At 36.3% G+C, this 124,756-nt stretch overlaps 1 protein-coding gene across 1 annotated transcript; it reads left to right on the top strand.

Moving 5' to 3' along the window:
• The first annotated feature begins 30,396 nt into the window (after nt 1-30,396).
• Nucleotides 30,397-123,725, top strand: LOC140657235 (sodium channel protein type 1 subunit alpha). The gene is made up of 28 exons (XM_072873947.1): nt 30,397-30,625; nt 31,301-31,380; nt 53,483-53,801; nt 61,135-61,253; nt 66,163-66,252; nt 67,065-67,193; nt 67,711-67,802; nt 68,909-69,181; nt 74,731-74,794; nt 75,413-75,554; nt 75,710-75,916; nt 76,424-76,732; nt 77,467-77,847; nt 79,037-79,169; nt 80,018-80,256; nt 82,580-82,753; nt 83,384-83,740; nt 84,450-84,932; nt 87,542-87,659; nt 89,000-89,154; nt 91,820-91,993; nt 94,568-94,690; nt 109,716-109,997; nt 117,165-117,218; nt 117,562-117,699; nt 119,406-119,510; nt 119,886-120,156; nt 120,516-123,725. Exons 3-28 carry the CDS (start codon nt 53,535-53,537, stop codon nt 121,682-121,684), a joined length of 6,048 nt encoding a protein of 2,015 aa, XP_072730048.1. The 5' UTR covers nt 30,397-30,625; nt 31,301-31,380; nt 53,483-53,534; the 3' UTR covers nt 121,685-123,725.
• The last annotated feature ends 1,031 nt before the right edge of the window (nt 123,726-124,756 follow it).

Raw genomic sequence — 124,756 nt, 5'->3', positions numbered from 1 at the left:
ATGTAAAACTACAGCTTTGTGTACGTATTCTCTGAAAAGCAGATGTGCAGTACTTGGCCCTCCCTCATGTGGGTAAAAGGCACTCTAGAAGCAATTTTAAAGAACTTTGAAACATGACAAAAATACTACCTTAAAATGTCCTGTTTAACTGTAAGCAGAAGCAGATAATAGTTTATACTTAGAGACTGATAACCAACTTACTTCCTGCTTGTACTTATTTTTTTCATATAGATAAATTGGTTCTATCCTTTTAAAATATGTCCCATCTGATGAAAGTGATAAGGACTTTTGGAAAGTATCTGGTTTATTCATAACCTTGTGAGAGTTTCTTTAGGTTTGACTGCATTTTCTTAAAAGTTTCAAGAGTATAGTTAAATGTCATCAGGGCAGTTCCAGCTACGAACTTCTCTAACACTTTAAAAGTTTTCTCATGGTGCCTAATGACTTTTCTAAAATCTTGCTAATGTATACAGCACTAAGTATATTAAAAAAAAAAAAAAAAAGTAGAATCTAGCAGAGCCTAATCTAAATTTCTAGTCTTTCTGAGTGCAGCTGAGATACTGATCTGGAAGACCTTCCCTGGAGATCACCAGCTGCTGACCATTCTGCTGGTGAGAAACCTTGAGGCACCTTTAATGCCAAAAAGCTACCAAATGTATTACCAAGCTAATCTAAGGTTTAGCTGATTCCCTGGATGAGAGACTGACCAATCTATTGCTTCCTGATTCTTCCCAGCCTGTTCATTGCAGATGCACTGGATAAGTCATAGTAGTTACTGAGCAGGTAGAAAATTCTGTCTTTCAGCACACCACAAACAAGAGCACAGCATCTAATCCTTCAATACATCTGTTCTTGAAAGCACAACAGTTAACAAGTCATTCCTCCACCCTTCACACTGTGGTGAAAGCCTTGAGTGCAGAACTGGCAAACTCTGTTGTGGATGAGGCGGGGTTTCTCCATCAGAGTTTTCTGCTCTTTACTGTTCACCAGGGTGTGAGGTGAGGGAAATAAGGGAAGAAATAGAAAGGAACAGGACAAGCAACTCAGTTCAAAAAGCTCACAAGGATGTGGGCAGAGTAGAGATAAACACAAAGGAAAGGAACAAAATGAAGCTGGGCAGTAACTTCTGTTCCAGCCTGTCAATGACTGAATTAGCTGAACTGGTTTATGACTAGTATTATAGGCAATCCACTGTTTAATTTAGTATTACGAAAAATGATGTAGTAAAATCATGAGTCCACTGAAAATATGAAAATTTTTCAACTTGATTTCAGTGAGGGGATGCTTTAGGATAAGAGGTATTGAGCAATTGCACAGTTTTCTTTGTATGTATAAAACATGCATGCTCAAGAGTTTCTGGCTGCATTTGTTCAGTTTATGTATTAAGGGATTACTGCAAATTTGTCTAAAATAATCTAGATCTATTACTGTCAATTGAACTGACACATATCATGATTAATTATTACTATCACAGATAGTGCAGTGTATTTCAGTTAGCATTCCATATCACTAACCTTTCCTAATCTTAGTTGTTCTTAACTAGGAGAGGAGTTGGGTCACCTCATTGGTTTTATCAGTGCTGTCCCCTAATACTTTTAGAAACTCCAGAATTGTTCAGGCCTTTCAAAGCAGATTAAAAACATGGGGACATTTATATTCCAATATAACTGAAGAATATCATAAGTGGCTTGAGAAATCTGCTAGGATACACTGTCAGTTTAGCAGCTCTTTCACAACGCAGTCGTGAAAGGCATTCTGGGAAAGCCTTGTCAAAGTGTTTTTGAAAATAATTTGTTATAGTGCTGTAAGGTACTTTTAATGTTCAGGGTTTATATAAGAGACTTATTAACACAGCTGCTAGACAGTGAATGCAACACAGAGAAATTAGTGTCAAATCTTACCAAATAAGTGAATTTTCCTGAAGTTGAGTGATTTAGGAAGAAAATGTCATTCCTTGCATATTATCAATGCAAAATTATTCTCTTATTTTATAGACTTACATCAAATTATTTTCAGTATTCTGGTTTCCTTCCTTGAAATGTAATGTATTAATCTTGAATCTCCTGATTCAGTGTGAATATAGTATGAGTAATACTGACAGCCATAACTTTTATAAAGCTGGCTATCATACAATTGTAATTTCATTTAAGTGGGTATATTTTATATATCTGTGGCTTTCTCTTTCCCTCCTTAAAATTCTTGAGAACTCTAGTGAGTAAGGTCTGGTGTTGGTGACTCACTGCGATTTTTGTTTCAGTAGCACTTCTGACAGCTGACATCTCTGAAAGTGTCTCATCCTTACTAATTGTCAAGTAGAAAGCCTAAATTAGGCCATAGTTTCACAAACATATTTAACTGCCATAAGCTGGCAATGTAAGTGAAAGAAGAAGCCCTGCCCTTCCCTTTCCCTTAGGTTAGCACAGCCATTTGTGTTGCCCTACAACAGACTAGATTGTAGAACTAAAAAATCAGTGAGAACAAAAAAAGTTTATCTTTAACCTAGATAATTTTCCTATTCAACTCACTATATGGCCATACAAATGCTTGTGGTAGACAGAAGAGAGGTAGCCAGCAGCAAGCAATGCCCTTTTGTACTAATTTGGTATTTTTGAAAGTATGGCTTTGGATATCTCTTGGTAGTCCCTCAAGCTAAAGCCTTGATGTTTTCCTTTCCTCCTAGAAGAGAAATAAACTTACAAAGTAAACAAGAAAACATCTATATTATGAGAATTAAAAATCAGGATTGAGACCCCATGGTATCCTATATTGAAATGGCAATGTAGGTCAAACCCAAACCTGTGTATGTTCAGTTTACAATACTTTATACCCGTGACATAATCTGTTCTTAAAAACAAGAAATTTGTGAACTAAAATTGGTAGCTTTTCACTTTTGTAATATGGATGCAAATTCAATTTTCTATCTCCATTGAACTTCACTTTGTGTATTAAATTAATTTTGCCAAAATATAAATTTTTCATGTCAACAAAGATAATATTAATCAAAATTCTCAAAATGATATTTGGTTTGAAATTGGTATACAATTAATTTATTTTGAGCTCTTTTCTTTAAAATGGTACCCAGTTCCCAGTTAAATCCACTAGGAGAAACTCAATGGGCTCCAGAAGGTGCTGCCTTTTAAAGCAGTGAGGGGCTGCTCATCAGCAGCATTTTGCCAAGATGTGAAGCAGCAGCTCCCACTGAGTCCACAGCTCAGTAGAGGCCAGGAGTTAGGTATCACTAGTTAACCTGCCTTACCATCCTCTGATGACCCTGTGATTCCCAGGAGCATGACTGCTGCACACTACTCAAAATCCAGCCACATGCTATCTTTGCCTCTATGCAAATGCTTGCTGACTTGTAGATTAAACATCAAGTAATATGGTGTGTTGTTATATTTTTCTGAATTATTTATCTCTACACTAATTTCTAAGTTATAAAAGGATGCTCCTTGAAAAAAAGAAACCCCAAACACCAAACCAAAAACAAACCACAAAAAAACAAACAAACAAAAAACCAAGAAGAAATTTATGGAAATTCGGAAACTCAACACCATTGTGTTAGAACTTTCATGCTTTATGACTAATGAACACATTGTCTGTTCTCACATAATATTTCAAGTTTCAGTTTATTATTTAACTTTCTGTTCGTGTTAAGAAGATTATTTAAGAAACACCATTGTCTGGTACTGTATTGCTATAAGCTATGTCAGCAGTACAGATATGTCCCCTCATAGCAACTCTTATGTTCTTTAAGTTTAATCACAATAATTAAAATGTACTCAGGAGTAGCTTTTGCTTACATAGCTTTATTTTCCATGCCTTCTGCTGCAGCTAGTTTTATAGCCTCAAATGCGTGATGCAAAATTTCTTAATTGTGTCTTTCAATCATTTTACTTTCAGTACAGGAATTATTTTCTTCAAAGTTTTGTCTAGCCAGAAAACTACTTTCTTGCTCTTTCAGCATCTTTGTCACAGTAATCCCTATATTTGTCACCTCCAAAGTAGACTGCTGCATGTGTAGCTACTGATTTATCAGCCAGTCATTTTGTCTAGCCATAAGAGAAATAAAAGATTTGTAGCCAATCAACTTCACTTACTTCTGAGTGATGATTTTTAAACCTGGATCCTTTATTGCCCTTCTTGGGAGTTACCTCTCCTTACCCAGTCTTGCCACAAATAATTAGACAAAAGTATGACTACAATGCAGTCCATAAATAATATATAGTGCCACCTCTTAAGATGCGCTTATTCTGGTTATTCCAGTTTCCAAACCCACTGTTTTTTGTCAAGGAATGTTTAGAGGGGCGTAGGGGTAGAGAAAGCCAACACAGGCTACTTCCATTTTAGAAGAAAAGGACCTTGCTCCAGTTCCAAGCAGAGGAATTTCATCTAATACTATTAGAGTTGTAGAATATACAACTCCATTTTCATCTGACATGAAAAGGTACCTTGGCAGGCGGACAGTGAGATGGCAGCAGGGTGGGTGCATTAAGGCAGAGACAGTGACCTAGTGAGGTAGGAGGAGAACCCATGATTGCAGCTCAGCTACAAAATGTCTGGGAGCAACTACCATAGACAACTGATGTGATAACTTTGGTATGTGGTAGTTGTATAAAATCCAGGGTCAAGGATAAGATGTCATCCATTCGGTGAATTTACTTTCACTTTCAAGTTGACTTTCATCTTTTGGTTGCGTCTCCCTGTATTATTTATTCCATGAATATTTGTGAATTTTTAGACTCATTTAAAAAAAAGGTGTTAGGTTAGGTTTCTTTCTGGATTTTGAGCATGCATAAGAAATGATTAGTGAAAAATGCATAGAATCTGGGGATTAATATGATTTCCTCTTCAGGATTTGCATAACTTGGACATGCCTCATGCATAACTATCTTTGCCATAGCCGTGTTTTCCAGGGATCAGAAGAGAGGGGTTTTTTTAAGGAGTTTTTATTCAATTACAGATAAGTCTTTGAATTCCAGAGATCTTTTTATGAAGCAAAATGTCTCCATGACTTTTTTATAAAACAGGCTGTGTACACGGTTATTACCATACAGTTGATTTTTTTTTTAAATTTCTACACTAATTGTTCTTAAGGTATTTAGAGTCAAAATTAGGGATTTGTATTTTTTTAATCATTTCTTGATGTCTGACAGGACAGATAATAATATTAAGACACAATGTCCTATGAGGTGTTTTTCTTTTTAGCGTCTTGCCACCCAACCTCTAATGGTGCTTTATCACTTTTGGCCGCTTCAACCTACCAACCTGAGTCATGCCATCAGGAAGCAGATTGTACCTAAGCTGAGTGCAAGGATTCCCAGATGGTTATGGTTTAAGTCAACCTGATAGAGTTATCTGACATTTGTGAGCAACTGTGAGAAATTCTCCCTCCCTCAGAATCCTTACCAATCATTAAATTTAAGAAATTAATCTTTTAGCAGCAATAAACCTTTTGATAAAGAACATGCATAAATTGGCTTCTTTGAATAACCATTGTTTCCAATACGAATAGCTAAGCCATACATCTGAAAATAATTGATTAACCTAATTCATACATATATCTAGTAATTACATATGCCTCTTAAACTAATAAGAAAATAAAAATATGTTTTCTTAGCTTTAAAGGATTTAATCAAAGCAGCACTCCCCTACGAATGAATAGAATCATCTTCACTCATCTTTGGGCTCTCTGCCAAGATTCCTGAGTATGGCAAAAAAATTAGACTGGAGGCTTTAAAATTAGATCTCACCTGTCTCTCCACAAATGCTAATAAAATGGAAAAAAAAAGCTCACCTGGATGCCAGGCTCAGTAAATGTACCAAGATTTTTGGGGCTAAAATGGAGAGAGTCTGGATTAATTCTGCAGCATGCTTGCTGAGTAGAGGGGGTAAATTTCTGCAGCAGGCAGCCAGCATGCTCTGCAGCAGTTTGCAGGTGTTAGGACAGCAGCCTTCTGCAGTTTGTGCTCTCAGAAATCCAGTAATTTTGCTGATGCCTTTTAAGAGAATATTGAGAAATTCAATAAACTCCTGGTTCCTTAGAGGCTTATGAGCATAAATTAACACTATGAAGTCCAGAGGTATGAACTGGCTAAAACCATGTCTTCTTCACTATACAGATTCAGGAAGGTGACTATGTTGTTGTAACAAATAATAAAAAACCTGCTAGTGCTATTGACTACATTTGAAGGAACAGAGATTGGTAGTGACTCTTTAGCTTTTGTGGGTTTTCTTCCAAGTGCGGAACATAAACTGATCGAATAATGAACTTCAATATTAGGAAAAAAAAAAACTAATATTCACTGTCACAATATTTTTTGGGAGTAAATGGGAGCACAACAAAAACAGAATAGTGCCTGTGAATTTATTATTTCAAGGTGAATGATAGACATGTGCCTACTAGTTGCAGTTTGATGATTTTTTTCAGGGCGAAATTAGAGGACTGATTCCATGTACCATCAAATGAAATGCTAGTACAAGGTAACTTGAGAAATAACCAAGAATGGTAGCAAAAAACTTCAGGCTGGTGGCTGGTGTAGTGGGTGAAGTCATTCACTACTGTGGTTGCTACGTGATTATTGAGCAAAGTGTGAAGTCATCAGCCTGTAAACGAAGCAGACAGACATTACTTTGAGCCTTATTTTATTGATAATTAAAAACCAACTGTAGAGGAGTTCATTTCTACCTGCCATATGGGGAGGGAGGCATGCAGCGTTCAGAGAGCCTGAGTCAAAGACTTCTGTGTTATAAAAAAGGGCTTGTTCTCTAGAAGTGACAGCTATGGGGTGGGGGGTGGGGGTAGCAAACGGTGCAACATCTTTTCCTAAAAGCCAGTGCCTCGAGAAGTCAAGTGCTTTCAACATTTGGTGACATAGTTAGACCTAAATGCATTTGTGCCATTCTGTGCCTGAACCCATTACATTCAGAGTACACAGACATGTGGGAGTAGGTCTGCAGGAGTTCATTTCAGTCAGATTGATGTTATTTACCCTGCCTCAACACCAGCCCTGTCCTGGGCTCAATGCAAAAACAGATGGGTACCTTTACTGAATGCTACCCTACTACTCCCATTTTTTGCATTATTTGGTTAATGAGAAAGACAGCGTTTTGATTTTAGTGGCTGTGATAGAAATAAGTCTGATTTGCTGCTGCTTTACTAATTACAAAGCAACTGATGCAAAGGTGAACCTGTTGTTCTGTGAAAGGATGTAGACACAGGGAAATCATTTAAGATTAAATTTTTTTTTTTCCTTTTTTTTTTTAAAATGCTGCACAGCATGAAGGAGTTCCTCCTGTCTGCTGATTCTGCCATCCAAAGAGTTACTGGTAAGTACAACACTGAATGAAGTATTCTTCTACTTTGTTCAGGTTTTCTTTAAAAAGCTTTTCATACCAATATTTTAAAAGGGAAATTCAAAGAGGATGATTAGATATTACCTAAGAATTTTACCTACTGCCAGTTATACTATGCCTATGTTCCTCAGCATTTCAGAAAATGACAAGACATGCTAAATAAAATAAAAATTATAGGGCTAAAATGCAAACAAGTTACTTTTAACTCACTTATTATGGCACATAAACTGGCAAATAGGGGTTCCTCTAATCCTATTTGCAATATTTTTTGGTGTACCTGACAAAACTTTTATTTACTGGAGTAGTGTTATTCCAATTAAAAATAAAGGATGCTACTTCATTCTCGTGATCAATAATGAGATAAACCCCCACTTCTAGCTTGAAGCCAGCAGTCTAAATCTCTCTAGGATTTTAGTGATTGTGAGCAGTTACTGTTTGCCAGTCATTCAGCAGCCTGGGTGAAATGCATTAGTGATTTGTGGGGCAGTGTAAACACGCCTGCATTGCTGCTCTGCTGTGCTCTGTATAAATAGACAGGAGAATTCTCCAGAGATGTCAATCTGGCACCTCTCACAAGCTTTGCATTTACTTACTATTCATTATTAATTGTTAAGTGCTTGAAGCACACTTGATACTGTAAAAAGGACAAAGGTACAGTCCCTGCCTGGAGGAGCGTACTTTAGAAGATAAGCAGAACCAACTCATTCTTTTCCTATACAACAAATACAGTTTTCTTTGTGTTTTGTTCAAATTCTCTAAAACTCAGATAATATGGGCTTCAAGGCAGGTTATGTAACATTTCTTTACTGACTTTCATATTATCCAGTTCAGAGTGAAAGAACTGTCAGAGCATACTTGGCTATATGCGTTGTGACAGATTTCACTGTTCTGAACAATTGGTCCCAACTGCTCTTATTCCTTATGTGAGGTTTCAAACCATTTTTGAAGGCTATCAAATTTCATGTTAATCTCCTCAGGAGGAGAAAGAACGCATCTTGGGATGGGAAGACAAGCCAGAGTTGATGCATACTGAATAGCAGGAGAGGCATAACATTACTTGGAAAGGCCTCTGACTAGTCTGTGTTCCCTTCTCCATAGGGCAGAAAGTTTTAGGATTTTGCTGGGGGGGACAAAAGGGGGAATTAATAGGTTAAGCAAAGGTGGCATTCTCTTGAAGAAAGAAAATATATACACTACCCTGCATATTATAAATAGAATGTGTAAGAATTTATTTTTATGTGTTTTCCTCCCAAGTAAGAATTAGTACGTGACTAAAAAAAAAACCCAAACACATTTGGTTTTTTTATGTCCACAGTTATACTTGCTCCCTCCCATTCATTACAGAATCCCAAGCATAGTCACCAGTTTTTGGAAGGCTTCATAACTAGTAACAAAGTGCTAACTGTTAAGATATGGGTGGATGAGGGGGAATTTTGTAACTAAAAAGAAAAGATAAAATTGAAGGAAAAAACAGGCGAGACAAAGTGGGTGACCTGAAGCATGCAGAGAAAGAGAGAAATAAAAATATTCTAAAAAAAAGCAGACATAGAAGAAAACATGTGATCCAGTCATGACAAACATGAAGCATCTCTGCAATAGTTTCTGAATACTGTATATTTTACTTGTAGTAGGCTGGTCTATGAATGAGTCAGTTGTTTTAATCGGACAGCAGATTATAATGAGGGGAAAAAAAAAAGGGGATTGGAAGTAGTCAGTCTGGGGGCTCCTAGCCGGGGGGCAGTTGAGGTACCAGGTCAGAACAAATGAGTTGGAAGACTCCTGGCTTGACTGCCTACAGGTCCTACTGAAGTTAACCCGGTGAGCCAGTGCCTGGAGCTTGTCAGGACTATGGGAGCGCTGGCTGCAAAAAAGGGGGATTGTCTTCTAAGGGTGGTAGGTGTTTGGAGCTGCACAACTTCCTCCCGTTCAGTATACAGGAACGTAGAGCATCTTGAGATAATAAGTTTCAGCCAAACAGATACTCCATGTATACTGTTCTAAATCTTTTGCCTGTTGGTACCTTATTCCTTCTGTTAAATCAGAGCTGCCTAGTCACCATTCACTCATCAATGCCCAAATGGAAGACCTACAGATGCCAGTCTCAGCCGGAACTGGGTAAGCACAATTCAGAAAAATTAAGACACAGCCGCTCAGCTCACTATGATTTCACTTTTCAGTTCAGGATACCAGATACTCCTCATTGACATTACAACCCTTTCTGTAACATTCAGACCCTTTTACAGAGAGATATTCGAGTCTATGTATCAATAATCTATTCTAAATAATCTAAAAGCATCATAAATATCAACATATACTTTGCAATAAGTGTAGTCCAAAGGGATCTTAACAAATTCATATTTGTTTTAAGGAACAGGCCAGGAGGAATACCAAGCTGATCCAAGTACAGCTTCTTTCAAAATGTGGCTAACGGTAGGTGATCAACTGAAGAAAAAAAACAACTGAACTCCGAAAGTGCATTAGAATAGGCCACAGAAGCAAATAAGAGGTCTAGGATCAATATTTCAGACACTTATCATCAAATTTAAGCAAACCTAGCTTAGATACTGAATACTAAAGATAACTTCAATGTAATGATGGAAACATAGATAATTGAAAGTATTCTCCATGTTTGAAGCTCTTGACTGTGTAGTCAATTTTAAAATTAAGCATTCTGGATACCATCTGAGCACCATAAATGGAAAGTGAGGGGAATGAATCTTACTTTAGTTGTAACCATTTAGACAGAGCACTGAAAAGCAATCAACATCTACAGAGTGCTGGAAAAAAAAGTTTTGAATTCTTTAAAAGGTGGCAATTTGTAAAATTAAGCCTAGGCTTCATTCCAACACACAAATATGTTTTTTAAATTCCACTGATATTTATACATCAAAATGGTTAGAGAAAACAACTTTGGGCATGATGGTCCATCAAGCCAATTACCTTATAGTTGCTGACTGAGATGCTGAATAACAATAGGCTAAGATCTTCTGAAACTTCCTTTGCTTTGATTTTCAAATTACTGGAATATATAATGCTTCAATCTTCTTGAATATAGAAATATAGATACCAGGCAGATGAGAAAGATGAAGAGGTTATTATGGTAAATAACACAGCATGCATATATGCTTTCCTCTAGAGACTCTCCTATGCAGAAGCACACACATATGCCTTTATTGTAGCTGCACAAATTTTCTGTGTTTCTGATTGGTTCTTATTTGTCATGATCAAAAGAGTTCCCATTCCCAGCATACCTCCTATGCTGTGTTATCTGGATATGGCTTAGACAGGTTTTATCTTCAAATCATTTGGGTACAGGCAAGGAAACACCAAGAGGTAAGGTCATAGAAATGCTTCCTCAGTTCTTGTGTTCCTATACTACAGCATCTGCAGGGAAATCAGGCTTTGTAATCCTGAACTGTAACATGTAAGCATAGAGCAACAGAGAAATACCTATCCAGATGTGAGTACCTGTCACATAAAAAAAAAAAAAAAAAGGTTTTGCAAAAGCTTATTATTTGATAATGCCTTGTAAAAAAAGAATAATTTGCCTAATTTGGAATGTCTGCTCCCAAACATAGTAGGTGCCCAGCTGTACTGGTTAAAAGAATTGTTAATGTAAGCAAGTAAGCATATTTCATTCACTTTCATTACTGGAAATCATTGTACTATTTTCTGCCAAATTGTAGAAAAAAATAATAACATAAAAATCATGCTTGTAATGGCTTCAGACTTCAGCCTGCAAATGCAAGCCGGAAAGCTAAATGCAGCAGTAACAGTAGGCAGCTTCATAGAGATGCACACTAGGAATACCTCAAGAAGCCCTTAACCTTCAGCAAAACCTTCAAAACTGAGAGATGAAAACTGAGCCACACCCATACACAAAAAGTAATACATAGTTTTATGCAATGGTATTTTTTAATAATAAACTCAGGAATTTTAATTTACCAAAACCAATGCAACTCTAAGGTTTAAATGTTAAAATTTTCTACTATGTTATATATTGCATTTTATTCAGCTATTTATTCTGTTTTAAAAAAAAACTGATTTATTTGGGGAATATAATTTTTCCCCGCTGGTGTTTCAATAGGGCAAATAAAATTTTAGACTAAAGGTTTTATTGTCTTTCTAAAGATCATTATTTTGTTTTCTTTCACAAATTTAATCATTTGTTCTGCACTTTGCTTGCAGTATTTTGGTTGAAAATTATCTAAATCATCTTTGGTAATTATTTTTCTAGTTATTATTACAAGCTTAAGATCCTTTGGGAGATTGTCATATTATATGTCTATAATTATTTTAACTCCCTCCTGTTTCTGTTCAATAAAAAATTAAGATCAATAGCTCTTGGCACACAATAGCTATGCAGAGCTCCTTGTCTCTGCAGGCAAGAAGTCCCAACCTATATAAATTATGAATTTTCAGTGCCACAAAAACCTGCATTAAGTTGTCTATTATTCACCTTTCATCCAGAGACTGTGTGAATCCTCTTTCTCTAATAGTAATATATTTATAGCAGATAGACTGCAAAGATATTTGGGAACAGGAGGAAGCTATTCCCAGGAGCATGCTGAAGGAATCTTGGAAATGTTCCATAAGCTTAATGTAATCTAGTGGCTATTCCTAGCCAAAGAAACTGGTGATTCTAAGACTTCAGGCTCCTGTTGAATATAAAGTATGCAAAGCAAGGCAGATAGGCATTTGAATCAAGGTAAACATTACTGATGCATTCTGAATCATTAGAGGAACTGTGCTTTGTAGTGTGATGCCATCTAGGAAAGAAGACCACCTTTTATACTGCTCTGAGTAGTTTTACAACATGTTTTGGGGCATTTTTGTGGTACTCCCTGGCTGTGTGTTGGACTTGAGGAAATTAAAAAAACAAACTTGCTGCTCTTCTGCAACTCCTGGAATGCACCAAAACCCACTTCAATTATAATTCAATTGCATTGACAAACTTCACCATCTAGTTTATGGTGGCAATGTCCAAAATATTTAGTTTTCAAGTGTTTGTAATATATCCAGAACAAGACCTTTGCATATTTTTCCCAAAGTTAGACAGATCAGAAAAGAACTCTTCTGTTCAAAAATTATTTGTAATGAAAACTTTAAAAATTTGAAACATTTACATAATAGCAACACAAATACAACTGGGAGAGTAACTATTCTTATCTTAAGAAACTGCCACATTTCACTTAAGGCAGCTATACCATTCCTAATGGGGTCGCATGCAGTGAGCACAGGCAGTGATGTGACCCCCAAAAGTTTGTCTCTATAAATATATGTGCTCAAATTATATTAAAAAAAGGTTTGAGAGCCTCAAATTATTTTGTGAGAATTTTCAGGATGGTCCAAAAGTAAATATGTGAATACACACTCAGTATTCACAGCACTAACAGTAGTCCTTGTGACTGTTGAGGGTAGATTGCATTTTACTGGAACAGCAGAAGAAAGAAAGATAAGCAACACATTGTTAGCATGAATGAGAAGAAAAGGAGAGAAAAAATACATAATTTTATCTTTGGTATTCTGAATGCTGTCTGTTGACATATCAGGCATGGACTCTGTTTTATTACTGTATACCGAAAGTTGAAATAAATGAGATTAATCAGTGAAGACTTGATGAACAATAGTAATATCCCTTACTGTTAGCACAACTAACAGCAAGCCTCAGAAAATGTGACATTCAGAACACTGGAGGACTTCCAATCTTACTCCAAATTTATAAACACTAGAAATGGCATTTTGAAGAAGTATTGATTAGTTATGTGGATGTCAATTCCAAGTAAAATAGTGAAGATTTTTGGACTTGAGCAACAAAAAAATTAGAGGCTAAAGTGGTAATTATGGTAATCAGCACAAAGATAAATCTTGTCAAATTATTTCTTTTTTTGACAAGCTCATAGGTCTATTTAAAAAGGCAAATGTAGAAGCATTTTTTTTTTTTAAGGCACTAAATATCATGCGTGCATTAAACATTTACTTTATTTGGAAGTAATAGAGAATATATTAGGTGGGCTACAACCTGGACTGATAGATTTTAAAATATTACTAATGGGGAGATGTAACTGAGTGGTATTATTTCTCTGTGAATAAGTTATTTGGTGTAAGTATTTCTTTTGTCAGTTATGCAAACAATACTGTAAGGTTTTTGGTAGTAAAGTTTGCAGATGACATGAAAAAAGAACAAGATTAACAAGGTTGCTATTTCAGGGCAAGCTGGGTAGTCTGGTTTAAAAATTCTAGTTGAAAACATTATATTTGAATATAGTCAAATGCAAGGTACAACAATTGGGACTTCAGAATATAGGGTAAGAAAGTTCATTTTCAAATGAAACAAGAATGAAAGATTTAAAAGCCAAAATCACCTCAAAGTGAGTGGTCTGGGAAAGAAGGCCGATGTGATCCTGTGATGACTGGAATGGGGAGCAACAAGTAGAAGCAGGGAAGTCATCATGGTATGAGTTGGGACATGTTGCACTGATGAGGTTTCTCTAGGATATTCTGCCTTTTGTTCAAGAAAGATTTTGAAGTTCTACTAACAGGTTGTGGGAGAGCCACAAAAGTGTTTTGAGGGACTGGCAATGAGATTTAAACCAGGCTTAAAGAACTCGGCTTATGAACTTGCTGAAGAGAAAATTAAGAAGCACATGACTGCTGGAGAAGATACTACACTGGGACTTCCCAGCATGTCAATGGAATAATATTACCTTCCATGATGATGGAATAATATTACCTAACAACCAGCATTTGATCGTAGATGAGTTCACCTTGTAAAATGCAGTTTATTGTAAATAAGTGTTGAAACAGCTAATGCAAAAGGCAGTGGACATAGAATTGGTCTGGGTCTTTAGTTCAGATTCAGAGCAAATCAAATTTAAACTGTTCACTTCCATCTTGGAATTTGTTAACTTAGCAATTCCTCTTTTCCCTTCATTTTAAAAGAGTATTTTCCTATGACTAATAAGAACAGTTCTGCTTCAAGATTATTATAATCAAATTATATCCTTTAGAGGTCATGAAACAACTTCTCCCTGATGCATAAATTAGTCAGCTGTATTCTGCTTATTTTTTCTCTGAATTGCTTTGAGGTAGTATAAATTAGCCACTGGGGATTAGATAGTTTTTGGAATATACCTGTAGTCTGAAGGACTAGTGGGAATGAGCCAGCTGTATCTTCCTCATGAGCTCAGCTTTAAAGCAGTTGTCGAGCTTGAGGCTACAGTTCAGATCAGCAGAGAAAGGTTTTCAAGGGTTTTTCCCTTCCTCTTTTCCCCAGCACAGGACATCTTGATACATTTCACCTAGGAATCACTTGCCCGTAGAGCCATTTGCAGCATTTCTTTCTCTTCATTCTATGCCCTTTGTCAGCCTATTATTTCATCTCCTCCAGATTTCAGTCAAAATAAATAAATCATGGTTTCATTAGACGAGTAACTAAGCTAAATCTAGTTGAATGACTAGCAGACTAAGCATTCTAGCCTGTGAGGCCCAAAGTTCTATGAAACAATGTTGCTTATAGTTTCCAACTTTTTTTGCTTAAAATCACTTCCCTATCTGAAAGTAGCTGCAACTGAGTAAAGTCATCAGGGATTAGCATTCATTGCTGTATTGCTACTGAAAATGCTTAAGATTAGTTCTCAGCAATGGCAGATTGTAACATACTGTTCCAATTCTAGACTGGCGTGACTACTCTAGCAGACTCAAAGTAACAAAAAGTCGGGCAGAGGGTGTAGAAGGAAGATATCAATATAGCCCTACGACCAATTTCAGAGTAACCCTGCTTAGGCTTAAGGTTAGGGAAGCAGCAATTATATAATTAATGTCCTCACAGAAGTCCTATGTTCAAAAGGGAAAAATAAAAAATTACTCGATCCTGCTCCCTTATTCTTGAAGGAGGGGGTATGGAAAGTTCAGTGGAAAACCCACTGTTTCCAGGAAGCCAGTGAATCAAAATAGAAATCCTGGAGGAATATTCGAGACCACAGAGCTGTGGTTATAGGCAGAAAGTCCTGTTAATGTTTCTATTTGAGTACCACAGGGATCCTCACATGTTTTATGAGAGAGAGCTCAATCTCTTTCCCAAATGACTCTATTGAGACCTGGTGGCTTCAGCCAGTTGTTCTTAGCCAAGAGAACAGATAGATTTTCATTGCTTGGTTTCCTTTGCAAGTCCACCTTTAGACACAAGGAGACCAAAATCTGCATTTTGCAAGGCAATGATTCAAAGTTGACATAAATTGAGATACTGGTTCTGGGAGGAACATGGTCTCTGACAGGACTGTGATAGGCATCCCAATACTGCACTGTAAGTGACTGAAGAACAAAGAGTAGAGACATGTCTTTCTTGAGGTCACATTGCCACAGCTTCCAATAAAAATGAAAAACTGTTGAAGAAGTAAATATGCTGAAGTAAAGAATTTTGCTTCATTAAAGTGCTATAAAGAATAGAATTTGCTGAATTCATCTGAGATGACCTGGAAAAAATAGGGAGAAAAGTATTTTCCCTCATTGACCTCTAAAAACTTAGTGATTTGGGTATAGCTATAGCTGAATACTGAAGAATGACTTACTAGGAGTGATTGAGGAAAGGGGGATTTCTGCAATAGATTTTTGTGAGATCTCATTGTTTTACACTGTGGAATCAGTCCAAAAGAGATTAACATAAAGAGCTAATATCTTTAAAAGACAAGGCATTTTATGCACTGCTTTGGTCAGTTTATGGTTAATTTTCTTTTTACTTTGCCTGACAGCAAGCCACAGTGGCTTACAAGACATTCAGTTTACGTTCTCACATAAGGGAATGAAAAGGAGACAGCTGGATCAAAAAGATGAGCAAGATAAGCAAAAAAATGTACCTTTAAAAAAATAACACAGAGTTTTATGTCTTTGTCCTGTAAGTTTCAAAATACTATTGCTGATTATACAATTATTGTGTTAATTGTTTTTAGTTGAGAGTTTACTTAAATGAAAGATCAGTTAATAGTGGCCAAATAAATACTTATTCTGACAGGTAGAACAAATGTTTTTTTAAAAAAAGGCATTCCAGGAGTTACTGAATTTTCTTTAGATGAGATAGTGTTCACATTTTTTTTAAGGCTTATATGTAGTGCTTCTAAGCTCAACATTAGACATGGGAGCACTTAAACTGTAAGTGAAATGTATATGCAAACCTAAGTATATAAAGAGTGTTGGCAAGGATAATCTTGCTATATAAATAATTAACACACTGCATATCAGTCAGTCAAGGACTGAACTGGAGAACCTCAGGACCTGGGAGCTGCAGAATATAACTGACATCACCCTGAATCCTCCTGCTCTGCAAGGGGCTACCCTCAACTTACAAAGAAGATTTGGAAGAGCTAGCATGTTGGACCACAGTGTGTCTCAGCACTGAATGCAGGTTCCATGTTTAGGTCAAAGGTATTGACCTGAAAGACTTGTCTCATTCTTACTAGTCTTTATATTTGGGTTGGTGGAGGACAACTGAAGACAGAAGCATATGCTCTGACCTAGACACCTGTGCATCATCCGCATTTAACTCTCTGGATGGTGTGAAGGCTGTACAGTCTTTTGCCTTTGAGTGCTTGTAGTGTGCAAGTCCAAAGTTTGGATGTGGAATACATAGCCTAAAAAGCTTTGATTACTGCTCAGTAAGTCCTCTATGGAAAACAGCTACAGATGCTAGAGACCTGAAAACTTGCCAGAGCCACAGGCTGCTTTTTTTAGGCAATTGTGAGCTCTTATATTGTAAGCTATGCCCAAGTGACTAGGAACCTCTTGGGAAGAAAAGCAAGAGACCAAAGAGAATCTGTGTTATTTCCTGGAAGCATCCAAATGATGGAAATAAGAGGAACAGAATCCAGAAGCTGGAACATTTTCTTTGGTAAGAAGCAAATAGATCTTTTGAAAGCATTTAACAGGTCACCCATAGCTTTGGTACCCTGCAGTTATTAAGCATATTTCTAAAGTTTCTGGCAAAATAAAATACAAGAAGTATCACTTTTCTATAAAGAACCAAATCTGATTTTTTTTTCCTAGAAGTATAGACATTTCAAAGAATTGAAAAGAGATTAAAACCTAATGAAGGCTAAATAGAGTTTGTTTGACAGATCCAGGTCCCATGTCAACTGAAGAAAGACAAAAATAAGCTACTTGGATTCAGAATGAAATCAAAGTGATGAATTTATGCCTTTTAGCTAAAAGTCAGTACTGATAGTATCTTCATGTGTTGCTAGAGGGGATGACCAGTCTTGTGAACTTGTTCATTGCAGTAGGTCTTTCAAGATTTTGTGTTAGGCAGTTCTGTGTCTGTGTTGAATCAATATCACAAATGATGCATGCTGTGCACTATTTAGGAGGGTTTTGGAAAAAAAAACAAAACAAAACAAAAACAGGAAAAAAAGGAAAAAAAAAGGCTCCTTATTGCTTGTAGTGCTAATGGTACATTTACCATGCTGAACCATAAATCTGTTTTGCCTGATGTTGTTCTTAGGCATTGGAGTTCAAGGTACTACTGCTACAATTTCTAGAAATGTTTTCGTGGATAACTTACCACTTAAACAACTTAGTCTCCAAAACTAAGTCTGTATTGTTTCTTGCTCTTCAGCTCAGAAGAACTAGTTTAGGGAGATACTACAAAAATTTTAAATCTAAATTTAACATCCTGGCATAATTGACAGAAGAAAATTCAACAAAAAAGCCTGCCAGTACTGATTATTTTCAGTTGATAAAGATCATTCATTTACTCAAAATAAATAGGCATATTTATCAAATGCTTAATTAACTGCTTTTTAATTTTAACTTCTTTCTTTCCTCCTATTTTTGCCATTCTCTTTTAGCATTAATATGCAAAACAGCAGATGGGGTTTTTTATGAGATAAGTACAAAAATAGTGGCTTGGGAAATCAGTTTATAGGCACTCTCAGAGGTATAATAGGCAGCCCTATAAATCTTACAAAAAATCTGGGAAAGGAATTAAAAAGGCTATTGTAGCTAGTTTTATTGAAGAGGAAAAGATGTCAAAGAGAAGTCAAAGAACAGTCCAAGAATATTGAAATTACTGTGACCTTGACCTACTCAATGTTCATAGTTTAATTGTAGAAAGTTTTTATGCTTATTTGGGTTATAATTTTTCAGTTATTTTCTAGGATAATGTATAATGTTAAATATCAGAAACTGCATGTGTGTACAAAATTACAAGATTAGTAATACCTATCTGAGGAGTTTGCACTGAATTTGAGCATTCAGTGTTCACCTATCATTGCTGGAATACGTGATTATTTGGAGGAAAATCAGGGACCTTCTTGTAAATATGTAGAATACTAAATATTGTAGAACACTAAGAAAAGGAAACTTGAAAACATTGACGCATCTTACATCTAAAACATACAATTTAAGATGTTTAGAAATATTATTACTTTTTAAAATGCTCTTCAATGCAGTTGCAAGATTGGTAAAGTATCATCTAAGAATAAAAGAATATTTAGAGTTGTCTTCTGCCTACTTGAACGTTGGCATCAGTCAGACACTCCAGGAAGTCTACTCAATGAAAGGAGAAAAATCTTCCCCTTTGACTAGTCCTCCAGTGATCTTCATTGTGATATGACTGGTTCAAATAATAAAAAATATATACAGAGTAAATTTAGGTCTTGAGCTCTTAGATTACACTCAAAGAAACAAATCAAAAGCTTTTGCTACCTGTTTCAAAAAGGAGATATGATGTATGCCTTTATTGTTTTTGCTAACAGAAGTAGCACATACATAGAAATGGCCAAAGTCTTCAGAGAGACTTGGGTAAAAGACTCATATGTGCAAAAAGACTCATATGTGCAAAAAACCCCCCACATTTATAAGAGTATGTGACATCAGGACTAAATACAGGGTTCTATTTGGTATTGGGTTTTATTTTTTGAAGACTTTGAGACACTGTTTACACATTTCAGCATGAATCACTTCTGAAAGTTGTTCAGGAACACAAGGGAGAAATTATTTTGAGAAAAGAAAGCAAGGTCAGAGAAGGACGGAAAAAAACAGAACCCTGCACCTCAAGCTATTGTAGACATCTTTCCAGTCAGTGATACTGGAGCATTTTAATGTTTCATCAGATCCAAAATGGAATCTATCTTAGTACGAGCAAACCTCAAGTAATGATTTATTTATGTGCAAGGCATCTTAAGAGCAAGGTGTCTAAAAAAAAAAATCATCCTGTTTACTCAGGGCTGTTGGCAGGAATAATGTCTATGAGATACTGCTTCCTTCATTTCCGCATGGAATAGAAAGAACCTTGTGGACATAAACTCAGCCAGTAAGGATAATTTAGTGATAAGCATTGTTAACTTCTACTGCCAAATTTTCCATAAAAGAAAACTTCCAGAACTTGTTTCATAGGCTTACAGTCTTTTGTAAAACATCACTAGCATTGTCTTCATAAGACAGGTATAGCAAAAGAGTCTAGGTGGTTTTGTACTCCTCACATTACACTCTCAAACATTCATATGTTCATCTCTGTCCTTATGTGAGGGGTAGTCTAGCCCATTCTTTTTTTCCAATCAGCAGCTTTGTTCTACAGTCATTTGCGAAAGAATACAATTTTTAAAAGAATTTTTTTTTTTTTAACTGCATTTACTTTATTTACTTGACAGAAATCTTTCTAACTGCTGGGGCATCAGAATAATTAATCTGGTAGTTGAGAGTGATATAGACTTGACTTATTTTCTTACCACTGTCAAGCATTAGACTCTACTACTCACATTATCAGTGCAGCTGGCTCAGAAACAGTCTTTCACTAAGAGTTCTGCATGTCAGCAGTTTCTATATCAATTTGTGCTAAGATAGTCTTGACTTGCCAGCAGATCAGACCAAGTTCATCTAGAGCAAAAATGCTTATAAAGAACTACTGTAAACCAAAAAGTTTTGTGGCTCAATGGAAGAACAAGTTGGCTAATTCCTGAGAGAAGTAAACAGTTTTTACACTCCAGACAAAAACTATGGCTTGCAGGCATATTCTGAATGACAATAACTTAATGTTTACAAATGATTACTTTGTATTTACTTATCCTCATGACAAAAGAGTATAATGAGAGAGTCATTGTTCTGCAGTCGGACATACGTCATAGAAAAGAAGGCTGCAAAAGCTTTGAAGGAATAGCTGGTTCATCATTTTGCCCAAAGATGGAATCAGCTGTATCAGACAAGTTTGCCTGAACTGTAACATCCAGCAAACTGCATGTTGCCTTTGCAATGCTGATAGTCAAGTTTGCTATTCTGTTCATTTAGGTAGCATTTTCTACTCAATTTTTGTGTATTGGGTTGGTTTACCTATAGTTTACCTATAAACTTTATTTCTTCTACTTCATGCAGTCAACTTTTGGTTATCTGTAGGCAGATTATCCTGGTGATGTGTTAGCTGTGCCATGGCTGTGGAGGCATCTGAGCTGGCTTTAGATGAGTAGTTCGGCTGCTTTGTTGTTTTGAGTGCCATGATCAAGAGGATTGCCAACCTTTTGCACCTTCATTAAACTATCGTTGTATGCTCTCATAGCCTAATACAGGTCATGATATTTTCAACTCTTGATTAACCAGGGTCCAGTATGTAAATAGTTTTCTTGTAAGCAAGTACTCTTATTTAACACTTGAAACACCAAAAGTACAGGTTGGTACATATAAAGTACATAAAGTTTTAATAGGGACTCCTTGTTAACAGTCAACACCAATATGTGAAAGAATAAATGCACCAAGGTATTTTTAATATTATTTGCTGATGTGGTATAAATAAATTGCACTGATTGGATAAAAAAATACTGATTTCAAATACAGCAATAATTGTTTAAAAGATCATTCTCAAATGATATTTCCCTTGCTTTTTTTTTTTTTGTTTCCACATTATACTTTAGACCTATAGCTAGTATATCCTGAGTTATTAGTGATCTACCTTTTCTACCAAATGCTTCTGATCCTTTTTTTTTTTCATTCTCAAGAAAGCAAAAAGAAAATCATTCAACAAGGGACTAGGAAAACATATTTCAAAAAACAGTGACACTCAAGCATATTTTTTTTAACCTGATCAAATTTGTTAGAAAAGTCATTGTATGCTTATTTATAAAAGAGAAATAATAACTTAAATAGATTTAGTAAACAAAAATTGGATTATTTTTGTCCCTTTCACCTTCAACTTGATTTTCCCATTTGAGATCAGAGCTCAAATCATGTTTACTCTGATAAGGGCATAACTAAGTATAATAGTCCCTGTACCTAGCCTGACTTCTGTAAAACCCAGCCAGTGTTCTACATTGATACCATAGAGTTTAGTGACCTGTCTTTTGATGTTGCCACAATGTTGTTGCTGAGTTCCTCTTTCCTCTTGTATTTAATGCAGCCCAGGATTTTAACTTGGCAAGTTTCAGAGTTGTATTGAAAATTATGTCCATTATTTCACTCACTCATCCAAACCCATTTAATTTAAACAAGAAGGGCCATCAAATATAGCAGTACTTTCATAAAATGGAGCATTAAATATTATTAGATTATACTTCATTTATCTCTGAATTACTATATTCATTATCAAGTGATATTGATCTGTGACATTAGGAATTTGTGTCCAGTTGCAATTACTCTTGATCATGCCTAATCAAGCTGTCTCAAATATAACTAGAAAACTTAAGATGCCCCATCTTAGTGAAACCTTTGCCTTCTTTTGTAAGGAGAAACTACATCACGGAAAATATTCATTCAAGAATAATTTGTATATGCATTTATGTATTTCAGGCTCTTTACTTACTATTCAAGTATTCAAATGAAATAAAATATGGAATACAAGTTATATGCAGTGATATTAATTAATATAAAGCTGCTTTTTGTAAACAACAATGTTGTATAGGTTTCTAACTGCTGGCTAAGCCTGGATACTTGTTTCTCCTCTTGTGCCCTCCACAGAGGAATGCTGGTATGACCCAAACAATAATCAACTAAGAAATATCCCAAAGCTTCTCTCCAAAAAATAGCAAAGAAATACCACAAATGACTGTAAACATCTTCAAAACCAGGAATATATCTTACCCATCATTTTCTTGACAATATCAAAATCTCTGTAATGCAAGCACTTTAACCTCTGTAACACCAGGTAAAACAGGTAACAAATGGTTATTTTTCCAGAAACTAAGATGCAGTAAACTTACATGCAGTAAGATTTATTTAAGGGAATAGCGCTTCCCTTCGGAAATTAATCCCAGTATTTTATCTTATACCATCGCTTTTCTTCTACTCACCACAATGAGTAATATATAGACAAACGTATGCAGCAGCAGTCTGTGTCTCTCCTTCCTTACTTTGCCTTGCTGTTGCTCTCCACTTAGCTGTAGCTATGCAGTCCTGTAGACACAGTGTGACAGGAGCTCTGCTACCTTGATAGTAGGTACAGATGCAGCTTTAGCACTTGCTGTCTGCCTCATGTTTGAAACACCCTCACTCCTTCCGGTCATTCGTTCCACAGGAGGAATGACACCAGCATTTCTGAGCTGCTCTTGGGTTTTCTCCCAGAACACTCAGGGAAAGCAGACTTCGTGATCTCCATGCTAACTATCAGCCTGCCTGCCGCCAGTTCTCCCTACTTCTGCCAGTGATGACATTCAGCTTGCTCCTCCACACAGGATACAGCACTGATTCCTCATTATGTAAGGCAGTCTAGGTCAAGTGTAGGAGAGACACTGCTGGCCTGAGCAAGCTAGTGGATTGCTCCCTCAGCTTCATGCTTCATGGGGTCTGGAAGCTGGATCCTGATCTTTGCTACATCTTCTCGGGTAAATGTTTTTGCATGGTTTAAATGGTTACTGTGCTATTTTGCTATGCAGATAGCTGTCAGCCATGCTGTGAATTGCAGAGAGAATTTGCTAGGTGAAACCAGCTCTGTCAGCATGATTGAATTAACAGAGTAGTAGTTCTTCTAGGCATCTCAGCTTTAAGACACTTTACAAATAAATAAATCATAAATTGGGTGTTTTTAACAAACATCTTTTCTAACCATATGGGGATTATTGTTAATTTGACTGATTAAACAGTGAATTAAATCCATTTGCTTGAAGGTGGTGTGGGAAAGCATTATTGGATATAGCTATTAGCTCTGAGAGGTTTACTGCAGTTCCTGGCTGTTGCATTGTTTTAGCCTTGCCAATTACAAATATGCTTCTTTTATTAAACAAAACAAAAAGAAAAATATTGTATTTAATTTTCTTGCCAACTTTGGTTATTTTTTTGAAGTAGCAATTAATTCCAGGATGCTATTTGCTATTTACTGCAGGAATGCAAGAATCTATATGCTTCTGAAATATGTAGGGTGAGTACTGCAGATAAAATTACATTTAGTGACTGCTCTGCAGAATGCCAGAACAGTACGGTAGCTAGATTTATATTAGAGGGTAGCTTTTTTTCATGCACCATGTAGAACTCAAAGGATTTTTTTGTATTTACACCCTGCTGAAAATCAGTCTGTAACAAAACATAGAACCAGTTTGTCCTTAAACAAATTGCACATACTGAGTATTGTCAGGTGCTGGAAGGTCTGATTATACTGGAATGCAGCAGAAGAGGCCCTGGAAAGTAACAGCATAACACTGATACTGCAGTATCATGTAGGGAATTTCAACAAAGCTAGCTTGCTTGCTGTGGACAATTACTATATAATAAATTTGAAAATATTTTTAATGCATTTGAGAGATTAATTAGAAAACTCGTGTTTATGAACAGTACCTTGGACAGCAACTTTTTTCTTTCGTGGTACTGTGGAATCTACTTCATGGGCACTAGCAATTTGTAAAAATTAAATAATACAAATTTAAGATACATTAATTAATTCCAAAATATAGGGGAATTTATAGTAAAAATACCTGACAGAAACTTTGGTCAGCATTGTATCGATGAGTTATATTTAACAGCTTACTACCAAGATTTCATTTAATGTATTAACTTAAAAATAGTCATGTTTGTATTGAATTATGTTAATGAGTGTCAAAGCAGAAAATTAAAAGTGCAAAATTCTTGTCTATTGACAATATGGCATTTACAGAATTTTCATGTCTAATAGGTAACTGCTCACTCTAAGAATAAATTCAAGGTCCCTTTCTGAAATTGAAATAAGATTGAATATTAATATAAGATTATGTATTAATGGCAGATTAAAACTAATTTTGGTAGGAAGAGTGGAAGTCCATTAAATGTGTTCTTTTCCCCCCACTAAAACCTACTGGTTGTTCACACTGTTCTAGAAATAACTGATAGAATTTAATTTCAACATTTGTTTGTAAGTGAGGTTAATTGTTTTATCATTTTCTTATCATCTTTAAAAACTCTCTTTCTCTGGAAAAGAACTGCCAAGCAGTCAGTTCTCTCTTCATCATGGTCTTACCTTACCAGTAACTAAATTAATATTTTTTTTTTTTTTTTAATGACAGTCATGTAGATCCATGCTGTGATTTAGTAGAAATACCAGGCTGGCACCTTCATTAATTATATTGTGAAAGAAATTAGGTTCAAGAAAATGTAACTAATTTTTGGTATCTTGAAAACACCTCTGTTGCAATGCAGTATAGTACATTGTATAATATTTTATAGACACCATTTTATACTTCAAAATTCAGAAGTATGTCTTGCAAACAAACTCTTAAAATAAAAGCATAGTATAGGAACTTAGAACAAAACTGCTAGGTACCACGCATTATTGTAATGATGTACTTCAGATTCTTTGTTTCGTACTGCCTGAAGTGTTCTAAAATAGTTATGCTATTATATATGAGTACACTGTGTTCCATCCCATTTCAAGTGTGGGTGCTTGAGATATTTTCTTACAGGCTTAAGGACTATTAATAACCTATCTATTCAATTAGAAGGAAAAAAAAAAGACTTATTGTCTTTAAAAGTATGATGGTTTTCTGGAAGTGTTATTTTTATTTTTTTTCATCATGGTTCATAGCAGGGCATGCACAGTACTTCTCAGCATAGCAAGCTGCAGATGCTTTGGTAGGATACAAAGTGTTAGAAAATGGTGTTTCCTAGGTGTATTTATATATCCTAGATTCTGATATAACACTTCAGGTCTGAGAAATTGAATCTGAGTTGTAAAGTATGTTTTGAACCCACTACAATGCAGGATATGGACCATTAGTGGTCAAGTGCCTCCTCCTGGTATTTTCCTGTGGTTTACTGGAATTGTTCAATCCATGGCTACATCAGTAGCTTGCTTTCAATATTCTGTATATTCCCTCACATCACAATATGCAGCTTGAGTTTCTGACAAACTTTTCTCTTCACTTTTCCTCACAGTACTAGAGTTTTCTGTCCTGCAAGGGAATTTCTGTGCTCTCTTCATAGCCATGGAAATGTCACTAAAACTGAGGAGCATGGAAACAATGTGAAAGTCTGTGAATTACATTATTTTAGAATAACGTGTTGAGCATAAACAATGGTGAGACCAGTTTTTGTAATCCATAACATAAGCAAAGCATAGGAGTATACCTTAGACTATTAGTTTCTATAAAGATATTTATATCTCAGATGTTATCTGCCCATTTTAATTGAGTAGTTGAGATATATACTGTGATGACAATCATATGCTAAGTTAGGGCTAAATTGAAAAAGAAAGACTACAAACATCTGTGTTTTAGTTTATCTCATGTAACACCTAAATGTAAGACTGTAATAGTATAATTCACAAGCTTTCCAGGTAAGTTTGGGCTCACAAATGCAGATCTTTCACTGCCCAGAACTTCCAACTTTTATTTGCATCTAGTACACAAAAGCCTTCCAAATGTGACAAAAATCTATTGCTGTAGAAATGGGCTATATTTATTCTGAAGATACCTGTTTAGAAGCTGGCAGATGTGCTCTGTTCCTTGTGCAAAAAATTATTCTTTTTATTCAGAGGTTTTCTTCACTTTTCATTGAAACTGGTTGGATGCAATCTTCTGTTCTGTGTTGCTACAGTCCATGTCATTTTTCCAGGTCCTGGTTCTCCATGATGGTGTTTTTCCATCCTTAACTGCTTGCATAGCTCTTCTGTGACTTCAGTGCAATTGGTTCACAAGTTTAGAAAGAGAAAAAGCCCCCTGGATTATTATGTTCACCTGCTTGTCCATGGAGGATTTTGGATGGCTCATTCCTTATGTATTAGATGAATTACTCCATTACCTGTTTTCCACACCCACTGCAATTCACAGAATTCATTCCTAGAACACTAGAAAGAGATACTGTAAAGAATCAAGGGAGATTTCTTAATGTTTTGATAAATAAAATGTACCTCAGACATTGTCATTAATATATGAATATATATTGCTCCTAACACTCTATTCATTGTGTATGTAGAACACACTCTGCTGCATTGTTGCTTCATGGCTTACTGCCATGGCTGAACATCTAAGCTTCTAAGGTTAATTTTAAAGGTTTCTCTAGATTGTTCAGAACTATAATGTTTGCAGCACAAATGCTGAAACAGGATAGTAACAAAAAGAATTGCAGTCTCTTTTTCTTCAGCTGGAGTTCATTATAGGTCCCTTTTAGAAAGGGAACTGTGCTGCAGAGGACCACCAGAGAAGGACATCCAGATGAATCCTTTCATGTGCTGAAGAAAACCAGAATCTCCCAGTGCCTGATGATCACTAAGGGTGGGCAGTTTGTGGCACTTGAGCCAAAAACTTACTGGGCTGTTCTTCACCAGTGCTCTTAAACATTCACACAGTATTCCTGAGGCAGAGCCAAGAGTAGGACTGATCAAAATTTGTATGAGGGCAAGTGAACCACAAATCTCCATTAATGCAAAGTTACCAGGTCTGCAGAATCTGAAACCTGCAAGATTGCAAGCTCAAGGCTGCAATGGAAGTTTGCCTGGCAACTGTGTCCCTGCTGGGCAGGGCATGGAGGTGCTCTTCTTTAGGCCTGGATAGTTGCTTCAGCCCATGCCCATTAAGATGATTGCTCCTCAGGCACTCAGGATGGGAGAAGTTGTCACCATACCCTCAGGAAGAAGTGGTCAAAAATTTCCAAAGTAAATGCAATGAGTGTCCTAGACTTGCTTGTTTTTGAAAATTATTTTACTAGCTATTAGCAGTGTCCTATTTGTCTAGAGACAGTAAAAATGGCAAGTTGGATTTTTGGGGGGAGAGGGAAGGGAGGCCACATTTTATTTACTAACTTTCAATTTATCTTAGAGTTGGAGCAGCTGCGATTAAGAAATCTATACCATTTTTGTTTTCTGCAATTGTGGTGCAATGTATAAGTTTAAAACATTAAAAATATAAGAATTCAAGGGATTTAGCTCTTTAGCAGTTGGAAAGCAGTTGCTATTGTGTTGTGATAAACTCTTTTCTCTCAAACCCCATATGAGATGACAGTCTGGTTCAAGGAACCACCAAAGGATCTTGTTAAGATAACCACAAACCCTATCAATTTTCCTGACACTAAGCTGGTGGACCTGAACTTGAGCACCTGGTTATACCAGTGTGACCAATGAAATCTGAGCCATGAGAAATGCTGCTTAAAAAAAGCTTTCAGTATTCTGTTAATGATACTTGGAGATTTCTTAAAGTCAGTGGTCATATTAAGCATCCTATGCTGAACCTCTACTGATGCTTAAAGAAGGATGTTTTAGGACTATTGAAAACTGTATGCTCTCATAATACATTAAAAATATGTTTAAGCTGGGGGAAAATTTTGTGTGTTCGGTGTTATGTTCAGGGCTAAAACTGTAGGCACCTGAGGTATCTCAAAGATTTTTACTACCCGGTGTTTATTGTTTAAGCTATGCAGATTCCTAGTTTATTGTTTTCTTTTATGGTGTTTATTTCATTTCAAAATGCAACATTTTAAAGGAGCTATGTCTGTAGAATGTCAACCATGCCCAGACTGTAGCAAACACTGGAGGAACTGATATTAAAACTTCAAGCTGAGGAGTAATATTCTGCCTTTTAACCTAGTGATAAATCTGTATTTATAAAGACCAGGCAATTAATAACTTCCAGAAACATCCTCCATGAAGTGAAAGATTTCTGGGAATGATCAATTGGCATCAGCAGTATAGTATCTGAACATCTGTTTAGTATTTAAAATTTTAAGGATGATTCTGAGTCAGGGGCGTTACTAGCACTACGAAGTAATCTGCAAATGGTCTTCATGACCCCAAAGAACTTTGCAAATGTACGAAAAAAACATAACTCAGCTTTTACAATTATACCTAAATAAGAATCAAACAGTTGAAGAACATGTTACCAGCTGATAATAATAAGATAATGGTTTATAGGTCTTTCTACCTCAAGGTCATAGAATTGAACTGCATTTGGGTAGTGGGCGCCTGCATGAGCTATTTACCAGCCTATCAGTAGTACCAGCAGAAAAGCTAAATTCAAAACTGGTGATCGTGGCAGCAGTGAAACATGAAAGCATGTGAAATCTTTCTAAATCAGTGCTCGGGCACATTCAAAGGACACAGGTTGCATGGTTGTATCCAGCTTGGTCTTGCCCTTTGTATGTCAGTATTTGAGTATTACTAGTTGGATATATGGTGTGTTTTAACTAAAAATTTAGTGTCATAAGGTTGCTTGCTGTGTTCTTTTAATCACTGCAATATTTGCAGAAAAAATATTTTAAAATTTATGAGATTAGATTTCATTGTTAGAACAATTGTTCATAACATTCTGTATTGATAAATGCTTGAAAATTAGGTATTATATTGAGAGATTCCAAGTGCTTGTTGTGAAGGGCCAAGCATGTCAGATGGAGAGGAAAGTGGAGAAATTCAGCTTCACATAGCTTGGATTCAAGCAAAATTTAAGCAGTCAAAACCTCATCATGTAAAAATGTTAAAAAAGAACATATCAGAACAATACTGGAATTGACTCTAGGGGATCAAATTCATTATAGCTGCCTGGGGTCACTGAATGACAGGTTAATGTGTTAAGTATCTGTTATATCATAGACGACAGCCTTATTGCATACAGGTATTAATTAGGTTTATTTCCTTCTAGCTTTACATGCCAAAATTGTAGTACACAATGAAAGAAGTGCAGTATTATTTTTGGCCCTTCTTCTGTGCACCTCTCACTTTCCTAGTCACTGCCCCCTTCCTTTCCTACCATACTGCACCCACCCCCCTCCAGCATGGCTGAAACTAGGGTTTTCAGAAGTGTTTGCTGATGGCCATGCCTGTTCCACTTTTTTTTTCTTTTTTTGTCAAGAAAGCAAAATGAGAAATACATAATGCTGTCTGATTTAGCTCTAACTGAGGCTGATCCAATGCAGCTGGAGTTCGTCGTATTAGCAGTTGCTGTTACTTAGCAGTCTGAATTTTAAAAAGGAGCATTTTTTGCCTAGGTTCCAGATTTGGCTGCACAGCTGTCATCTGAATACAGGGGAATGTATAGATCTGTCTCTATCTATCTGTGGCAGTCCTGTACCAGGCTGCGTGACTGGCAATGCAGTCTGTAATAGATGGACACGTCACATGACTCTGGCACAGGAACCTTTTTTTTTTTTTTTTTTGGATGGAACCCATGCCTGAAGATGTTGAATCTACCACCACTACTCAGTGGGGAGGTGTAGAACGAGACAGAGGACAGGTAGCATTTAGTTGTGGTGTGCCAGGGGCTGACCTGGAAAGGCTTCTGGAGCTTTCATAATGGACCACCCTTACCCAAACTATTTCCTTCTCGTGTTTCAGAGACAAATAATTAACAGAAATGAAAATTAATCAAAACTTTGACTCGTTTAACACTGGATAAAGAAATCTACTTCTCAGCGCAACCCCTGCCCTTTGTTCCCTGCTGAAGGAACACGGGGCTGTAGGTTTTCAGACTCGTTTAAGTCAGAAAATCTTTTAGACAGCAACATTTACAGCCGGTTCATTTCTTTTGCCGGTAGATGGGGCTGTCCTTTAAGGTGACGGCTCAGTATCTTTTTTTCCCCTTTTTTTCTTTCTTCACCCTCCTCTGTCTCTCTTCCTCCTCCTCCCATCCCCCCTCTTTTTGCTATTTGCTGCTTTGTATGAGGTACCACAGGGCGAGCCTCAGACCGGGAAGCCGAGAATGAAGCAGAGAGGACACTGCAGAGGTCTTTTGTCTTTTTTTTCCCCTTCCCAATGAGAATGCAGCGATTTATAAATACTTGCTAACCTTTTGGAACTGGGAATCTGAACAAGTTTATTAAAGAGCATTTCAAGCATTTTATCATCACTATCTCTTGGGCTTTGGTTTTTTTCTTTTTCCCCTTCAAAATACGTTTGAAATGCATGTTTTATCAGGTAAGCCAGCACGATGTTAAATCCTAGACCTTAGTTCATTTATGTTAGCTGTCCGCATAGGTTGTCGTGTCTCCCCCCCCACCCCCTTTTTTTTTTTTATTTCTGAATGCTTGCTTTGTAGTTATTGTTAAGCATATAATTAAGGAGAAAATCCAATTTTGGTGTTTTTAAAAATGTTTCAAAAGCTACAATCAGATCTTTTTGACAGCACAGCATTTTGTTACAAGATGGATTTCACTGGCCTTATATTTTTGGGTGTTTGCCAGTTTGCTGGGGGGGGGGGGGGTGTGTGTTTAAATTATTATTCAAGGTTTTTACCCTGAACTGTTTAGAAGTTAACAGAGGTCATGCTGTTCCTTCACATGGAAAACATATTAAGGGCTAAAGCAAGCAATGGTGTAGTCAAAATCCTAGCATTGCAGGAGTGTACAGTTTTCCTTCCCATAGAGAAGCCCTGCTTTAAGGCTAAATGCTTCACACAAATGTTTGAGGTTTACTGAAGGAAGACAGGGCTCCCTCCTCTTCTCTCTCTCTCTCTCCCCCCCTGCCCTTGGTCTTTCTCATCAGGTATGCTGCTAGAAGCCCTTACTTTCAGTTACATTCTCATCAGGACTGGTTGTAATGCTGTAGATATAACTCGGTTCATAATCTGAACCGTCTTGCTTTTTCAAACAGCACAAGAAATTTGCCAGGTGGACATCAAGCTCTTTCAGCGTCTTTTCTAAAATGGATTTCCTCTCTGCTGCTTGTCTGAGGTATGTGCTTAAAAGACTCCCACTGAACCAATTTACCTGGGATTGGGCTGTCTGTTCAACTCACCCACCCTTCATCCCCACTTTGAAAAAGTTGTTGTTGCTTATTCTGCAGTATTGGAAAACGGATTGGTGTTTTCTATCCCTGTTGAAAACCTGTCCGATTGTACTTATTCCAGAAATGCTTATTTTGTGGCTATGGTGTCAAACTCCTGAGCTATATTGGCTGATGTTAGTGGTGCATTCTTGAAGTGCACCTACTTTCCTATTGTGTTTTTCAGGCTTGACCGATGTGTTAAGACAAAGTACAAAGGAAAAAAGATTGTGCTAAAAATGACTCTGAGAATCTAATGTGAAACAATAACAGGATGATTGCTGTCAAGACTGACACCCTGTTAGTTTATTGTGTCGCGCCTGGTTTGTGTGATCTTGAATATTTGCTGAAGTATTTAGACACAAGAAAGGAAATTAGAGACAGGCAGCCTTAAACTGATTGTCCTCAGTTTGCCAGGTAGTCACAGAAAGTTTTCTTTATTTTAATGAAAATATCAATGATGAGGGGGGGAAGTAAGAGCTTTAGCCTGCCTCAAGGGATGTCAAGTTTTTATTGCATAAGGCATAGTATAATCAGTACAATTCTAGGGAAATTCTAGGAAAACAACAGCAATTTGCACAGTATCTTGTACCAGAAACAAATAATTTTAAATTCTGACTATAATGACTTACAGTAAAATTACACAGATGAATGTATATCACAGAATCATATATCCTATTAGGTGTTTGAAGCAATACTTTATATCGGGGCAAGGGTACTTTATTATTGATCACTGAAATCTACATTGAAATTGTCATGTTATAACCTAAACTTGCTTTGAAGTTTCAGAATTTGTAAATGTCAACAACTGAGATAGTTGGGAAGCTAAAATAAATGACAGATTATTTAATTGTTAAAATTAAGGTGGCCTTGAACTAGAAAACCTTTAGAATGTCTGTGAATATGACTCTTCTCTTCAACATACTATCCCAATGCCAAGCACTTTAAAGGATAACTGACTGTTGACTTTTAAGGATGGCATCACTGCTACTATCTGTATCACACCTTATCCTTCCAACATGTGAACTCTACTGTAAGAGTTGCGTACATTAATGATAGAAGCAGATATATTTAGGGGACAAACCCACAAAGCTTGTCATTGGATTTTGTCCCTTAAATGGTATTTTACTGATCCTTCTCTATTGTTTTTGACTACCTTAAATTGAAGAACTGAGATTAAAGAAGTGTGAAGGTTTTCCTGCTCTTGGTTACGAGAAATATTCTGGCAGTAATCAGGAGAAGTGGGTACTTCTTTGCAAATTCCTTTCAAAAAGGGCCAGAAAGCTTGCTCTAATTTGTGTGTGTGTGTGTGTGTTCTGGATGAATGTCTTTTCTTTCATTTTATTAATTTTCTGAACTCCAGTACCAACTCACCTGTGGGAAAACATGTTGGGTCTTTTGGGCTAAACATCATGAAGAGATTTGTTGATTCTCTTCTAATAGCAGGAACATATTCTACCTTCTTTTTCTCCATTTAAGACAACTGATATATATATGAGGCAGTGGGATTCCTCAAGAGTAAGAGACCTGTATTTGACCTGCAGACTTTCTGTTGATGCTAAAATGAATGCAGCAAAAGACAAACTAAATTAAAAATTGAACAATATATAATTCACACTTGTAAACTGAGCAAAAAAAAGTTATGCCATCAGTAAGACATACTAGATAAGGAATACCATTAGGCTTTTCTTAGCATAGTGTTTTAGAGCACTTAAGAGATCAAATTGCTCAAAGAGAAAAAAATCATAAAGCCAAAATATTCTAAAATGGAAAAAAAAAGGAACCTTATGTAAATTTTAACCATTAAAAGCTACAACTGATGTTTCTGACTGAACCTAATATTGTAGGGAGATAGGGAGTATCATGCAAGTTCTCCAAATGTTTTTCCCAAAGCTCAGTAGTTCTGGCACATGTTACTTCCATTTTTCTAGTTGTAGGTTTGTTCTTTGTAGATTCCTATCCATGAAAACGTATAAAAGTTGAATGGAAACAGCTAGAAGTTTGGTATGGGTGAAGTAATTAGTTAAATGACAAATGTAGACTCGGAAATCATCGCCCTTTCCATAATGGGGTTGGTCCAATTTCTATGAAATGTACTGATCTCTTTTTATTTAATGTTAGTAATATTTATTTAAAGAATCACTGTGATGTCTTACTGAATACATGGGTGTTCAGTATTTTCAGGCTTCCTGTTTTTTACTGATTATTGTGTCATAAATTCTGTTACTTCCATTTCCACCAGTGTGTGGTTCCAGGCCCCCTTTCATGTTCTTCTAGCATGCTATTTATCTCTGACAAAAATAATTGATTTATTTTGCATTTATTACCAAAATTCTGGGTAGCACCCTTCCCTGCCATATTAAACATCACCTGAAAAACCACATTTCTGACTCAGCCACCATTTTATTTATTGTTTGCATTTATCAGCCCTAGAAGCTCGCTCTCTCCTTCCTCTTTGTGCTGGGAAACTTTCATTATGTTGCTTTTTCTGAACACAATTTCCATCGCATTCTGTCTCAGCAGTATCCAATGCATCTCTGACCATCTTTCCAGTGCTCTATTTTAAAATGTTTCCATCCTTTTTATTCATTGCCTCTTTTTTCACAAGTCTCTGAGAAAAAAGGACATAACCCCTCTATTTTTGGTCTCAGAAACATCCAGCTCAGTTTGTGCTTTCAAGCTTTATCCCATCTCATGCCTTCTATCTTGGTGATTTATTTCAGTACCTTGTAAACATGCAGATCAATCTTTTTAATCTTTCTCCTACTCCTTAAACAGATTCTCTAATTTGCTTCCAGCATTGGCTTTTTAAAATTACTTCATAATACAGTTCAAAACACTGAAGATCATCCTCCTGGTAAAACAAAACAAAACCAAACAAAAACCCAAATCCTGTCAAGGTCAGAAAGAAAAATTTAGGAATAAATGTAGAGGCTTGTGAGATTCAAATAGGTTTTATTTAGTAGTGGTATTGGTCAAAGATGACAAAACTAAGCAGCAACTACAGTACTTTTTAACTGAAGTAATGTATCTGAAGGAAGCTTTCAAATGCTTGGTTATTTGAGTGCATTTTAAGCCAGTGTCTTGACTGTGTTCCAGATGTATTTGCCTGCAATGCTTCCATCCTCTCATCCCTCCCTGGACTCCCTTTTCTACTTACTCTTTAATGGCGTTTCCTTCAGAGTGAGATCTTTTATTTTCTTTAATGATTTAAAGTGTCTAACTGTTTTGTTTCAAATTATTGTTGAATTTATTTGCCAAGAGGAAATAATGATGCAGATATTTCTGAAGAAGATGATAGGTGCTCCTCCTAGGAGTGTCTCAGCAGAGCTCTTTCAGTAGCTTTGCAGGACTCCTGGAGCAGGTCTGGAGATGAAAACAGAAGGGAAGAGGCTGGCGGATCAGAAGCTGAATACTAAAGATGAACTCTGTTCTTTATGTCCATAGTGGGTGGGACAGGAAGTGAAGACTGAAGAAATGGGCTCATCCAGATGACATCTGGGGAGAAACTTTCTAATAGAGAGGACAGTGAAGAACTGCAATAAAGTGCCAGGGGAAGCTGTGAAATTTGTCATGGAGGCCTGTAGGAAGAGATTAGATGAAACATCTGTTGGGAAATAAGTATAGGATCTTGTGTTTGGCACGGAGATGAACTAGGTGGCCTCTAATCATTGTTTCAAACCCGATTTTTCTGTGAGTCTAAAAAAAAGAAGTAGATATCTGAGGTACAACAGGCTTAAAGAAATGTATATCATAAAGTATATAGGGTCCAAAATAGACCTCCTCAAAGCTATCTTCATTAGGATTTTCTTAAAGTATATAAGCTTCCCCTCAAAACATTTATTCTATGGTTTATTCTAAGTATGTCTTCATAACTATACACTCTGCAACATTTCAAATATATCCAGAAAGAACAGAAAATATGTCCTTATTTAATGTCTTAGTGTTTCTTTTAGATTAAATAGGCTTTACTGGTTAACCATAGCGAGTATGTGAGTAAAAGGGGTAGGAAAAAGATATTTGTCAAATCTGATCGATTTTTGCTTATTGTCAGGAGAATACTATATGTTTAATTAAAAAGACTTTTTAAATTGATAGTTTATCTTTAGCAGAGACAACTAGGACACTTCAAAATCTGATTAAATAAAGTGACCGTACCAGAGCCATTTCCTTGTTTTATATTTTATGTTAATGTTCAGTATTTTTCACAGTTGAGAAACCCAATCTGATACATTTATTTTCCAAAATGAATGCTTAAATAATGCCAGATATATAATCTGAAATGTGCAGTGATGGATAGAGACAGAGAACTTTTCAGAGCTCCATACTGGCTACATTAACAATGCTTAATTGAAAAAGAAGTTATTGAACAATTTTTTTCAATTTTATTCTTAAACATTAACTATGTGATCCAAATGTTGTCTAGAAACCTCACATCTGAGTATTTTTGCCTTCAGCTCAACTTATTTTCACTTTACACACACACTGGGGGAGATAGACCAGAAAGGATGACCCTTTATTCTGTTTTCAGGAATTCACATTGTCTCAAAATAAAATTTATTACAAATCTACTACTCTGAATTAATGAAATATTATATCTGAAACAAAGATTTGCAGTCCAAGGAAAATGATCTATGTATTACAATAAAATTTTTCTTAGTCATTTTGGCTCCATCTGTGGCAAGAGTGACTGGCATTGAGATACCCTGTGTCTGCAAAGGGTCTTGTCCTTAAAAACCTGGTGGCTGTATGCACCCTGTCAACAGGGTATGCCTTCTGATGTGAGCTAACTCTTAAGTCATGTCCCCAAACTCTTTGGGAAACTGCTAACTAAAACAAGTGCAAATTGTACCACGATCAGCTCTTTTTAACAAGAGAGGTGATTTTGTCCCCACATCCAGGAGTATTTCTTACCATTGATTAACGCATTGGCGTCTAAGCTACAGAGCAAACAAAATATTGTTCATATAAATATATATAATTAAATAGTATAGATTTACTTAGAAAGAGGTAATAACATTTTATTGTGCAGATTTTTTTTAAGGTATGGCTTTAGAATAAGCTAAATAAATTCGCAAACTGGAATATCATGTTAATCCAGTAAATATAAAATATTTTAACTTCTGAATTAACAATTGCAAAGAAAACAGCACAATATTGTCTTGAGTGTCCTTTAGGAACAGTTTATAGTTGGAAAAAAATAAATTTGAAATGTATAGCTTCTTTTTCTTCCATGAAAGTCAATGTTATGGAGGGACACATCTTCAGATAGATTGTTTAACTTTAATACTAATTAAAAAATTTAAATTGTAGTGTAGGAGACTGTTAATCAATACTTACAAGAAATGTAAGACCAATTTAGAAAGTATCTTGCTAAATCAGATGCCAAACTGGACTTAATTCAACCCAAAACTTGTTTTATTTATTTTTAATAATTCTGAATACTTAAATGAAAACCAGTGTACATGAATCATTAAAAATACATCCCTATTTAATGGCAAACTAAATTGATTTTGTTTAAAAAATTATGGGTAAGACATATATAGGGTCTGAGAAAAGGAAGATATATCAAATATACCTAAAATCTGCTGCAAAATAGTATACTTTACTCCATAGCACTGTTTTCTGGGACTGGGGAGCTTTGTAAAACTGTATTTACTGACACACCTGGATGAGGAAGGCTTGCCAGATGTTATTTCAGGATGTTTTTGTCTGTTTTGCTGTCTGCTTTTTGATGGGCAAATATAAAACTGCCTGTAACATTTCATAGAAGCAGAATTTACACCCACCTGGCCTAGAAACATGTGAGAAAATTTTGCAAAATATCTTTATTCTAATACAAAACCTGATCTCCAGAGGTGCCTGTTCACCTCAGCCAGTCTGTGATTCTGTAATGCAAAACCACATCCTAGGAGTGCAGGGTGGAGGATGTCAGTAGCCTATTCATCTGTAATAAGGAGCAACTATGCTCCAAAATACCAAAAATGAGAATATAGGTAGAAATATGAATTATAAAAAAAAATCATACAATATATATTAAAGATATAAAATTATAAAATATTTCTATTAGTAGAAATATAAATAGAAAATTTGGAAATGCTAAGGTAGACACAGTCTTGCATCACCAGGTATGAGGACTGTATTTGCTCTGAAGTGAAAACATTGCCATATTTCATGAGTGGGACATATAGTAGACAGAAGTTCACAGCTTTATTGATACACATGTGCAATGAGATTAGAAAAAAAAATCTTCATTACTTTGAGTACCTTTTGAGTAGAATTCCAATTGAAGATTACTTTTATTCAAATAATATTTTTAGGTTTTTTATTTTGGAATTATTTTTTGAAAATGTTTTTTTGCAACACTAGTAGCAGTGGTGCTAGCATTTTGTTTCACACACAACCTTCAGTCCAACCTAGAAAGAACCATTGTCTCCTCTGGTTTGCTCATAATCACATTTGCCTAGGTTATCACTACAAGGAGTTGAAAATGAGCGACAGCTTAGAAGGGCATACACATTTTCCTGTTTTTTTTAAATCAATAGTTGTTATATGTAATGCCAATCCCAAAGATTCTTACAGTTTCTGGGAGTTCTAGGGCTGCAGCCTGGTAAAAGATATTCTCATATCTTTTAGACAGTATGTCTGGTAGTTTTGACTCTAGGTTACATGCTGCCTAGCTGCTGCACAGGCTGGCTGTGAGTCTGTCACTTGTGGGCATTGACTTCTGACTTGCCCTCTACTTTCCCCTCAAGACAGGTTTCTGTACATCTGTGAAGTCTAAGTTGAGCTTAATCCTGAACCAGCACTAAATAATATTTAATGGCTCTGCTGGGAGAAACAAAAATGCATACCGCTCAAGAGTAGAGAATGATAAATGATGAGACATGCTAACATGAGAAAGCAAAGTAGCTGTTACAGTACCCCCTCTCTTGTCTGCATGCCTAATTCTTAGACGATAGCTAATACTGAGTTTCTTGGGGAAAAATAAAAATGAAGAAAAAAACTGGGGAAATATGAATCAATTAATTTTTAAAAATGCAGGAGAGTAGTAAACATTCAATTTTATTTTTAAAAGCTGTTTCTCTGTTCTGAAACAGCTCTGTCTTCAGTACATTAAGTACTATTTAACTGTCTAATAGTAATAACAGTGTTTTATTCAAAATTTTCTCTCCCTTTTTCTTTCACCTTTTTGCGCATAATATTTCTATGGGTGTCTCAGCAGTGACATTTATTTATCAGAGTTATATGCTTTGTAGGATTCTGAAATGCAGGAAACTGGTTGGTTTTGGCAATACTTTTTTTTCTCTCCTGTGATTAAAGTAAGATTGACTATAATGTAAGGCTGAAATTTCATAAGATAGGTCTAGGCTTATGTATTTAAGTCTATATTTAAGTGCTTAGGCAAAAAATACAATGTCTCAAAACAGAGTGACAAGAATTTCATATTGACTTTTGTGTGAGTTCTTGATTGCTTAGCACTTTGGAAAAGGATGGCTTATGCCTTTAGCTGTCTGTTCAGATAAATTCCAGATATAAAATATGAGCCATTTGCTCTCTTTTATGTGAGAAAAGATTGCGAAGATGGCTAAATAATGGCTATGGGTATTGAAACGTGATTAGCATTATTCTGAAGTCCACACAGGAAGCAATTTTCCCTTCTCTTTAGAGGTCTGCAGGTCTGTTTTTCTCCGTGTAATGCTTCTAATTCAGGTGGCTTTCCTGAAGCAGTAATTATTAACTGCTTTGGGGGGTTAAAACAAGAAAGATTTTTTTTTTGAGACATTGATGTGTTATCTCTGTTAAAATACCATATTGCAGTGTTGTAGGGTGTATTTTTACTTCTGGAAGTTTCAGGAACTTTGTTCTTAAAAACCTCCTGCTTTCTCACTCTGTCAGGCTCTAGTTCTGAATGCATTCCTTCATATTACTCCTCTAAAGTACACAATTTTGAACTTTAACACCTCTTAAATTCCAGATTCTTACCCGCAAATTGTTCTATTTTGGTTTGTGTCCAATGTTACCTGTTGCCTTGCATATATATGGATATTTTTGTATGCCTATAATAGGCAGGCATTCATATATGGCATCTAGGACCCCAGTCTGTATGTGCTACTCAAACACAATGAGGAAGCACAACAGCATACTGGTTGGGGCAATCTAAGATAAGGAAAAATGCTCAGATGGCACAGAGAGAAAGAAGACCTTTAAGGTGAAGAAGTAGTTTTGCTAGCTGGACAGCCTAACCACTGAAGAGTTTTGGAAGGTATCTTGAAAAAGGAGAGGTTAAAAGGAGGATAATGAGGGAGCTTTGCAGATATTTGTGTCTCCTAAATGTGACTGGGAATCTTCTTTGAAAGCACAAAGTTGATGTAAATTGAAAATTTCGACAATGGAGTTAACATCTAAAAAATGGAATTTCAGATAATGCAGAAAGGCTGCAAAGACCCTCTGAGAGGAAAGCAGTCATCTGTTTTCTGAGAATTGATACAGCAGGATAACATAGCCTAAGCAACTAGTTGGAAAATCACTCTGGATATGGGCAAGTTTTGTTTGATAAGGCCAAATAAACTTTCTTGTTTCTTTGTAAGCATGATGGAAAACAGAGACTGTTTGACAGTAATAACCTTGTGGATGGCTAAGAAAGACTGTATCTTAGATATGTATGGGGAGGAGGGAAGTACAGAAAGATTTAGACATAGTCTGGCTCCAAAACTTAGATGAGGACATTTGACACATGTAAGAGTCGGATTTATCATGACTGCTAGTAGCACAGACACCACTAACCTCAGCAGCCCTTAGGCTTGGTTGCTAGCCTTTCATGTGCCGAGCTGCTGTGTTAAGCACTCATAGACTGGGATGAATCACTCCACCTAGAAACTGAAAACACAGCAGCAATGGCAGTGGAAGGAAGTCTGAAATAATTAAAACTTGGGTCAAATGGACTGCATATAGGATAAACAGGATGTTTCTGAAGGGAGCTTGGAGACCAAAATAGCTACAGCCATCCATTCTGTCTGCTTTCAGCAGGGCCCATGTGGTTTGGACAGCTCTGATGCTATTCTGGAAAGGTAATCTTCAAAGGTGTGTAAACCCATTTACCTGCAGTGTGAACACACCTTGGCTGTCTGCTGTTCAGGGCACAAGAACAAAAGTAACTCAAGAGAGACATCTTCCTAGAAAAGCTCAGATATCTGCTGCTGCAAACTTGGAGATTTGCAAGCAACCTGCCTCCCAAATCCAGAAGGACTTTCTATAAAAGGCAATATGGACAGGTTCATACTGCTGCAGGAGCACCTTGTGGCAGAATGCAGTTTTGGCTGCACACTGTCAAATATAGTACAGATGTAGCCTGAGAAAAATAGGTAGTAAAATTAAACAGAATCTTAGAATTTCATATTGCTGCTGATAAATCTATGTGCTCATATTTCAAAAGAGGCATCTTAAGATTTGATACCATAATATATCACACATTTTCACTGAGGTCCTTTCTTCTTAAGGGACATAGTCACTAAGGGCACAGGCTGTGTAAGGTACCTGTTCACAGTCTTATGCTTTGGCCATCTGTTATGTATCAGATCATTGTGTTCTCACTGAAAAAAATCCAACGCTATCATCTGTCTTAACTGTCTTTTACAGTGGTAACAGTTTTGACCTTGACCTTTTTTCATTTTGGAATATTTGGGATCCATTCACCTCTCCCCACTTGCTGGCTTGCTCCAAGCTTCTGCAGTCAACCTGTAGTTCACCCAAGAACTCCCTCATCACCCAGCCCAGCAGAAAGCATAACTTCACAACCACATACCTGAAAACCCAGCCCTGATCCTATCGAGCCCAAAACACTCTCCACGTAGCACTCGGCTTCCAGCAAGCCCAGCTGCCTGGGAAGGCTGGTGTATGGAGAGAGGGAGCACACTTACATCTCACTCCCTAGAACCATTTACTTAAGGACAATGTTCAGTTCAAGTCCCCCATGTGCTTGCCAGAATCGTGATAAGATTTCATGGAGGAAAAAAAGTTTGAGCAAGAAAAGTAAGAAGAGAGGAAGGAAGAGCAAAAATTTTGATGACATTTTCATACCTTTTTTTAATTACTTTCCCCAGGCTAAATCCCTGCCCCCATCCTCAACCTTTCCCACTTTGAGAATCGCTGTTTTATAGCAATTATTTCCAGTGATGTTATATGTTGTATGACATTACATGTCATAATGTAAAAAGCATTTTACCATCCCACAACTTAAAGTATGAGAAATAATTTGCACTGTAAGTGAAAAAAGAGGACCTCCATCATAATGACTTTATAAACATTCTACAAAATTTTTAATAAGTAATTATTGAATGATGGATGATATATGTATATTTACATGATTTGCAATTGTACTTCAATTAATTTATTAATACAAATATCTCTCATTCATATTTCTTTTTTATGCACTAGTCCTACAGCACTGAAATATCAAAATATATTCAGAAAAAAGAAACTGCATCTTTTTAGTACATGTGAAAGTCAGCTGGTAAAATTTCAGTATGTAAAAGAAAACTAAAGGGAAGTATTCCTCCAGGTTAGTGTGCCTCTACTTTAACGTAAGACAAAAGAGTTTGAGTTCAATTACATTTTCACCTAGCACAAATGAGAATTTTTCTTCAAGATATAAATCAAATACATCAATTAGGTAATAAAACTTACCTGCATGAATGAAGTCAACAGCATGTTTTGAGAACAGTTTCAATAGGATCAAGATTTCATCTGTTACATTACAAACATACATCCTGATGCAATTTTAAATCATAGAGAAAAGCAAGAATTTTAAGAGTAATAAATATGGAAAACGGGATAAACAGGTGTAACAAACCAACTCCTACTCAAAATTGCTAAGCCCTGAAAATTCTTCTGTGTCTATACTTTTCATAGGCTTTTTCCTCAAAAACAAATTAAGATTTGTTTGATATCGTTTCCACTTACAAATATTAAGTCCCCAATTTGTCCTTGCTTTGTAATCAATGTAACATGATCATTTCTCAGCTTCTTAATTGTGCGTGTTTCCCTCAGACTTAAATGTCCTTCGATTCCTTAGAGTCATGACGTACACATTGCATTGATCTCTTCTCTGACAATGTTCATTCTTCACATACTAAACACTTGCTTTTCATAACTGGATATTCTTATCTTTCTGTAGTGCACTTATTTCCATTGTTGTACCCCTCTGTGGGTCACCCCACAGCCAGCTTCCAGGCTGTTGCACAGGGAAACAGTGCAAGCAGAAAGCAGATCTGACCTTTAGTTTTGGTCTTAGCATCACTTCGGTAAAACAATTGAGATGTAATCACAGGATTACAGTTGCATGTTTGTGAATAGGAGCTGACCAAGAAAACGCATTCTGGTAAGTGGTATAAATAAACAGCAAATTAGTGGATGGATTTTGATGAGCTGATGGAGATGACCAGGTGGTCTCCTGATGCAGGAGTTGGGAGTAGTAAAAGCAAGAGTTTCTCTTCGACCATTTTGAGACCTGTATCAAGGACTTCTGCAAAGTCTCTGTGTGGCTTGCTTCAAATGCTGCTTTTCTGAATCACATGCTTCAGCTCCTGCTTTTCTAAGTGGTGAGCTGCACACCATTGTCAGAAGTATGAAGCTTTGGGATTAATCTGTTAAGACACGATGAGTGTGGGAATATGCCCTGGTGCTGGGATTTTAGGATGGCTGCTGAACCATAGGTGCCATTTGTAGGAAAGGTAATCTTTGCCTAGGAGATGTGCCAGAGAGACTTATCAAGGCAACGTGTAACCCACGGGGGGGTACATCACCTCAATTGCAAAAGAAGGCAGAGATACGGAAAGTAGCTCTAATGTGCTTGCTTGCTTGATTACTATCAGCAATAATTCTTGGATGTTAGTGCCAATTACTTTATCTAATACTCAATAGAGTAAATTAACTGTGCAACTACACTACCTCTGGGGCACAAGGTGCCAGGGTTTGAGCACTGTCAGGTCTCAAGACTACTGTCATATATAGCCATGCCGGGGCATAAGATTGAAACATGGTGGCCTCATGAATGTCCACTTAATGAGAACTTTCCAAAATGACATTGGACTAACATTGTTAATTCATGTTTTGTTGAAAATCAGTTCAAAACTAATCAGGAAATAAGTGGGAGTTGTTTGCTTGTTTATTTTTTACCAGGTCTGTGTTTTGGAAGGAGTTTCTTTACAGCAGTGATGTGACTTTTTTTTATTAATTGGAAGAAATTTTGAGAGCTATCTCTATATACAAGATAGTTTATGAAGTTAAATAAAGTTGTATCTGCAAGAACAGATACTAATTATGCTCCTGAAAAGAGAAATTGTTAATCTCCTAGTAATATGCCATTTCTCACATATTATTAGTAAATTATTAAGAAGTTGAAAGCAGCCTACTAAGAAATAGCAGAATCCTCTTACTGTTGGTAAAAATGATTGCTCATTTATAAGTTCAGAATCACAAAACTGCAGAGGGACATGTGAGGAGAACTGTAGATGTGTGGCCTTAGCAGGATCAGAAGTGGCCTGTAAAAAAGGATACCTTGCCTTGCCCACATAAACAACAATAAAAATGCCATGTGTTTACAAGCATGTGTTATACGTTGCATGTGTTACATGTTACATGACATTAGCATATAGCATACAAATTATTTTGACAAACACTTGATTCACTTGTAGCCCATGTGTTTGTTGCATCTCAAACCTAAGATAGGCTGACGGCTGCAGAAGGGGACGATGAACATAGGAGCTATACGGAAGTCATGCAGTGGCAATAGCACTTCCTAGGCTGCAGAGTTGGTTTGTGGTTTGAGCATCTCCCATTCCTTGAGCACTCCCTCCTTTCAAAGACAATTTGTGAGATGGATCCCTCACTTTGGGTGCTGCACTGCACTGACTTAGCATATAATATCCTGCTTCTAAAACAGAGCAGTGGGGCTGTTATTGCCTCCTCTCTGCACCATGCACAAGCATGTGCTGAAACATGCCTTGAGTGCACAGTGAGTGAAAGCAAGGGGATAACGTGTGAAAACGTGTTTCTAATATTTAATTGGAGCAAGCTGAAACTCAACTCTTCTACCCTTCATATGGTGTCTGGGTTTCCTGTGCAGTACAAAAAATATTTACAAGTTTCTACAGTTTTGGTTTTTTTATTGCTTCATAGCAGTCCCATCATTTTGCTTGCAAACCAGCAATTCTTTTGGTTTCCTTAATTACAGTTGATTTTTTCCCATTATCTTGTGTGTTAAATATGTTCCTGTTGTCCCCACATCTGCTTCCTTGATTCAGGGGAATCTCAAGAGTAAAATCAGTGCTTGCTCTTCTGTCTGTTTGCAAGAAAAATACACACATAACTAAAACGGTCTGAAAGTTTTGAAAATGGGAATACTTTTGTCATTATGTCTTTAAGGCTTCTGGTTACGATGTCAGACTGGCCCTTCCATTGACCACATGAGATAGCAAATATCAGAATGCTGTTAATGGGATTAAGCAACCCACAAAGGTCATAATTTAGGAACTTTTTTGACTACGGAGATGTCTTCGAGTTTGTTAGCTCTGCAAATTTGACATCATTCCAGGGTATGGAGCAATCTGTTTTCCATCAGCTTTTATTTGTTTCCCAAGTGTGGTAATATGCCAAAGCCAGAACTTAAATCTTGTCTTAGATTCAATTTTACCTTAATGTAAAATGAATCAGTAGCATTATATAATTTACACTGCATAGCCTACATTGCTTTGTTTATTTTTTAACCAAAGAAAGGTGCTAAGGTAAATGGAAACAGATGTTTCAGAGATTGCTTGAGAAAATTAATGTTGAATTAGTAATGTAGATTGCCAATAGAAGGGGTCCCTGCTCTGATCAAATGAAAGAAAGCAGAAAGATCGCTACTCTGTACTGCAGTCATTTGCTGCACAAGATACACTGCAGGAACACAGTAAGCATGGAATTCATTCAGCTTGGTAGCAGTCCAGTAGTTCTAACCTATTAAATGTATTTACTTAGATGGAGTAGTAATGCAGATGCATTGTGACTTGTCCCATTAAAATATTTTTTTCTTTCTATGGAACTATATAACGAACCTTGTTTTTTCAGCTTTCTAAAATAGAAATGACTTGGTTGCAGTTAATGGAATTAAGCTAGCAAACCAGTAAGCAGAAGCAAGCTATTATTTTTAATCTAAAGCAAAGCATAGTAGCTATATTTTGGTTTAGAGATACATTGCTTAAATTTAAAGATGTAATGAGAATAGCAATCTCCACAATGCATACATATATATAACTAATAATGATGAATAAAATGCTGTGTCCATAGCATGTGGTCTTCTGATTTACTCTAACCAAGAAACAAGGATAGAACTAAGAATCTAGGTGTTAGGGGGAAAAAAGGCTGCAGCTACAGAAAAACCTGCTTTGACTGCAGCGGACAACAGTTCCTAGTACAGATAGCTCACAGGGAGCATTCTTGTTTTCCCAGCATGGGGGTTTTGTTTGGTTAGTTATTTTGTTTGGGGAGGGATGGCTTGTTTTATTTTGTTTTATTTTTCAAAACTGGGGATTGTATTTTCTTCCTGAATTGAAGAAATTAATTGGGAGTGAAAACTAGAACGAAACCTTCTTTTACCATAGGTATTCCTAAATTTTTTCTTCTCAGCTATGAATACACCTCCAGTGATTTTCAACTGACTCTTCTCAAGTGAATTTATTAGATATAATAGAGAAATAGCTCTAGGAGCAGGGATCAGAAGCCACGATTGCCTTCCCAAATGAAGGCTTACCATTAAGATGCCAAGAGCACTGCAGAGAGAGATCAGGTGGTCTGTTGCCCGTGGTGGTGAAAGAGTTTTGCTGATTGATGGAAAATGTGTCTTTGAATTCCCTGGAGCTGATGAGGGAGTTTAGCATAGATACTCATGTAATGAGATGGAAGCTAAGCAATTATACAACAGCATGGCTATCATAGACATTAGCTATATTTGCTATGTCTGTCTGTTCTGTTTTCTGGCTGTTGGGCAGCCTAGAGTGGGGCACTAAACTGCCCTCTCAGATCACACAGCTACCCACGGCTGTTTGCAACTCTGTGGCAAACTAAATAGTCATCCTCTCCCCTCATCACTCTCCTTCTGTGACTCTTTCCCTGTGCCAATAACCTTGCTTGTGTATCAGCTTAGGTAATGGAAATATCTAGCTGCAAAGCACAGACTTTCACTTGAGCTAGTATATACTATTTGATTGCATCCAATATTTCAGATAATTCATTTAGAGCTCTGTGCATATGTATGTACCCTATTCTGATGTCTGCAGTATTAATGTACCTACCCTTTATTTAAAATTAATATGCATTAAGTAAATATAGTTAGCCAAGTCCAAGTAATCTAATGCAAGCAAGTCCTTGGCCCAAATCTGCATTATCCGTGCCGAGAGGGGACATCAAGAAGATGGTGAAAAAAGATACGGGAGAATCCTATTGTCAGCCTGGTAATATGCATGTTTCCCTTATAAAGCTGTCCATGAGAATTAAATTTAATTTTATGTAAGAGCTACAGGGAGTCATAAAAAGTTGCATAGTCCCAATATTCTAATCTGATTTCTGTCCTTCTGCCAAGTGTGTTGCTTTGGATATCCTGCCTACCTTTCCTACCTGTGGTAGCTCTAAAATAGAGATAAACAGGCCAGATACAGGCTCGGTTCTGTGAAGAAAGGAACAGGGGTTTCTCCTTAGCTAACACCTCACATACAAAACTGCAGTAGCTGGCCATACCTTCCTTCCTCTCCTCCCACCAGTTCACACTTTGAGGAAAGTAATTTATATTTATTCTCTATTCTGAAGACAAGAATCATAATGAGTAGCTGATAAATAAAAAATAATGATAAACTGTGCCAATAAACAATGAGAAGTAATATAACATAGAGATTTGGGCTCTGTGAGTTTACATGTAGATTCACTGATTTATCTTTATTTTGTAGTAGCTATGATCTGTTAGTTGTGCCTTGAATCAGCCAGGTGATGTTCCCTGTGCATATCACTGATAACCTCGCTAATACCTAGTTAACCTCTTTATAAAAATGGAGTTACCAATGTTACATCATTGCATCTAGAGCACTTCAAAATATTAATGCTACTGTTTACTATTCTGATGCTTTTTCAAAATAGTAAGATGCATGATTGTTAATAGAACTGATTTGTTAGTTTATGCCAAAAGCAAAAACATAATGTGTGTCACAGGGCAAGGGCAAAGTGAAGGGCAAAGATTAAATTCTGCTTATCTAGCAGAATTCTCTTGCCTGAGTTTTCCCTTAGCAATCAGTTTCACAGTGCTGGAAAGTACAAGGAAACAGCAGTCTGTATGGACGTTTAAGGGTGCCTTCCTGAAATTCAAAGGGAGATTAACCAGGCAGTGAAAACAGTCCAGTTTCATTTGCTAATTTCTTAATATTTGATTCAATATAGGGTCCTTTTTATTTTCTATTAGTGGTGAGAGACGACTTATTTCTTACATCACCAAGTGTAACAAACATATTTTGTGATGTATATAATGAAGAGTCCTTTGAGTCATTAATTCTGCAAGTAGCAGTGCAAAAGAATGTGCAGTGAACAATTCATGTGCATTCCATTTTGCACTCCTTTCCACTTCATCTTGGACACACATTCACATCCAGCAAACCAGAGCTGCACTGTCTCAGATTGCATCATATAGCAGTGTACAGATCTAGTCTCAATGGCCTTTCACCAAATGGAGAAATTGGAGAATACAAAAATAAAAAAGAGGGGCAGGGGAGGCATAAGTATTATGTATGCATACGTCTAATGTATGCAAAGTTTTACCTACAAAAGTAAAGAACATAAATTATTCTCTAGTTATTCTCTAGAGCATATTCTCTAGTTCGGGCCTGTCACATGTTTATCTGTGTGTGACATGACTAGGCCAACAGAAGAACAAAAATACCATTCTGGTCTATTCATCATGTCTGTACATTAGAAACGTTCACATCACTCAGCACCTGCAGTGTTAACCATAGGAGAAACCGAACATCTGTGTAGTACATTCTAGAAAACATGGCACGTGGCACATTGCTGTATAGTAAATCTGAGAAACTACAGCTTTTTTAAGTTAATCATATTGCTATGCTAATTGAGTAAAATTAAATGCTGGCTAATATTAAAAGTTATATTGCCAAGAATTTTGGCACCTGAAGGATGGAGGAAGAGACGGGAAAAAGATTGTTAGAGATCAGGTTTAATTTCAGCATTCAGATATAAAGGTGATCATGGAAGGCTTTTATATAAGTGTTTATGTAGGTGAAAGTATAAAGCTGAACCAGACCTGTTATACCACAAGCATTGTTGGAACTGGTCTGTTACAATCAAATTTCTAGCACATAGGGTCCAATGGAACTTCAACATCTCAACATTCATTATATATTGTGGCATATGGAAGCCAAATTTTAATTCATGGGTGTTGTCACAGAAGATCAAACATCAAAGCACGTTACAGTTTTAGATTTAAGCATATGGATAATGTAAAGAAATTAGCTTGCTAAAGTTTAGGTATTTGCAGTACTGTAGTTCTACATGTATGCTAAGGTCCTCCTGACCAAAGTCTCCAGAAACTCTTGTCACTATTTGTTATGAAGGCATGAAGAGCATGCAAGCTAACAGTAAACCAGATACTTACCAGGTTAGGAAATAATCTTCTTCTTCAAACCTGTCTCTTTTCCAGAGAGTTATGTATCGTCTAACTGATTTCTTCAAAGGCTAGCGTGCAACTGGTTTGGAATCACTGTTAGGCAAGGCATCATCTCTCCATCTATTTGCCAACATGTCCCTTTATTTTGCCTAGAAAATGTATTTAGGTGAAATTTGAAAACTCTAGAAATTTGCAGAAACTCTATGGATATTTGACAGCTTGAGTTATTGTCTAAGTATGTGTAGATCTACAACTACGCAAGGTGTATGGTAGATCACATCCATCAGGGAAGTGCTGAACCAATTGCACGTATATTGCCCAGCTGGTCAGTGTGTGCATAGCTAATCCAGTGTAGTTCTGGATGCTTCAGACTTAATATGCATGGGCAGATCAACTTTGCATTGTGCAATTACACAGATGCAGCTGAATAACTTCAGAATTATTCTGCATGTGATTTACAGATGGTCCGTGAACACAGAGTGTATTGAGTGTGCTCTGGAATTATCTGGCTTACAGCAATGTATATTACAAAGTATATGTGAATATATTTTGCCTGGGAAATTTCAGAAGAAACAGAATGATTCTATTCTCAAATGTTCTGAGTACCTTATTTTCCAAAATTTGAAATGTTTTGCCTACTGATACACTGCTCATAAGAAAGTCACTCAAACACAATTGGAGATGAAGAAGGAAAAAAATCTTGTTCACTCCAGAAAGAGAGTAGGAAAGAACTTAGTAAGAAATGTATATTTTGTGTATTCTTATATTCTTTCCTCTGTTGAATTACCAGTGCTATGCTAAAGAAAAAAAAAGAAGTCCATTTGGATCACGTAAGCAATCTGTAGTTATTCAATTAATATTTAATAAATCACTTGATAGAAATCAGAAGGATATCAGTTGATTAACTGTCCTGGTATCAATTGTTATCCATCACCTTCACAGATAAGTGAGAATAAATTCATCGACTATAATAAAGGAAATATATATCATACTTAACCACTGTGATATGACAGATGAAAGTGATTTGGGATTAAGAGTGTATTGAATTCTGTATGTATTTAATATTGACTTTTAAATTTGTAGAAGACTTCTATTTGCAATTCTGAAGACTTATAATCATGGAAATGCATGAAGAAAAGGAAAATGTATCTGGAATATCATCCTCTAATCTGTTAAGTAGAGGATAAAAGGTATTTAATCTTCATGAAGCCTTCTGAAACATTTTGTTAAGTACAGCCTACATATAGATACATCTAAAGGTATATATCTGGCTAGCTCCATGTACATTTGACAGACCTGAGAACATTCTAGGATTAATTATAGAAAAATAATGTAACATTCCTTTCCACAGAAAAAATACAGGTATTATTAGAAAACCCCACAGCATTTGCTGTTTTAAACTCAGTATGTAAACACAGTAGCTGAATCAAATTTTTTGCAACGTAACTAATGGCTATGAAGTAGCTTATTTCTGTGCACCTGCAGGCAAATCCTGCAGGCTTACCTCCTTGTCCTGCATGCCAGTTCAGGACACTCAGCTGAACTAAAAGATGATCCTGACAGAGCACCATAGGGTTTCAGAGCTCATCTTTGCTGACTGCTCACTGGCTGTCCATTTCCTTCCTCTTCAAAACATGAGATTGCCCTTGCTACCGCCCAGCCCCTCCCTCCCTGCACCATGACTCGTTTGGCTTGCTGTGACCTTGCTGGCCATCATGGCAGGGAACACCTGGTGCCATGTACAGCGGGGTTTTTGGACAATGAAGAGAATTTTCAAAGGAAAAATGCAAAGGGGAAGACCAGCCTCCTGGGTCTCATGGGGAGGAGGAGAGGGAAAGGCAGACATGGCTGTGTAGTCTTATTTGCTGGTGCCCATGGGGATTATACCTATGCTGAGGGAGAGGAGAGGAGAGGAGAGGAGAGGAGAGGCGAGGCGAGGCGAGGCGAGGCGAGGCGAGGCGAAGAGAAGAGAAGAGAAGAGAAGAGAAGAGAAGAGAAGAGAAGAGAAGAGAAGAGAAGAGAAGAGAAGAGAAGAGAAGAGAAGAGAAGAGAAGAGAAGAGAAGAGCCTTCGTCCCTCCTTTGTCAAATAAGCTGAGCAGAGAAGACAGCCTGCCTCTCTCTCTTGAGTCTCTGCATCTCCCTGAAGCCCACAGAGCAAGTAGTATCCACCTACAGCTGTGGCTCCCATAATATTTGAGTAGTGGCTTAGTATGAGATCTGTTTCCCCAATTATGGTGCCACTTACAGGGATCAGTTTGGGGATCAGCAAGGACAGTGGTGTGGCTAGTAGTTTTTTCTCCTTTCCCAGTATCCACAAGGTGTGACTGAACATTAAGAAATAATGTCAGAGTGTACAAACTGTGCATTTATAACTGTTTAGTAGTTAACAGACTGAAGAGTCAATTCCCAGAAGTAAACAGAACCACAAAATGGGGAGCTGGGAGTTGTCTGGAGGATACTCTCTATGTGGAGGAAGAGATTTTAAATCCTTGTTGGCTGAGGTACAATTGCTTATATCCTTTTTCCCCCCTAATGGAGAGAGAACAGGATGATTCCGATTCCTTTCAGGATTAGAAAGAAGGGAAAGCTTGAGAGAACTATTTTTGGCATGCGTCTACACTCTGCATGGGTCAATACTTTGCGTTTTGGTGGGAGGTTAGCTCCCTTTAATTTTTCACAGTGACAAATCTGCCACCTTGATTCTTTAGAAGCCATTCTCCTGATTGTGGGTGATGATTCTATACATCCAGGCGGAATATGTTTTTTTTAAATTTTCTGAGAAATCAAGAAAATTGGGGTTATAGAGCCCATAAGCACTTTGACCCCTCTTTCTTATTTTATCCACTGTGTACTGCTACTCAATACATATGTGTGATTAAGATGTTTGTGCTCACACTGGCATTAATGATCTAGAGGATTTGGGGTTTATTACTTAATATAATTTAGTGACCTCTCTTTAATTTCCCAGGTATGTTTTTTTTTCTTCTCCCTTTATTTCTCATCTAATTTCCTATTGTCCTTATTGACTTTTCCTTAATAGAAAGTTTAACCCTATCTATATTTGCTTCCCTTCCTACTCCTTTCCCAGTATTCTCTTCTTCCACCTACTTTTCTGTTTTTCTTTGTTTCCCTCTCTGCATTTTTATACTGCTAATCTTCCAATCTTCCTATTTTTTTATTTTCAAATTCTTCACTTTCTTCCCTAATTCTTTCTGTATTCATTTATGGTCTCCTCTTGTTTCCATTTTTTTCTCTATTTTCCTCATCTTTTTCAGCTTCTTTCCATAATTCCTGGTTTTGTTTGCCACCTTTTCATTTGTTTTAATATGTTTCCCCCCAACCATCTCTTGTATTCTTACTTGTCTGCCATTCCATATCTCTAGCTTATTTCAATGAGTACTGACCTGCATTGACCCTTAAGTCTCCTGAAAGGCTGACTGGTCATTTTGCAAGGACCCCAGCAATGGGTGGAGACTGCAGATATCTCTTTACACTCAGGCATGAGGGATATATGCGCCATTGTGTACCCAAATACACATTTCATCTGTATGTCTAATATCATCAGAAAATTATTCAGCAGCATGAAAGATGCCAGATCCCTAGTTTTAATAGGACAACTTTTTTTTTTCCTCTTGTCGGGTTTATTTTCTCAGTTGCAATATGTAAATAAATATGTATGTTAGAATACTTCCAGAATTACAGCTACTGAATAAAGAACCAGATATATAGTAACAGTTAAATTGAAATTAAAATAGGCAATTGTTCTTCTTATTATCTAGAATAACTACCTGTACAAAAGCTTACTTGGAACCGCTACTTTACTACCTCACAATACACAGAATCAATTTTTATTTGTTTAATAGAAATTCTGATTCTACAGTGCTTGTTTTCTGATACTCTTGCTGAACTCAGTGGAAATTTCTGCATTAGGTCTGATGAACTGTGCTATTTATAGTTACCAATATAATCCTGATTGATGCCAGAGGAATGTGAGGTGATTTTAAGATAATTACAGTTATGAGGAAAGAAGGTATCTGATTTATCTTAAGTATCATGCTTTTGCTTATTTGGAGTAAAAGACCATTATTGCAGTTTATATAACTAGCATAAGAACCACGAAAGTGCCTCTGACAAAGGTCAAATCACCAACTAAACTGCTTATTTTATTTTTCTTTACATAATTTTCAATATTGTGTGTTTGAACATTCCAACATAGCATAAGCAAAAGCATTTAAAAATAAATGTTATATCTTTCTTACTTGGTGATTTTAACATGTTTGTTTGAATTTTATTTTCTGCTTTCTTTTAGTATTTTCCTATGCAGAAGAATAAATGGTAATTAAAATGTGCAGGATGAAAAGATGGAGCAGTCAGTGCTTGTACCACCAGGACCAGACAGCTTCCAATACTTCACTAGAGAGTCTCTTGCAGCTATTGAACAACGCATTGCTGCAGAAAAAGCTAAGAATTCTAAACAAGATCGTAAAGACAATGATGATGAAAATGGGCCAAAGCCAAACAGTGATTTGGAGGCAGGAAAAACACTTCCATTTATATACGGCGACATACCTCCAGGAATGGTGTCTGAGCCCTTGGAAGACATGGACCCATATTACATCAATAAAAAAGTGAGTCGAATATCAATCCTGTTCATATGCCAGCATTTGGAGTGCTTTATCATGTTCATTTCATTTTTGTGCAGTGGGTAATATAGCTTGTCACTTCAGTCTGTTAATTGGCAACCACGTAGGAAAATGTCATTCTAACAATGTGGAAACAGTTGAGCATTGCTAAAAGGACTAGGTATACAACAAGAGCAGAAAATGTTTGATGCCAGTGATATATATACAATCTACCTTCCAGAAAGTTAATAAATAAACATTTAATATCTTCTAGTTATAAAAAGTTGATTTAGCTAATGTTTGTTTTTAGAACACATTTACCCTCGTGTGCTCTTGGCGCACTGGTCCTCCTGCTTTACATAAGGAGGAATTTTGCAGTAATATTATTTTTAACATTAAATTAATCAAATGGGCAATAAATGTAACATTATGACTGATTGTATAATATGGTTGTACAATAGATGTAGCAGGGTAAAAATAAATAGTGTGAAAATCTAGGCTTCTATTCACTGCTTTCTAAATCATTAACAAAGTGCCCACTGTCCTCTATGGTCCAGGACAGAATCCATCATCCTTAATGGTTGCTAACCCTTCATCTTTTTCTTTTAATTCACATCAAAATTTATTCCTTTGATATAATTGAATTTATATCAAAGGAACATTTATATCAAAGCTGAAACATAGTATGTTGTCTTTGATTATAAGCAATATATAATACCTATCCAAATGTGTGTATACCTAATAGATGACATACTTTGCAAACTTTAAAAAAGTGAAGATACATTGAAACTGAGTACGCCAACACACCACACTTTCTCTAAGGTTCTTCAGATTTAAAACTGACAGCATGAACCAATGCATAGCACATTTTGTTCCCAGAAATCTGCTTTGATAGCAAATTCTTAGGAAATCTATGGAATCAGTAGAGGAACACATGGATAAGCAGAAAATATCATAAAGAGAGTGTAAAACGGATTTTAAATTTTCTGGTGGAACTGGCCTTGAACAGCGCTGGAATACTTCCAGGATGATTCTGTTGCACAGCCCATATAAAGCAGAAAAGGTCCATGGTTTATAGTGATAGCTAGCTTGGGTGATATTTTAATTATTAGATACTGTGATTATGAAAACTGTAAATACCAATACAGGAGTTATTTTGATTTTCACAAAGTGCTGTGTTCTAGCTTGTCTTTTAGCTTGCTAAATTTCATGTGATTTATGAGTCCTATTTTGACAAGAGAGAAAATACTATGTGAAAGAACAATATTTTTATCTTTATTATTTGATGCCTCTGAAAGAGCCTTTATCTGCCATTCACAGTGTATGAAGATTTATCTTTAAATCACAGTTCTACTTTTACAAAGATAAAAGATGTGTTTCTATAAAAGCAGGCCTTGTGGAGTTCTGTACTAATTGTGTCTGTTTAGCATACAAAATCACATGTAATTATATCCCTACCTGCCCATGGCTCATCCTGGACCTTTAGAGTCAAATCAGTCGATCTTGTGCGTCTTACAGTGAAAACAGATACATGCCAGGTATGACCTACAGGTACACTTCCAGAGCCCTTAGAAATGGAAGACCCTTTCAGTCGTTTCACAGGTGGAGCTGAAAACTTACTACATCAGCTAGGTCTGACAGAGTTGCAAGAAATGGAGTGAAAGGAGCTGAACCAAGTTTGTGTACTATTTGAAAGGAAGAATCTTTTTATTTGCACACTAAATAACTTTTACGGGCGAGTCATGTACCTGCTGGGATTCTCTTCTTTGTGCTGAAGTCCACACATCCTTTCTATGCACATGCTTTAATCTTCTACAGGACAGGAATAGAAACAGCCCTGTGAGTCAAAGACAAAACAAAAATTTCTTATCTGCTACAATTCTCTCCATTTTTTCTTCCTTCAGTAGGAGGAAAATAGACTTTCCTAACAGAAATCCAACATCTATTTCAATTTTACATCAATAATTTGACTTTAAAATATCTAATTCCTAGGTTTTCTTATTTAGCTGTATGTGAATTCTGGAAAGACTTTTATCTTGTTTCATTTGTCTTTTGAGAGTATTGGTAGTAGTTGATGCTCCTGCAAGTCTCAGAAGGAGAAATAGTTTGAGAAAAGCCTGAAGCAGAAGTGAACATCTCCAGGAAGATGTGAAGGACTCTTAATGCTCAATGCATTTACCTCTGTACCATTTAACATTTCCGCTTTCTCTTTATCCCTCTCTGAATTCCACCTTGTAAAGCCAAGGAGTCAATCAGCAAACCCTACCCCAATGTAACAGGCTGATGACTGCTGCACGATGGTTAGAGATTTTATATTTCTTCCTGGGGAAGCATCTATCTGAAATGATATGGATCTAATGAAAAACACTAGAATGAAGGAAAATACTTATTTGCAAGAAAGGGTTAGGACAAGTGTACGGATTAGCAGATGCCACTGTTGGTTCAGACCTCTATTAAGATCTCTGCATAAACTATACCTGATTTATCAACAGAAACTATATCAGATTGGCTTCCAAACTTTCAAATAAGGAATAGAAATGGTTACCTACAGCACTGATCAAATGATACTAATGAACATGGTCACAGTGTTTATTCAGGAAACCTGTAGAAGAATTTTAGGAATACCCTTTTTATTCCAAATTTGGGTCATCAGTGAAATCGTCCATCATTTGCCTCATATGTAAGTATTGCATCCCACTTGCTGAGAGTTTTTTTCCTATTTTTATAGCAAGATTGAACAAGTTCACTGTATTTTTGCATGCATTGAATGTTGAAACATCATCTAGAGTGTTTTACATTTCACCTTTGGGACTTTTTTTCTAAGCAATAGGTTTGTGCATGCCATGATTTGATACAGTTTAATACAGAATAAGACAGGAATAAATAAATGTGTTGAGCTGGTGTGAGAGCCTTAATCTGTGGATAACATAGCCCTGAGATGAAAAGTTAAAAATGGGAAAACCTGTTAAGAGAAACAAAAACAGATAGGGTGCTAGTTTTATGGTTTTGTAACTGTGCTTCTATGCAAAACCTACAACCAAAGAGAACATATTCATGCCCAATATTAATCTGCAGTTGAAAGGAAAAAGAAAAAATTGACAACTGCTGTTTGACAACAGAACAGCCCATTATAGCAAATTTACACACCTGGTAGTATTATTAATTTACACTGTATCACAGATAGCCTGAATGCCAGCAACTGTACCCTTGGAACATAATTGTTTTATTCTAATACAATACAATATCTGTTTTTATATTCTTACGATTTTATTATGATGAAATGTTGCTGACTGTGGTGGTTAATACTGCTGGTCTTTAGAACTGTGAAGTTTAGCATCCTAAATGGTTGCAATGCTCTTTTTTTTAATCCAAAATTGAGTAAAAATGAACTTGGACTTTACCCATTTTTTGCGTTCCACTTCTGTGTAAGTGCAAATCTGTGTGTTCCCAGTATAATAGTGACTGCCTGTTCATGCTCAAGCTGCCATCACAAAGGATCAAGGAGGTTCACAGCACTGTCTATAGAGAAAGGATCAGCTGGAACCCCCTAAGATCCTGACCTGCAGGCATGCATCAAAATCTTGTCCACTTGGTTTCATACTTCAAGGGCTGGCTATTTTCTCTTGAACCTATGCTGCTACATTAAAGAGGAGGGGAAGAATAAGTGGAACTAAATGGGTCTTACTTCACTTTCCTCCTGCTATAACATAGATATAGCATTGTTGATCGCCACTCCATGCCCTGTCTCTTGCCAGAACGATGTTGAACAATGTCTGTCAGAAAAGGTATCTCATTTTGTCCTGGCACTAATATCAGTCCCTAATTGGATCAAACCACTAGCTCCTGGGATTCCCAGACTTGTCTTGGGTTGCAGAAACAAAAAGATTCTGTAAAATTGCTTTACTTAACTTCATTACATCAGAAAAGGTGAATGCACTAGTGATTTTAGATATTTTTGATAGTTGTAAGTGAAAGAATTTTTAAGTTAAAAGTTCTAGCAAAGCAAAAAATTAAGGTCTTGCTAGAAAACATGGTTTCAAAAGATAACCACAAAACCAAGAAATGCCAACTTCCAATATGCCATGAGTCTCTTGTTCTAGCTGCCCCTGGGGCTTTTCCTGAGAAGCTAAGGACCCAGCTCAACAATATGTCACCTCTTGCCTTTCAGAAGGTCCTATGAGGTTTTAGATGGTGTTTATTTAACTGTAGGAAGTGGAAATGCAATGGAGTAGCAGTCAGCCTGCTAAATGTAGCCTTCCAGAAACTACGTTTAGAGCTAACTGGGAGGAAGGAGAGGAGAAATAAGGTTTTGGGAACTCTTTGTCCCAAGAGGGTCTAGGAGACCGTATCTTTGTTTGGTGTGGACTCTTCTTCCCTCTTAGCTGCATCTTCTCAAAATACTCCTCCTCCTTCTTTGCCCTGCTAAGAATGCAGTTTCTGGGTTTATATCAAATACGGCAGATGTTACAGAACTGGGATCCAGGTTACAGATGCAAAAGTGGCAAATCAGGGACTTCTCTTTAGGGATTTCTTTGAATTTATATTCACACTCAAATGCTCTGAGCGTGAGCGGGTTTCCTGCCTTTATAAAATGATTAAAGCACTTTATAAAACCTAAGCCCTGGAAAGTACACGTAATCCTTCATATATGAAAATTAATCTTACAATTTGTTTAGAATTTATTTAGCTTTTCTCAGTGTATGTCTACTTTGTCCTGACAGCTTTGGGTACAATACTTCATGTTCATCCACACTGCCTACACACTGGCTTGCATCTGGGTTGAGACTGGAGTGAAATATAGCAGGCTTACCAGGGAGGGAAGCTTACACAGGGACTGGATATCAGGTGTTAACGGTATTTTTAATGAAAATTCTTCTTCAGAGATAAGATACAATTTTAGTACATGTTTAAGGCTAGAAGTCAGAGGACCAACAAAGTCATTCTGAAGGCTCCAGTCACAAAGAAGCTTTGAGTGAAAAATTAAAACTGAGGTAGGGAATTTATGTCTTACTGGTTCTGCTTATACAGGCCAGCAGAAAGTAGAACAGCTAAAATAGCAGCAGCTTCCAACTGAAACTGGAGCTGTGCCAGCATGCTGTTATTTTCCATAAGGCACGTTAGAAAAGAGATGTATGTTTAATATGCTTGTGTTCAAAGATTTTTAAAAAAATGTAGGTTGACTAAATGTAGGTGGTGTAGCCTTAGATACAAAGTTAGTAGCGAGTGTGATTTTTAATGTATTTTGTCAACTATGTCATAGCTACAAAAGCTGAGAGGGCGAGTTGGAGGCTTCTGAGCTGTGAGTCCTGGGGGCTGGGGACAGACCTGGGAGGGGAAACTCATCTTCCCCCTTGGGGTGTGGGGCTTTAAAACATTGTGCCAAAAAATCATTTGTCTGCTTGGTTGCTTCAGTATTTAAAATGAAAGCTTCATTTAAGGTCAGGTCAACTGCAGTTATGCTTTGAAGGTTCTTGTTATCTGTAATCCATAACTGGAAGTGTAATTTGGAAACATTAGCTCAGGCTTTATCCCAGTGCCCTCAGTTTCATATGCAGTTTCTCCATTTCTGTGCAGAAGCAGGGAAATCAAATACATATTTTATACCATTCCTACACATCTTGAGTTTGTACTCAAGACAATATAAGGTCTCGCTAGTAATGTCCCTTACTCTTAAGGGGTTTGGTCTGTATAAGAAGGTGTGCCATGTAGAGCTATGACAGAGAGACAGCTCAGGGAAGAAGCCAGCAACTGAGTTGGGACTGGGACAGCTTTTCCTCAGGGCTTAATCCCTGCTTCTCCTCTGCCTTCAGTACTTGGTATCTGTCACAGTCTGGTGGAAACACTCATCTTCACATCTCTCTCCCCCTCCTAGGTGCTCCTAGGGATTTGTATCTGTACTTCATGGTCCATACATACTAAGCTTCCCAAATCTAAGCAGACTGAAGAATCATCCTTCTTGAACCTCCTTGGCATATTTTCTCTGTCTGCCAGCCTTCCCAGAAATAGCCTTGTAGTCCACTTGCTTACAGTCTTGAAGCGATGCTTGATGTCACGGACACCACAAGAGACCAACACACCCTTTCCCACACTTCCACTGGCATTCTAGTTTACAGCTCACTTCATCAGCAACGTAACGAAAAACAAGGAGGCTTTATCATAGCTTATTTACAAAATATACAACACTGACAAAACAAAAAAAGCAATTTTGGATATTTCTCTTGGGCAGATTCTTCAATACCTTTAATTCAGTTTGAATTTAGGCTATAATCCTTGCATGATCCCTTCCACTGCATGCAGCTTTCTTCTGAGTTACTGAGCCTTCCCTCTGCGGTGTTTTTCATACTTTTCTGATTGATCTTGCAGTTGAAGAGCACCTTAGTGCCACAAAGAAACCTGACAGTCCACATTTCCCATGCTGTAGTGTTAATGCTGTTGCAGCCATGATGGCCTACAGTGGAAGCAAAGCAATGTTTGTAGGGTTTACTCTCATACCATTTATATTTGGCTTATGGATTTATTTGAGAAAAATAGACAAGCTTTCAGCCTACAGAGTCTTCTACAATTCTCTGAAGTAAAGCTTGCATACCTTTAAGCTTCTCTAAATTTGATAGGCTCTTTAGCTGTTAAAATTTAAATTGAACAAGTATGTATGTTCTGGGAAAGTTTCACACCTGCAAACCACCATTGTGCAGGGAGGTCATCTGGGATGTATCTCTTCCTTTCCTCTGGTAAGGTGTATTCAGATGCCCACAGTCCTCAAAGATCTACCTAATCATGGCTATGTGTGTTACTGCTATTTCCCTCTCTCCTTAGCCCAGACTGGAATAAAAAATATGAACAAATGTGTAGTCTATTCAATACTAATATGGTAGTCTGATTTAATAATCAGACTTATAGAAAATAAGGATTTCTTTTACTAACACATCATTAACATCCACAGGTAAAGTTTCCCTGCTTATGGTATTTCAAATAGCAAGAGAGAGTTTTCTATGGGAAAACGTAAATAAAATTATAAAATTCAGTTAATCATTTCTGCATCTTTTTTTACAAGAAACACATCATGTAAATGTATCATATTACTCTACTGAGGTTGTTTAATGAAGAAGTATTATAAAAACATTAATGAATTGAATTTTCTATATTTAAAATTATATTTTCATATGTCAGGTACATCAGGTAAGTACTGGAAATAAGTTTTATTTCAAAAATGATTCATGGTTTTTGTGTATTACTTATTAAATAAGTTACAATTTTGGTGACTGGTGACAAGGAACAGTTTTAAAATGAGCATCTGCAGTGAATACACACTTATAAAATGTCTTTTCTTTCTCTTTTTCAGACCTTTATAGTATTGAATAAAGGGAAGGCAATCTTCCGATTCAGTGCCACCTCTGCCCTGTACATTTTAACTCCCTTCAATCCTCTTAGAAAAATAGCTATTAAAATTTTGGTACATTCATATCCTTTTGCAATGGTGGTTCAAAATGTTACACACTGAGATTAAGAAAACTCATAACTCTTTCTATTTCATTGTAAATAAAGGTATTCGTAGGATGTTAATTTTATTTTTATTTTACAGTGGAAGACTTATGGTAAGGTTTTATAAATACTGGAAAATATGTATATATCATATAGATGCATTTTAGCTATTCTGTTGAATTTCAGTACTTCTGCTGTACAACTCTGCAGATGAATTTAAGAATCCATCTTGATCAATTTTTCAGAAAATTTTATTCAGATTTGTTTTAACATAGAACCTGGGACGCAAAAAAATTTCATTTTTGCGCTATGAAGCCTATTCGTAAAATAATTACATCTTTAAAAGAAAAAAAATGCAGTTTGTGCTCACAAATTCCAGAAGAGCTCTCAGTTTTGCAAGCGGTTAGGCAGATATGCAAGTGCTCCGGAACAGCTAGCTCGGGGGTATATTTGTATTGCCTTTTAGGGGTCCTTCTGAGGCCATCCTCAAGACCAGCTTTGTAGTCTGTTGCAGCAGCATGCCTGGAAGCCTGGTTCATGCATGCTGAATCTCACATTCCCAAACCTGCACAGCTGCACCATAAGCCTCTGCCAAATGTAATACGTTGCCAGAAAGCATAGGCGGCAGTCCTGCAGGTGGTTTGCAAAGCATCTGTATGTGCAGATGGTGGACAGGTCGGGGGACCATAACTGATGGGATGGTGCACAAGGTAAAGCTTTAGACTGGCATGTGGGATTGGTGCCTGATGTTCATCACAGGTTCATGGGAATTTCTAGCGGGTGAGATTTTGGTGCACTTTTCTTGCAAAACCCAGGACTGGAAAAAGTAGTCACCAAATGAAAACTTTGGTGTGACAGTAAGACTTTTAACATTGAACAGTTAGTCAAAGGCAGAAGCCTTATTATTAGAGACTGCTGGCAGAATCTTCTAGGTCTTTGGAAAAAGGAAGAAAGAAGGCTGATTGCTGCTGACTCAGAAGACCTTTTCCTCTGAGCTCCCTGGAAGTTAAAGCAGTGAGAGAAGGGGAGGAAGGTGTCTGGAGAGGAGTCAGGGAGCATTTGGAGACAGTAGCTAAGGGATCTGACAGAGAACTAGACACAGTGGCGGTGATGGTGAGAAAATGCAGCCAAATACTGTCAGATTGAAGCCTCTAATGAATGCTCATCCATTCAAGTTATAGACTCTGATTTACAGTACCTTCCAACCCTGCATCTGTGCTAGCTGTGGGTAAATTTTTTTACTGGCATACTGATTACTGAGTTTGGTTTTGCTTTTAAGTTCCTCCTAATTGTGTTCAAAGAGTATCCAGCTGGTCTTGATGGCAGTCAGAACAAAAGCAATTCTAATAAACAATATGCAATTCCAATATTTTTCCTTCTATCTATTAAGTGATTGTGTGATCATGTAATTTAGCTCTATTATAGGAGAAGGTTTCCTTTCACTATATGGACTGATTTCTTTTCCAACCAGCCAACTATGAGATGGGATATTTTTATCTCAGATATAGACGTAGGGTTTGTGGTTTTTTAATAACGTAACAATAGATGCATAGGTTCTTTTTTTTCCTTTTTTTAAAAAAATTCAGTATAGTACAAATGCTGCAAATATGAATGTGTTTAACTAAGAACCACATAGTATGTTCCATAATGCAGTTTAGATTTCAGCTGCTTATACAAGGTTAGCCACCTGTAAGAAAAAGATTAGAGGGTAATGGTGCTTATTGTTTTTAATAATCTCCTGACTTTTATCGATAAGCTCTACTGCCCTCGCATTTGAGGTGGGTGTTTGGCATTTTGGCCTTTGCAACAGAACTGTGCCTTTCACTTTCAGCATGAAAGATGTGTGTTGAGCACAATGAAATTGGCACATGGGTTGGAAAACCTTCATCTGTACATCCTCCAAATTCTCTGAACCTCTGTGTAGGCCGTTCTGATCACATGTGCCCAGACACGTGGTCAGATGTTGCTCCCCCTGCAAAGAAACAGAGTGTGTCTCTTCCCAGTGCTCAGAGACTTTCCCTGCAATTATTCTTCCTCACTGCCGGTATGTATTGTAATACCAGATACAGGAACTGGTAACAGCATGACTTTCTCTTTCTCATGCTCTGCTGACTCACCTCCTGGTATTCTGCCTTCCCCCGCCCCCTTCACCTGCCTGACTCAAGTTAAGGTAGAGTGTGGAACTGAGGGGGCAACACAAGAGTGATGGGAGTTGGCCAGACTTTGGCAATTAATAGGAAAGCATGAAAAGGTAAGAATAGGTGGGAGGTTGAGCAGGCAAAAAAAGGGAGGTGGCAGTGGCTGGAGCTGCAGAGTGCAAGGAGTGTTAGACAGGAACAGGGAGATGCTCTAGAGAAAATGGGGTACCTGCTAAGTACCCCTGTGCTAGCCTTTGGAAGTTGAAATTACAGTGTTACTCGACATGGCCTGACTGCCAGCAGGTATCTGTGAAACCAATTGGCAACGTTTGTTTTTTCCAATCTTCATCTTCCACCAAGTCCACACAGGTGGTAAGAGACTTCAGCTGCTCCAGTAATTGATTAGCTTGAGGCTATATAGTGCCTTTAACTCTACTGCTTGCCTATATGGGAAGAGCATGAAAAAGACAGTACATTTCCATGAAGAAGTCATCACATATCAGAACTGTTTACCTATGTGTACAGTTGAATTATTATCGATCATAACATAGTAAATTAAGGGAGCGTTGAGATTGTAAATTGAATACTCAAAATGTGGGAGAAGAAGGAAGAGAGGCACAGACATTGAATGTGTCAGCTATGTTTGAGATTCCCATAAGGCAAAGCATGGCCAGAGTTTAGATTTCAAAGTATGTTAGCCTTCATTGAGCATCTGCTCCCTTTGAGAGTGAACAGCACTTTGGCCATGCAGCTCACAGATGTGGCAAGTTATGTAGAGTGAGCAATGTGCAAGGATCTAGCTGTGGCCTTTGTTATGAATGTTACCTAGCTGTAAACACATAATACACTGCGCCAGGATAAAACCTCAGCTCTCCTAAGAGGACATTCCACCTTAACTGTTTTATGAGACTACTGAAGCTGCAGCCAGGCATCTCCAAGTTTTTCAACTACCAAAATGGATTCTCTTTATTTAAAGGAATTTCCCAATTAAGTCAGACTCTTTAGAGCTGTCTGTGGACTGTGTGGAGAAGCATTGTAAGGCATTCTAATCATTTATTCTAAGCCACAGAACAATGATTTTTACTGTACAGAGCTTGGATGATAACATGGTCTTTGAAATGAGTTAAGTCACTTAATGAAAGATATCACAATATTCACTGCTTGGTCAGGCATTTAGGCAAAGGTCACCCACCTATCTATGGGAATCAGGCAGCTAAATCGTTCCCTGTGATTTGAATGTTTACTTGAAAAGGTATGCTCAGGTTTGAATTGTTCAGCAGCTGTAAGCCATTATCTTAACATTTGCACCGATTTTCTGCAAGGTTTAGGCTGAGATGTTACTTCTCCTATTCCTCCTTCACCTAGAGTGAAGGGTTGGTTTGTTTTTTGGGTTTTTTTTATTGTCCATGGTATGAAAATATACCCCAAACAACAAAATGCTATCTACTTGATTTAAAAAATAATAATAATAATATAAAAAAAACAATTAAAAATCCTGGGCTCTTATATACAAGTTTATCTGTAAATGGCTTTCTTCAGTTTAAGCTATCTTCTTTCCAGATATGTTGATACAACTATTTTTAAGGAACAGATCATTTAGAGAGATGACTAGAGGAAAAATGAGAGCTGACTTAACTATTTGGCATAACGGTGTAGAGGTTCTTATTTTTTGCTGCCATCATGTGGCGATTTTGAGTCAGGTTTTGGTCTAGTTTGATCACTTCAGTATTTCCAAATGTTTGAATAATCGAGTTTACTTTATTGCCATGAAAAGGGAAGGACCACACTGTTTGTAGAGCCAGTGATCTTGTAGAACATCAGACTGGGTGTAATGAAGCCCCAGTGGACTGTCCCACCTCTCTACCACCAGCCCCTCTGAGCTGTTAGTCTGGGTTTCATAGTTCTAGAATACCTAGTAGTTCCTTGCTGGAACTCTAAATAAAAATTAATTTTCATTCTAATCTTCACCAGTTTTCCATGCTTTTCAAGCAATTGACCACAAAGTACTATTGAACCATTTTCAAATCATAGCATTGGTAGAACAAGAGATGCTTCTTTTGCTGCTAATGCGTTCCAAGAGAGCCCAAAAATAATACTGGAAAATTATTCACCTTAATCTGTGAGCTCTCTGTGGATTTCTGTTTCACTGACTGAAGCATGTACTGCTAAGCTAGTGATAGGGAAACATGGAATACAGTCACTTCAGCAATTAAAAACTGTATTCTGTGTTTTGTTCTGTTGTTTTGACAGACTAGCTGTGCTGGGTGCTGGGGTGGTGTGTGCTTTCTCTACAGCTCTGACTCATGGTAAATAGGATAAACTTCTTTTACCTTGCATATGCCAGCTGTTGAGTTTAGTACCAAAACTGTAGAAGTGAAAGACTAATGCTTATTCAGTCATGTCAGGTATTTAAGTAAAACAGTATTCTTCTGCAAGTTATTTTGGTTTTGACTGTTACTCAGCTCACGTTACCTCCCAGGCGTGTGAGAGCCAGCTCCTTTGCCTTTCAGTACCAGCTGAAAACAAAACATGAGGATATCAACAAGTCAACATCAGAACATCAAAAAATCAAGACTAATATTAAAGTTTAATGTGCTAAAGTGAAAACTACCAGGTTAAGCAAAATATATGTGCAATGTTTACCAAAGTCTAAAAGATTTGTGTAAGTGGCAATATTTTACTGTACTTAAGATATATGGCTGATATGATATTGTATGAATTACTATTGTGTTTTCCTTAACTATATCTACATTATTCAGCATGCTTATCATGTGCACTATTTTGACCAACTGTGTATTTATGACCATGAGTAACCCTCCGGACTGGACAAAGAATGTAGAGTAAGTTGCATCTGTTATTTAAAGTTATCTTTGACTGTTCCTCTAGGAATCCGCATGCCAATAACTGCAGTCATGTGTGCTGGCAGGAACTATCATGAGACACGACTACTATTCCCTCTCTAAACTATGTAGAAATGTTGAATAATTATTTAAATCTCTAGTAGATTCTAGTAGAACAATTGGGTAGAAAAAATGAAAGTTCTTTACAGATAGTATTCTACTGAGATTCCACTAGTTTTCTCTCATTTTCATGGTTTAGCACCTGCCCGATGTTTTTACCCCTCCTTTACACCACTGCATGAATAGCAGAACCATGGCCATCTATTTGTACACGTCAGTTAAGGACAGCATATAAGCAAAAGTATTCCTGAAGTAAGAATTCAGTGCATGCTTGCATTCTTCCCTTTTTAGAGTTAATACTAGATTTTTTAGATGTTAGTGATTCAAACAGTATCCCGTAACTTATGCTCACAACTTTCTTGGTTAACAGTAACAGATCTAGTGTTGCATACTTTTAAACTGAGTGTCACCAATAAATTTTTAATATATGTCATTTATTTGATAGCTTTATTTATTTAGATTTATGTACAAGATCAGGACTGCTGTACTTCAACAGCATGTCGCAACTAATACATGTAAATACACAAGTATATTTGATTAATATGATGCATTTTAGAAGAAATTGCTTATTTCCTGTATTTCTTTTCCAGATTTGAAAGAAAAAACTCTTTCATTTGATCATCAGGTTTCTATCAGAATACCAATGTAAAATGTTGCTACTTATTTTGATTACATTTTCCTATATTTTCCAGGTATACCTTCACTGGAATTTACACATTTGAGTCACTCATAAAAATCATTGCAAGGGGCTTTTGCTTAGAAGATTTTACTTTTCTTCGAGATCCATGGAACTGGCTTGATTTCACTGTCATTACCTTTGCGTAAGTTTTTGTTTTTTGCCTTTTTTTTGAAAGTGAAGGGCAAAAAGGGCATGAAATTAGTATCGATACATATCAATTTCATTAAATGGAAATTCTTGTATGGATTTGCTTTTGCCTAAAACAATTTTCACATTCTATATGCATATTTTGATGTAAACATAAATACTGCAGAAGCCATTAGTACAGCTAGTATTAGAGAGGCTAATTTCATGTCCTGCATTTTTTTCTCTGAGCAGAAAAGGAGCATCCCTTTGACTTCATTCTCCAAACTTACCAATCTAGTCTAGATAAATTTTAGGCTTTCAAAGTTAAATCACTGCGATTCACTTCAGAGACATTTAATTTAACTGAAGGCTCTGAAAGCATATTAATGCAAGGCAAACTGCAGTGAAAGGTAAACCTCTGACTGTTGCTATTTAATTTTTTGCTAAAAACACCAAAGCGGTCTTGAAGAAAGACCCAAGTAAGTAGCATAAACTCTGCCTCAATTCTGAATAACTGTGATTTAATCCTACAGGTATGTAACAGAATTTGTAAACCTAGGCAATGTTTCAGCTCTTCGAACTTTCAGAGTATTGAGAGCTTTGAAAACTATTTCTGTAATCCCAGGTAAGAAGTAACTGGTGTAAGGTGTTAGGCCCCTTGTACCTCCCAACTGTTCCTTTTTATCCTGTCATTGTGTTTGTGTGTGAACTCCCCTATTACAGATATGTGACAGAGTTTGTGGACCTGGGCAATGTCTCAGCGTTGAGAACATTCAGAGTTCTCCGAGCTTTGAAAACAATATCAGTCATTCCAGGTGAGAGCTAGGTTAAACACTGAGGCTGACTTTAATTCACTGAAAAGGAATTCATATTTTTAAACATAAGTCTTATTTTCTTCCACAAAAAAAGCAGGAATCAGAAGATATTAGAATTCACTGAAATCTCTGATTCATTGCTTTTTAACATGAGCTCTTTCCTTTTGAAATCAGCCTTTGAGTTTAACAGATTCTTGCATGAGACATTGCAGTACACAGTGTGTGTGGTTTGCAACGTATGTTGTCAAGCTTTCTTCTCCACATTCAACAAGTATCAGTAACCCTGAAGTTTTCTTACCCATGTGTATCTTACCTACATGATGTTATGTGGTATTTGTTGTGAATATTTGTGTCTAAAAAATATAACTGTTTGAAATGTTGACTTAGTAAGAAGATGAAGGAATAAGATAATAAAGAATAGCATGGGCTTTGCATGGGGGATTTATTATCTTAAAATTCTATGATTTTCCAAACCATCTCCAGTTTTATAGCATTGAATTTTAATCCTATTTATTGTTGAACAGGCTTTTTACTACTGTCTTCTAAATCTAGTATGTTATAAAACTGATAGTAGCAAAGGTTTGGGGCAAGAGGTATTCACAAATAAAAAGAAAGAAGACTTTTATGTGAGATTCATGTCCAGCATGAATTTAAAAAGTCACTTGTTTTAGCATTAAAACAAGTGTTTTGAAATATATGCAACTCATTCCATTCACGGTTTCAAATGAACATAAATTTCAGCTATTTATTCATTTTCACAAGTGAAAAAGCTCTTCACAAAAATGTTATTTCACAGACATTACAATCATTTATTTGGGCTTCTGCATGAAATCTATAACTTTACTGGGAGACACTGTCATTTTTATGCTTTAAAAAAGTTTTGAACATCAGAATAAAAATTCCTTTGCATTTGCAGGCTTGAAGACTATCGTGGGAGCCCTAATTCAGTCTGTGAAGAAGCTTTCGGACGTTATGATCCTGACTGTGTTTTGTCTGAGTGTATTTGCACTAATAGGGCTGCAGCTGTTCATGGGCAACTTGAGGAATAAATGCCTGCAGTGGCCTCCAGACAATTTTACTCTGGAAACAAATATTACCTCCCAGCTAAACAGCACCATAGGTGAAAATGGTACATTGGTTAATTCAACAGTGACTCCATTTGACTGGAAGGGGTACATTGAAGATGAAAGTAAGTATTGTCAGCATAATTCTTATTGAAGTGGTTTGTGGCTGACCCAGTTCTTAGAAATAAGGAGGGGAAGGGATGATACATTTAGTTAAGATGGAGCAGAAGTGTTTTCTCTCTCTCATAGATCTGCTCCAAAGGCTGGCATGGAAGAGGGAACAAGGAACATGGTCTCTCTACTTGATACAGCTCTTTTTCTCAGCTCCCTCTGCCAAATCCACATCTCCCCTGAGACAGAAAGAGGTCCAAAGGAGTTATTAAAATTACTTAATAGGCTTAATCATTTTCCATTCCCATACTCCAAAGCAAGATCAGCAGCAGACTGCTATGTCATTTCTGACAGATGTCAGAGGCTTCTAACATTCAGTGAGGACTCCAGTGATGGAGTCCTCAGTATTTTCACCATCTATCCATATTTGTGCTTCACTAGCCTTATTATTAGAAAGGGGTTTTTTTAAGGTCTAACAAATTTTCCTGCTGCAGTTTAAGCTCATTGTTCTTATCTACTTCACTGCAGGCATCAAAACCAAATTATTCCCTATCACTAGTCACCATCTCTGAGGTATTTAGAGACTACTCTTATGTTGCCATGCCCTGTTCTCTCCTCTTTCAGTTTTCTTTTTGTACACTAAGCGATCCAGATCATTAACCTTTTTCTCCTACAATTTATTTTCTAGATCTTGATCTCTCATCTGGATCCTTTCTTGTTTGTAAACATCCTTCTTAAAGTGTAGTACCCACATCTAGGCATTTCTCCTCCACGTGAGGCACACTAAGTAGAGAAGAAGGATTATGTGGTAGCATAGTAACTTATACTTCTGTTTTATATATCCTAGGCTAGGACTTGCCATTGTTTACAATTGTAACATTGTTAAATCCTGTTCAGCTTGTGGTCTATCTGCCTCCTGAATCTTTTACAGACTTTACCTCATTGAGTTCCCGCTTTGTATTTGCACAGTTCAGTGTTCCAGCCTGAACAGCACCCTAGTTTTTCAGACCATCTCTCTAACTGTCCTGGATCTTTTAAATTGTAATTGTTTCCTCAAACTCACCACCACCCTTATCAGATCAGTATCATTTGCAAATTCAATAAGCGTTCTTCCATGCTCTAGATTAGCTAAAACCTTGAATAGCAGCAATCTCAGACAAACCTCTTCAGAAGCTGTTTTGATGCATCTTTCCATTTTGTTAATTTCCCAAAGTATGATTTTCCAACCCGTTTTGTTGATGCAGAGCAGTCTGGCAAACTGAGAACAGATAAAGAAATGCATTTCAGTACAGTTAAATGTGAGGTTACAAACCTAAGCTCCCTATCCTAAAAGTCAATGCTGCACAATTCATGTTGAGACAGGTTCACAGGCATAAAGACTGTAGTTGATGGCATACATCACCTCTAACACTGAAAGTTACTTCTGGAGAAAAATAAGAACTAAAGGGGAGAGAGAGAAAGAAAAGGGAAGGGGAAAGGGAAAACTGACCACAGTAGCCAGCTGCGAAGAGAAGTGGTGGGGTCCCCAGGTAAGTCTCCTCCCCTGGGTATCCTTTCCAGCACAGCAGCGATCACTCCATAATACTTTTCCTATAGCAACCGTGTATTTTTCATTAGCATCTCCTCAAACTCCCTACAGGTTGTTTCTGCTTACAGTGCTGTTAGCACTACTTGGAACGCACTTTGATCAGGGTGGGTGCTGCATGGCTGGTTGGTTTTTAAACTCGTACATGCATGTTATTAGGTTACCTAATATAAACCAAAAGCTACAAGCAAGGAGTAGGAAAAAGGGGGGAGAAAGAGGGGTGAACCTCACACCAGAGACAGTTGCTTCCCATGACTACCTGCTGCAACAATAATGTGCTTGCAGGTATAACGTCATGAGAATAACAGCAACATGAAAAACATCATGAGAACAAAGGAAAAATGGTGCCACAAAGGCTCTGGAAAACACTGCCACAGCAGCTTATGTGCAAGGTTGCAGAGCTGCAACTGAGAGGCAGGATATAGAAAGGCAATTGGAAAGCCCTTAGTAATAGAGAGGCTAAGGCACCTAAGGCACTGTGGAGCAGCCAGGACTCTGACAAATTAAGGCTAAAACTCTGCAGCCAAAAAGCTAAATAGTATCCTGTTTGCGTAAATAAATTATTGACCAGGAAGGCAGTATTACCCCTGTAGTTAGCACTACTGCAGTTGCTACTGGAATACTATATAAAGTTCAATTTAGATAGAATGTTGAAAAATTGGAGGATGTTCAGAAAAGAGCAGAATGATTAAAGGGTTGGAAAACATGCTTTATACCAAGATAGACCAGGAGCTCAACCTACTTAGCATATCAAAGAGAAGGTTTAAGGGGTGATCTGATCACAGTTGAGAAAAACCTCATGGGGAACAGAGATTTCATTATAGACATATCTTTGATCTAGCAGGCAAAGATATAACAGGTTCAATAGCTGTAAGTCAAAGCCAGACAAATTTCAAATAGAAGTAAGACAGCTTCCAACTGTGATCACACAGCTGATCAATGACTGTAATGGATTTCCATCTGAATTTCTTAAGTCAAGATGTAATCTTTTTGTGAAATCCACTTTACTTGAACATGTGAATTCATGGAGATCCCATGCCACAGATGCCTTCATCTTCCTAATGAAGACCTAGACTTCAAGGTCAAACTTAATTTTCTGGCTTTTAAACCAAGAATCTATAAACTCAAGCTCTGATTTCATTTGATTTAAAGAAGACCTGAAGCCCCTTGAAAAACAAATCTGAATTGAATTAGTTACAGAAAATAGTTTATTGAATGGCTACTTGACCCTTTTGTATATTTATACAGGATTTCACACGTATTATGAAATTTATAATTAAATTATGAGTCTTATTATTAAGTTAATAAGCTTGTCCTTGCTTACTGGCAGTTTCAAAGAGAAAAAATATCTTCTCACAGCTTCCTGCTCTCTTCTTCCAGGTGGGCACACAGGATACAGAAATGGTTCTTAAACCAGCTGTGTCACAGGGCAATAAGAAGGGACTTACCTGGAGCTCAGAGCAGTGCAATGGCACTGTCTTTTGTAGGAATTTAAAAAGTTTTTATGCCAATAGTTGTGTATACTCTGCAAAAAAGGCATGTAAGCCCTAATTTTGCCACTGAGCTCATTTTTGGAAATACCATTATGGGGTTGGCATTAATGAGTCAACCACTATTTTTTTTCTTTTTCTTTTTCCAACATAGCAAATCTCATAAAATTATTGCTAGATAAGTTTAGGTTTATCTCGGCAAGCTTGCCATGAGCAAATTTTTCTGGGAAATAACATATCACAATCTATTTTGTGAAATAACAATTATTCTCAGTCATTACCCTACGTTTACCCAAACAACTGTAAATCGCTTTGAAGTAAAGTGCTCACCTACCAGGGATTTTTTCCCATTTCCCAATCAAATAAAGGGGAGCCAAACATATACCTTTGATGTAGTGAGGGACTTTTCACATTATTTTGGTGAAATACAATTCAGAGTTTTGCATCTAGTTAGGGACACATGCTTATACCGCTCAGCTTGTGTTGTTGTAAAAGTTTTCCTATCATGATAATATTTTGAGCATTTGTCACAGTTGTATCAGTGCACTCAGAGAAAACCTGGGTGGCTATTATTCCCTGTGGAGCTGGCAAGTACAGCATGCTTACAGAGTGCATCTTGTCTGAACCACAGAACTTGAATACAGACCCTGTTTTAGCAGTTCAGCTCAGCTGATGCAGTACTGATCATGACTGACTGCTCCATGTAAACTATATCAAGTCAGGTTTGCATTCTTCCAAACCAGCTGCTATGTTCCAGCATGTTTTAACTGTGATTAGCTGACATAATGCAGAATAAGATTTGCTTCATAGCGGTCAGCTGTGGTCAGCATCAAGTCAGCTAACTTTACTATTTACTGCTGTGTTTCAGCACAGTGCAGTTCTGCAATGCATACCGGCCCGGAGTGACAGTGGCCGCGCATAGGGTTGTGTGCTTTGCAGAGTACAGAAGATTGTGCCCTGTAAGACGCAGGTGTGTCATTACATACTGAAATTGAGTCCTTCACAGAGTCTCAGAACAAGGTCTACATACAGCTTAAAAATCTAACTTTTCCAAATGGTGAATTTTGCTCACAGGATGCAGAGATGCAGCTGGCCGGGGTACCGCGTCCCTCCTGCAGCAAATCAGTGTGCTGAGCCAACAGCTTGTGACACCTCCTCAGACTCAGAATTCTTTAGCTTCTGTAGTAACCCTGCTTGGGCAGCACAGCCGGCACAGCCTCAGTCAAGTTTAAACTCAGCTGCGCTGGTAGCATTTCAAATGAGATCATTTTAAGGGAATCTAACAGGCCAGTTCAATGGAAAAGAAATCTAATGGGGGGTTTAAATGTTCTCAGGAAGCAAAAAAGGTACCACCTTAACTCCGAAGCTCCTGTGCTTCAGAGGTATTGGAAGCTGGGGAGGTGCTTAGGGGAGTATCATCATCTCCCTGCCCTGTCCTTACAGACATCCTGCGGCAACGCTTTTGGTCTCCATCGGAAATGGGATACCGGGCTACGTGGTCTGACCCTGTGTAAATTGCATCCTTAAGCCTGTGACCAAATGGGAGATCTTTACTACAGGAGGAAGTTACTCCTGTGATAATTCTTCCAAAATCAAGAGTTTAGCAACTGTAGGTGTCTGCTTTGAGGGGAAAAAGAAAAGCACTTAAGGATACGGTCAAAGTGAATCTTAATAAGCACATTCTGCACATCATCTCTTTATTCTTCTAAGAATAGACAGGTCAATGTCTTTGTTGTTTAAACCACCTAAAATGTCCTTTAAATACAGGATTACTATACAGATTATGGGATGATTGGCTACAGGGCGATTTGGTGGAACTTACCCAATTTCTCTTTCTTAAGGTGATCAATAATTTCATCATGTACTCCTAAAATCCTACCTACACAAGTCAGTAACTGTTGCAGTAATTCTGTCCGAGTTAAATTTAGATGTATACCAGGGTCTTTATACCAATCAGCGGGCTAATTGCAGTGTGCCTGCACCCGTAACAGTTAGAGCCATTGGCAGCTGGGTGGGTTTTTTGCAGAGCTCACGTACTAGATAACTGTCACAAGTGTTTGTAAGTGACAAACTGGAACCCTTGGCAATACTGATCAGAAAGTTTGAAATAAATTATCATTTTTTTTCAGATACAATGTAATTATTATAATAAATAACTATATAATATAATTCCACAAAGTGTGATTTAGTTAAGTGATCAGACTGAAGGGAGAATTGTACATTTCATCTACATCCAGCAGCATCTGACAGGATTTTTAGTACATTTTGGCATTTTAACAGTAAGTGCTGTGAGCGATAGCACTTACTGCAATTCATATTGTCATTTACTCTAAAGTTATGGTCCTGCTGAAAAAATAATACCACTTGTTTAAAATTGCATCTGAAATCACCTTAACACTTCTAGAGTGGGACTATTTATTTCATAGAGCTGTAAGAAAACTTTCATATTCAGAATTTTATAATTTTAAAAAAATTCTTTTCTAAACAGGTCATTTTTATTTTCTGGAAGGCCAAAATGATGCTCTGCTTTGTGGAAATAGTTCTGATGCTGGGTAAGACCAAATTTCATCATATTATTGCACCGTGTACAAATTAGATCCATGTTCTTTAGATGTGCAGTTGGAGGGGGGCTGTATTTTGAGGGACCACTTTCTTTCACATAAGAAATACTAGGATTTTACACTGGACTGAGGATTTGGGTTCCTGGTCAGAGCTCAGTGGAGGGGTTAGATGAGCTTAGTCTTTGCATGAATGAATCAGTAATTTGGTATTAGTGTAGCGCCTGCCTGGATGTGAAGTAACAGACATAGCATCTGGAAAACACGTGTTATTTTGCAGTTCCAGCTGCACGTATGAGTGCTAACAGGCTCAGACAGTAGAAAATACTGACATTGACATTAATGTTACAACATTAATAATTAAAGAAATTATTTGGGATATGATGTTTTAGAAGCTTAGATTAAACTTTTGACACTAATTTTTATGTGTCTTTCCTGCTTAATTTTTCTAGTACCCTTTAAAATAATTTTCTATTAAAAATCACAACTGCTATTATTTCTAGTCTGATTAACTAAAGAAAAATCCACTTTTTAATCCTAATCTTTTCTTGGACATTCCAGGTGATAATATTAAAATAACTAAATAAGGTAACACCCAGTTTGTCTTTGTAGGCAGTGCCCAGAAGGCTATACATGCGTGAAAGCTGGTAGAAACCCCAATTACGGCTACACAAGTTTTGACACCTTCAGCTGGGCTTTCTTGTCACTATTTCGCTTGATGACTCAAGATTTCTGGGAAAACCTTTATCAATTGGTGAGAATTTTTTAATGCAAAATAGACTAAATATGTTTGTACCAATAATGCAAGAGGCCTAAAATCAATTTTCTTATGTTATCTTAATTTTACCAATATGAAACCCAGAACTTTTGTTGACCTATTCTTGCTTATAAATGTATTCTTCTTTCCAGACACTGCGTGCTGCTGGGAAAACATACATGATATTTTTTGTTCTGGTGATTTTTCTGGGTTCTTTTTACCTGATCAACTTGATCTTGGCTGTGGTCGCCATGGCCTATGAAGAACAGAATCAAGCAACCATGGAAGAAGCAGAACAGAAAGAGGCAGAATTTCAACAGATGCTGGAACAACTGAAAAAGCAACAAGAAGCAGCTCAGGTATAATTTTTGGTGTAGTAATGCAGAATTGTATGGAAGTAATTTTACTAGAGATATTCACCCTCTGCTTTCCGAATTTGGAGTTATAAAACACCCTGTTGGGCTTTCAACAACAGAGCTAGCTCAGAGATTTTCTATTCTGTACTAAAGACATCGTACTGTGAACAATCCAGCCATAATCAAGAAGAAATATTCAAAACTAGGTATACATTATGTATACAAATATGTATACATATTTCATTATGTTTTTCTTAGTCTAGTGGCATTAATACAGTCTGTTAGACTTCTGCATTTAAAAACTACTCATGAAAGATGGAAGAAGGCTATGACCAACACATATCTTGAGTCAATTGAGTAATGAAAATTAGAAAAAAAACTAGGGAGAGGATATCCTATGGAAAGTGTTAAGATCCAGGGCGTTTGGACTAGAAATTCTGTATAAGTAAATTTTAAAAAACCCACTATCTCGTGGTTTGCTCGGTGACACAAATTCATTCTGCAACGCAGCAGGCAGCAGCGGTGGCAGCAGCAGCAGTAACAGCATCTGCAGAGTCCAGGGAGCCCAGCGCTGGGGGAGAAGCAGGAGGGCTCTCAGAAAGTTCCTCAGAGGCATCAAAATTGAGCTCAAAGAGTGCAAAAGAGAGGAGAAATAGAAGGAAAAAAAGAAAACAGAAAGAACAGTCTGGAGGAGAGGAAAAAGATGAAGATGAATTTCACAAGTCTGAATCAGAAGAAAGCATCAGAAGGAAAGGTTTCCGATTATCTATTGAAGGCAACAGATTGACGTATGAAAAGAAGTATTCTTCTCCACATCAGGTATTGCATATAGTTATTTTTAGTAGAAGCATACATTTAAAGCATCATAGGCTGTTACAAAACTACTTTAGTCTTCCTGGTACTGTAATATGACCCTACTGCCTAAAGAAAGGAAACACTGAGATTTTTATTAAATGTTATTATTGTTGCTAGTGCTTGAGAGAAAGTGCTGCAGCTGCTAGAATGTCTTGTAAAAAACCACAGAGAATGCAATGTAAACTCGTATCTCTATTCTTGTAATAGGACTGTTTAAAAATCATATTAAAATATTCTCTGATTCTGTGGGGGTTTTTTAGAGTGATTATATATTATCTAGACTTATTAAAATGCTACAGTATTTTTCCATTACGATAGCCTCATATTTTCCTCCTGCTTCAATGAAGTTTGGAGGCTGGTTCAATATGTGCAGGATGCTGTATACATGAAAGAATGTGCATGTATAGACTCCCTTTTTTGCTTGATGGGTATTGTGCAACTACTCTGCTCAGCAACTCTAACTGACATTAGGAGAAAGGAATGCTAAAAATTGGTTTTGTCTTAAGAGTCCATGAACAGTTGTATTTCTACCTGCAAAACATAAATATAATGAAATACGTACAAAAACTTCACAGCAGCATTTAGCTTCTAGGAAAAATGGTTACTCTCACATAAGAAAAAAAACCCCTATGCTATCCTAATAACAATGCTAAGTTTGAAGGTTTCAGCTAACAATCACAAATGTTGTTTGCCTGCAGTCTCTGCTGAGCATTCGCGGCTCCCTGTTTTCTCCAAGGCGCAACAGCAGAACAAGCCTTTTCAGCTTCAGAGGTAGAGCAAAGGATATAGGATCAGAAAATGACTTTGCTGATGATGAGCACAGCACTTTTGAAGACAATGATAGCAGAAGAGATTCTCTCTTTGTGCCACGCAGACACGGTGAACGGCGCAACAGTAACATTAGTCAGGCCAGTAGGTCATCCAGGATGCTGGCAGTGTTTCCAGTGAACGGGAAGATGCACAGCACTGTGGATTGCAATGGGGTGGTTTCCCTGGTTGGTGGACCATCTGTTCCTACATCGCCTGTTGGACAGCTTCTGCCAGAGGTGATAATAGATAAACCAGCTACTGATGACAATGTAAGAAAGTTTTAAATAGCTTAGGCATCGTGGCCTTTTCTTACTGCACCAGCCAGTGTTTTCTACAGAATGGAACCCTTGGCAATGCTTCCTGGTTGGTCAAGCTGTGAATGCTCCTGCATCTTGTAAAATCTTTAATAAATAAAACAGCTAAGATAGGTTTGCAACCTAAGCATTTACTTACAAATATTCTCATAACTAACAAATGCAATTCACAGTTTCCAAGTAATAAAATATTAACTTACACATTCATAAAAGCACTATGCTTTACTGTATTACTGTACTATACTTTACCTTTGCTGATCTAAAGGTCCATCTGGCTATGGTCTGCAAAATCATAGTTACTATACAATTGAATATAGTATACCAAAATGTTATCATATAACTGCAATCAATATGATGCTGCTATTGCCACTTTATCAAAATTAGCGTTATTAGTTAATTTTGATAACATTCTTCCTTATCAGCCCCGTTAAAAATGTAAGGAAGTTTTCAATTCTTTATTATAATTTATTTCTCATTCCTATATGTTTTCCATCCGTTGCTGGTGGAGTTCTGTAGTGTAGATAACAAATAGTTCATTGGAAGATCACATTTCAGTACATACTTCCAAAAATACAGATGTCTGTGTGAACATATGTGCAGCACATATTGCTGCCATTCTCTTACCATATACAAGGCAAGAGAAGATGTCTCAAAAAAATTTCTTGCTTAGTTCAAAGTTGTCTACTCACATTACTAAAAAAATACTAGCATGAGGAAGCATGAGGACGTCAGACTTTTCTTACTTGCTACAGTTTGCCTAGGGGAAAAGACTATTATGTTACAAAACCCAGAATATTTTGTCAGCAGGAGCAAGGAAAAAAAATTACAGTTTACAAAAATTTTATACAATATTTTGAACTCTATCCTTTTCCATTTGTTTAAATCATTTTTCATAGCTTGAAGGAAAGAAATGCAAAAGTTAAGTAAATAAACTCTCTCTCAGTCTTGAACAGTAGGTAACTATTGCCTCATATCATTTAAAAACTATTTAAAAGATACTAAAAAGTAATAAAAGTCTGACATGATAAAAATTGAAGTGCACGAAGCACGTATCCAAGCTAAAACATTAATAACAGGGTTCTATATAGTATTTGCTTATCTTATTACTCCAACGTGGTCTCACCTATTATTGTTCTCTATGTAGGGCACCACTACAGAAACAGAAATGAGGAAGAGAATATCAAGCTCTTTCCACGTTTCTATGGACTTCCTAGAAGATCCAGCTTTAAGGGAAAGAGCCATGAGTATTGCTAGCATTCTCACAAACACTGTGGAAGGTGTGTGCTACGCATAGCTTAATATTTAATACCCAATTTTTCAAGGGACTTCTGAAAATTTGAGTCAAAACTTAAAAACTGATTTAAAATAGCTTAATTAACAGCTACCATCCCACAAACCAACATATATTTATCAGTAAACTCAAAGCTTTTTATTCATTAAGGTTATTACACAAGTAAGCATTAAAGTTATTACATAAGTAAGCATTTCTCTCATTGTTTTGCCACCATCTACCTCATGTGGTCATCAGGACTATAGAGTTATGTTTGATGGTCATAACTGAGTGGATACTTATGCATATTAATTAAAAATGTATTATTGGACACAAAAAGGCTACTGAACATTTTTCAAATATATGCAACAATTGTTAAAATATATATGTATTTTTAGCTGTTATATTTACTCAGTTACTGTTTAAAGAAGTGCTATTCTAGGTGATAAAAATGTTTTTTTCTTGAACTAGGAATGAAATTTACCTAAACATCACAAATTTCAAAATAAAAATATTTACATAATAGAACAGTAAGTGGGAGGAACAGGATGAAGTGTAATCGAGGAACAATAAAATACATAACACAAATCAATGCATAAATTGATACTGATCAGAATAGTGATTGGAATACAAAGAAGTTGTGCTTGATAGATAAGCTTTGAACAAAATAAATACATTTGATAGCAATTTTTAAAGACTTTCTTGAAAAGCCCTGTAAAAAAGTATAAAGGGCATGCTTATAGGAGGTTAATCAGTACCGGTTTAGATTGACAACTTGACTGTTACAATTCATATAGGATTGAGGAATGTTAGAGCAATCACATAGTTACCTGTATGAACTCTCTTTTCCCACAGAACTCGAAGAATCAAGGCAGAAATGCCCACCATGTTGGTATAAATTTGCAAATATTTTCTTGATCTGGGACTGCAGTCCACATTGGTTAAAAGTAAAACATATCGTCAACTTAGTGGTAATGGACCCATTTGTTGACCTGGCTATTACAATTTGCATTGTTTTAAATACACTCTTTATGGCTATGGAACATTATCCGATGACCGATGAATTCAATAACGTACTTTCAGTTGGAAATCTGGTAAGTCTGTTGGGTTTTTCTATTCATGATTTGGAAAGAAGTGTGTCTGAAATAACTGAAAAAAGGAGTTTTAACAGCTTTTTTTTTTTTTTTTTACTCTTTAGGAAGTAGATTTATTGGACATTTATTGGCCTCCAGATATGACTCTATCAGAACATTTTTGGAAATTTCACTGCCAACCCTGGCTCATGTAACTTAAGATACTGTAAAATCAATATATTGCAGTGTTCTGCTAAACCAAATTAAAAATTTAAAAAATGGCACTAATGCTACATTAAGTAAAGTTCATCTTAAACAGAAGTTGATTTGTCTAGCTACTAAACCAGGAAATGCATTACTTCCATGAAAAAGACACTATGCAAATAAACGTAGTGTTACTTTTTCAATCAATAGAATAAAAATCTTTAAATTATGAATGTGTTTTTAATTGCTCTGTTTCCTGAGTACAAGTTTACAATAGCTAAAAGAGCCATTTAAAAGCATTTCTAGAATTTTCTTCTGTAAAAGACTTTTTATGTGGATATGTGGATTGTTTTCTTTATATGTTTTATGTAAAATTATGAAAAATATCCTGCAGTACTTGTTCCTCTTATCATTTTTATATTTTTAATCATCAGATAATTAGTAAGATATCTTTTCCTCATGTTGTCAACTATATTTTCTCCCTTCTACTTCAAAAAGATAAATTATTAAAGAATTCAGGAGTTAATTTTTTTGTAGCTCTAATGCTTTTGAACTGACAGGTTTGATCACATAGAAGTATCTGCAGCTGCAGTCCTACTTTGTCTCTTATTTTAAGAATTGATTTCTTATAATAGGATTTTTAGTAATCTTTGGTTTATAATGAGGAAAAAAAAATCTCAGATCATGTAAATAACTACAGGATTTAGAAGGGAGAACTAATAGATAAATGCATAGCTGTTTTTCATATACTTAAAATAAGGGAAACTCTGAATCTGAATTTCCTAGTAAAATGTAAAATCTTGTATTGTAGCATTTTAGAGATTTGCTTTCCAACCAAGAAAATGCCATATAAATCTTGGTGCACATCTGACTACAAAGGGAGTGCAAGAGAACCTGGCTATAAGCACCATGCTCTTCCAGTCTTAGGCTCCCTGACATAAACCCCTTCTGCAATATAGAGGCTCTCACAGTTTGCCTGCTCCAGTAGTTCCACTTTAAAGCTCCTTGAGAACCTCACTGTCCTGATCATTAGGAACCTAAGTCAGCATTTCAAACTGTATTTATTCATTCCAACCTCTTCCTCAGTGGTTCCAATCCTGTAGCTTAAAAAATAGTAACCTTTCCCTCTTTGGTGTTTATACCTGGAATGTATTTAAAGACTGTAATAAAATCTATCTTGAGCATTGGTGTTCCTAGGCAGAGCAAATCAGACTCTTCTTGTCCATCTCCTGATTAGCTCAGTTAGATTATTCTCTTTAGCTGTCCCATTTTCTATTCAGCTTGCTTGAAAATGGGTTATCAAAACCAAAAAAGAAAGCATTTCAGACCAGGGCTCAGGCAGCCTTTAACGGTGGCTTTAGTACATTCCTATCCTACAGGAAATTCTTCTAAGACTTCTCTCAAAGCTGCTCAGGGTCACAACCTTGGTGGCTCCTAAATATGATACCTACTTCATTCAGCATAGCTTCCCATTATGTGAAACCATTACCAGCAATATCATGTTTAAAATGCATTCTTAAATGCTCTTTCATTCCTGACATTAAAGTGATCGAGCCAATCAACTTCACTGAACTTACTGGCAAAAACCAGGTAGAAGTTCCTCAGCTTCAGCACAATGTTGTATCTCAGTTGATCGCCATCTGGTATAAATAATCGTATCTCTGTTGAACTGAATGGGATTATGGCAGGTTATACCAGCAAAGGAGCTGCCCCTCTGGAGTCAGATGTGGCCTCATTCATGCTGCTGTATAATGTAATTAGTATACCAAGAAAGATGTTATACTATGTAATGTCTTGGAAAGCATTCTGGTTTATGTTGTGAAAATCAAATTTGGGATATTGTTTGTACAGTACATGAGAAAGTCCATATCCTGATAGAGTTGAAATTGGATTATAAATATTATAAAACAGAAGTTTATGTAATTTGTTTAGTATAAAATTTAATTAATTGAAAAAATTACTTGGTTTGTACGGCACTTGTTAAAGGAAGGTAGGCATAATAAAGCACTACAGTGCACTGAACTATTTTTCAGTTTTGGATAAGACTGCAGATATGTAGCTTGAATTAAAAACATAGACAACAGCTAAATCTGTAATATTGTATTTAACAACAAAATAACAAACTGCATTTTGAATTCAGGTCTTCACTGGAATCTTCACAGCAGAAATGTTTCTCAAGATAATTGCAATGGATCCTTACTATTATTTCCAGGAAGGCTGGAATATTTTTGATGGTTTTATTGTAACCCTTAGCTTGGTTGAGCTTGGTCTTGCAGATGTGGAAGGACTCTCAGTTCTTCGATCGTTCAGATTGGTAAATATACATCAATTGCACTGATTTTTCAATGGGGCTTCATTAAAATAATATATTTTTTTGCCTTAAAAATTTGCTTGATGTTTTCCGTGATACTGATCCTGATGTCTCTTTCATTAGTACAAATCTTTATTACTTGTGATATCTTACTGTCTTCAATGGGAATTGATAAAGATCCAGACAAATAGATAGCAATGGGTGCCCTGGGCCTATTTCCAATGTATTTATTGTACATACACACTTTAAACATCCTGCTATGCAGAAACAAATCGACTCACTAGATGTATTGTGCTCTGATTGGCATCAGAGGAACAGATCTGCTCTACAAATACCAGTAGAAAAGTGGCCCAGATGATTTTAACAGATGAACCCTAGATTTTAAATTCCATCTAATATGACTGGTAGCTTCTTTGGCCTTCAGTAAAAACTATGCTTTGAGGATATCAAGCTCTACCTTCACAAAATTTTATTGACTGAACCTTCCATCTTCATGCTTTTAGGCAAGAGGATGCCCTCTGAACAGTCATACTCAGGGCATATTTTGCAGTAATATCCTTCCACAAATTAACTTGAAAATATCTTTGTGTCTTTCTTGCTGGTTGTCCTAACAGTATCTTTCTTTTCTTCCAGTTACGAGTTTTCAAATTGGCAAAATCTTGGCCAACATTAAATATGCTGATAAAAATTATTGGTAACTCTGTGGGAGCTCTGGGTAATCTGACCCTGGTGCTGGCCATCATTGTGTTCATTTTTGCTGTGGTTGGGATGCAGCTGTTTGGGAAAAACTACAAGGAATGTGTCTGCAAAATCGCAAGTGACTGTGTACTTCCACGCTGGCACATGCAAGATTTTTTTCACTCTTTTTTGATCGTATTTCGAGTGTTGTGTGGAGAATGGATAGAAACAATGTGGGATTGCATGGAGGTTGCTGGCCAAGCCATGTGCCTTACTGTCTTCATGATGGTCATGGTGATTGGAAACCTAGTGGTATGTAACCAAAGCCCTAGCAAAAAATTATTTGGCAATAGAATGGGCTCAATCCTGAAGTGAACTAAGTGCTCTGGCTGTGCTTCAATAAAGCACTTAAGCAGGTGGTTTCAAGCAATGCTTAAAGTTAAGCTTAAGAGCTTTTTTGGATTGAGAACAAAGTATTCTGCGATATCAAAATCCTAAGAATGTTAGAGTGAGCACTTAGTCATGTTCTTAATTTGTCTTTTGGCTCTTTGTAAATACTTTGTGCTTCAAATAATTTTAGTTTATGGGCTCTTTATAAACCATTTGCTATGGATTTTTTTATTGTTTATCCTGTATGATTAGTCATCTAAATAATCTAATTTCTGCTGTGTGATGGGATAAATTAAACTTTTTAATGATGCTGAATAGCAAATCTGTTATCTTCATTTTTAGATTATAAAATTTTGCACCAACATATTTATATACTGTGGGGATTTAAAAACACATTTACAGATATTAGTCAGTTGTAGGAATATTTTTGAATAGTGAACAGGACCTAAGCAAAATTTAAAAAGCTCCATTTTTTATGGAGAACAGAAAAAGTTTTGAGGGTGCTTTTCTTTGATTATGGTGAATTATTGGGATTTCAGTCTTCAATGTCACTAATATGACAATTTTTAATAAAATAAATGTTCTTTGTTGGGATAAAGTCTAGAACATCCTTTTTTTAATCTTTCTGCAGGTACTGAACCTATTTTTGGCCTTGCTCTTGAGCTCATTTAGTGCAGACAACCTTGCCGTGACAGATGATGACAATGAAATGAATAATCTCCAAATTGCTGTAGCAAGAATGCAGAAGGGCATAGATTATGTGAAAAGAAAAGCACGCGAATTCATCCAAAAAGCTTTTGTTAAAAAACAAAAAGCTTTAGACGAAATCAAACCACTTGAAGATTTGAACAACAAAAATAGCTGTATTTCTAACCATACAACCGTGGAACTAAGCAAGGATCATGACTATATTAAAGATGCGAATGGAACAACTAGTGGCATAGGCACAGGTAGCAGTGTGGAAAAATACATAATTGACGAAAGTGATTACATGTCATTCATAAACAACCCAAGCCTCACTGTGACAGTGCCCATTGCTGTGGGTGAATCCGACTTTGAAAATCTAAACACAGAGGAATTTAGTAGTGAATCAGACCTGGAAGAAAGCAAAGAGGTATTTAGATATTTTGTGCATTTCTGTCTGATCTTTTGAGTATTTTTCTTTTTTTCAGCATAAGTCAGTGTATTCAGCTCTTGATCATTTGTTATTTTGACACTTCTTTGTACATGGGCATAAAGGAGTGTATAAAGGAGGGTTTCATTCTGGATGGACAAAAGCGTGAGAAAGGGTTAAAAATTATAGTCTCCAAGAGGAGATAAGAGGCCAGGCAATGGGAGACCAAACTAATCCATAAGAACTATTTATGGTCCATATGGTAGTTGCAACAACCATAGCTGAAGCATTAATATTTCTTTTCCTGTTAAATATTAGCCAAAATGTCTTATAATTTGGCTTTGACTTAAGCTTCTGAACCACTGCCACAATAGAGGTTATAAGAATGTATTTGAGCACATTATGATCTTGCCCCAGCAGGACGAATTTCTAAATAAAACAACATTTAAACAAAGATCCATTGGCAAAACATGACTGGTCATCTACTCTTCCCCACAACTGCGTTAATGCTGGCGAGTCCAGTCCAGTCTTCTACCCCATCATAGAGCAGGCAGTCAAAGGGAGTGACACAAGCTGGTTTATGAGTGACCAATGGGGAACAGATTCAGTTTAGGAAAGCTTTCTGTAAATGTGCTGCTACCTGTAGGACCACGGTTACCTTTTATCCCATTGAGAAAGTCCTATGACATCTGTGACTTCCTCCAGAAGCTTATGAAAGAGCAGCTCTGTACATAGTTTTCCATGGATGGACAATCCATCCAGCAGTGCTGTTTTGGATTTGAGTCCAACTCCTTATTTTATACTGACTGCTAGTATAATGGGACTGTAGAAAAGAAATGATAAACACCAGAACAGCAGAGCCTTTGAATTAGCTGAGGTTTTGATGAGAGCCCACTTAGAAAACACTGTATGGATTCTCTACTTCTCAGGCCAGAGGGCACTAACAGGCGACTTGCAGCTGGCTTCAGACCATACTGAGTTTTTCAGCACCATTCCTGGAGTGTTGGCCAGGATCCTTTTTTGCTGATTGGGTCAGCTCTAGAAGTGGGGGATTTCTGTGAGGGTTTTGGTTGGTTGGTTGGTTTGCTTTGGTTTCTTTTTCAGCTGAGTACTCTTTTCTCCCTTAGCAAAGTAACAAATTAATCATCTTAAAATTACACTGTTAATGTCAAAGAGCTTAATTTTAGTGTGCAAAAAGTAGCTGACTAATGTTACAGAAAATCTGCTTCTTAGAAGAAAAGAGAGAAATAAAATGAAAAGGTTTTTTTCCAAAAATAAAAAAGCTTTGGAAGAATTTTGAAAAGTATTTTCAAAATTACTTTGAAAAGTGGTAAATCATACTGCAAAGGATGATTTGTGAAAATTGGATTAGTAGAAGTATACAATATTTTTGTAAAACTATCAGAGAGGCAACTCTGTAATGCAATTTGGAAAAAAACCTCTATAAATTGGTTCTTGTGACAAATAATGACAGAGCCTGAAACTGCATACATCAACCCATTTTCCTGATAAAGTTGAAACATCATTCTTCCAATCTCTATAGTCACCACAAGATGAAATTAACTAAAAACCTGGCTACTTAAAATATTACAAATTTTATTAAGTGCCATGCAACTCAATGTCAATGAGTCCTGGAATTGTTACTGAAAAACGGACTGGCTACTGCTTTAGTAAGAGTTTTGTTGTTAGGGTTTGGGGATTTTTTTGTCCTCAATATTCTGCAACCTAGCATTGATGAACCTATATGGCATTTATTTCGTTATTTTGTTTACCTCTACATCCTTAAATACGTTTCCTTCACAATTTTTACCCAATCTTTAGCCACAATACCAACCAGCTAGACTGCAACCAGGTCCCAGCTGCATGTTACAATGCTTTGAGAATTTTTAGGATACGATTAGCTTAAGTGCATTCAGTTTTTTAAAATTTGGTTTCCAACTTCCACTCCTCTCTCTTTATGCTCATCACGTTATTGAAAATTTGGTTAGGTTATAAAACACAATCATCTGATGTTTTATGGGCCATCTTTAGTCTACCTCAGCCTTATTGTATGCAGCTTCTGCTTCACTCTGAGTTAGACTTTTGGCAATTTTAATCTGGACTTGCTGACCTCCAAAGTATAGCCTTCTCTGCTGATCAGTGCTTTTTTCCCCTCATTCCTCTGAGCTCCCACTTCATTTATATAGTTACATTTAGGCTCTTACCTGCTTTTCGGTAGATGCTACAATTCCTGCATATATATTTAAGATGCATTATTTCTATGTAGGTCAAGAGATCATTGCCACTTATGGCTAGTTGTGGTCATAAATCTTTACAGGCTTAGCATCATCATTCATATTTTTCAGTTTAAAGCATAATTTTGTTTAAAGCCTTATCTGTCACTGATATACCTTCTAGTTAATGGATCCATACAATGCAGAAGGAAAACCAAAGATTGTACATATTTCACATTTCACATGTGTTTAGCAGCAATTTATTTATGTTGAACACTGGAACATTCAAAAACATGGCAGAATTATTTACTTATTCTGAAAACAACTAATATTTGCCTTAAAAAATATTTACTGTGCATTTGTGATGCTTTTTTTTTTTCTTTTTTTCCTTTACAGAAGTTAAATTTGTCTAGTTCATCTGAAGGTAGCACAGTTGATATCGGACTTCCTGCAGAAGAGCAACCAGAAGCTGAACCTGAAGAAGCCCAGGAGCCAGAGGCCTGCTTCACAGAAGGTGTTTGGAACAAAAATACTAATAATACTTATTCATGAAATATGGAATAATTATCTATCTAAGCAAAGTATTAATATTTCTAAAATAAGAAAAATATATTACTGAAAATTTGATTTTAGTACAAACTACTGTACTTTCTGAGCTTAGATACAGGCTCCTAGATAATAAAATAACACACTATTTTTATACCACTCTTCACAGATATCTATCAAAATGCTTTATAAAGTATACATTACTGAAACAGCTGTTGAGTGGTAAATAAAAACAGCACCTGGATGATTCTGTGCAAAATGCTAAACGAACCTTCTACAAATTGGCAAAAAGAGAAGGAAGAGCCTTTGTGTGCCACGTGGGGCAAGAACAGTCTCACCTGGTGGACTCATTCATCTTTCATGCTTCCTTCAATTGGCCCTTCTACACAACTCACTAAAACAAGAATCTGGGCATAAACTTTATTTGTAAAGGCATTTCCTCGTGAGAAAACTTATGGATGTGTGCATGTAAAGGAGGTGGGGAAAGGAATAGGTTTAAAACAGTAATGTAAGGATACAAATGCCATTTTTGGTATCTGTAAGCAAATGTTAGATTTAGAGTTTGGAAAATAAATGCTACTGTCAGTGCTGGGGTTGGGTTATTTCTGCACATGATAACAGACATTTCTTTAGAAATTTACACTGAAATAGTAAGAAGTAGTACTGTAACAGACTTGGATTTGGCAAAGAAAATACCATTATTGATTACTAGTATTTTCCTACCTAAATGAAAGAAGAAACAAACTCAAGTCAGCAGCTAAATCACAAAAGCTTAAATAAATTAAGGGTACAAGTTAGAGAAGTTAGCTGGTACTGAAAAGCTCAGAACTCAGATAAGAGGCTTAGAATTTTTTCATACAGTAAATGCAACGCTGTCTGAATTTAGTATCCCAAACAAAAGAAAGTACAATTTAATAACACTTGACCATATCTTACTACGTAAACCTACTATACATTGGTTGAGTTTGTATATTTTTACTCATACTTTGTATTTTGTAATGTGGCTTCATGTTCCATGGACTTTTATCTTTTTGTGTGCACTTTATTGAGCACTTAGTTCTTGATAAATGAGAAATACTTTCTTCTCACTTGTTGATTTAATTGTAAATTCCAGTTGTCTCAGTGGTATTTTTTTTCTGCTTTGGAGAAAAAGAAGGTCATCTAGGTGAAAATCTATTGAGTTTTTACTAAATAGCACAGCTTCTGGAAAGGTAGCATTGTATCATTAACAGAATGCATAACCAAAATTAATGCAATTCAACAAAATGTCTCTCCCCCCCCCCCCCCAATACATACACTGTTTTAAAGGCTGTGTACGAAGGTTCAAGTGCTGTCAAGTAAGTATAGAAGAAGGGAGAGGAAAGCAGTGGTGGAACCTTAGAAAAACCTGCTTCAGGATTGTCGAACACAACTGGTTTGAGACTTTCATTGTCTTTATGATTCTCCTCAGTAGTGGAGCTCTGGTAAGTAAAACATGAACAGTGTGTCACAATGTTGGCTCTTCAAACATTGTTTTAACTTAGTTTTCTCCACCAGAAAGAACACAGAATTCAAATGACAGGACTAAATTTTAGTCAGGCCTTTGAAAGAATGGTAGAAAAAGTGTCTTCTCAACAATATGTCGAAAAAAGAACAGACATAATTGATTAGAGAGCTTAACTCCTTTGCTGAAAGTGATAGTGATACGCCTGAAGCAGGGAGAGATGTGAAGAAGAGATCATATTTAACTTTGTTATTTGAGTTTGCTCTCTAGTCTTACTGGTGTTTACTGATATAATTCAGGGAAAAAACTCACTGATGAAAAGAGTTTGGAAGAAACTGTAATGGCATAAACAGCTCACAATACCTTGCAAGAGACAGAGCTGGCTTATACGGTCTTATAAATGTTTTGTGCTAGAACGGCAAGAAAGATTAAGACTGTGTGTTTGTAATTACTCCCTTCTAAGAATAAGAATTTATTATTGATGCTTCTAATACAGCTTCTGCTGACTCATACTGATGTAGACTAAAGGGATATCTGTAAAAACATGAATTTTCTTTAGGGTTAACAAGTATGTGAGGGCAGAATAAAAAGAAGCCAATTATAATACAAATCTACAACAATAAAAGAAACAAAACATACCAATAATACGTTATTTCACAAATACAAATAATGACAAAGAATAAAGAAATTGGAGATGAACTGTTAAATAAAGGTGAGCCTGGATACATACCGAGCTGAAGTTTCTTAAGCAAACTACTTGCCCTGAGATAACGTAGAGTATATCTAGCATCTACCCTGGTAGATGAATTACCCTTTGGTAAATTACTTAAGTTCCTACCTCATCAAACAAAATTGCGTTGCAAAATTGTATTATAAACTCTTTAGGCCACTCCCAACACTTTAAAATACCGTTAATGGTTAGCAGTTTATGATTATACCTATCATTAGTTTATGATTATACCTATCATTAGTAAATCTTTATCATTCTGCTTTAGTTTGGTCTAATATCAACACAACTATCAAATAAGCAACTTTTATTAATACCATGTGACACATTCCCTGTGATTTAAAACCCTTGAAATAACAAAAGACTCACATCTACGCTATTGAATTTTGGTTCATGCTACCAAGTGGAGAAAACCTTTAGTGACAAGAATTTAAATGAGAGAAAAGTACTAGCAAGAGATCTGATAAAGGTGAATTTCCATCATTGTATTTAGAGGAATTTTGAGAAGAGATCCCACAGTATTAGCATCTCACGCTTGTGAACCTAAGGGGTGTGTCATCCACAGAACATTTATTTTGTGAAAATGCTACAGAGACCAGGGATTAGCCCAAGCCTCTGCAGATGTGCGATCCTGCTCTGCCTTCAACTTCCTTTGTGACAGCAAAAACGCCTCTTTGGACCTGCCAGTACTGTATCCCAGTGTTCACCCCAAGGCCAGGCTCCAGTCCAGTCTCACTGTCGTTACAGCCAGGAAATCTGGCCGGCCCAGGCACGCTGCAGGCTGCTGCAAACCCTCGCCCTAGGGGCATTCAGGCAGGGAGCAGACACACTTCTAGCTGCCCCGAGCACTGCTAGCTTGGCCTCTGACATACTCCCACCTATAAGAAGGAAATGATATCCATTGGCTCTTCCCAGTTTGTGAGATAAAGTTGTTAGTGATTACATATGAGCGTCAGGTACCATAGTGCCTGATCTCAGTATCCAAAATTACTGATACACAGCTGTTAATTCGATGATTGATAGACAAACACTAATCATTTGAACTGACAGATGTAAAGTGATTCAAAAGCGGGCTGGGGAAAAATGAATGTTAGTATCAATAAATATCCAAATCTTTGCAAGCTAGCAGATCATTCCAGTTCTTTCAATCCAATAAAATCAATTGTTATCCATAAGAAATAATAGCATATTTAAAATTTAAAAGCAATTAAAGGGAAAATTTCTTGGAGGACAGGAAGAATTCTGAAAAGCAGAAGCTATATGTTTTTTCAAATGTCTACAAACGAAAACACACAAAAAGTGTAAATAACATTGCAAGGATCTCAGAAATTTTATGCATCTCATAAAATGTGAATAATACAGTAAAGCAGGTATTTGATTTAGATAAATAATTTTTTTAAGAAAGGAAGAACTTGTTTTATGATTTATTACTTAAAATTTTTAAAAAAGCAACAGGACTTAAAAACATAAGATCAATTGTATTGTCATTGTCCTGAAAACTTTACAGTTATGGCCCTGGATTTTGAAAATGGATCTACCTACATACAAACCAAATGATCTCAGTAGAATGCAGTTCAGGCACACCACTCTGCAGAATCAGTGCTCTTTGTGAGTACCGAAAATGATCTGAGAAGAATAATTCACCATCAGCAATAAATAAATAAAAATCTCTGACCAGTGAAGAGGTTGCTGTGTAGTATCTGCTTCTCTGTGAGATGGAAACTATCGTTCCATAGGGGAAAAACAGGTATATATGAGTTTAGCAGAAAAGGAGACATCAGATAGAAGTGACACTCCCATGCCTTTTCTTGAAGAAAGATTGTTACCTTTTTTGTTGCCTTTTTTTTTTGGTTACAACATGAAGTATGTTCAGTAACAAAAGGTAACAACAAATACATTTGAATGTGTTTACCCATAGGCTTTTGAAGACATATATATTGAACAGCGCAAAACTATCAAGACCATGCTGGAATATGCTGACAAGGTCTTCACTTACATCTTCATTCTGGAAATGCTGCTGAAGTGGGTGGCCTATGGCTATCAGACTTACTTTACTAATGCCTGGTGCTGGCTGGACTTCCTGATTGTCGATGTATGTAGTATATTTCCTAGGTGTTACTTTTATATTTACCTGATTTTTGTTGCAATTACTTGCTCTAGTTTCCTTTTCAATTTAAAAAGTAAGGTAGATGGAAAGAATTCCATGTTTCTCTGTCTTTCACTTTACACTTGCAACACTGCCTTCCTATGCCACAGAGTTAAGAAAGACTGGAAGTTCTCCTGCTAACAAAAGAACCTCACATGGCAGCCCCACAAGCAGTTAAGGGGTTTATCCCAGCACTGTTGTTGAAGGAGGTAGTGCTGTCCTCTGTTCCGCCCCTGGCAGCTCATTCCCACCTTCACCTGCCTTCCCCCCTCCTGCGGTGTAAGTCACATCCACCATTTAGATGGGTGTCTGGTCCACCAGACATCAGACACTCATCTGGATTAAAACTCCTCTGGCAAGAAAACGAACATCATGTCCACCAATTTCAGCATATGGCTGAATTGGGGTTTTACAAGGAATGCAAGATGTATCTGTAGCATTGGTGGTGTGTCTTACTTAGTATTAAAAGTCCAATGAATATTACTGAACTTGCAATCTTCACAGCCGTGTTTGAAATCAGGCTCAATAATCTTCCCTGCAAGGGTTATCTAATAGTTATAACTCTACTGTGCTGTGCTGTGAAATGGGGGAGACCATTTCTTGATGTATTAATGCAATTACAGAGAATTTAAAGTAATGTCCTAGATATGCTCCCTTGAAGAAACCTCCAACGTGCAGAAGCACACACTATTTCTGCAGTCTATGAGTTCTGTGTGTGAAACTAAAATACTATGTTTTACGTAGTTACAAAACCACAACTAGCTGCTACATTTTTAAGATAGAAATTTCTGGTAAAACTTATATGAAAAACAAATATTAAGCTCAATTTTAAAATTAAGATGCATTTTGTCTTGGTTTCAATGACTTAGAAGCAGACACTGAATAGGTAAAAGGTGAACTTCATAAGCAGTTACTGACCCAAAAAATTGCTAAAAATCCAACAGTTTCTGAATGTGTTCCCAGCATACAAGGGCTAATCACAGCAGTTCATTTTCTTGAGCTTTGTTTTGTGACTGGTGCCTACAACCTTTTTGATTGGTGTACGTTATGGATTGAATATATCTAGGATTCAACTTCACATATACAGCTACAGATAACCACGTTCAAACATAGTACTCATACAAAGAAAGTACCCTCTCTTTGGAAAACACTTTCATTCTCTAGTATCTAAATTCTTCTCAAAATGGGTACCTAAGTGGCACCTATAGGAAAAAAGCTTGAAGAAGCATGCAAGCAGAAGCATCGGTTCCTTTTCTAAACCCATTTTCACTAATATGTGACTTTATTTAAATCATAATATCCCAAACAGCCATCTTGTGAATGTGAAAATTTGAATACTTCTTTGTGTGAAGGGTATAACACATATTCAGGTGTCTGAATAAGCCCATGATTAAACCCTGGATTTACACACCTGGATATTTTCTTTAATTTTTCTTTAGATTATGGCAGCCAGAAAGCTTGAAAGTTTTCGGTAGTATGCTGAATGTGCTGGAGAAAGAAATTCAGGTTTCAGAAGGACCTAGTTTTGTGGGTTGCTAGAGCTCAGGATTGACAAGTACAGAAAAGCTACTAACTTTTAAAAGCCAAATATTTCACATATAATGCTTGTTTTTAAATATGGTTCATAAAGAGCACTGTCCTAGCGTTCTCTTTACCTGATGCATTGTTCTTTATAATGAAAGACTACAGGAGATCATTGTGCTATTTTTGGCCAAACAAATAGGTAAGGAGTTAGAACAGGGTAATGAAGGAGCATTTAGGGGAAATGGGAAGAAAACAGAAGGTATTATTTTGGACAGGAGCCATAGCAAATGTAGAGAATATGGTATTTCTCTCTGAGGTAATGTAGCAACATAGAATACATAAAGGCCTGTGGATAAGAAACTTTATTACACCTGCTGCCTATGGAACTGTTCTTATAAGGTCTTTAAGAAACAGCATAATCCAGGTTAATGTCAGCCTGTAGAGCACATAAATTCAGCAGTCAGGCAAAAGGATTAGTCAGTGTAACTGAATATATAAAAATTAATCCTTTCTACCAATTTCCAGAGGAGCAATGTTGCTCTGTGACCCATCTGCTAATTTAAAACAGGCTTCAATCATTTCCCTTTCAGTTGTGGACAATCAAATGGGCATTATCAGCTATAATTACCGATCCCAACAGCATTGTAAAACAAAGAAAAAGTGAGAGCAATACCTAAACTGGTAAAAAGGAGAGATTAATTTCATTTGCTTTTTGTGGTTTTAAATGCTGTCAAATCACTAGCACAATATGAAATTCAGAAGTATTAATGATTCCAGATATTGTTACCTTATGATGTTTTTGTTTGTTTATTCACCTATCCTATTCTTCTTTCATACTACTTCTTTTTTTTTTGCTTTGTTTTGTTTAAAAGACTTCCTATTCCTGAAGAAAGTGGTCCAAAATTAGATTCTTCTAAAGAAGTTTGTATCTCACATCTATGGTATGTAAAGTAGTATGTGCAACTTAATAATTTTTACTTTCCTGTTTTCATATAGGTCTCTTTGGTTAGCTTAACAGCAAATGCATTGGGTTACTCTGAACTTGGTGCCATTAAGTCCCTTAGGACACTAAGAGCTTTGAGACCTCTAAGAGCCTTGTCACGATTTGAAGGCATGAGGGTAAGACAACATGAAAGAATCTGAAACTATGCATGCATAGAAAGAATCCATGCATGCAGAATAAGGAATGACAAGTCCATGCAGAAAGGCTGCACTATCTTTTTATCTATTGCATATCTTTTACTAACAGATAAGCAAAAAGCTTCATCAATTCACCTAAATCCATATGCAGTATCACATAGAAGTTACATTCATTAAGGTTACTTTACTTTCTAGCCAATCTCAGGAGTTCTCCATATGAGGCTTTGAAATTACCAACTATGAACTCTCTTAACAGATGCTGTTATAATGAATAAGATGTAACAAGATTTTTTTAGTTTTTTACTGATAAACAGATCACAATATTTATACAGGAATCTAATTTAGCATTAGCTAATAAAGATGTTTTCTGTTACCAGTTGAAATCCTTCATTTTTCTTCATATTTGATAGACCACCTTTGGTCTAACCCCACTGAATTTCACTAGATGGTACTAGACCTATATTCATACCCACTAGTGGTTTAAATCTATTTCTGAGTTTGGCTGATTTTAAAAAAAAATCCAGTTATTTGATTTCTCCATGAAATTGTTCTTTTTGTAAGGTAAATGCTTTTCTTATTTCAACAAATCTCTATTCAATATTCAATACAATGTATATAAGGTTATTTTTTACTTATTCTGAGTAACATAGAGGCCCTGCTTACTACTCATCTCACTCAAGAAAGCATTTTAACTTATTTTTTTCATCTGTTTGTACCTTCTGTTCCTTAAAGCCACTGAATACAAACTAACTCTATATGCATGTCATTGAAATGTGTTTTAAGAGAATGCTTTTTGCTACTTCATGGAAACATAAGAGGAAACAATGCACTAATGAATTTCAAGTCAATAATAAACCAGTGGAATAGACTGGAATATACTGTCTGAACAACCTTTAGATACAAATCTAAGTTTAATCAAGCCAAACTGAGGCTTAGAATTCTGTTCCTTAAATTGTATTCATCAGGCTACATATCTCTACTTCAGAATGCATCAGAAAAAAATATTTCTAATCAATGATTACTAGATTAAAAAATTTCAGTTTCATGCAGCAAATTGACTTTTAACAGTTTTCTCATCATTTGAAATTCATGAATTGATATTCAGCAGGGCAAGAGCTGGTCAAGTACTACAGAATGTATGAATTTTCATTTAAGTTTGGAATGACTATTTGATTTAGCCGTTTTCTCTTTGTCGTTCTTTGTACTTACTGTTCATGAACATTCAGATAAATGTGGTTTTGTGCAGAGAAATGTCGGGAAATTGCTATTAAAAAATTACTTTTTTAATAATGTTCTGGTCAGCTGCAGGAGGACTGGGAGACCAGTATAGAAGTTACACAGGCACAAGAAATGCATCTCTTTAGATTACATTGGAAAAACAGATAATTTCTAGAAAGATAATGTCAAAATTAATTGCCAAATATTTTATTCCATTTTCCTGTATCCTTATGTGATTGCCTTAGCATATTTTCCACTTAAAAGATTTAGGATATTCTTGCTCAAAGAAAAGTACCTGTTATTTGAACTCTATTTACTGCTTTCCCTTATTTCTCACTGAATAACTATGAAACTATGCCAGAAGCCCAATCATATGATAGAATTTCAGATACACAACATGAATAATTCATGAGCAACTTACTGTGTAGGAATCACAGACAAGCCTGGAAAAGCAAAAAAGGTTTCAGCTCTGTCCTCCAATACTAATGATAATCAATGAAGTGCCTGATTCCAGTCACTTAGCAAATTTGACCAGCCAACTGTATAGGCCTTATCTTTACTATTAGTTACATGTACTTCTGAAAATGTTTTTTCCAAAGCACTTGGCAAGTATTCACAACAGCTCATTGACAGATAGTAGCATTAGTTTATGAATGACTCACGAACAGTAAAAAGATTCAAATAACAAATAATTGACCAGCTCATGATAAGACTATAGTCAAATTACAGTCTTCTCAGAAACTGAGTTCATTTCATAAAAATTCATAAAAACAGATTCTTTTATCTGCCAACAGAAAGTAAAAATAAATCAACCCTCTTTGCTTTCTTATATTGCCTATACCTACACTGAGCTGTGACAAAACAAGCTGAGTTTTTATTCAGCATGTATTTACAATTATAGTTTACCCCCATGTTCAAAACTGTGCAAATTTTGCCTTGAAAATATAAGAGATCATACGTATTCCACAAAAGTCCCTGTATGTAAAAAGCTCTGCATCATTTTGTAAAACAATCTGTTAAGTTCTCAGCTACTTTAAATCAATCCTTTTCTTAAATAAGTTTACCATTCTGGTGAATTGGAAGAATACAGCATTTTACATAGTCAGTAAATACTAATAACTATTTTGTTATCCCTAAATATGAAACATACTTCACTTTTTAAGTTATATTCTTGTAAGTCTACAGTTATACTCTGTAGTTACAACTTAATTTTGTAGTTACACTGTTTCATAAATGGGATACATTCTCTTTCCAAAGTGAACATAAGATATATGAATCCCTTGCACCAAAATAGGGTACAAGTGGTCCATAGCCTGTGCTTGCCTTGGGCACAGAAGTGAATTTTGCCATATCAAAGGCATTTAAAATACCTGCTAGTATACTGAATACTGAGAAATTTCAATACTTTCTGTAGTGAATCTGAAAACCAACTCCACCCAGATGCTGGAAGGCAAAGTAAAGGATTGCATTAATTTAATTTAAACTTCTGTCTTACGGTTTATATTCTCATCTCAATTAGTGTACATACTGAGCAGCAGTGTCTGCAAACTGAGATTTGAATATACCCATTGCTTTTTGTTTAGCTTTTTAGTACTTGCAATATAATGCTTTTGCGCTAGTTCTGAATTGGTATGCTACTTGTAAATGTAGAACACTGAGTATACATTGCTTTGCTGAGTTAGAGAATTAAGTGACAATAAAGCATGCATTTGTGTCTAATTTCACAAAATAAAGCATGTCATGCCGTGCTTGATTTATTTATTAGAGAAATAGTAGAAGGCAGCAAACAATCTGAAATCCACTTGCACTTTCAGTTTTGCATGCCTTATGCATATTTCTGGCTGATGGCTTTAAACATTTACTGTATTTCAAATTTCCAGTCCAATTTCATAACTTGTAAAACTAAATTAGAGTATTTGATGTCTTAAATATCCTCTAAAATTCAATGGCTATTCCTTAGATTCCGTTACCAGGAAAGCGATATTGAGGCATTTTCAAGAGCACTCCAAACTTCATTAGTAGGAAATAAACATTTCCATATGATTGAGTTATAACACATAACATCAAGTGTCTGTCATTACAGATTGACAACTAATAACAGGCTATATATTTCTATTTCATATAGGATAACCTTCCTTCAGCTTGGATGGGGTGGACCACTGGTTCCTCCCCTTATCTGTATTATGGGTACAGTATTTCCCCCTTTTCTACCCTTAATGATTACAGTGTGACTAATCGCTACATTGTGTATTTAGGGTTAGAAGGAGAGACAATCTTATCTGACAATCCCAGAAGGAGCAAAAGGAGATTATATATATTCACCCTACACCCCCTTCTTAATTGCTTTAAATCTTTGGAAATAATCCTTTGAAATTTCTTATGTTACAGAAATAACACGAAAACTTTTGAGAAAATCGGTATTGTTATTTAGAGTTATCTGAGTTCTTTTTGCAGGAGAAAGGTACCTCAGCTATTTTTAGATTTGTAGATGCTTTTTTAACTGAGATAAAAAATTGCTTTCTTTAAAAGTTTGAATCTGGCTTTTGCATTGTTTTGGAAAGATCTGTGCTTTTCTCTGTTACTCAAGTTATAGCTACATACATTCAAAAATATCCCATAGAAAGTTTTGAACATTACTTTTAATACACTAAGCACACACCAAAACACTATTACCTGAAGAGTCACAACTATAGATATTTATATAATTGCAGTATAAATTTTTGCATAATTTTTAAACTCCTGTATGTTACTTCAAGTAAATCACTCCAAGCGTATATAGATAACATGACATATCATATAACTTATATAATCCTTTCCTGGAATCTGAATTCAGTCTTCTTTGGCCTGTGTTGGAAACTAGTTTTTGTAATTTTTATAAAATGCCACTAACAATATTATTTTTGTAGTATCTTTCTTGGCGTTTAGAAATGTCCTGCAGGAAACATGTCAGTGACATAAAAAAATTTCCATTCACTATCAGATCCTCAGAAAAATCCCATTCTTAGACTACAACCCTTGCAAGCACCAACTGTGAGAGGGTATCATTAGTGCAGGGTTTTTTATAGCTTCAGTGTAAATGATGTATCAACATAAACAGCATTCACTGTAAATTTAGCATCTTGCCTCACAGCTAATTACGTATTTACTCTCAAGAAAGTGTATTCACTATCTTCTGCAAGTTTCTTTTAAATATAGAGGAATATATTTTGCTGATCAAAAGATTATGCGCTTTGAAGGATTTTTTGAGGACTGTGATCTTATTCATTACCTTTGAGTTTTAAGGAAAGTCTATTAGAAGTGTTATACCTCCTGATAGACAATTAAAAAATACACAATCTTCGATGTAAGAAGACTGTCTGTATAGATGTTCATAAATCATACAGGAAATATCTTAGTATTTTGAGATATTTCTTAGACTGTATCTCTACAATTAGAAGAGAACTTTTGAAGGAGTTTCTTATATAATTGAAACTGATATGACTTTGTCTGGATTTCTGTTTGTTGTATCTTGAAGAAAATCTTTTAGGATCAAAATTTAATTAAATTTGAATGAGATACATAATATAGTTTACATTTTAATTAAAAATGTTAAAGAACACATAAAGGTCAATAACATTTAAGTTATGCAACAGGAAGAGCAAAAAGTTATTTTTTTCACTGCATCTGGTGAAATTCAGAGATATTGTTCCCACATCAAATAATTAGTCTGTTTTCATGCTTGTGTGTATTTACAATATTTATCAGGTCTTCTCAAACAAATACAGCCATATGATTTATTGCTTGGCAGACAATTATTGTATTTCATCATACAGTATGTTAAATTATGTCTTTTCTTCTATGTTGTCTTCAAAAGTATTTTGTTGTGTACTGGATTTCTGGTGAGAAACAGAATCAAAGCTGCCCCTGGAACTCCAGTATTTTGATAAATCCAACAGCGTAGCTTGCTTTTAATAGACTGTTATGTGAATAAGAAATGCTTCTGTTGCTACTTTAATGAAGTTAAATTTTCTTATAAAAGCTAGGACAGAACTGCAGAATCATTGAGGTTAGAAAGGACATCCTGAGATCTTCTAGTCAAACCTCCCTGCTAACAGTTGCAGCATTCCAGGATATAAACTCACCACCCAATAGCATGAAATTTTTCCAGCACGAAGTGTTATAAAAATAGTTTGTGCACTAAGTGTTTGAGGAAGTATTTTGCTTTCTTTGAAGATAAAATTCTCTATCAGAAGCATTCTTCCGTCAGCTGTGCTTGTACAGTAACAATTAAGGAAAAGTAGAAAAGACTGCAATTGTTAAGGGAGTGATTTTCTTTTCCTCTGAGATCTTTTATCTCTTGCTTCAACTTTATTTGTTCATTACCGTTAAGATTAAGATTTAGTTGTACCTCCTTGTCAGGTGTCTCTGATTCTTTCCATCTGCCTGTCTTCTCTTTGCATACTCAGTTAAATCCAAATTTTTCTTTACAATTGCTGCTTTAAATGGTAGTTTTCTAATAATCTTCTGCCTGTATTCCCAATACAGTCTTCATTTTACTCAAAAATTGAAAACCTTGTCATAAAACTTGTCATAAATACTCAATTTTTTTAATTGTTTCACACATGAGGTGCTTCTCATGCCAGTTCTAACATTCTGACAAAATCCATTCATTTCTTTCATGAAACAACCTTTTGTGCTTTTTTTCTTGATTTAAATATATTCCAGTCTCACTATCATAATTTACTTTTACACTTTCTATTTTCTACTTTGTAGTGATCCTGAATTAAGGATAAGCATTAGTTTGCTAGAATAAGATTTCAGTTTTAGTTTTTCCTTTGCTTCTAACTTTTCTAAACATTTTTCTAAATGCTATTTAATTCTGGGCTTACAGAATCATAGGTCACGTAGCTAAGAATAAATTATATGTACGTACATGGCATTAAGGCAAAATGTGTAGCAAAGGTGGCAATATTCTAGTTCTTTTACTATGCACTTCTTAAAGGCAAAATCCGTAAGATACCTCTAATTTTGGTTGGAGGACAGAGAAAAGACAAAGCCAGACTCTTCTCAGATGTGCACAGTGATAACAAGAGGCAATGGACAATGGGTAACAAGCTGGCTTATGGGAAATTCTTATTTGATATAAAGGATTTTGGGGAGGTTTGTGTTTTTCCTTTTTGAGGTTTTTTTGGGGGGCAGGGGTATTTGATTTTGATTTTAGGGTTTTTTTGTTTGGGCTGGGTTTTTTGTTTTACAGTGAGGTAAATACTGGAACAGTGGAACATAATTAGTGGATTATAGTCCACACATTCATACAAACATGGTGCACCACCTGATTTCTGTTTGTGGGACAAAGTTATGAGAGTTTCTCACAAGTGCATTAAGATAAAATAGAGAGGAGTAATTAATTGAAAATGAGCAGGTTTGAATAACTTGGATGAATCTACATTTTTAGATTCACCATAGTTCCTCCCGAGAATCATTATTTGGATCATGTCAAGTAGGTTGCACTTTCTCTCACAGAAATATTTAATTCTCATCCTCTGTTGTCTCTAAAGCCAGTTCATAGCTGATCATCAAGCATATGCAGCACGCTTCTTCCCAATGTACCCATTCCAAGCTACTCAATGAGAAAATATGTAGTTTTGAGGTGTCTTGTTAAAATATGTATTGGCAAGTAAAAGAATTACCACAATCTCTCTCTCGCTCTCTCTCCCCCTTGTCCTCTCCCTTTCTCCCTCCTCTATTCTGTCCTCATCTGCTAGATTGCATTGTCAGATATGCTTTACTACCTGATATAAATGTTGGAAAAATGTGATAAATTTTCTTTTTTATCTTTGAATAAAAGTTCCCATCTACATTACTGCTGTGGGAATGTACATATACTTTATCCCTTCAACATAAAGACCTTATAATCCTTATATATCCATATATCCAGCTGTCTGTATGGATATATGACTCTTCCATCAAACACCATGGATACACTCAGACAAGACAGGGTATCTTGTGTGGGAATATCTTTCCTGTACTGCATCATCAGTTATCTTCCTTCATAGGGACCTCCAAACCTCACACTAAGCAACTGCAGCAAAGATCCCAAAGCCTCCACTGAGGATCAGTCTTAATCCTCTGCACTGGGCAGTGTTTGTATTCTGTCTGGTGGCCCACAGGTCGGGTACCTCCGTTGCCTTTGTGAGAGGAACATTTCCAAATGATGCAGCTTCTCCTAATCTAAGCCCCATACCCGTTTCCTCTGATCCCGCTGACTTTCTGCTGTGTTATGTCTTGTAGAAGTGGCTCCTCTAACTTCAGAGAAAGGCAGTTTTCATCGTCTGTTTTGTAGGACCAGGGAGAACAGAACGCCATTAGTACAGCACTTTTGTGATTATTTGGTCAGAACAAAGGGACTGCCCCAACCACTTCTGTCATGCTGAGCCCCCTGCCACCTTACAAACACTCACAGGTCCCATGTGGGAAGGGACAACAGGAGTGAAGGCTTTCACATGACACTGCAGAAACAAAATGGTCCCTGCTTTCCAGCAGGGACTGTAAGCACACAGAGTTGTTGTTGTGTTGTACAGAGTGTACGCTACTGGTACAAGATGTTTACATTACATGTATATTATACCTTGAAAAAAGCAGTGATTATTGATAAATAATTGATTTATCATTGATTATTGAAATTGATTCTTTCTCAGTGATTTTTTTTTATTTTCTCTTTTTATTTTAGGAAAACAAGTTGCTCCCAAGTGTTGTGTTTACTGAGTAAGAAAATAGTACTTTGAATTTTCAGGCTCTGGGGAATTTTAAAGCAGTAGAAATTCAGATGAAATCCCTGTTTTGCCATTCAAGTGCCAGTCCCTTCAACTTTATAACTTATTCTAAATTGTTTAGGATGAAAAGGGATTACACAAGGTTTGATTTTTAGATGGTAGATGTTAGCTTTAAAAAGGGAAAAAAATGTTTTCTTGTGCATGCATGTGTATACTTATGCGTAAATCATCATATTTGGAGTACAATATCAGCAGAAATCTTGACTTGATTTTAACAGCTATAATTCACTGTTTCACAAATTCAAACCCATCTCCTACCCAGTTAAAAACCTCTGCCTATGAGAAAGAATTAGGCCTATTTTGTTAGAGATTGTTTACACTTTACTTAGGGATAGCACATTGCTGATCATGATCTCAGTGCTGTCTGTCACAAGATGCTCTCACGATGAAAATGAACTCAAATAATTATCATCAACTGGGCATCTTCCAACTGAATTATTTTAAGGATTTCACAATGTTAATCTGAATTATTTAAATATTATAATATAATAATATATTAATATAATATTAATAATATTAATATATAATAATATTAAATATTATTAAGCTCACCTTCACCCTTGTTAATCTTTGCACAAACCTGGATAGTAGCAAATTTCATCACTGCACTGGTGGAAGGTCTCATAATTGATGAAAATTGTATTTGCTGAGATTTTTTTTCTGTTGATTTTGTTTGTTGATTAAGATTTTATCACCACTGATTACCCTGCAGGTCCACGCATTTCCTCTTTTTACCTGACAAACCAAATGAGAAAATTGAAGGAATTGCACGTTTCTTAAGGTACTTCTCTTCTAGAAATCTAGTGCCGTGTTTTACATCACACTGCATATCTACAATGTCCCAGATTATCTTTATGTATACAATTTTAGTAGTAAAATGCCAGAAACTGCCATCTCATAAACTCAAAGCCACCTGTGATCCCCAAAGTGTGAAAAGCTTACTAAGAGATACTCGGCAAGAATTTCCCCACTCTTCATAGATACAATTATGAGATTAATTTCATCCCTGGAGACTGAGAAGCCGTTCAAGTATGGTTTTGGGGAAGGTACTTTAAAGAATTCTTGGGAACCTTTTGCTCTATACTACCTACCTTTGCATTTCTAATTACCTTTCAAAAGGGCAATTGATATTTTGGATTTGGTTTTGCTGTGCAATTAGCAAAATCTGGGGGTTTGGGTTTGGTTTCTTTTTTTTTTCTTTTTACTTCTTTGATGTAGGGGTCTTCCTTCCTATCACATAGACATAAAAGAGCAGAATGGGTGCATATCTCTCTTAAATTTGGTTTGCATAACAAATTTTTTAGTTGCATGTCACCTTATGAGCATCTGTCTATTTTTGTAAGCACCAGTTTTTGGAAAACACCATTATTTGCATATAGAGAAGTTCCTGTTATATATTTCTGACTTGTCTGATAGGAACATGTGCCCATGCTTCGTGATGGGTAAACTAGAAAATGCATAGTATACATATGATAGAGGACCCAGTGATAGTGGAAAAGCTATCAGTTAAAAGTACCTGAAGGAGAGCCATACACTGAATTCAAGCTGCTGGACAGCTGATCTCACTGTGTTGGTGCTTGGCCTGTGAAGGTCCGGTGGTATGCTTATGCTGCCATAATACAAATAAATTAGCTGATGCACTCACTGGTTCACTTATAGCTGTTGATTCATGAATGCAAAGAACAAGGGATGATAATTCTCAAGACAGAGGTTTGTTCCAATGATTCCTTGTCTTGGACTATCAGAGTACTAATCTTTTTGATTCAGGTATGGGCTTTCTTCATGATTCAGGTATGGGCTTTCTTCATGGTCTCCCTTAGATGCTCTTTTGATCCCCTGACTGGGAAAGTTACTGTAGTCCTTACATCTTTTCCTCCCTTGCCTCAACTCCTCCACAGTTTAAGAGAGAATACACCTGTCTGTTACCTGATAGCCACCACCTGGTCAAGTCAGTGTGGTTTCAGCATCTTCCAGCCTTCCTCGTGTGATGTCCTCAAAGTCCTTCACTATGAGAACACGCTAAGCTCAGATTGTGTATGTCACCTGAGCCTCCATTCCTGTCCACTCACAGTATACCTACCTGCTCATTCGAGCAATCTTACCTCTGTGGTGGATCAAGAATCTAAACCAATGGCTACCTGCTCACTTCTTCATCTTTCAGTCCAAACACTCTCTCTGGCAGCTTTGTGTACATCTGGCCTTTGGCCAGTTGAGCAGGGGAGATTCATGATCTTATGGGAGATGTTCTTACCTCTTACTTGTTCAAGACAAGGCAATACTCATAGCTTAGTCTCAAGTCCTGCCCAAGGCAGTGTCAGTGTTTCATTTGAGTCAGGAATGAATTTTCCTATTTTGCTCTACTGTGGCTTATGCTACGTATGCTATTGTCAAACTCCCTCTGCATGCTGCTGTCTTTGAACAACTGGCTCTTCAGTCTTTGTACTCCTAAGAGAGAGATGAATGGCTTTTTGTAACAAGCACCATCTGAAGTCTACGACTGTGTGATGATACAGTCACTTAAAGAGAAAGAAACTATTCATTTTCTTGGACATATGTATTCAAGCCAACAGTTTGTTCCTCTTCCTTGGAGTTCCTGAGGGCTTTCTCAGCTATCAAGGAATTGAGTACAGGAGGAACATGCCTTATGCTTGTTAGGGCCACATAGCGTGCATAGAAGATAAGGTTTGATTTCATCCATAAAGGCCCTGGTGAAGTAAAAATTATTTGGCTTTCTGTGCTTGTCTGTGTGAATCTTACGTGAGAATGTACATACAGAAAAAAATATGAGGTAACAGTTAAATTATCTCTATAGCCTTTGATGGACTCCTTCGAAGGACTCTGATATGAGATCTGGCACACCAAATCTTTGGGAAACTTTTCCTGTTTAAGCCTAAAATTATGAAGTTGGCAACTTCCAAAGTGGCAAATAAAGTACTTTGTCATTTTAAGTAGGAAGACTGTTCCAGACATAATCCTATAATCTTCCTTTCCATCCCAGCTATGGTAACTTCCTCTTCATTTGCACCAGGGACAGAGTTTGGAACTTCTTCACAGAAGCTGCAAAAGTTATGGAAAGAATGGATAAGTACTACTGAAGATTGTTCCTGGTTTGTTTACAGATTTCAGGAGGCCCTGATATATCCATTATTTAGGTCCAGTGTAGGAATTCCTGGAAAGCCTGTGGCTGCTGAGGTGCCAGGATCTATTGAAGCTATTTTGCTGTGGGAACTATAATACATTTATATCTCGCTATGTGTTTTGCACAATCCTCATTCTATACATATGCACAGCTCCAGTGGCAAAACTGATTTTTTTTTTTTTTCAGTTCCATTTTGCTGTCTTCTTTGGATAGTTGTCCAAAAAAAGATACAAACAGCAATAACAAAAACAACTGGACTACTAATTTGTATTGACATAATGTCATATCAGCCAGAAGATAAGACAGACAATTAGCATTGCAGTAATTCTTTTATCTTATGTATATATCTGATGTTGGAAGATAAATGGTATGAAAATGTAAACGTGAAAAAATTGTGTATATATATGAAATACTGTTATCTTCTAGAGGAGACATTGATTCCCACAACGATTTTTTTTCCCTGGATGAATATCTACTGATATGTAAAATAGTCTAGAGCCCATTTGTCTTTGTAGGTGTCAGGTGTTGCTTCTCACTTGCACTTATTGCTATTCCACCTACCTGAAGCTATAGGAAGGTGAACAAGCAGAATCAGCTTGGGCTTTTGCAGCTTGCTCACCGCAGTCAGCCTGACCAACACCACCCCAGCCTTGAGGAAATGCATAGGTAATTTAAACAAACAAACAAACAACTCTGCAAACATCTTTTTCCAACTTATTGGCATTATATTCTGTACCAAGGAATAACAGAAAATAGGCCTAAAAGAACAGCCCCTTCTAAAATAAAAAATGCATTTAGAATCACATACATCTGATCTAGATTTGAAGAATGAGCAAAAATAAGAGCTGTATTTGCCAACATTCTTTTAAGCCACTACAGACTCTTTTCAACAAGATGAGATTAACAATTTTTATTTGCTAAATTTTTAACTCATTAAGAAATGCTAATTGATCTCTTTTCTGCATTCAGTTCACTTTTCAATTGGTTCTTACTTTTTCTGTCCTTTTGCTGTAACTTATGTGCATAGGTGTCGTGTGTGTATGTATGGATGCTATCTTGGATATATATTATGTAAGCTAATGTCCTGGTTATCCTGATATTCCTCAGCTATTCCCAAAGCAAATACCAAAAAAGTAAATGCAAAAAACACTGATAAAGCAATTGTCTCCAACTGTATGTGTTGAAGAAATTAAAGACTTCTTCCTAAGGTGGACTTTACAGTCAGCCGAGCATCTGACCAGCATGTAAAAATGCAGTTTTACATTATAAATATGATAGGGCAAAGGCGCAACACTGGTGGGGGAAAAAAAAATCAAAAATCAAACAAAAACAAAACACAAACAGAAAACAACTTCTAAAAGTTTTAATTTTCTTTTCTTCTTTTCTTAAAAAACCTTCCAGGGGGACTGGATAGCTCAAGGGGTTGGTAATAGGATACAGAGCCTTTCATCTCTAGGTCACCAGTTCGCATCCAGGCCAGGTCAGTAGTGACCAAAAATTGTTACCATTTGATGGGTTTTCAGTGACCTATATGAAATAAGTTGTTGGAACTGTTGTTGGAACAGTTGCTGGAAGCTGTTCACTTCTTTTTCAAGAAGATGTGGCTGATCTTTTGTCAGTCTCAGTAGCGAGACTGCATTACCTGTTCATCTAAAGATGAGAGACACACTGATGGCTTTTTGTAGAAATCTTTCTTTCTACAACGATTATTAAGTCATAATTGTAACAATTACTGTAGCTGTTAGTATTCTGCTGCCTGTTCTGGATCTGTGCTGTGGTCCGATGGATCTCAGGGTTGTTAAAAAGGTAACTGCTGCGGGCACTCAATTCATACAAAACCATTCTTCGTGTGAGCACAGGTAACCTTAATTTATTTAAGTTGCAAGACTAAATCCCCATCTTTCTTTCTTGACATCTTTATTTTCAGGTTTTTCACCAAGATTAAACAGAGGAATTCAATCAGTATAACACATCCAGAACATTTTTATGGGTGAAGAAAAAAAAAAAGAAAAAGATAAGACAAGCACTAGCTGGCCTAGAATTTCAAAGCAGCAGTAGCATAATACAATGTCATAGGTCAGGTCAGACTTGGAATAAATTCCAGAGTCATTGCATTCTTAATTTTTATGTTGTTCTCAGTTCCATCAAGCTAAGTAGCAACAGATTTCTTCTCCCCACAGGATAGTAAAAAAACATTTCCCTCACTCCTTTGAAAATGGTTTCTTATGTTCAGAAACACTGGGACCTTGTTAGCCTTTTTAAACATTTTTTTAAATGGCTAGCTTATGCATACATCACCTAGATACTTCACATTATCTATAATAGAAATCTCAAGAAGCAAGCATGCTTCCTTTAAAGTTATCACCAAAAATAGAAGCTGCCAAGAAAAGCTAAATTTGAAAAAAATAATGGTTTTATAAAAGATAGGAATAATTCTCAGTTACAGAAAGGTCCCATTTCTACTGTCTGGCAATGGAGGAGGCCCTTAAAATGAGAAGAAACTACACCCTGAAAATAACATTTCTACCTAAGATCTCTAAACAGGTCCTAATTCCTGGCCATAACATTTGGGAGGAGGAGGGTGCTGAGTGACGAGTAACACAACCACAATACTCCGCTTCCAAAGGCCTTCAAGAGGCTGTGAAATACAGGTAGTAAGATTGAGCAGCTCTGAGCTTGCTCAGAATTATGTTGGCAGTGGGGAAGATCCCTCTATGTTGCAGGAAGCAGGGAACAAAGATGGACTAAGACACCTTAATACACCCCAAGTATCCATGCCAATCCTTTCCTCTCTTACTGCAGGAATTGGATTACTGAGAATCAGAGCCCTACTATATATTTTATTTACCTTCCTACAAGGTCCTAAAAGTTTTATAGAGAAAAAAAAGTTAAATTTAAAATAAAATATAACTTGTAAATGAGATCTGGTATTGGATACTTAAGGGGAAATGATTGCTCAGCTATTAGCCAAACAAGTATCATGAAAGTTTTGATAGCTCTGACAGACACATGTGATTAATCACTGTATATATCAGAAAAATACACTTTTTATCTACATAAGTAATTATTGACATCTTGCCTGCAAGGGGCTGAGAAGGCAACTGGCCAAAAGTAATTTAAAATGCAAAATCAAACCCCCCTAAATATGTCCTTGATATATGTCCTTCTTTAGATAAATGAAGGGTATTACTGACTTAAACTCAATACCTGAAACAATAAGACTGGAGCTTGAAATAAATTATGTTGATTCAAGTAGACACATATTGCAAAACTGTCTTGCTTTTCTATACAAAGAAATTAATCTTTGTTATAATCTTGCATGGAACAATAAGGCAATAAAGATATGTATTTAATTCCTGCATAATCCTTTTAATCTAGAGCTTAGGTTCTAGATTCATGGCATTTGTGTTTTCCGCTTAAATTTCAAAGCTATGTTAATCAAATATACAGATTGCCATTTTTCTTTAAACATTTTTAAGCTATAATTTGATGCATTTTTAGAATTGTATTATGTCTGTATTTATATTTAACACGTTTGTCTTTTTTATATAGAACCCATCAGTATCAGGCTTCATCTTACTCACACCAGGTCTTCTCTTTTGTTTTTTCTTTTAATTATTTTAATTTTCTCACTTATTTTCCTTTCATTACATGTTCTAATGTAAAGTATTTAAAAGAACAGTGCAGTGCTACAGTTATTAATGTACTTCTTTAACATTTATAGTATTACTTTCTGAACAAGCATTTATTAAGCATTGGTAAAACAGTATACTAACCTTTATTGCTGTAAATATTCTTACACTCTTTTCTTTTTTCCCCTGTATTTGTGTACTAGGTGGTTGTGAATGCCCTTTTAGGAGCAATTCCATCCATCATGAACGTGCTTCTCGTTTGTCTTATATTCTGGCTAATTTTCAGCATCATGGGAGTAAATCTGTTTGCTGGGAAGTTCTACTACTGTGTTAACACCACAACTGATGAAAGGTTTGAAGTCGACCAAATCAACAATTTTAGTCAGTGCGAGGAACTCATAAAAAACAATCAAAGTGCCCGATGGAAAAACGTGAAAGTAAACTTTGATAATGTAGGATTTGGGTATCTTTCTTTACTTCAAGTAGTAAGTGATCACTCTTTATATACCTCTTACTGTTTATATGTAATAGTGAAAAGCAATTCTAGGAACAAAGACAGAAAACATATTTACCTGATGATTTTTATCTGTGACTTAGTAATACCACTGCACTGATAATTGACTACTCTTTTCATAGTAAGCAGCAAGTAGAGCCTACTAAGATGAATAAAGAATTTTTAGGACATGTGACAGAACAAGTGCTATTCTTCCTATTTATAGTTCCCTTAGTCCTCCAGCCCCTTCTAACTTTAAAAGTTTCTAGAAGTACCTAGGAATGGTATTCAGCTACCTGAATACTTTAAGTTTTACTGTTGCTGAAAAACAAAAATCTGCATTGGTGTGATTAAGTCACAGAGAAGAATTCCAGGTAAGAAAACCCATCTCAGTGATGTGGCTGCCACCGGTGCAGACTTATGTGATCTAAGAAGCAATTTCTCATTTGAGAGAGAAATCAGAAAAGAAAAATATCATTAGATACTCTAATCTATGAAATATTCGCCCTGCTATTTCTGTGCATAAGCACCTAGTGGAGTTTATTTAGCAAAAACTGAGGGAAGAAAAGAAGGAAGAAAATATATGCAGAAAGATACTATAAGGTTATGTCTTCACTATAAAAATTGTGTCCTCACAACACTAATTGTCTTCATATTTTGGAGTAGCTAACAATCTGACCCAGCTTTAATCAAGAAAATGCTGGACTCTAACCTATGTTGTGTGCATTCAGCAACCTCTACGGTTTTTTGAGGTTACTGTCTAATTCTGCAGAATCTTAGTTTTCATTTTTACAGTTTTTAAATAAGTTTCTAGCTTTTATGTTGGCATAAGAAATCTCAGTAATACAGATGATTAACATGATGCAGTGGTATCGACATGGTCCTGCACAGAGTCTAAAACAATAGTTCTGAGCATTGTGAACTGCCTCTCCCAGCTAATATAGCGTCTCATCTGTGTGACTGACAACTCTGACAATTTAAATTTCACTATGATTAAATATTTACTGTCACATCAGAAAAGAGCAGAGAGGGACCAGCAGTATTAAAGAAATAAACTACTGCATACAATTTGATTTTGATAAGGAAATTGGATTGTAATAGAAGGACTTTAAATATTTCTTTTCTCTGTCTTATTTTTGAAATCCACTGGCCTAGAATCCCCCTTGGGGTCGGGGGTAGGAGGAGCAGAATGCTTTATTACACATATTCAGGAGAAACAAGACATCAACAAAACTCTTTCCAAGTTGTTTGCAACTCTTCTTCCAGTAGTAACCTAATCTATTCTGGGACAGTGATAACACCAGGTACATTTTTTCCTGGCTTTGTGGCCAAAATCACCACCCCTCAGCTACTTGCAGTCATACATATTTCAGTGTCCTGGCTATGCATAGCTTATTCCATCTTCTCTTCATTGAAAAGCAACAAATATTTCTTACATGAAAACTTAGATTCTTAAATTATTGGATTGTTCTGGTAGGCAAAAATGGGAAAAATTTGCCAATTGCTCCCACGCTTCCAAAGGAAAAATTAATCTAGACCTACCACGGAGGGACCTAGCTCTCATGGGAGGACAAGCCAGTTGTTTTTGCAGTATCTACAATATAGAGATTTTGCATCGATAGCAAAGGCTTGCCTAATGGATGGATTTTTTTGTGCGTGAGTAGAATGTCAGTGACAACACCACTTATTTTTTCTGCATTACTAAAATGCTTGTAAAAGCATGAAGAGACTTTTTGTTTGACATACCAGAAAAAAATGGGGCACTTTGGTCTTTCCACAAAACAGACACTTGGCCCTGCATCTTTAGGGTTTGGTAAGTAGGCTAGTAGTGATTTTGCAGGTATGGAATGATAAAAGCCCTAGGGCAGAGAAAGCGAAATATAAGCTTGATTTTCAGCTAATGCTTTAAAATATGCAGAATCTATATTTTTTTCACCTTCAAGAACACAAGAAAGGCCACAATTCATAAACGTTTGAGATTCTTACATCACTTTCTCAATCGAAGATATTTATAAGGTGATTTTCTATTTGATATAAAAGTACTTTTGATGAGAATCTAGAACAGAATTCTAAAGCCATCATGTTCAGAAGAAACATGAGAAGTGAATAGCTATGTCATAACCCGAGATTTCCCTGCCCTTCCTAATTAGCTTGTAGTAATATTAAAGATGAGTAAATACTAAGAATTAATTAGAGGTAGCCATTACTATGTCAGAAACAAAGATAAAGCTATTGAAACTTGACTGTTTGGCGCAAAATAAGGTAGTAAGCCTAAAAAATTGGAAATAAAAATCATGGTTGCAAGTGGATATGCTTTCTGTGCACCCAATGTGAACATTAACAGCCTTTTTTTAACATCTTAATGCTTAGTTGAAAAGTCTACTGAAGTCATTTGGTTCTCCACCTTAACAACCTCAGGCACAGACTTTTGTTTAGGTTGTGATGGATCAGAGAAAATAACGCCATAGAGGTCAATGTCATTTTTCTAATGACAAACTCAGTGATAAGTATCAATGCATGAATTACAGGTTCAAGGTCCCCTTTTCAGGAAGCTAGAAACTAACTACAGAAAGCTGCCTCTTAAAATCCAGTATTATTTCCATTCTCCATTCTACCCTCTGACTCATGCCTTTTGAGCCAGTCAAAGAAGAATATTGTAAATCCCTTCAGCTTTTCTGGGTTATAGGTAATACAACATAAATCTTTCTTTTCTGCATCACTGAGGTTTTCTATCTGGAGTGAATACTGCTGGAAGTAGTACCATTTTCATGCCAAAAAAATTCCAAATGAAAACAAGCCAAAAGGAGTCCAGACCCTGGCACTGAGGACCTTATTATGCTGGGAAAGACATAAATGAGTCCCATGAACAATTTTTGTTTTAAATCATGAAAAGCCTTTTCTGGTAGTATATGGGTCTGTTCATCACAGAAAAAAACCCTCTTTTTTAAGAGTAATATAGAAAAGAAACATAGATATTTCACACAGAAATACTCAAAAGAAGTGGGATAATTTCAGAAATAAATATTCTAGGCTCAAAAAATAGACTGGAAATGTGTGGCAGTGGCTTTTTAAGCAAAAAGAACTCTCTGAGAAGCTCTTCCCTGAGTTTCCTTGGCGGTTATGGGGAATGAATTTCCAGAATGAGGGACCTAAGAAAATAACATAGACTAATTTTTGGTTTGTATATTGTATTTTTTTTTCTTTTGGGGGAGGGGTGTGTGTGGAAAATCTTTAGTATTGATAGCAATGTTATAATTCCTTCTGCCCAAAAATACAGGCTAACAATATGTGCCATTGATATAACCAAGTTTTATAGACTTTGTTGATCAGAGTCTGTTTTCAAAATTCTTACATAATTTGAAGTTGGAGTGTAAATATCCATGCCATTGGTCATATAAGTACATATTCTCTCTATAAGAATTTTTTTCTTCTATGATTGAGCATAGCTCCTGTTGATCTATGTGGATCTGCAAACTTCTTTTTTCATTTCTTGGTCTGAACTTGTTTGAGTATTTCTCTGTCCCTAAAGAAAAGCATCAAAGCAGAGACAGATCTGCTGGAGAAATTCCTTTCACAATTTTCATTCATCAATGAGTGAAGAGGAAGAGGTTGGTGTACACAAAGAGATGTGGCATCTGCCCTGATAATTTTATGGCCTTATGCCTTTTTAACTTGAACCTAGTGTTTGGATTCTTTGGTAAGTAAAACTTCTGGAGGCCTGCTTTTATCCTGCTGGTAAGCGTATATCCTGCTTACCAGCATAAAATGTGGCAAACCAGTGGGTCTCAAAGCACAATGTTACATTATTCTGCTGTTACTAATATAAATAAGGAAACACGTCTTGTTAAGTGTAGGGTAAAAAAATCAGAAGCTGAATTCTAGGGCTATAAGATTAGGGCGGCTTCAAAGTTCCAGCAGGTTAATATTTTAAAACCAAGATGCTATGGTATCTCCAAAAGGGAATGTGAATCTTCCTGGTGGTTATTTCTGGTAAAGAAATGGAGTCATGAAACTCCAGCATTACTTATAACTTCATTAGAAATTATTCATCAGGGAAAAAAGTCTACGTACTTTTAACAATAGTAAAGTGGATAGGGGGATTTTTGTTTTGTTGTTTTTTCTGACTACATTTGAATCTGCATTTGAATATATGTCTTTCAAATTTCCTTGGGGAAAAAAACATTTGGAACAGATGCTGATTTCAGTTACACTGCTGTAATCTTTGAAATCAATGAATTACTCCTGATTTAGTGTCATTGAGAATATACAATATATTTTTATATTTGAATATAGAAAAGGAAACTAAGAATTTGATCTCTTAGTCATATTTCTGTATTATTTTCTATTCAGTATGCACAAATGCCCAAATAATACCTTACTTCTGTTACAGAAAATGTGTTGCAGATAAATTTAAGCCTAACATAAGCAGGCCTAAGCTTCTACTGAATGCAGTAGAAATAACACTCTTTCACTAAATGCAATGCCTTGAACTGAACCTCCAGTTCCATTATTTGATATTGTTCAGGCAACATATTTTAAAATTACAAGTTCTCCTACTGAACTGATGCCTCTGCTTTGGGAATTAAGAATCCATTTTTGCACAGCTAAGTTCTCAACTAGTGTAAATGGTTTTGCATAATGATTATTATATTAAATGATTCCTACCGATTTTCAGGAGGGATTTAGAATAAAACAAATAGTATGATGAGGGAGCATATTTTATTATTAAAATTACTTAATTTTAACTAGGTCTTGGGATTGCTTTTTTCTTCATTTCTTCAATAATGGTAATATCTTATGGGTTTGTTAAACATTGTGGAAAATACACATTTTACTTCAGATATTTTGAACTGCAAGATAGTAAAATGTTATATTTATATTTTTCTACCCCCACATTCTTTTCAAGTTTCTTTTTTAATACGAATAATAACATACAATGGCTCAGTTCTTCAGATCTTTTTCCTAGCGCTAGCTGAAAGGTACTGTCTATTTATAATGGAGTACTTTACTGATTATGGTGACGCTTAATATTTTAAAATTAGTCTATTTTTTTCCATTCACTCCAGTTAGTCTAGGCTACACCAATAAATTTAAATAAACAATAATTCCACTTTGCCTGGAGGATGATATGCAAGGATCATCATGTGTCTGAATCTGAGGCAACAGAACACACTGCAGAAGAGCCACTCCATCATTTGCATCATCTTTCTGATGTAAAAATATGTCCATTATTTGCATTTAGCATTTCAGTTTGAAGTGCTGATTTCAACCTAAGTTGTGACATTCCAAAAAATGCAAATAATGTACCAAGACAGAAACAAATGTAGTGCCTGTAAGACGTGAAGTAATCATCCTGCCCTATTTAGACCTTGTAAGACCTCATCTGAAATACTGAGTCCAGTTTTGGTTACCATTTCAAGAGATGAACTACTGGAAGAGAGCTCAGAGGAAAATAATGAGAACGATCAGAGTTCTGGAAAACAAGATCTACATGGAAAGATTGAAGGAACAGTGATCACAGCATAAAGAAGAAAGGCAGCAACAATCAGTTTGCAAATAAGTAAAAGGTGCTGCACAAAGGATGATTAGTACTCTGTTCTCCAGATATGTAATGATTATGACAAGTGTCAGTCTTAAATGGCAACGGAAGGATTTAGATATTAGGAAATTATAAAGACAAGTGCTGGAATAATTATTTTTTATGAGGTTGTGGAGTGTCCATCATTAAAAGTCTTTGAGAACAGATTAAACATATATTAGGAATTACATAAATAAAGCTGATCCTACCTCTCCTAATCCCTTGCAGTCCAAATATTCCACAAGGACTTTAAATTCTTCAGCTGAGACTTCTACTTGTTTCAGATTTATTGTTGATTTATTGGTCCTTTGATACTACACTTTGATTTCACCATTGTATTGTAAATTGCCTGAACTTCATATTTTCTGTGTTGGCCCCAAGATGTGAAAGTTGTTGCATACTGGATTTGCATCTCAGGATAATCATGCTCATTTTAGCATTCCACTGTTTCAAAAGTGTAAGGGATCTCTTTTCCTTTAAGAAAATAATTCCTTCTCATTTTAAGTTCACTTCAGGATGATGCCAGCTGCTTTGTATGCTGCATAAGCAAAGCCTTTTTGAAACCTCCACTAGAAATGAAACCTCAAGATGATGGATATACAGCAATACCCATGGATGAAGAGTGTTCCATTCCTGACTTGTTTCTGCGATTGGTCTCTATGGCAAGGAATATGAAGGAACCAATTATCTGCAGCCTTGTTTAGCAAAATTATAATAGGGATTAAATGACAGAGATCTCACTTCTTTGTTCTACTCTGGGCACAACTGGATTAAAAACTGAGTGATTTCTACTTGGAGATGTTGCCTAGTCAAAAGAGAACTAATTGCTACCACAGAGAAAATTACTTTCTGTTTTGAACACTCAGATGAAGCAATCTACACCTCACTGTCAAATATAAACATTTACAGATTTTGGGCAGAGGAAATAGCTAAAAAAGTTCACTAAATGCTGCCACCTATGAGGCATATTAAATCTTCGATACACATAAAACACATCCTCTACTTACCAGTTTATCTCCGAACATATCTGAGGGATCTAGCCTCAGTAAAACACCATGCAATATATTTAAAGTTAAAATAGAATTACTAAATCAGGTGGTCTTTCAAAGTAGAGAAAAATCAAAATTCTGATCGATAGGAAAATACCTTTTCTGAGCTGATCAAATGTTTGGTTCCCTTTGGTTGCCACCTTTCTGACTGATTTGAGAGGGAGGGACTACACATCCGTCTTCATTGGTGGCAACTCAGTTCCATAAGGCTATAGCCTTATGGACATAGCCTTTGCAGCTGACATGATTTGATGAACATTTAGTCCACTAAAATGATACTGCATTTTATCATTTGTGATAATTAATTAGAAATAAGCTAATTACATTTTCTGCTTAAAATGTTCATATAGAGACAAAATAGGGGGATACACCGCAGTGTATCCGATGAGCAGCTGTGAAGAAAGCCAAGAGACAAAGTTATCTAGAAATCTCATGTTATGCTAATTATTCCTGGTGCTGTACTCAGTTGCTGGAAATAATTATATGAATTGTCTTCAAGCTCTATGCTTAAACAGGTGTGTACTGTTTACAGGCTACCTTTAAAGGCTGGATGGATATTATGTATGCAGCTATTGACTCAAGAGATGTAAGTATATTTAAATATTTTAAATTATCTTTTTTTCTTGAGGTCTGTCTATCAACAAGTGTGTATTTATATATCTTCCAAAAGCAATTAATACCCATACAATAGAATGAAACAAAATTAAATTAACTAATATGAGATTGTGCTGTAACAAATTGTGGAAAACTGAATGCAAACTGCCAGATGCTGTCAGTAATAGATGGAATGGACAAAATACATTGATATAAGTGACAGGAGTATTGTCCAAACACAAAATATTAAGGACATTTTGCCCAAGGTTGCTGCTTGTTCAGTTGAAATTTTCATATGAAATCTTAGGAATGATATTTCACATTTTTTTTCTTAGGTATTACAGCAACCCAAGTATGAAGACAACCTGTACATGTATTTGTATTTTGTCATCTTTATCATTTTTGGGTCTTTTTTCACCCTGAACCTGTTCATTGGTGTCATTATTGATAACTTCAATCAGCAAAAAAAGAAGATAAGTATTGTTTAATTTCTCTTCTAAATAAATTCTAAAATACTGCATTTTTGCAAGTGCATGATATATGGAATGTACACCCAAGGTTTGTTCAAAATTGAAAAAGCTGAAGTATATTAGGATATAAAATCTTACCAAGATGTACTATGCATTAACATCATAAGGTTTTACATTGTAGTGAACGGGACAGACCCTTCTGTTTTCAATGTTCAGTTTAGTCTTCCTCAAGTCATCTACTTTTCCATGCCTAAACTTCAGCAATCTCCTTACATGATCAAACCCCTGATTTAGGCCTCTACATTAAAGCACTCATAATTTCTTGATCTTTTTCTTCTTGATTTGTAGTGATTCTATCAGCTACCTGGTTATAAAATAGCTACCTGATTATGAAAAATAAAGCATTATTTCATCACACTACTACAGATGCTGTTTTAATGATCCCAAGTATTCAAGTTCTCTTTTGTGGCACTGAATGATCTGAAACTATACAGAACAGGAGTGGTTTGTAACTACCTCAGGGCCTTTTTTATTGTGTCATAGTGCAGATGTAGATAATCTCACTGGTATAAATGGTCTGAGTATCAGATGCTTATCTTTAAAATTATTTTCTGTAAATAGATAAGGTAAGGAAAGCTAAAGGACAAAAGGAGCTATGAATTACTAGTTTAATTTTACCTTACTGGACTTCATCACTTTCTTTGGGTTTATGTTACTCATGAGAGATGCTAAGTAAGATTTTTGGAAGCTGTACATGCTAGAGGCCTAGAGGTAAATGGTTAGGGAGCCATGTCCAGTGCATTCCCATGTCTTCAAGCTTCCCAAACACAAAAGAGCTGCATCCAGTCCTATGTATTCATAGGCATTCTTGGAGTTAGATGTCTGCAAGTATCTTTTATCCAGGAAAAATTTAGTTCAAGAGGTATGTGGAATCTAATGGTTTTCATTCAAGCTGTCTCTACAAGGAAGTTATTATGGGCAGTGGATTTTGGTTAGGTTGCCATGAAAGACCCATAATTCTCTCTTTATCTTCACTATCAGACTCCAAAGGCCAGTTCTGGCTTTTGCTAATCAGAACTTCATTGAACATGGAAGTTAATCAAGATAAAAGACTTAAAAGAGAGCATTTTGCTGTTAACAGTATCAAGAGTGCTTCAGTCTTCAGCTCAGTTTCTCCAAAGTCTGATAATCCATCTTCTCAAAAACCTTGAAGACTTTGAGTCCCAATGCTAATGTTGTGATTGCTAAACTAGAGACACCTAAAGCTAGAGACACCTAGAGACATCTAAAGAAAGTACACGTTCATGTACTGAAAACCTTTGTCTGCTTCCTTCATTTCACTAAAATCGCAGTTCAGAAGTGATAGTACTGAGCAGCCCAGACTATTTGAGCTTATCTCAGATGCTGTTTACTGTATCTCTCCCTATAAAAGAAAAGAGGTACTGAAAAGGATTTTTTGGGGTTCAAGGAAAATAACCGTAGAAAAATGCTGCATTAGTGGTTTTGTGAGATGCAGTACCGGATGTCCAGACAACTTCTGGACTAAATGCTTAGATTGCAGACAGCTGCATTTGAATGCTAAGAGATTTTTCCCAATTCAGCCTTCTTGATTTTCATGAAATAAATAAATAAATAAAATTTCTCTTTAAGAGTTTTTTCAACACTACATATAAATGTGATTATAACCAGTTTTGATTTCATGTTTTTACTTTGGAGGTCAAGACATATTTATGACAGAAGAGCAGAAGAAATACTACAATGCAATGAAAAAGCTGGGATCCAAAAAGCCACAAAAACCTATACCAAGACCAGGGGTAAAATTATTTATATACTGCAGACCAATAGTTATTTACAAACAGCTCAGTTTTTATCGATATATAGAGAGCAGAAATATGCCCATGTGAAAATTATCATTAACTAGTGTATTAGTCAGCAAAAATGGAAAATGAAAACACAGTAAAAAAAAGTATTTTTCCCTTGCAAGCATTTTATGTATGAATGTACAAACAAAGGAGGCTGAACTAAGTATTGTATTCACTTTAATTTGACTACTTTACATAAGATCACTAGTTACATTTTTATTGAAGTCTCTTAGGCCTTACTGCATGTATTTTTTTACTTTCTTCTAACAGGAAAAGCAAAACAATTACAGTTTGTATTGGATGTTTCTTTTTTTCTTGTCTCCTCAGAACAAATTCCAAGGCATGGTCTTTGACTTTGTGACACAGCAAGTATTTGACATCAGCATCATGATTCTTATTTGTCTTAACATGGTTACCATGATGGTAGAAACTGATGACCAGAGTAAAGAAATGGAAAATATTTTATACTGGATAAACCTGGTGTTCATTGTCCTTTTCACTGGAGAATGTGTCCTGAAATTAATTTCACTTCGCCATTACTATTTCACTATAGGCTGGAACATTTTTGATTTTGTAGTTGTCATTCTCTCAATAGTAGGTAAGTCTTGTTTATTAAACTAAAAAGAGGTTAAAATGAATATAAGGCGAACTTTTACTCTAAGCGAGCTATATGGTTGGCTTTTGCCATTCCAAGTTTTACAACTAAGTCATGCAACTTTTCATTTTATCTAATAATTTACTTGATTCAACCATCAAAAGTGTTATAATCATTTGACATATATTGCACCTGCAAATATTAAGTATAACTGGTATAACAGAAATTATGCAAGTGGAATCTACAGAATATCTTTAATTGCTACATAGAACCACCAATTTTAAAACTACTTTTCTAACTTTCTACTATGATATGGAGATTAAGTGGTAATGTATCTTGGTTTTACTTTTTGTTTGTTTTAGGTATGTTTTTAGCCGAGATGATTGAAAAGTATTTTGTATCCCCCACACTATTCAGAGTCATCCGACTTGCCAGAATCGGTCGAATCCTGCGTCTCATTAAAGGCGCTAAGGGAATCCGCACTCTGCTTTTTGCTTTGATGATGTCTCTCCCTGCTTTGTTCAACATTGGTCTGCTGCTGTTCCTGGTCATGTTTATCTATGCGATATTTGGCATGTCCAACTTTGCCTATGTTAAGAGGGAAGCTGGTATAGATGACATGTTCAACTTTGAAACGTTTGGCAACAGCATGATCTGCCTATTCCAAATTACCACATCTGCTGGCTGGGATGGTTTGCTAGCCCCAATTCTTAACAGTGGGGAGCCTGACTGTGACCCTAACAAAGCTCATCCGGGGAGCTCTGTGAAAGGCGACTGTGGCAACCCTTCCGTTGGGATTTTCTTCTTTGTCAGCTACATTATCATATCATTTCTGGTAGTGGTGAACATGTACATTGCTGTGATTTTGGAGAACTTTGGTGTTGCTACTGAAGAAAGCGCTGAACCCTTGAGTGAGGATGACTTTGAGATGTTCTATGAAGTCTGGGAGAAGTTTGATCCTGATGCAACACAATTCATGGAATTTGAGAAATTGTCTGATTTTGCAGCAGCACTTGAGCCTCCTCTTCATCTACCCAAACCAAACAAAGTCCAGCTTATTGCAATGGATCTGCCCATGGTAAGTGGTGACAGAATTCACTGCCTTGACATCTTGTTTGCTTTCACAAAGCGTGTTTTGGGGGAAAGTGGGGAGATGGATGCCCTCAGAATACAGATGGAAGATCGGTTTATGGCATCCAATCCTTCAAAAGCTTCCTACGAACCAATTACAACCACATTAAAAAGAAAACAGGAGGAAGTATCTGCTGTCATTATTCAGCGCGCTTACAGACGTCACCTTTTAAAACGAACAGTAAAACAAGCTTCCTTTATCTATAACAAAAACAAAACTGAAGGAGGGGCTGGTCAGGGTATGAAAGATGAAATCCTTATTGACAAGTTAAATGAAAACTCATTTACAGAGAAAACTGATATAACCGCATCAACAGCAGTTTGTCCACCTTCTTATGATCGTGTAACAAGGCCAGTCAAAGAAAAGCATGAAAAGGAAGATAAAGATGTTCAGAAATAAAAGCAAATAGCAACCAAATCATCTATGTGCAAAATAGTTCATAGCCTGTAAGGATCATGTGTTTGTGTCAAGAGGACTCCTGCTGGAGGTCTATGCCAAACTGACAATTTTTACAAATATACTGTACATTAAAGGTCAGTGCCTATTAAAAGACAGTGACCCCTCGTCAGTGACTGTGACTGTGATCTGGGGAAACAACCTTGACAGGAGGTTACTGTTCACACTACCAGCTGACACTGCTGAAGAGGAGAGACAAAATGGCTACTCAGACTGTAGGGACCAGTTAAAGGGGTGAAAACCAAGTCTTTGTGTGTTTCTCATAAAACAATACGGTAACTGTATCCACTGTTTGCATTTCAACTGCCACATGTCATATTTTTACAAAATCTGTGTTGGTGGATTCATCTTATTTTTATTCATATGTTGTTTATTATATGTGACTATTTTTGTAAATGGGGCTTCTGTTGGGGAAGGGGATGAAGTACACCTTTACAGGTACAAGGGCCAGGTGTTCTATTATACAACTAATATACACACAGAAATGATTTGCATGAAGGCATGCTGCACTTATAGATCATGCATGAAAATAACATTAAGTCACAAAGAACAACAGGTTTTTTTAGCACAGTGTTTCTGGAAAGGAATAACAGATTTTGAGGTGCTTAATTAATGTATTCATGTTGTATCATGTCCAAACAAGTCTTGGTATGCCTGTAAAGTCCTCTATAACTCACAACAGTAGAGACAGATTATTTTTGCACAAACCATTAAGTTTCAGAAAGTGCAAACTTCTTTCTCGGTCTGGAGTCAGATTTTGTCTTTGTCAAATGTCTTTCTGCGTACAAATACTAAATGAATCTGCCTCAGCACTCCAAATTGATCAAAAAGAGCCCTTTATAAAGTTGTTCTGCTTTATCCTGCAGTATTGTTTAGCCATCTTCAGCTCTCAGTAAGGTTGATGTTGTTGTACATGTTAAGGAAAAGCCCTCTGCTATGTAAATAGTAATTTTTAACCTGTGGTGCATGTTTGAGCAAACAGATAATGACCTAAGCACATTTATTGCATCAAATATGTACCACAATAAGTGTAGTGTGCAAGCGTTCAACAGGTAAAATTACATATTATCTACCATTATAGATAGTTTGGATGCTATCAATGCATGTTTATATTGCCTATGCTGCTGTTCCTTTGACTGTCCGGGATTCTTAAATATGAGAAGCCATACATCAGAGCTAAATGAAATAAACTACTCAACAAGACCTCATTCCTCCATACCATTAAGCAATATTTTGCAGCTATTTAGGAGCTTATTCATTTTACATTTTTGAATTTTCAGTGAAAAGCATATAGTGTATATCCAAACTGTACAGACATGTCGAAAACTACTAAACCTGTTGAAAATAATGTTAGAATTTTATAAGCAAATATAAATATTGTAAAAATCATTTTATTTTATTTTTCAGCATTATGTACATAAAACAAGAACTGAATTTTATCTTCAGGTTGACGTCACACCATTTTTGTTACTTTCTGTCCATAGCACTTTTTCACAGAAGAACTCCAGAGAACAAGATATACCTAAGAGAATGGATAGCTGTAGGTTCTTATTTTTTACAATATTTGCAAACATGTCAATATTTTCTGTGAAATAAGTTCATAATTTGCTTCTAAAAATCTAAGTTTTTTTGCAGTTGGGAAATGGTGTAAAGTTCAAATTGAATGTCTAAGCAGTGCCTGCATCATAAGTTTTCAGATACAACCTTTCTTTCACAGAATTCTTAATCTTTTCTCATATTTACTCACGGATTTTTTTTGATTCATGCTGCACTAGAACAGTTCTAAATGTTATCTTGGGTCCACAATATTTTTTCACAAAGAGAAAGTAGCAAAATTGTATAATCCAACACATCAGGACATTTTATGTTTCTTACACAGGAAAATTAAATATAGATTACTTTTATTAAAATTATTGACTAATACTGTATTAGTGAACTGCATGCAGGAAAATGCTACTATTACCCTAACTGATGCTAAAGAACATTATTAATGCGCCAAAATAATAAAGATTACATTTTTTATTGTATATTCCTTTTGTCTTTATTATCTGACATTAATATAAAAAAGGTATGCTTCTAAAACCACAGAATGAGAGGGTACTGAAAACCTTTACAGCCAGCTACACTGTTCTTCCACGTAAGCAAATCCTTGGGACTTGCTTGTTAGTCACCAACTAGGTAGTTCTAATTCAATGTATGTTAGACACTGAGCAGGATGATTGCATGTACTAATAGTACTGCCCTGAGTAGTGACTCATGAGTTCATGCAGCAGCTCCATGCAGTGGGGTACTCAACCATCAAATACCAGAGCTGTCCTGAGTGTGCCCCAGGAGGCTCAGAGCATTTACAGGAATGAGAACTGAGCATTCATGAGTTTACAAAGAGAAGGTGAGGACTGAAAATAGTACTAGATACATGACATTCCCCAACTTGGATTATGAGAACCAGTTTATTCTGTCTAGTTACTATTCACAAATAGGCTACAGAACATCTTGTATTCAAGTGCATTTCTGAAAAAGGTGAATCGGCATCAGAGTGAATAACCGTTGGTCTTTTCCTCAGGAATTTTTAAGAATCTCTCTGGAAGTACCACGTTCCTAGAAGCTATCATTTGTGGATACTGATATGGAAAAATGCAAATGCAGCTGGAAAGTGGGCTGTCGATCATTCTTTATCAATTGCTATAGTGAATTTCTGAAAATGTTCATTTTATATACTTACATAATTTTATATCACATTCCCCTACAACCTACAATGAAAACACTCAGAGGTGAATACTGAACTTAGTATAAAACCAATTTATGAGCAACTGTGTTCCATATGCTTGCTCAGTTGCTAATGTAGAAATAAAATTTCATAGCATCTTCCCTGAAATTCATCACAAATATTTCAAGGGAGGAAAATGTTTCTCCTTCAAATTGTTCTGAAATGCATTATGAAAAAAAAGTCTAAAACTTTGATAGAAAAGCGTAAGCATCAAAATGAAAAGATAAGTATTTTCAGATTAATATGTA

The sequence above is a fragment of the Ciconia boyciana genome, chromosome 10 (assembly GCF_034638445.1).
Source record: "Ciconia boyciana chromosome 10, ASM3463844v1, whole genome shotgun sequence".
Lineage (NCBI taxonomy): Eukaryota > Metazoa > Chordata > Aves > Ciconiiformes > Ciconiidae > Ciconia > Ciconia boyciana.
This window is presented reverse-complemented; position numbering and strand designations above follow the sequence as displayed.

Coding starts and splice junctions, on each gene's coding strand:
- LOC140657235 (XM_072873947.1), top strand. CDS start 53,535: ATGGAGCAGTCAGTGCTTGTACCACCAGGACCAGACAGCTTCCAATAC. Junction 67,803..68,908: donor AACTATTTCTGTAATCCCAG/GTAAGAAGTAAC, acceptor TTGCATTTGCAG/GCTTGAAGACTATCGTGGGA. Junction 91,994..94,567: donor TGGACTTCCTGATTGTCGAT/GTATGTAGTATA, acceptor GTTTTCATATAG/GTCTCTTTGGTTAGCTTAAC.